This window comes from Lycorma delicatula, chromosome 4, assembly GCF_047948215.1.
Source record: "Lycorma delicatula isolate Av1 chromosome 4, ASM4794821v1, whole genome shotgun sequence".
In the NCBI taxonomy this organism is placed as follows: Eukaryota; Metazoa; Arthropoda; class Insecta; order Hemiptera; family Fulgoridae; genus Lycorma; species Lycorma delicatula.
Genome location: NC_134458.1, coordinates 150,302,847 through 150,410,421, shown reverse-complemented (window position 1 = coordinate 150,410,421; position 107,575 = coordinate 150,302,847). Strand labels below are relative to the sequence as shown.

Below are 107,575 nucleotides of genomic sequence, written 5' to 3'. Positions count from 1 at the left end.
AGTTCTCAGAATTCTCCTTTATCTTAAAATTTACCAGATGCAGACCATTGTCTATTTTTGGTTTGTCCTTATTTTTCTGATTACATTTTCCTGAATATAAATTTTTAGCTAACTTATCAAAAATTAACAGTTTGTAATGAAAGTATAATAAATTATATCTATTTTTATATTGATAGTGTTTGTAAAATATGAGATCTGATTTTGGGATCATTTTGTGGGATTTACCTTACCTCCCCACACTTGTTATATGTTATATTGTAATTAATTATTATGTATTTAGACACTTACTGGCTTGTTTGATGTGGGTAGCAATAATATTTAATTGTAATTAATATAATGAAAAACTTAATTTATATAAGGAGCCACAGATATACATTTTTAATTACATAACTTTAAGAATGGATAAAATTTAATTAGGACGATAAAAAATTTAATAAACTAACTAGCACTGATAACTATTAATTATTAAGCACATTAATATTGAATTCTGGTAAATAAATAATTGAATAGATTTAATTGTATAAAAGAAAATAAACCCATCAATTTATACAATTATTACAATTTATATAAATATTAGGTGGTCGGGGCTTGATTTGTTCATCCAACCGTCTAGCCAGGGGAGGCTCCATCCCTGAACCCCTGTCGCATTTGTTATTCTCATGGTTGTGAGTAGTGTGAATATTAAATAGTTTACAGGTATTCATTAGAGAGAAATGAATTAGTCATTTTCCTTCATTATATTTCTGGTGCCATGATGACAGAAATATAATGATGGAGTCAAAGGATTAATTTTTTTTTCTTTAATGACTATCTTTAATTCACAACTTCACCATGAAGAGTGGTAGAGCCTCAATCTATGGCTTAAAACCTTCCCTGGGATAACATGAATATGTTCTGAAAATTTGAAAGCATTCTTGCATGATGCTGTTGCAAACAAATAAACCCACAGACAAACTTTCAGTTTTAAATATACGAGTATATATAATTTACTTTTTTTTTTTAAATTTACTTTAATAAAAATTAGTTAAATAAGAATTCATTTCGGAGTAAGTCGTTCATTGAGGAGTACATCTGAGTAAATAATAGCATAAAAACGTTTATTATATATTTTGATTTATCACAACTATTATTATTATAAAAAAGTGGATATTTCCTACCTATTTTATATCAAAGATTTATTGATTTTTATTGTTATATATTTACATATTTTATTATAATATTTTCTATTTTTATTATTATATTATAATTGGTTTATTTTATTAAAACAATTACGCACAAAATTATATAGCAATTAAATTTAGAAATTAAGGTGCTAATCTTCTGTCTATTGGGTTTTTGTTGTTATTAAGTTACCATTTTGAGTTTATTATTTTTTTTTTATATAAATATGTTTTATTTTATGTTAGTATTTTTCTTGTGATGCTGATCAAATAATATTGTTTTATATTATTAAGCAATTGTACAAACTATTGGTATGGACTACAGTTCTCAAATTAAAAACTCATTCATTCAGTCAAATACAGTATAATTCTGTTAAATGAAGTATTTATTTTAATTACATCAAACTAAATTCAAGACTGTAGAACACACTTAAACACAAAACTACATAATTTACTGATAACAAAAAACAGAGTAACTATTTAATATCTTCAAATGCAGTATAATTTATTATTGGTTTTAACTGTTTTAAAAGAATTTTAATCACAATATTTAAGTTTAAAACAGCATCAGAGTATCATACTAAAGGCCAGAAATAACCTATTTTATACTGAGTTATGAATCAGATTTAAATTCTGTATTATGTATCAGAAAAAAGTAATGGACTAAGGTCAAATTGTCTAACAAGTCTATGAAAGAATTAACTCCCATTGACACAAAACACAAATTTTCTTCATTCAAATCTTGAAATTTTATAATAAAATATTATTTCATTTCTCCCGTATGCAGGTAAAAGTTTTATAAAAAAAAGGATTTAACTTCCCCATTAAAAAGGGATCTGCTTTATTTAAAGGCTGCTTAAGTGATCAGGACTCAGAAATTTTTCAGAGGCCACTTAAAATATTTTACTTTATACGTTTGAAATGGACTGCCTCATCATCAGCTAGTGCTTAACGATACTATTGGTTAAGCTATATTAAATCAAATGAAAGATGGGCACTCATGTCTGTTAGAAAGAGAAAATTTCAAATGATTATTATGATAAAAACATTTTCATGAAATACTAGGTGGAAATATTGAAAATATCACACATCGTTTAAATTATTTTTATATTTTGTGTCAGTTTGTTCGAGTTCAGATACATTCTAAATCCAATTATCAGGACTTGGTGGAACTGCTTTTGATCTAAAACAGAAAAAATATATGAAGATGTTACATTTAATATTAAGAAATTTTTTTTTACAATTATACTATTCGATCTTTTAATCTCATTGGTTTCTTTATTAGATAATTTAAATAAAATCTAAAGTACCATCTGCAACCCTATTATTCTCACACAAAATTAGTCTACTCTGAAATACAATAGAATGTTTACAGAGGATTGTTATTTACTTTTAAATGACTTATTTTCAGAACACTAATTACTTGCACACAAAACCCCATTACACAACACCAAAACACTGACTTTTAATAATTAATTTTAATATTCAGTAGCGTTATTTTTTCTCAAAATAGTTATGAATAATTTTGAACCATTCTAAATTAATCAAAATTCTGGACCATCAAGTTCAGATTAATGAAGTTCAGCTATTCATGAATATTTTTCCCACACCACAACGACTGTGCCTGTAGATGTTAATTTGCCACAATGTAATTAGTAGGGTAACTGATGAGTTACATTGAAATCTGAAGATTCCTTTTACACAACTTCACAAAGATCTGTTTAAACACATGATTTAGTATGGTATAATGAATTCTTATGCTTATAGATAAAAAATAAAATGAAATACAGAATTCAAGTTAACAGATTACCATAATTTTAACAAAGACCCATTAAAATTTCACGAATCATTAGGACATATGTTATGAAGACATAAATATTATCAATAAATAGAAAGAATACAATAATTGTCTTTCACCCGAGTAGTTTCAACATAGGAGTACCATTAAGTAAAATAATAATAAATAAAGGTTAGATTTACTGCTTTTTATCACGTAAATTAAACCAAATATTTGAATTTTGATTCAGAATATAGTTCTTTATTAATACACTAATACCAGTTACATGTGACACTCTATAAATAATCTTTTATTCAACCTAATTAATTAAATTTAAAAAAAACTAAATTCAAGAAAAATCTCGAGGAGCAAAATCATGTTTTACATTTCAAATTAAATATTACTGAACCTATTACTAACTACTAAACCCATAAAAACTACTAACAACTTACTGATCTATAATTTACCAAAATAAAAAGTCAAAATTTAAAAAGAAAGTATTTTATTTCTTCTTTTTAGAGCATATTTAAGAAGTTGGTTTTTTATTTAAAATATTGTTAATCCTTGTGTCATGAAACGGTGCAGCAGATATAAATATAAATTCAGCATGTATGAATTATGTCTCAATAGTTTAGACTGAATCATTCTATTACTCCCACGGAAAGTACAACCAGTACTTTCAAAAAAGTTGTTAGAAGAAAAGTTGCTGAAACAGTTGTTTTATGTGTATAATAAATAGTGTACTCCAAGTTATCAGTTGTCTGGCGCCATGGCATGCTGATGACAAGAAATTAAAAATTTTGTTAAGTATTTTTTTACTGATGTTTAATAACGATAACATGATTTGTAATGCTTCACACCATTATTCAGTTTTATAGTTCATTTTTATAACAGTTTTATTCAGCGCTGTTTTCATTAATTTTAATTTATTCTGTGTTTTTGTGCCAATTGGATTTTAACAATGAATGATTCTGTCGTGAAACATAAATCGAGAGAACCCTTAAGTAGCTCCAAATTAAAAAAAAATAATCAGCAACATATATGAATATATAACATTAAAACAAGCTAATCCTGAAACTTCAATCAGAGACATTGCTCGGAAAGCAGTAGTGCAACAGGCATAAGTGAAAAAACAATTTTTAATTTAATTAAAAAATACAAAATTGACAGTAAACATGTTAACCCTAAAAAGACTCCAAAGCGTGTGAAAACGATTGAAAATTTGAACGATTCTACTAAAATTGCTATCAGAAAAAAATGCATTGGTTTTATTTCAACAACAAACTTCCTACCTTGAACCAAATACTAAATGCTGTGAATACCGATTCTGAACTGCCAAATTTTTCTTGAAGTACATTACATTGTGTTTTAAAATCAGTTATCTAGATGAAACTTGGGTTAATGCAGGACATGTACGGGAAAATGTATGGGCGGATAAAGAAACAAAGAATGCAAAAGACACTTTTATGAAATGTTTGTCAACTGGAATGACCTGGCTGGAAAAGACTTTTAACAGTAACGCATGTAGGAAACAAAAATAGGTTTTTAACGGTGGTTTATGGGTATTTGATTCCAGATTTTCCCAAGAGTATCATGATAAATTGAATGGTGACAACTTTATTCAGTGGTTTAAAAAAACTGTCGAAATTGTTGTTGAAGGATTCGTCAGAATAGTGGATAATGGGTCAATCTGTACCAAGTGGTTGCCACACCATCTCAGAAAAAATTCATATTTTATAGGTGCATTCCTTGCGTTTTGGTACTTCAAGGCTATTTTTTAAAAAAATTTTATTCTATCCAAAATGATGTCCATTTTTGTTTTAAGCCTCACGCTATTTTTTGCACTCGCAGGCATCTACAATTTTCTAAATTACTCAGCACTGGGTTGTCCTAGACTTTTCAAATAGAACCCACTGTGTTGGTCTAGTGGTGAAATTGTAATTTCAAATCAGCTGATTTTGAAGTCAAGAGTTCTAAGGTTCAAATCCTAGTAAAGGTAGTTAGTTACTTTTATACGGATTTGAGTATTAAATTGTGGATGCCGAAATATTAGATCGTGGATACCGGTGTTCTTTGGTGGTTGGGTTTCAATTAACCATACATCTCAGGAATGGTCAACCTGAGACTGTATAAGACTATACTTTCATTTACATTAATACATATCAACCTCATTCATCCACTTAAGTAATAACTTCGGTGGTTCCAGAGGCTAAATAGAAAAAGAGAGGCTTTTCAAATAAACTGCATGTGTTCAGTCCATTCTGGCCTACAAATCAAGTCCTGTTTACCTACCTAATATGATTTTGTTCATGTATGCTATGTAGTGCAAAGTTATCAAATGTGAACGAACAAAATTCAATTATTATAGGATAATTTTTCAAAGAAGGAACAGTTTTCAGCCTCAATTTTTTTTGCGCATTATGTATAAAATATAGTTACATTACATAAAATAATAATAGTGAGTAGCTTATCTTTTAAAAATTACACCCTTTTAAATATTGAATTTTTTTCAATTTTTAAGTTGCAGTATCTGTTGGGAGGGATCAGATAAAAATCTGAAAATTGCACTCATAAAAGGTCTCTATGGTATCAAACTTCAGTATAAATTTCAACTTTGAGATCAACTCAAAGTAAGTATGGAACAATTGTGAACAATCAAGCATTTATGCTCGATTTCCACATCCAGGATAAGTGGGCATAAGAGTATAACAATAATTCAGTTATTTAAACATATATCAAAACTAAGATTATTCTTTTGTTAACAATAGAGGATTAAATTATATGTGGCAAATTTGCTTGCAATATTGTATAATGTTATAATGCATAATCTAAAGTCTGTAAAGAAATACAAAATCTTCAAAAACGGAATTGAAATAGCAATCAGTTAAAATATAATAAATTATCTCCCTAAACTATTTTAGCACTGAATTAACAATTAACTAATAAACTGATTACTATATAATGTCTTTTCACTTTTAGTCAGTTACCTTAATGTTGAATTAACAGCTGTGAGATTTCTTCACAAAGTTTGGGAGTGACGTTAAAAGTGCGCTCAGATATAGTGTTGAATTCAATGGGTGTCAGCTTCTTCAATATATTTTTGATTGTCACCCAAACTTGATATTTTTCATAATTTTGGAATGAAGTCCTTGGTCCCAGTAAATGATAAAATATGACACGCACATTATTTTTTCAATCATCTATGTTGTTCATTCTCATGATCCATCACTGGCCATCATAAATACATGCAATTAGGTCTTTATTTTGAAGTGTCAATGGCACTACTTTTGCAATTTGAAGAAGTTTACTATCAGATAATGATGTGTACTAACAATTTATTTTATTTTTATGTTAAAGTAAAAAGGAGTTTTTTTCTCAGACGTTTGTGCTAAATTAAATTAAATGAGAATCAACATACTGTTTGGTTTTGGTTTGGTGCACACTTTAATGAAACAAATAATAGAACAATAAAAATGCTCTTCATTTGAAAAAAAGGTGTTAAGCAAAAATGAAAGATGAAAAACCAGCATCTTGATAAAAATAGAAAAATAAATGCACAGAAATGAAGAAAACACACTAACACCAAGCATGAGCAAAGTTCCTCTGAAATATGAAAATATTTTTTAGTTTCAGTTTCCAAATAATTTTTTTCAGTTGTCAAGTGAAATATTATTATATTATTTTTTTTATCCCTACTCGCCGAGCTGGATCTGCAGATAAGCATTACTCAGCTCAGGTGAGTGTCCTTGTAACTCAAACGAGCCTTTTCCCCAACGGTAATATCTAGTACAGCAGGTCAGCCTGCTGGTTGGATCTTTAACTTCTTAATTTATTTCTGTTTCCCATTTGCCTGCCTCTAATCACCAGAGGGGATTAGCCAGGCCTGACTATGTCATTCCTGGCCCCCCTCCAGGGACCAGGACTAGATTTAATACTCATTTTGCCTGCTTCAAATCGCCAGTGGAGGGTGAACAGGGCTCGACTATGTCGTTTCTGGGCCCTCCCCAGTGACTGGGACTCGATCTTTTTTTTCCAAGACCCCATGTCTCTGACCCACTTTCTATAGTCTTCTTCTTTCTCTGTTAGAATTTCCCTTGTCAGTTTTTCAATCGCCTTCCATTCCTCTTAGCCTTGGAGCATGAATAATACAGTAGTATCAGGGGAGACGTCCCTCAGGTGTGTCCTCTCCTTGGTTTCCTCCCATCTTGGACATTCAAAGAAAGTATGCTGAGTGAAGTCAAAAGCCCACAATACACACAGTTGGGTAACTCTCTTCGGAATTTACTTAAATAGCCATCAAATCCTCCATGACCGGAGAGAAGCTAGGAGGTGTAATATTCCACCTCTCAAGCTCTCTCCCCAGCCATGGCTCCAGTTTGGGTATCAAGCGGCGCTTCCAGGCGCCTGTCTACGCAGAGTCCCATACTTCCTGCCATTCTCGGATTAAAAGTTCGGAGCCCTTTCTTTGTCCATTCCTTCATAAATACGCTTTTGTTGGTGGGCAGTGTTGGATCGGTGGGACCCCCGCTAGGACTCCCACTGCCGCGGTGAAGACCGTCCAATATGCTGTAGTGATTTTCAAGTTTGCTCTTCTTTGGAGTGCGTTTAACTTCCTCACATTTTTTTGGCTATTGAAAGCGGTAAGCCAAGCGGGGACCGCATAAAGAACCACCGAGTGCCGCAGATAGCAACAGCCTAAAGTGAGGAGCCACGGCTCCGCCGTGGACAGCAACAAATCGCTGTCCACGGTCCCCATGTGTCACTCATATCCGAAATTTCCTGAAGTTGCGTTTGGTATAATCCCGATTTTTAAAACCGTACCCCAAGTATTTCACAAATGGCATCATTTCTACTTGGTGACCGTCTACCAAAATGTTGAACCGTCGAATTCTGCGCCGTCCAACTACTGCGAGCACCTTGGTCTTTCTGGGCTCGAGATACAGTCGTCATGACCTTAACAATCACTCACACGATTTATAGCTCTATTAACCGAGCTCTCCACTTTATTCTCCTACTGTTCTAACACCAACATTGCCAGATCGTCGGCGTAGGCGATTAATCTAACTTCAGCGAATTCAATCGAAAGTAAGGTTCCAAAGAAAAGGGCTAAAAAAACACTTCCCTGCGGCACGCCCCCCCCCCCCCCAAATCTGGAACCTGACTTCACCCTCTTCTGTCATCACGAGTAATTCTCTGTCAGAGAGGAAATCTCTTATAGTCGCTCTCAGATATGACTGATGCTTTTGTCGTGCAATTCTTTCATCACTACCTCCCAAGGGATGCTATTAAAAGCATTGCGGACATCCAGGAGCGAATAACCTCTCGTATAGTTTGCCCAAAGTGGGTAGAAGACAGATCAGCCGATAAGTCGGGCACGGTCAGTCAACTTTGATTTAGGAATGAGCAGTAGTCTGCCTTCTTTCCACCTCTTCGGGAAACAGCCCGTACTCAAAGCTTTGTTTAAAACCTCTAGTACCAACCAAGGGTAAGTTTCTGTGGGATCTTTGAGAAGTAGGCCCACCATGCCATCTGACCCAGGGCTTTTCTTAGTGCTGATCCGAGTGATCGCCCAGCGCAGTTTGTGTATGGAGAATCGTCTTTCCTTGTTACATAAGACAGCATTCTGATTAATTTCTTCCGTCAGGAAAAGGTACGAGATAGCTTTCCGCACCTGTGCCCTCCACAATGGTGGGAGGGGTGCACCGAATTTCTTCATCAGTATCCGGTACGCCCTCCTCCAAGGGTCGTTATTTAACTCTTCCACCACTCTTTTACAGGCTTCGTACTTGAAAGATTTCATAGCCGCCCATAATTTCTTTCTTGCTCTTTTGTAGAGGACTTCGACTTCCTCAACTTCACCCGTGCGATTACATCTCACTCTTTGGAGCTTCCTTCTGGCCGCTTGTATCGAAACTCTAAGGGCCGCAATTTCATTAGACCACCAATAAGCGTTTTTCTTGTCTGGTCAGGTCTAGGTCTTATACATTCTTCCGGTAGCACTGACAAGAAATCATCCGGATTCGATTCTTGTCTGGCCGAAATCTTATCGGCAACTGCCTCAGAAAACAACCGCGATTGGGTCATCGAAGATCTCCATTTATGTATCTTGGATTGTTCCATCATATTCCCAATTCGGATATCGAACAGGAACCCCCGGTGATCACTTGTGAAGTCTTCTTTCATAACATTTCAGGTCCAGACTTCGGCTCTTATTCTGTCCGAGACCGCCTACCCTGCCGATAAATGTCCGTACTCTCGGTAGGTTGAGGATCGTCATGTGGAGAGAGCAGAGCAGCTAACTTGCACCCTCTTTGGGTTGCTCTTGTTCCTGATAACACTAGGGACTCAGTATTAAAATCGCCCGTAAGTACCATCGACCGATTCGTTGCATGGGATCAAATTTTCTAGATCTGCTAAAAATTCATCAAACCTGTCTTCTCCGCAATTTGGCGAAATGTATCCACCAGGGTACTACAAGTCGTTAAGGACATTGCTACAAAATCTGTTCTGGCCTTCACATCAAGAACTGCAAAGCGGTTGGTAGCATTCACCACTGCCGCATCTCCTGTCTCGTCCACCTTCCAACTTGAAGATATCACTCTGTGATTAGGTTCTAAGATTAATATAAAGTCTACTCCATGATCTATCGCCGCCTACCATACCAGATCACGAGCAGACGGCATTCTATTTACGTTGATCTGAAGACACTTCATGGTCGGAACTTCACACATTCCCGGCCTCCGGTCCGGTGTCCACCTGCGCCATATTCAAGGCATTTCATGTGTTCGACGCATTCCCGCGCCCTGTGTCCTGCACCTCCGCAGTTGAAACAAAAATCTGAACGATTAGGTCCGTGGCAATCCTTCGCCCAGTGCCCCAATCTCCAACACCTATAACACTTTATATAATCTGTTCTGTTTTCTATACGGCCAGAATAGCAGCCGATTTTTAATCTATGTTTGTTTGTCAACAGTTTGGCATCACGGGCCGAGAGAGCACCGTCGCTTTTTGTGTTTCTCCAAACGCCGGCCTCATTGGCACCACCAAAAGACATTAGTATCCATATGCTTGGTGAAAGCATTTGTATGTATATATACATATATATATATACATATGCTAGAATCAAACATCACATGTTCCAAAAATCTAACTTTTCAGAAATTGCAAAGAAATAATTTAAGTACTTCCTAAAGCAAATTAAAAATAAAATGACACCATTCTAATGTAATTAGAAATGGGCTGAAATGTTCAATTCTGTAACCAAAATGGTCAGGTTCTCTGTGTTTAAGTTCTTATTTTAAAGAATTAGGTTTGGAACTAGTTCATTTTGACAATGTACATAGGAACTTGTGAGGTTTCACAATTTCTGTAATGGAACATGTGAGTTCTGATGCATAAAACAATAATAATGTAAATAATGAAGTTGAAACTCCATCAGTAATGAAGCAGAATCACTTTTATGGATAAATTAACTAAAGAAAAACTACAGGCAAAAAATAATTAACAAGTATAAATATATTATTATTACAGTATGTCTACTGTAATATTTATTAACAAAAATAATGATTAAAAAATAATATAATATATATTTTATATACATATCAGGGATGCACTTGTAAATTTTCCAGTACTGGAATGTTTGATTTTGTATTATACAGTAGACTGCAAGAATGGTTCACAGCCACAGGTGGCCGGCTACATAACAATGTTACAAAAAATGCATATTCATGTCAATGGTTATGTTGAAAAGAAGAAAAAATTATCCTTTTCATGTCAAACGCTTCACTTTGTTTGTGAATTAGATTTTAAGCAACTTATTTTGTCACTGTTTGCTTACGGATATCCAAAACCAAGGACCAATTTTGTACAGTCAGATTAATATAATTTACCTACTGGGTTGGTCTAGTAGTGAATTCGTCATTGCAAATCAGGTGATTTCAGAATCAAGAGTTCTAATGTTCAAACCCTAGTAAAGGCATTTTTATACAGATTTGAATACTATATCGTGGACACCGGTGTTCTTTGGTGGCTGGGTTTCAATTCACCACAAATCTCAAGAATGGTTGACCTGAGACTGTACAAGACTACACTTCATTTACATTCATATATATCATCCTCTTAAAAAAAGGCTAAACAGAAAAAGAAAAAATTAATATAATTTAGGATATAGTTTTTATCAGCTCATAATTTGTTAATAATGTCACTAAAAATAAAAGTGAAGTGAGGTTAGGTATCAAACCAAACAATTTTAATATCCACAAAAACATTTAATATGTAAACATTTCTCATCACAGAGCATTTAAGGAAGTGATAATATCTATCATTAAAAATAAGATGACAATGAAAAAAAAAATGTAGGCCAGACTTTAAGTTAAGACAAATTTTATATAAAAGGACAATTTCTTATTTATCCCAAAAAGCAGTACCAAATGGCGTTCTGGCATATATATCCTGATATATATGAGGTAAATAAAGTAATGAGACTAGTTTTTTTCAGCAGCCAAAGTGGGAACACTGTAAAGTTACTAGTAAACATATGGTTATATGAATAGCTGATTTATATTGGGTATTAATATTTTTAGTCTATTATTGCCATATGAGACGTTTTTGTGAAACTAGGTTTTGTTGTGCGTTATAAAAATGAGTGATACTAATTATGAGCAACATTGTGCAATCAAGTTTTGTGTTAAACTCGGTGAGATTGCTACCAAAACTTTTTCAAACTGAAAAAGGCGTATGGAGATGACACTCTGTCACATGTCCAAGTTTTTAGGTGGTCTAAAGCATTTTCAGATGGCCAGGAATCAGTTGCGGGCAATCCACGCTTTGGAAGACCATTAACGTCAAAAAGTGACAACAATGGTGAGCGACTCAGACTTGATATGGTTTGACTGGCGATTAACTGTCAGAATGATTGCAGAACAATTGAATTTGAATCATACCACAGTCCATCAAATTTTGACAAACGATTTGGACATGAAACATGGAAAACGTTTGTGCAAAATTAGTCCCAAAAAACCTCAGTGTTGAATAAAAAAACAACAGGGTGGAATTGTGCCACGATATTCTAGGGCAAATTGAAAATGATCCTGATTTTCTAAAATTGTTATTACTGGTGATGAATCTTGGCTACGAGTATTTAAGTACAACCTAGAAACAAAATGCCAGAGCAAGGAGTGGCATACTTCAAACTCACCACATCCCAAAAAAGTAAAAATAAGCAAATCAAAATCATGCTAATTTGTTTCTTCGACAATAATGGCATTGTCCATAAACAATTTTTGCCTACAGGACAGACTGTAAATCAATATGTTTACTGAAAAACTGCGGAAAAGAGATGCCTGCATGAGACCAGCTTTCAAAGACAATTGAATGCTGTATTATGACAATGCACCTTGTCACACTGCACTCTCAATTAATGAGTTTTTGGCAAAGAAAAACATTCCTGTAGTTTCTCAACCATCTCATTCACCCGACTTGAGTCCCTGCGACGTTTTTCTGTTCCCGACTTTAAAAAAACACCTCAAAGGACACCATTTCGGAACAGTAGAAAATATTTTTAAAAATTTAACAGATCATCTGAAGGGTAGTCCAGTTTCTGAGTTCCAACACTGTTATGAAGATGTAAAAACCGTTTGAAGCATTGCGTGGCTTCCCAAGGGAACTATTTCGAAGGCGATTGAGTACAAATATAATTGGATTGTAAATAAAAGGTTTTTCTGAACCAATCTCATTACTTTATTTACAGACCTCGTATATAGGATCTTGGATATTCTTGATATATATTTATATATATACATATATATATATATATATGATTCAAAAAGTCCTTTGAATCCCTAACATTTTTAACAAGTTGATGAAAAATGTTAATTTTCCTAACAAATTAAAAAAATTAAATTGGACAGAAAGATGTATAATAACTTTTTATCCAATAGCCAACCTGTTATTTCTTTGGGAGATGGAAGGAAATTGGACTTGATCATTTTAAATGTAAAGACACTTTATAAAATTTTTTTAAAGCATATTTAAAAAATAATTGTGCACACCAAAACTCAACAAACTGAAATTTTATAAAACGGTGTCCAGTAAAAGTTTAAAGAATCAATCTTTACCATACTTAAAAAGCCTAATAAGTTTTTTAATTAATTCTTTTAACAGTGATTTAAGATTTTCGCAAAATAATAGATAAATGAATAAAAACTTAATTTTATATTTTTGTTTTCATATTAATTTACTATTCAATGTTTTTTTAGAGTTGGTCATAAATAAGGTAATATCAGTTTTTAGTCATTTCTTTTTTAGTATCAGCTGATTATCAAAACATCTGAACAGTGATGGAAACCTCAGGATGAGTGCAAATAACTTACTAGTTTTCCAAGTTTTAATTTGACTAGTCACCATTGTTTAACAGACAAATTATCTAACAGTTTTCATAATTTAATCACTTTCACCATCAACTATAAAAAGTTGCAAGGGTTAAGGGATTTTTTTAACACACAGTACACTGGTGTAAAAGTGTGAGTGTGTGCATACACTTGCACATGCATGTGTGTGTGTCAAATTAATTTAAGTCAGTTAATAATGTAAATTATTCACAACCAAGTCTTTTTACTGGAAAGGGAAAAATGTTCTGAATTTAAAAATCATTTAATTCTGTGAAAAGATGTTCAGAAAATTTAACAATATTTTTATTTTAGAAAAAAATCTTTAAGTCCACAGTAAAACAATAAACTTCACCAATCAGAGCCAGTTGCTCTGTAGGTTGATTGTACCCTGCCTTACTCTTCCTTTTCTTACCCTTTATACTTTCTTCCTTGGAAAGATATCACAATAACTGTGTCAGCTATCCTCCTACCTCTGTAAGTGACACATTCTATTAGCCACAAGGGCAGCTCCTTTTTAATGAGTTTTAGTAGGATGATTACTTCTGAAAATAGTCACAAATACTACAACTAAATGCACTTAGATGTAAGTTTATATGAATACTTTGTTATACAAATTTGGTTCAATTTGTCATTATGAAATTTTAAGTTTATAACTTTTATGAATATATATATATTTTTTTCTTTATAATATATATTAATAAAAATTATAAATACATGTTGTTATTAATATTTTTTTATAAGCAGATGTGGGGAAAATCCAAGCATAAAATTAATATCCTGATAGAAAATTCAATTGGTTTATACATAATTAATTTAATATGCGATTAATGGTAAACCAGTTGGCAGTTTGTCACTAAGAGAAAAACAGCAATATGTTCATTATCATCACTATACTATGTTACATTTCTATTGATGTAATTAAATTTTGACTGATGCAATTAAAAACTTAGTGATGTATATATGTGTATATAAACATCTGAAACAAAATGTATTATCCATTGATCAGACTATAAACAATGCTAAAAATTAATTAAGCATAAAATAAATACATGGTAATGTAATTCAATGCACAATTAATTTACATTTCAATCTTTACTCATGCACAAAAATAATTTCACTGTGATTTACACCAATGAATGTATTACAATGTATATGTTTTTAAAACATTCACACAGACATAATAGACACATGCAGACTCACATAACGCTCTATTTCAGTCTTAGCTCAAAAATATAACTTCAGTTACAAACTGTCTGATTAGTTAATTATAAGATTTCATTTAAAAAAAGCATATGCAAAATCTAAGTAATTCATAAAAGGTAATAATGTATATTCAAGATAGCAAATCAATTGGTTGCAATTGCAAACGAAATTCCCAGATATAATAACTAAGTTATACTGTTAATAATATAAACCTTTCTAACTATGGCAATTCTGTGAAGTCACAGTGCAGTCTTTGTTGTATTACTGTACCTTTGAAAGAAAAAAATTATGAAGATATAAAACAAAGACAAACATTTTAAGATTTTACTTAATAGTCAATGAAGTTTATTGTGAGCTCCACAAGTTGTCCTGAACAAATCAATTTAGAAATTGATTTCTACCAAGCATATCAGGAACAACATTTGAATTTACTTCCACGATTACCTCTTTCAAACATAGGAGACATTGATGAATAAGTATCGTGTACACATTGGGCTTCACAAAATATGAGAAGTAAAAGTCAAGAGGAATAACGTCAGGAACTCTAGATGCCATTGCTTCCATCTTCTTTTTCTGATCCATTGTTGGAGAAATATCTGATTCAGAAAATTACAAATACAGTTTCGGTAATTTGAATGACAAATACCCTGTAAAAAGAAGACATAATTTCCTATTTGGAATAATGTAGAAAGTTTAAGCATTTTAAGTAATTTTGAGATATTACAGTAAATTTTACAAAAAAATAAATTGCTCAGATTAATTAATCTTGTCCTAGAACACAGTAAATATTTACTTTTTGAGAATAATGTTCATATTCAATGAATTCATGCGGATTCTCTATCACCCATCCTGATAATCCAACTTCAAACAGACCAAGAAACATGAAAAGTTGCTTTATCATTGAAAATTGCTCTGTCTGAAAACTTTCATTGCTATTGCTCTCATTGTATACAACAATAGCATATTCATACCTCTTAAATTAATACTTTATTAGTCCAGTTATGTGATAACAGGCATTTGTATTGTGTTAAGATGAAGGCTTTTTTATCACCATATGAACATATTCTCTTTCAGTCCAAGTTCTCAAGCAATTTTACACAGATTACAGGATTATGAAGATAAATTTTTTTTTCAATCCTTTCAATATGGAAAGATGATCAACCTAAATGATTCTTGTTGAGTAGATTCAAATTTCTTTTATCTGTTTGTCCCAATGTGAGAATTACAAATACAGTAGTAATATTTTCATTGCTTACAGTGGTAGTTTTACTATTCACAAACTGAAGCTTCTGAATGGTCACCGTCTTCACTTTACAGATAAGTTTCCTGTTATTGTACGTGTGGCCTTCCTTGCATAAGCGTGTTCTAGCAAACACTTCATCAGACAATACAGATTTTAATTTTATTTTACATTTACTTTTCAAAGTATAATCATTTTTCTTTTCAAAATTGCAGTAATTTAAAAATGCACTATGATTTTATAAATACCAATATATACAATTCATCATATTTTTCTTATTTTATTTTTTACTAAAATAACTCCTAAAACTGCAGGGCACATAATTGACTGAATGTTACTCTATTGGATGTATGCAGAATTAGAAATGCAAAGTAGAAGACCAAGACCATCTGCTGGTTCTCAGTTTAACCTAGCATACATGCATTTCATTAGTAACTTTTTTTAAGAGAAATATTTGAGTCTTTACTTGGCACTTCAGTTTTAATTTTGTTAACATATAATTTTGTTATGTACTGTAAACAAATAGTTGTAGGTGACCTGACATGAAAGACAAGTTGCTTCTGAAAATTGCATAGACATTCTCTCACAAAAAAGGACCTTATGTTGTATTCAATAGAGATTCAAAAGTAATGATTTGTTGTAACTTTAATCCTTAATGAAACCTACAAACATACTAAATTAAACAAAAAAACCTATCAAACAAATAAACACAACATAGCTCAAATACTTTATACAATTTGATTAGTAATTAAAATAAATTGCTATCACTCAAGATGAATATCATTAACAATTCAATCATAATAAAATGAATGAAGAGATGACCTGAAAGAAGTACATCGTAATTCTTTAATGATCTTCTGGAAGTATTTTTTCATAAGTTTAATAAAAGAGTCATTTTAAAACCAGTTGTTAATAAAAGCTAAAAACATTTTTCATACTGATGAATGTTTATTTCTTTGTTTAAATGCATCAACTAACAATGGCATTAATAAAAAATTTCTAACATAAACAGAAATATTTTTAACCATGAAAAAGAACCACGTAAATTTATAAACACAAAAAAAACTCTTTTAACAAATGAGTCTTGCACATTGGTTAAATTCCACAGATTTTTGTTTAGTCCTTGGTATCACAAAGAATAGAAGTAATAATACAGAGTAGTTAATATTACAATAATAAAAGTAATACATGACTTATAAAAACTGTAGTTGTCATCACAAAATATTATTTATTATAAATTTATGACTTTTGTATTTTTTAATACATTTATAAAACTATATGAAATAAAACTTTCAATATAATAAAATTTATAATATTTTTTTTTTGGGGGGGGATAGGTGGCATTTGCACATGGAGTGCTGTGCTCCGCTCCCACTGGTGGTCTTATCAAACTGCCATGAGTAGAATACTGGCTAAAACCAACCCTCTTCTACCAGGACTGAACAAAGAATCGTTTTACACATTACTTCAGGCCAAGTCCTCCTATTCTAGCCTGAGAAGGCTACCAAGCTTTCCTAGTACACTAATTAGTTTTCACCCTCAGGACTATCCAGGTTGTCCTTCTTGGCCCTGAGAATGCCCCCAACAAATCAAGTCACACTCTCCCAGCTGCTCAGATTGTTGAGCCATCGCAACCACTTTGTGGGGACTCAGTGCTTCAAGATTATCCTCAGTGTCCTTCAAATTGCCGCCCACTGAGCAAATTTGAAAAAGCTGTGCTCGGCGTCATCTACACCTCCCAACCACCCTAGGGAAAGACACCCACCTTGTGGCAATTTTGGTCACCCCCCCCCTCTGTACCTAGCCATGATGGGCTTTAACGGAGGTAGTCTTATTGACCCTCTAACTGATTACATTTCATAGTCATTAGCCAGGCCTCAGTTGGCATGCCACCGATGCAAATGCCTCAGTAGACATTTACATCAGTGATTTTTAGCTCAGGCTTGCCCTTCACTGCAGGCTTCTTTTGGACACCTTCTCTCTCTTCTGTTCTACTTCATTGCCCTCAGAACTAGCTAAGTCTGCGGAAGCATGAACCCCGTGCCTAGACCACTACATACCTTAACTAGCTATGTGATTGTAAATGAACAAGTAACTGTGTACAAACAAGCTATTTGTTGAACGAGTTTAATTCAGCACTAAATTCATACCACTTAAAATGTTTTGTTCACAACAACGGTAATTTAGACCTAATTCCTTCAGTTTAGTCACAATAATTAATCAACACAACTCTAAAACTGTAACTCTGAATTGGACTCTGGTCTGGTCCACCAGGGAGTCGAGGACAGACCTCTTTCTCCCACTCAGCTCTATCGCAGAGTCCCACGTGACATTTACTTTACCCTGGTCTGGTCTGCCAGGGAGTTGAGGACGAACCTCATGAGCTCCTAGTACAGCTCCATGGCAGAGCTATTACCTTAAATCAGTTCATTCTCGGTATGGTGGTATCCACCTCTCGGTGTTGTGGACAACCATACTTCTTGATAGTGCAGACACCACCTCACCAGTTATGATACTGCTACATATTACTTTTAAACAATGCTATCAACTAACCAAGGCTCAATGGCAATGCGCCTACCTTTGGCCAATGCAAGCGTCCAGGTGTCACCTAGCAACCTTGGGTACTACTCTAATCAGACTCCTTCACCTGATCTGCACAGGACGAGAAACTGAAGGAAGCCAGCCAATATTGACCATTCTCTGCGGGTTTTCCAAATGACCCGCAGATCCAGAAAGGAGTTTACTCTCTCAAGTACCTAACAACTCCGGTACGTTCAGCTTCCTACCACAGGCAAACATAAAGGATATGGTCCATGGTGTCATTGACCCTACAATTCAGGCAAAGGCCTGAGTCAACCAAACCATACCAAACCTAGCCAATCTCTACCTAAATGCACCATGTCCTGAAAGAAATTGTGCAATGTACCAATTGGAGGAAACTCACCTAATTGCTCACAAACAAGTTACATCTTGGAAGATACCTTGCGTATAACAACCAGTTAAGATTCATTCCACCTAACCTGCCAAGGATCAAAACCTTGGTCTTCAATTTCTTTCACGCATATGCCCTGGGGTCAGAAGGCCTGCTTTCTCAGCAATGTAACGCTTGCTACATCACGAAGCAAGGGTATCATTTGATTTTGTTCCAACAATAACAAAAATTGTCTCATGTGAGACAGTTCTGTAACCCTCCCCATAACAGCTAACAGAAGATGCTGGGCTCACAATAAAATTTCCTTATAATTCTTAAATTGCATATAATGAGCCCAGATGGGCATACAACATTATAACCTCATAGACAACTTTGTAAAGAATCCGCATGGTACGGAAATTCAATACCCAATCAGAATGGATGACTCACGAACACCAAAGAAAGCATCACATACCTTCTTTGCGACAAACTGAAGGTGCTCCTTGAATCAATGATTCTCATCAAGGATCACACCCAGATACTTCTAAACGGTAACATACCTAATGGGAAGGCTGGCCATCGAAACTCTTGCTTGAAGCATTTCGGCAAGCTGACCTTTCAAGAAAATCATAGTGGTCTTTTCTGGACCAAATACCATCATATGCTGAAAACTCCAAGAGTCATATGTTGATGACTCTTCTCAGAGTCATCAACTCTGAGAACCTTGCATGCCTGAGTTGCTCTGAACTCTATCTCATTCCAAGTTTCCTTCGACCAGCAGCAGCCCATCATCGGCATAGGAGATGATGTGGCAGCCACTGAGTAATCTCAACCGCATCATAGTTGAATTTGACAATCCAGACAAGGGACCTAAAACACTGCCTTGTGATATTCTTTTGAAGGATCTTTCCTACTTCTGAGCTGCTGTCACAAAGGGTGACAGCTCTGTCGCTGAAATTACTTGAGAGAGTCTATTTAATTTTGAGTATAACCACGCTTCTGCAACTGAAACAAAGCAGAGGGCCACCACAAATTATTAAAGGCCCCTGGATATGTCCAAAAACATACCTACTCACTTGAAGAAGCAATATCCATCACCTTAAGTATAGCGTTCTCTGTGCCCTTGCCAGGGCAAAAACCATATTGGTTGTCCATCAAAAGATGTTCACAAGTTAACCTGCTATTAATGCAGAGGTACAAAACTTTCTCAAAAACCTTTCCTATCACAGGTAAGAGCGTCAGAGGTCAGTAAGAAGAAATTACAGTGGTGTCCTTGTCATCACCTTTGAAGAGTAGTTTTAGTACGCCACGTTTCCAACAAATTGGAAAATATCCACCAAAGGATTTGTTTCCTTGCTCTCGAAAATTCTAGTCAGATTACCAAGAATCACAAGCAATGTGTGGACAAGGAGCTCCATCGTAATGCAATCATATCTGGGGATTTTATTCCTGGCGAGACCACAGACTACCTGACAGATTTCCACCTCGGTAATCTCTGAAGACTGTTCCTGTAACTTCCCTATGGACATGTCGATGATATAAGGTTTCACCAATCTCAGTATAATCAGGCGGCAGACCTTTCACCAGAAGATTGAGAACATGATTTTTACCTATAATAACACCATCCTGAGTCGAGATGGCCGACAGAACATCTCTTTTCCTCTTATGACCAAGAACTCTGAACACAATGCCCCATGGGTCTTTGTTTCCTTGCTCTTGTACTAAAGGGCACCAGGAATTGCGCTTAGAAGACCTAACTTTGTAAAAGTACTCGGTCCTTTTCCTATGACAGTCCGCAAGCAAAACTGTGCGCCGGTCAGGATCACCCTTTTTACTGCAGGAGACTCCAAGATGGCCCAGACTATCCCCTTATCTGTGACAACCACCAACCCTTTGCTGTTCTCTTTGATGTTTCGGATCTTTGGTCCCTTCCGGTTGTCACGAAGGACAACCTGAAGGTCCTTTTTGAGCTCATTGCTCATCTTGGTTGAACACACTGCCTAATTTACATAAATCACCTCAGGAATTTTTAAAGTCTGGTTGGCCTCATGCTTTCCTTTGACTACTTCAGCACAATGCCTGGGTTGTGCTGAATCTGGGACAGGTTTCTGAATCAGCTTGACCTACTTTGGTCTAGAGGTCACTTCCTCAAATCCTTCTGCCGAAGCAGAGAGAACTTCTCTAAATTGACGAAAAAGAGGCAGTAACTTACTTCTCACCCCTGCACTGATGCTGCAGGGGTTTTCTACCCAACTCAGAAGAGGTTTGAGATTGTCTTATCCGCCGCTTGCATCATTGGGGCAGAACTGCCCAGTCTGTTCTTAGCCTTCCTGAAATCTTTAACCAACAGATTAGGTTTTTTCTGCCCGGGTGGATGTCCCTTCATCCATACCTGAGTCCTCCAATTCTGACGTTGAGGAGGTTGAAGGAAAATTCTTGGCCCTCCTCTTCCGCCTGGACTTCTTCACTATTCTACAAAATTGGGTATGGCCGAAGATACCTTGACCTATCTGGACAATTAGATGCTCGCTGTCCTCCTCCTACTACTACAGTTCGACAAGCTCACAAACATGACAACTACCCACAATGAACCATGGATAGCTGGAGACCTTAATATTCTCCACTTCACACCTCTTAGCCGCTTCTGGATGGGTAACGCGAAGTTCGGAAACCAACACGCAGCCACGGATTACAGCCCTCGTTCTTACAAGAACGCGAGCAGGACTAACAGGGAATGATTTTCTTGCTTATAACAAGGGCTTACACCAGTTGTTATTGCCACCCTCAACATTATAGATGACCATAGTTATAGTTAGCTATCAGGCACCATTAACTTATCTTATAATAAAGAGGTCCATAGAATTGTTTTTGGAACACTTCCCTGAACTTGCCAACCAAATTGTCCAGAATGTAATAGATCAACATTAGTCTATCTTATCTTGATAAGGCAAGAGCATATCACTGAAAAAATGGAGCAAATTAAGGGAGAGGTAAAGGAGGAACTGGGAATGATGGAGAGTGATCCACAAGATAGGTACAACAATATACTGAGTGAGCCAGAGGAAGAATTACCAAATAATGAGGGGAATAAGGTATTTGAAGAACTGCACATGTTATATGATGTAATTGATCAGATAAAACGTCCCACCCTGTCTAGATTAAAAACCAGTTATCAAACCAATCAGATAATTATGAAACTTAACGATATCCTCAGACTTAAAATTACGGGTGATTACAGTCTAGAGAGGTTGCACTTTAGTATATATATCAGTGCTGCCAAAGTTCTCAAATTGCATGGACAAGCCATCCATCCTCAGAATGTCCAAACAATGAGTAAGAATAAATTCCCACCGAGGCAAAGGAGACTAGAAAACAAAGTAGCTGAAGTGGCGAAGAAAATTGCTATATTGACCCAATAATTGTAATGTATTGTTATATATGTACGGTAATGTATTGCACAGGGTAGTGGAGAATGTCAAAAGGATCATAAATGTCTCGACTAAGTCTGAAGATCAAACTCGTCATCACATAATGGACAGCTTGAAAGACACTGGTGACTCTATCAAAATGGCTGAGACAGTACAAGGCAAGGCAGCAGAGAAGGACCCAAAACAGAATTTTTGAAGGGAATGAAAAACAATTTTACCGTCAAATCCTGTCACAGACAGATAAAGCCAGTCTAAATTGGAAGAATTCTGGGGAAACACATGGTCCATCAGCAGTAAATATAAATGGAGTGCAAGGTGAATTTTTGGACAGGGCTGAGGTCGCAGATATAATCTGTAGAAAGTGGAAGGAGAGGTGGCAGTCAGGAGACCGAGAAGGCTGGACCAAACAAATTATCATGGATCTTGATCTTTGGTTTGACAGGCTGCATGGTGAGCTCGGTTATTATGTGACTCAATGTTTTACTGGGCATGGTGCTTTTGAAAGTTACCTGTACAAATTCTACAGAAGGTCCTCTCCTCGTTGCATGTATTGTGATGGGGAGGATGATGCAGAACACACCATATTTATGTGTAATGAATGGCAAAATCTGAGAAGAACGACCAGGATTAATAGGCTTTAAGTAGAGAATCTTTTGACATTTATTTTAGGGTCGGAGGCTAACTGGACAAAGTTTGAGACCTTCGCGACCGAAATCCTCACCGCCAAGGTGGCAGAGTGTTCTAGATGATGTCAGAGTAGAGAAGGGTGGACAGCCCCATCCATGAGTGGTTGCATGCTCAGGTGTGTGGCCTACAATGATCGGGTGGGGACTCCAGAGACCAGTAGGTGGGGAAAAAGTTAAGACCAAGACCGGGCTGTGGGGATGTGCTGGGAATGGCATAGCCGGATCTGGTTTTCCCCTTCCCATGGTTAGAGGCAGGCAATCCTAATAACTGGACCCGGACTCTGGCGGGTGGGCTGGGAACAACATAGTCGGGCCTGGTTACCGTCCACTGGGGATTTGAGGCAGGCAACAGAAGATCCAACTAGAGGGAGCCGACCAGCCATGGCGGATTTTTAGCCAGTGGTTGAAGAGGCCTCCTTTGAGTTAATGGACACGCCCTTGGGCCGAGTATACTTAATTGGATGTTCGGCCTGGGGATGTAGGAATATAAAAAAAAAGAAAAAAAAAGTGAAGTAATGGAGAAAAAGAGAAGTGGAAAAATGTGTGCCATATGTATAACTCACTCATTAGCAAACAAGAAGTCCAGGATGCACTGAGAAAGGTGCAGAATCAGAAAGCACGTGGACTGGATAAGTTTCATAACTTCTGGTTCAAACAATTCACAGCAGCCCTCTCGCAGTTGACCACGGTCTTCAATGAGCTGCTCCACCGTCCAGCCTCAGCTACTGAATTTCTAACCATTGGAATAACACACCTGCTACCAAGAACAACCATACCTTCACCGCTTTCAGAAAAATATAGTCTGATAACATGCCTTCCCACAATCTATAAATTTTTTAGAACAGTCCTGACCTTGGCAGAAAAACTAAACCAGCACTTCAATTATAATGGAGTAATTGCTGAAGAACAAAAAGCTGCAAGTGGCTGCAAGCCGTGGGTGTAAACAGCAGTTAATTACCGATTCAGCTATAACTGCGAGTTACTAAAAAAAATAAAAGATATATTGGCATATATCAACTATCAGGAGGCCTTTGACAGTGTGTCTCATTCTTGGCTTCTGGAAGTACTGAATTTATATAAGGTTGACACTCAAATAATAGAATGCTTACTCTAATGGGAAAGTAGCCTACGTAAGCAAAACAACCAAATGGTCCAGAGCTCGAAACTGCCAGCCATGACAAAAAAGATTAATATAAGAAGAGGGATATTCCAGGGAGAAGCCATTAGCCTCATATGGTTCTAAGTTGCAATGAACCCCTTGTCTGTAGTATACAGACTATGCAAATATATATTCACAAATGAAGAAAGGATTGGACACCTTATTGAATTCAGCCATGATGTTAAAATGTCATTTGGATTTGACAAATGCAGTACAAATGAATGGTTAGAGAGAAATAGTTGTACCATGAAGAATTTGAGGTAGCAGCAAAAGGAGGCCACCACTTAGAGGGAATGGAACAAGGCGAATTTTATAAATACCTAGGTTATCAACAGTCTACTGAAATACAGAAATTCAAGAAGGAAGAAACTACAAATAAGTTCCAGACCAGAGTAAAGAAAGTCCTAAACAATCAGCTCCATGGCCGCAATAAAATCAAAGCGCTGAATACTTATGCTATGCCTGGGATAATATAAAGTCTGGGAATTTTAGCCTGAGTTTGAACTGGATACACTGAATAGAATGGTTAGATCCTCTTGCACACAATTCAGGGTACACCATCCTAGAGGCTCTGTTGAGAAATTCTACCTATCTCAGAAAATGAAAGGCCACAGGAACTTGGATATTAAAAACTTTTGCTATAGTCAGATTGGCAAGTTGAGAGATCTCTTCTACAAAAAAGCAAAGGATAGTTGCCTGTATCAAGCTATTATGAGAGCAGATGAAGCTTTGACACCCCTGAATCTAAAAAATGCGCAGCACGACCCATGTACAAAAGTAGTTCCAGAGAATACCAGAATCATGGCCTGAGAAAGTAAAGAACTCCATGGATGGTTCCCAGCTAACTTGAAGAACAGAGACATAGACCAAAGGGGAAGTTATATACGGTTGAATAGAGGTGGTATTTTTTCGGAGACAAAGGGATTTATGCTGGCGATTCAAGACCAGGTAATCCCCACAAGCAGCTACAGGAAACATATCTTGAAGAAGTTGAACTGGCTATGGACAAATGCCAGATGCCAGATGTACGGGCGGTTCATCCGAAATATAGACCACATAGTAAGTGAATGTCTCGTACTAATCCCAAGGAAATATACAAACAGGCACAACTATATTGCAGAAGTGATTCATTAACAACTATAGTACAATAACAGGATAATAAATTATTGAAGCCAAAATATCTATATAAGGCGGAACCGATAACTGAAACTGAAAATATCAAACTTTATTTGAATAGAATGTTAAGAATGGATAGGGCCATAATGCTCCTTGTGGATGTGTGCCACTGGCAAACAATCTCACAAGATGAGAAAGCAAGAAGACAGAGAGATATTTGCTGCTCGCAGATGAGATAAAAGATATGTGGCATCAGAACGAGGTTAGCAAAGTACCAATAGTCATAAGTACTATGGGGGAAATTCCTGTAAATTTCAAGAACTGCCTTATGAAACAGGATGCCAATCATAATGTGATAACTTTCCTCCAAAAGAATGATTTTAGATACAACCAATATTATGAGACGTGCGATTAGTAATCAACACTAACTGTAAACTATAAAAGTTAGCATCATGATTTCTTGCAGGATGCCTGTTGAAACGTGACTAAGACCAGTTATCAACTCAAATCAGTGACTGTGAAATCTGATAATAATAATGCCCCAGACAAATTCTAACCCCACGTCCATGCAATAACATCTATGCACACGTCCGGGTTGGGCAACAAACTGTACTTTGGTACCTTCACTTATGTCAGCCAACAGGACAATGATTTTGCTCAGAAACTCCTTGTCAAGTTGCGGTGAAGCGGCTTCGAGTTAGTTGTGGTTGAGTTTCTTGGTTTCGCTGTTTATGATGGGGACAGGAGGCATGACCGTGATCTGTTTTGCCAATGCTGGACAGAGTGCTCATTTCTCTTCCCGAAAGAGCACTGTGGAACCTGGTTGAGGGTAGACTGCTGTGAGCTTGCTCTGCCGAAGACTTGCACCACCCAGTGTAAGTCTTTTTAGTCCTTGGCAAGGATTATCCCTTGGGTAAGGGTATCAGAACCCTACTGCGTGCTCTGGGATGTCAGTACTGTGGGTCAGGCAGTACCTGACTCCCAGGCTCAGGTTAAATTTTTGAGAGGCAGCTGATTGGAGAACCCAGACAGGATCAATGATCCAGGGCACACTCAACAGTCTCTCCGCTTGCACCTTGTGACATATTGATTGGTGAATTATAGGTTTACGAATACTTCAATTTCCGTGGCAGAGGGTCCACGTAAAAACACTTCTCTTGGAGAGCCATTTGTTTAGGAAGTGAAGTGAAGTGAAGGAAGAGTAGGTAAGGAAGTTGTAAAGATAGAGAAGACGAATCGAACCAAGTTTTGTCAGAAGAAAATATTTGGTGATCAAATGAAAAGAAGGGGATTTCGCTAAAGTCAGTCCTTTTGTGATAGCTCGAGGCATCAAAGAAGCTTCTGGAGGACCTGTAAAAGAAACAAGGAAGATTGCTAACTGGACTGTTTGTTGAAACTGTCAGCAATATTCAATCATCACTCCTAGTCACAGCCAAGAAGGTCAGAGTCTTGGACATTGAGGTTACATCCTGTAGTACTCTGAATTCCTCAAAGGATGTAGTCGTATGCAGAGATTTGTTAAACTGTACATAAGAGGAACAGTAGAGAGACTTCATGAGGAAGGAGTTGTTGCGTGTCGTCGACTAAATACATGACACAATGAAGAATTTCTACCATCTGCATCATACTTGTTAACCTTCAATACGCCAAAGTGTCCAGAGAAGATAAAAGCTGGATTCCACAGATTAGACGTTTGTCCGTTTATCCCAACTCCTTTGTAATTGCGCTGCCTTGCATATCAGCAATTCGGACACACAGCAACATGTACAAGGAAACAAATCTGTGTATGTGGTGACCCACTACATCCAGATGATACATGCAGGGATCCACCTGTATGTATCAATTGCATGGGCACCACTCTGCAAGATCTAGGAATTGTCTGATCTGTAAACAAGAAGTAATTGTACAACAGAACAAGACTACACAGAAAATCAGCTACTTTGAAGCCAGGAAAATTGTGCTTGGCAGAACACCAAGACTGCATCATATGCACAGATTGTTGCAGCTCCTGCAGCTTCCATTAAACCAGAAGACACAGTTTCTGAAGTGGCACCAGTTTTAGTTTTAGCATGTACAGTCAAACGTATCATCAGTAAAAAAACTGATGAGTCGACCATCATGAGAAAGCAACTTAAAATTGAGACAGAAGAAAGCAAGTGCTTCCAAATCTAAAAGTTCTGTACAACTCAACAATAAGCCATCAACAGTTGCAAGAATAGCAAAAATGAGGTTAAAACAGAAGCCCTAAGTTAAATCAGAGCAGGTTACAGTCAAAATACAGAGAATGCCTATTCAGGCAACAGTGAAGCCAGAAATTAAACTACTAGAAAAAGAGGATTTTGAACACCAAAAATGGAGCCTCTGAAGGCACAGAGGCCTTTAAATGAAAAGGTAGGAACTTCAGCTGCCACACAAGCTTTAGCAGGGAAGTGCATCAAAAAAGAAAATAATGACCACAGCAGTTAATGTCCCTAAATCTTCAAAAAGAAAAAAAAAATTATGAAATAATAATAGTGTGGGGATAATTTTGTGATGGTACAATTTTGTTTTATTAAATTTGTATAGCACTTTCTACATGTATGAAATATGTAACTCCCAGCCTGCAAACAGTTATGATACCCTATAGTCTCTTTTTCTGTTTAGCCTCCAGAACCACCGTAAGGTATTACTTCAAAGGATGAATGAGGATGATATGTATGAATGTAAATGAAGTGTAATCTTGTACAGTCTCAGGTCGACCATTCTTGAGATGTGTGGTTAATTGAAACCCAACCATCAAAGAAAACCAGTATCCATGAACTAGTATTCAAATCTGTATAAAAGTAATTGCCTTTACTAGGATTTCAAAATCACAGGTTTGGTCTAGTGGTGAACGCGTCTCCCCAAATCAGCTGATTTGGAAGTTGAGAGTTCCAGTGTTCAAATCCTAGTAAAGTTAGTTATTTTTACATGGATTTGAATACTAGATCATGTTATTTGGTGGTTGGGTTTCAATTAACCACACATCTCAGGAATGGTTGAACTGAGACTGTACAAGACTACACTTCAATACACTCATATATATCATCTTCATTCATCCTCTGAAGTATTATCTGAAAGGTAATTACCGGAGGCTAAACAGGAAAAAGATTAAAAGTACTAGGATTTGAATCTTAGAACTCTTGACTTCAAAATCAGTTGATTTGCGATGAGTTCACCACTACACGAACATGGTGGGTTACCCTGTAGTTGCAGTTCAGTCTGTTGGTCTAGCTCAGGACTACTCTCATAACCCACCAGGTTGGTCTAGTGGTGAACGCATCTTCCCAAATCAGCTGATTTGGAAGTCGAGAGTTCCAGCGTTCAAGTCCTAGTAAAGCCAGCTATTTTTACACATTTTGAATACTAGATCGTGGATACCGGTGTTCTTTGGTGGTTGGGTTTCAATTAACCACACATCTCAGGCATGATCGAACTGAGAATGTACAAGACTACACTTCATTCACACTCATACATATCATCCTCATTCATCCTCTGAAGTATTATCTAAATGGTAGTTACCAGAGGCTAAACAGGAAAAAGAAAGAAAGAAGGACTGACTACTCTCATGCCTCACGTCAGTAGATTGTCCTTTTCTTCCGCACTGCCTATGCTTTTTTTCCAAAATAAGGATTCAAAAACCTTGATAGAGGCAATGCATTCCTGGTGTTGCCTGGAAGAGGGCTGACCCAGAACCACCCCATGACTCCATTTCCAGTTTGATGGCTAAAATATTTATAGTGAAAAGCCAGGAATCCTAATTTCTTTAAAGCATCAAAATTTTAATGTTTTAAATGATCATCAAGGAAATTCTTCCACTACAATTTTTAATATTTGATATTATATTTTTTATTGGCCACCTCCCTAGTTAATGTTTTCTCCAAGATATTAATATTTCAAAAAAATTAATTAACTACAATAGATACTAAAGTTTTATCTTACTACTACATAATTATTAACACCACATTACAAAACAATAAAAATGTTTCTTTATGATCAATTTTTAATTTATAAGTGAGAATTATCTCAATTATATTTATAATTAATAATTTGTTTTCTTGATTATAATTATATAAAGTAAGTTTTAGCTGTAATAAAATAGTATTATAAAAGAAAATAAAAACTTGAAAGAAAACCATTTATAAAATGCTTGACACATATAAAATATTCTAATAAAGAAAAACAGAATTAACACAAAGATAATATTATTTATAGATTTTTGATAAATCATCTCTACATAACAAAAGTAAAAACATAACGGTATTGTAAAATTTATTAAATAAAAGGAATAGTGTTATTAAATTTATATAATAATAGTTAAAAACTATGAAAAATTTTAAATTAACATGTTTAAATATTTCATTCATACATTTTTTCATAACTTTTTATGTAAACGCTTCAACACATTACAACATTAAAGATGGACCAATTATAATGAAACGATTCTGTAAGAATGATGAAACAGAAATTACAGTGGTGTCACCATCTAATAGATTTAAATCTGAGATTATTGTTAAAAGCTACTTTAAATCTTCAATGAATTCAACTGGGTAAATAATTTTACATATTTATATCTATAATTTTCATTTAACTATTCAAATTTAGAAATAGCATTAAAATGTGAATCAGTTTTTACTATATGTGAACAGTTTTTTACCCTTAAAAGTTTATGAGCATCAATTAATTGAATTTTAAGTAATATAAACAAAAGATGATTCTCAATTTGGCCCATAAATTGTATTTAGAGTATTTTTTATGAATATTTAATTTTTTATGACTATTTTCTTAAGTGATGCATAGTAATTGACACATTTAATTGTTTTTATTATACAGAGGACATTCTTCTACAAATCTTATTATAAGTTTTATCCAGACAACTTAAGCGACAGAGTTTTTAATTAAAAAATATATTTTTATACACAAATTAATATATATTTTTCAATTTTAATATCTATATTGTTTAATGCTTACTAGTTGTAGCGTAATCATATACAGAAATAACCTACAACTGTGTCATCAACTACGTTTCTTCATAATCCTTTTCTTATTTTTATCAAGATGCAGGTTTCTTCCATTTCCATCCTTGTGAATGACTTATTTCATATGGTCTACATTGTTTTATAGACTGCTCACAAGTAAAAATAACACCAAAATCAAAATCATTTTTTTTTTTTAAATAATTTTTTTTATAAGTCAGTTGCAAATTAAAAACAATTACTACCAGCTACTAACCAATTCTAACTTCGTGCTGACATCTATTCAGGGTTCCTAATATTTTATTTTTTAATGCAGTTTTTAAAACAATACTGTTTTCTGTTCCCCCCCCCCCCCCCAATAAATTGAATATTCTATATGTATTGGACCAAAATTTTATATGGTAAATTGACAATCAGATTTAGTTTTACATATACAATGATCAAAAATTAATTCATACATCACTACAAATGGTGTAGATATGAAACATTATATTTGTGAAAAATCATCTAGAAGCATATTTGGAAATGCATAGAAAGTTAGTCATACGCATTATTTATGAAATTATACATAGGCAGTCTCCTTTATTTAAACAATGGATTCACACATCCTGAGCAATTTTTCCGCTAGTGTTGTCTGGCCTACTGGTTGATCTAGATATAATCATCTAAATAGATGAAATCAGCTGTTTAATAGCTAATTTTTGAAGTCAGAAATGTAAGGTTCAAATCCTAGTAAAGGTAAGTAACTTTTATACAGATTTAAATACTAGATTGTGAATGTCACCAAATATTGTTGTATTTTGGTGATTGGGGTTCAATTAACCACACACCTCAGGAATGGTCAGCCTCAGTTCATACAAAACTTCAGTTCATTTACATGTTATACATATCATCCTCATCTTACTGGGCCATGGGAATGCTTATTGCTCATAAAGTTAAACAGATTGCAACAAATATATTAGCAATAGAAAATAAAAATATGAAAATGTTAACCTATCCCATCAACCACTACATGGTAAAGTTGTGCTGTAGCAAATCAGTTTTATTTTTCAGCACATTTTACAAGTAATATTTTAAAATAGGATATTTCAATTCTTTAATTTAGATAATAAACTTTATTAATAATTATGTGCAGATTTGTATAACTGACCTGCTAGCCATTTGTTTCTTCTGTACAAATATTGAATGTGTGTGTCCATGTAATGTCTATCTGTATTTGACCTGTTCAATGACTATTGTGAAGACAAATAGGCACAGACAGCAAGCAGGACAGATCCCATGTAAATGGTTATATTCTGTATTTGTCTGCCAGACATATAATACCTGACGTTGAAGTACTGCTGAAATTACATGAAGCAAAATGTCTTTTGCAGATAATAAATAATTTTAGAAAAGTTTTATATTGTTATAGAAGTTAATGTTTTGTTTGTGAAATGTGAAAAGTAAACAGTAATTCAACAGCAATTTTCAGTATTTGATTTAAATGCCACAAATAATTCCTATCAAGTTTCAGATACAATATTTAAGTGAAGCTGTGATGACATAACATAATTAAACATGAGGTCTTCAATACACCTTCCATTTGTTACAAACACAGGATGTCCCACAAAGAAATGGAGAAACTTTCAGGACATGTTCCACTGTTGAAAATAATAAAAAAAGTTCATATAAATATAGGTCTGGAAACACTTTGTTTTCGAGTTATGGCTAGCAAAAGATTTCACCTGGGTTTCAGCTCTTCTAATAAAAAAAGTCTTACTGGAATTTTTGGGACTCAAATTAAGAAGTAAAGTTGGTGGTTTCTTATGTAATTTGAGCTAAGAAATAGGATAGAATAGGTTTCAGGGCTATAACTCCAGTAGTTTTTAAGATACCTGACATAAAACACAGAATTTGGTGTGATACAAATTTTTTTAAGGTTTGTAGCAAAATAGATTTGTTAAATTACTAATAAATACGGAAGATTTAGTGAGAAAACTTGTAGAGAATTTAATTCTGAGAAAATTAATGTAAATACAGCTAATAAAAGGAGAATAAAAACTTTTAAAAATTAGTTTTTTATTGAAGCAAAACAGATGAAACAGACAGAAAATTTTATTATTGTTTCTGTACCTAATGAGCATTATTTGTCCAGAAGCCAGTGACCTTAACTGCTGGAGTAAATTGTTGGTCACAATTTTTTAACTTTCTGCAGGCGAAGAGGATAAAGATTTTCTTTCTGTAGGATCACACTTTGTTTTTTGACAAACAGTGCGACATAAAATTTGCCCTTTACTAGTGCCTGAGCTATGCTGAATAGCACAATGATTTACTTGGTGTTCAATAGAAAACAAACAGATTGGAAATGACCCCTTCGTTCATAAATAATGATACACTGAAGAAAACGTTTTCGTATTTGGAATCCGCCTTCCAGGAAATCTCTCCTGACATTCAAGTTGAACAGCTTCAGAATTTCTGTTACAAAATCCATAAACAAAAATTATATTGGCATATTCCTCATTAGAAAATCAAAATGGCATTTTTACACTAAGATATGATAACACTACACTTCCTTTATCTGTATGATTATTTATGAAACCAGATTCAAATGAAGTATACAATTTTCATTGCTGACCAGCTGTTATTATTGCCAACCTATACAATAAAATTTTTTTTAATATTTCTAAAGTAACATACATTTCAATTTAATTTTTTACATATTTCGTTTTACCTATGTAAATTATTGAATATATACAGTTAAAATGATGTTTTATAAATTTTGTATTTCTTTTAAAATTTCTTTCAGTAATTAGCGTTTTTGTTTTTAAAAAGAATGTTTATTAGGTACAGAAGGAATAATAGGATTTTCTGTCTATTTTATGTCTGTTTTGTTTAAAAAAAGTTTTGTTAATGTTTTTATTGGTTGTATTAACATTAAATTCTTTCTCTACAAGATTTGTTACTAATTTTTCCCCACTTATTAGCCATTTAACAAAGTACTGTATTACAAACTTAAAAAAAACTTGATTGTCGACACTAAATTTTGTGCTTTAGATAGGATATCTTAAAAACTACTGGAGTAACAGTTCTGGGACCTGTTTTATCCTATTTCCCAGCTCAAATTACATAAGAAACTACCAACTTTACTCCTTAATTTGGGTCACAAAAATTACAGTGGAGCTTCTTTTTATAATAAGAGATGAAACCTGGACCAAATCTTTTGCTAGCAAAAACAAAGCGTTTCCAGATGTATGCTTGTAAGAATATTTTTCATTATTTTCACCAGTAGAACATGTCCTGAAAGTTTCTTTGTTGGATACTCTGTATATCATGGTGTGACAATTAATCACGATAGCCTTCAACTGCTTAAGTTCTTCTAAATTTTCTCTCTCAATTTTTTGGGCAAACTTATTTTTCTATAAACCAAATGATTTATTACACACATCTAAATAATTATATAAGTTGTAATGTGTGTTTATTTCAAGTTCTTTTAATAATATCTTATCAGAATACTTACTTTTTTCTAAATACCAATGTTTAAACTCAACTCTTTCCTTCTTTTATTATCTAGTAAAATCATAAATTTTCCAATTATGGCTAGTTTTGTTTTATTATCCATGGCTGTGCAGCTATAACTAACACTCCCAACTGATCCTTAGTGATTGCAATCTATATTAAATGAATGTTTGGATTATCTGAATGCAGAAATTCAATATTAGCTTACTGTTCACTTTGCCTATCTGCGTGCATGTGATTTGTCTGTTGGACTTACATATTGGTGTGTGTGTGTGTGTGTGTTACTCCTAAACCAAGATTATTGTTACTCATTTAATCTTTTGTAAATGGAATAGCTGTTCAACGACATGCTTAATGTCTACAACCTGAATCAGGAAATGATAAAACAGGTGATATTAATTAAATATTTTAAATCTGGGATTAAGAAATAATTACATGTTTTGTTTTCAATGCAAAATTTAAGAAAAAATCAGTTAGTAAATAAAACATTTACAGCCAATCAAAAATGTATTTGTCTTCATGGAAAGAGTTCTATATACTAAATGATATATTTTTTCAGGTCAGTAATGAAAGCAACATAAAAAAAAAATCACTTTATATAGTACGCCTGGCTTGATTTATTTCTTTTAATAAAAATATCATTTGATTAAAGAAATTTTCTTAACTTTGACAAGGATGTGCAGCTAAGAATTGAAAAATACTGTAATAATGAATCCAGACCATCATAATAATAGTTATTAGTATTAAATTACTTATGTCGTTTTTGAAGCATTAAAATTGTGTTTGGTATTGATTTTTGGAAGCACTAAAACACAGTTTTTTGAGTATTATTATTGCAAAATTTTAAAAATATTTAATGATTTTGTCAATTTAATGACATCCTAAATTTATTTCCTAAGGTTCTTAATTTTCTCTAATTTGTTTTGATTATACTTACATGTTAAAACAAATAAAAATTTATGTCAATTTTTATTGACATTGAAATTTGATATAAGATTTTATTATTGTTTTTCATGCAATTAAATTAATTATAGATGCCAGATATATAACATTTTTATAGGTCTTAAAATAAATTTATGTACACTGCAATAAATTTATATTTATCCAGCAAAATTTAGCTATTAATGTATATAATTTATTAAAAAAGAAGAAAGTTTTTTTCTGATTTAGTAGATTGGTAATTATATCAGTTTTAGTCATATTACTTAGTGTATAATTTTTTATAAAATTTCATGCTGAATTATTTCAGTAACATTAAAGTGCTCGTGTAATTTTACTGTGGGGACCAAAATCGTCACAAGGTGGGTGTCTTCCCCTACAGGGTCCAGGATGTACATTCGAATTTAAAAATAGGCCAGACAATATGGCTTGCTTAAGACGCATATAACATAACACTAAAGAAGTGAACAGTCTGTAAAACAAAATGACATATGTGTCTCTTGAATGGATTCTGTTTACAGATATAAATTTAGGTTAAGGATTGCATTCAAGTAAATTGTATAAAGTAAAGGAGGAAAGCAAGTAAATAACTAATAAAATGCATTAGCAATATTATTACAATTTTAACAAAATTAAATAAATTTTAATAATTGTGTCTTCTTTTTAGAATTTTGTAGAAAAAAAAAATTTTATTGCTTAAAAAAACTTTTATAGTGGCATTCCCACACTAAAAACAAGAATTCCAATAAAAGACTTCTTTCATATATACAAATATTAATGAGTTATATAAATATAATTAATATAAATATATGTATATTTAACATACATATTTAATAAATATATTTACATAAAATAATATTATAATTTTATCAACTTTTAACAGTAATGAGTATAATTCAATTGAGTGGAATTCTAATTACAAGACCTGACTGTATTTCATTAAAAATTTTTAAACACTACATACGTACTTTTTTATATCCCATTTAATAAGACTCAAACAATTTTAAATTCCTTTGAGAAATAGTTTTACTTTCAACTATTATCTACTTTTAAACTTTATATGCCACTTTTACTCGTAAAATCAGATCAATCCTTTCCTAATTTATGAAAGTTAGTGCAGTCTTCTACAATTAAACTATTATGTAAGTCTATCAAGCATACCATACTCTTTCTGGAGTACAGTTAGAAAATTATTTTAATTATATGAATTGTTACATCAAATTTTTAACCAGTTCTTATATTTTCACAGTTACCATAAGTAGAAATGTAATAACCCACTTCAACATTCAATTTAAAATAATTAATACTGAATACTTAAATGATATTTTTTTAAAAATAATAAAGGTGGAACATTTTTGAATTGTGGGCAAATGATAAATTTGATGATGAAATACAAGCATACTATGCAGGGTTTGCTGAAGGATGTCACACTTCACAATTCATATACCAGCACTGGTACAATATAAGAAGTTTATTTTGTGAAGGTAAAGAACAAGCATGTGAAAAGGTAAATGATTTTATAGAACAAAATAAAATATGGATTGATGAGATGATAATAAACAATAAAAATGAAAGTAGTTACTGGTGGCAAGTAAGTACAATTCAATTGCAATTTTGTCAATATATTAAAGTATGTATTTTTGTTTCGTGAACTGCTTTAATTTTTATAAATCATCAGGATTATAATTAAACATAAAACTATGATTTTAATTATTATTTTGCATACAGTTGTTACAGCAAGATCAAAAAATTTAATTAATTACTTAGATAAATAGCAAACATTTTCACATAAATTTCAGATAGTAGCAACACATTTACATGTTGTAAAATATCATTTTAAGCTCAATAAGCAGGGTAGCAAGCTACTCAATGACGCCACTGTAATTTTACTTTACTCTATCTAGCCCATGTATAGAAAACAATGGTCAGATTTCATAAGGCATTTTTACACACAATTTTCTGGAATGTCCATGTAATTTAATGGAATTACACAAATAAATGTGTGCATGAACTCAGCACAACAGTCAAAACCAGTTCTAATTGTATTCACATGTGTCTAAAGCTTTCAATAGAGATAAAGATTAGATGGAGTCAAATAGAGTCTCAATAGCACATTACTTGCTTGTTATGAACAACAATTGTGGGAGAATACTCCCACTCCTATTGCCACCTTTCTTTCAATAAATAACTTTGAATTTTGTTTAAATGTGTTAGAATAAACTTTATAATGCTGAAGAATTTAAACATTTTGTCAATTTGTAATCAAAATTCTTTTAAGAATCAAATGCTTTCTCCAAGGCTAAAAAAAAATTATTTGAAGTAGTGATTGTACTGCTTTAAAACTAATCAACAAAATTCACAGAGTTATACTTACACAATTCATAGCCATAATATTATGGCTACCGAATTACTCCAAGAATAGTAATCTGTTTCAATCTTCAGTCAGTTCAAGAAATTCAAAAACTTACGGTTTATTTATTTTTTTAAATATATTATTCAGCTGCCTCCCCGAAGAACCCCTTCATCAAGCCCCTTGTTTGATGTACGTTTCTTAACAGGTAGTTGAACTTCTGGAAACAGTTCTGAAACAAAGTTTTCAGGATTTTTTATAGTTTTATAACCACATTTTCTTTACGTCTTTACATTGTCTTAAACTTCTGTACTTTAAATCAACTATGAATACATAAAAAACGTCCAGTGGGGAAAGATGCAAGACACTCAGTAAATGATGACACAGATGTTTGATTTCTGCAGAACAGTCATAAGTTTACAACCATCTATGTACTGGTGAATGTTGAAGGAAGTAACAATCTTCTGCCTTCCACAGTTCAAATCTTTTTCTTCACAGAAAATCAGCTAGCATTTCCATTATCAGTTTACCCTCAGAAAGAAATTCATAATGGACAAATACTCAAACAATAAAATAATTGTCATTACTTGACATATGACATGAACTGATTTTGCTGAAGATTTGCATATCCACTATGATGACTGGGATTAATTGACTTGTTTCATTGGCATTTAGTTGCTCAATAAAATGTTACCCTCATTTGTATGAGTCAATAGATTATAATCCAATGTGCCTTTCTGTTCCTATGTCATCAAGCATTAAATGAACTTGCCTGTAACACAATGTACTTCAATTTTTCTCTCATGATCCCATCATATCAATCAACTGAAATGCAGCAGTCTTCTACAAATCTTAAGTTTATGTTAGTAAACATAGCATCTTAAGCATCTTCAGTTTGTGTAAATAAATGTTGTGTACAAGTTCTCGTCAATTTTAAATTGCTTAAATCACTTATAGTGTTGAGTTTAGCTTAAATCCAACATTTACCACAAGCCTGTTGCATCATTTAGTGAGTCTCAGTACACAATTTGAACAAAATTTAATGTAAAATCACTGTTTCATATAATTACGAACCATCTTATTAATTATAAAATAGACACCATCTCACAGAACGCATAACATGGGTATAAACTTAAGAGTTTCAGCCATATAAAAAGAGTAAAACTATTTATGATTAATGTTGACAGACCAGATTGATAAAAGAAGTTTGCTCAACAAAGTATTTAATCTTTTGGTATTTGATTTCATCAGAATCAACTGAATATATTTTTAAGATACCATAAAAACAAATTGTGGACTACAAGACATCTTTTATAATTTTATTAATGTTTTTGTTACAATGTAAGTTAAACATAAATCTCTTAATCAAAGATGACCCAAACTTATAGTGTTACAGTTTGTTGTATTTATAAATATTACATATTTTATAAATAATTTATTAAGAGATAATACCTGCTTACTATCTCAGTTTACTAATAAAAAAATGTTGTCATATCAAGAGGAAGTAATAATTTGCAGCTGATACTAAACATTTTAACGAATTTAGCAATGATTAATACGATAGGATGTTGTACATGCAAGGTAGTGCGTAACACTTCGTTACAGGGTTATTTATACATTAAACATTCAAACTGATGAAGAGATAGGATTTCTAGCATCTAATATTCTGTAAATATATATATATATATATTTCTTCTTCTTCTGCCTTTCACTGTTTAGGCCTTGGCCTGTCCCGTCATCGCTAATTCTTCTCCACCTTTTCATTGGTCAACTCACACTTCATCTGCCTAATGACTTACAATCAATCCATGACCTGTTTTGGAATTCCACCAATTCCCATTCTCTTAACATGATCTTCATCTTTCTCGGTATATTGATATTCTTTTCATGGATAGTAGTTACTCCCAATTCATTTTGATATCCATATTTCTAAGATGATAAAGTCAGGAACACTCCTTAACCGTTCTTAAAAATTTCATTTCTGTAGCATCTATGTTCTGCTTGTGTCTTTTATTGAGTACCAATATCTTGCTACTATATAGCAATGTTGGTATTGCCAAAATATTATACAATTTCAACTGGATATCTCTTCTGGTCTTATTTCATAGATATCCACATAAGTCTATCTATCTAGCTTCCTATTAATATCTGCTTCAGCATTCATGCTGATTTCACACCCTAACTAATTAAACTTGTTAACTTGGTCTGCAACACTTCCATTCTCTACTATCTTCAACCTCACAGCATCTTTTCCCCAAAATGCTAGCACTTTAGTTTACTCTGTTGATATATTAAGATTGCATTTCTTACATAAGAGTTGAAATCAGTGAATTGATCTTTGCAGATCACCCTTAGATTCTGCAAAAAATAAATGTCATCAATATACAAATTAAAGAGGACTGGTGACATGCAAATTTGTAACTGCTTGGTTTATTTCAATGTCTTCCATCAACTTCTCAACCGTGTCTATGACAATTTTTGTTCTTTTATACATGCTCTGGACTGTTGCAATCAATTATTTTGGAAAGCCTCTTTTGTTCAAAATTTTCCATGTAAGAGCATTAACCCTATCAAAGGCTTTTTAAAAATCTAAAAACGCTATGTGGGTTTTTAAAATAAATTCACATCTTTTTTTGACTAACAATTTCAGTGAAAAAACATCATATCTATGGAGGACCTACCTGGTCTAAAACAACTTTGTTCTTTGTCCAGAACTGCATCAGCAATATTTATTAATCTTTTGCTTAAAAGAGTCTTAATCTTTTACTCCCCCATCTCATTCGTCTACACAAGAGATTTATAATGTTCTATCCAAGCTCCATCTTCATTCCATTAAATATTAAAGAATCCTTTTGTGATTTGTCTAAATCTTGCATAACCTTATAAACTAGTGATTGCCTCCCAGGTGAAGATCTTCCTCAAGTACATTAACAACGCTCCCAACTTCCCTGGTCAGCTCTCCTTACAACCACTTTTCTGAAATTCCTCCTCCTGGTAAACTCCAGCCTATCTTCATTGGCACCATTCTGTAATAAAAATGTAAAATACGCCTACTTCTTTCTATTAATCAATCACTCCATATTTTAAGACCCTGTGAACATCTGCATTTCCTTTTTTATCTCAGAGCTTAATTTTCTGCTTCATGTAACATCTCCTTTATGTTTTTACATTCCTCTACAACATTCCCTGATACTGATCTACATGACATTTTTCCTGCCAACCTTTGTCGATAAAGATTTCTCACACTTCCCTCTTGCAGCAAATAAACTTTATACATTAGTACATAAGCATCACCCACAATCAGCCTTTTTTTTCCACCTACAGTAAAGATGAAATCTTCCCAGCAAAAGAAAATGATCAGAACCTATATCAGAAACTCTACAAACTTGTACATCCATCATTGAAGAAGTTAGGCGCCAGTTAATTAAAAAATAATCTGTTATCGATCTTGATCCCTTACCACTCCATGTGTACTAATGAATCTGCTTTTTCTGAAAGGAGGAATTCTCTATTCTTAAATGATCTGCAGAAACAAAACCAACCAAATGATGACCATTAACATTAACAACTGCCTATCCTAAAGGACCCATCAATCAATTGATTACCTATTCTGGCATATAAAAGCCTCTTGCTACTATTAAATTATCCCTTTTGCTGTACTTTTCTGTTTAACTTCCCTCTGTAGGTCCTTACAGAATTTTTCCATTTCTTCCTTTTTCCTTCCTCTTGTACATATACTACAATAACCACATAAGATAGCCCCCTATTCTATTTTAAAGAAATAATTCTACAAGAAATAATTCTTTCATTTATACATTTACAATTTATCATCCTTGATTCTAATATTTGGTCAATTATTACAGCAACAGCTGCTTGAGCTCTTTTATTTAAAGGAACACCACTAAATAACAAACTGCAATTGTCAATTTTTTTTGCTTCCTTTCAAATTTTTTTTAGTTTTCATTGCTAGCAATACGTTAATATTTTTCTGTTTCATCTCTTCAACAAATTTGCAATCTTTTGAGTAAGTTCCCTCATATTCCAACTATATACCAAGTTAAAGAAAATCCCAAAATATTCTCTTTTATTCATATCCAAATTATGTTTATCAAAAATCCTGTCCTTATCCAAGGCTTGTTTGTAATGCTTGCCAGTAATTAAGTAAAATCCTCTGGCCACATTACAAACACTGCCAAATTAAGTTTAGTGCTGGGGCTATCACCTAGCTACATCCAAGTGTGCGGGGTTTTCTTTCAGAGTTCTTCTGCTCTCTGTTTTTTTATTTCTCTAAATTTTCTTTCAGAGTTTCAGTCCTTCTGGTCTCTGGTCTTTCTATTTTTATTTTTAGAGAACTCTTTCAGGGTTCTTCTAGGCACTTCTGCTCTCTCTGCTGTTAGGAAATTTCCTCTCTGCCTTCAATACTGTTGACCATTTGCCCATTTTGGTTGGCCCTGGAAATTTTATTTCCCTGGTACCCACCATATTTGGTGAGGGGTCCCCTGTCCACTATATATATATATATATATATCATATTTCTGAATTTTCCTAATAAATTATATATTCATGTGTGTATGTATGTATGTGTATGTGTATGTGTGTGTATATATATATATATATATATATATATATATATATATATATATGTGTGTGTGTGTGTGTGTGTGTGTGTGTGTGTGTGTGTGTGTGTGTGTGTGTGTGTGTGTGTGTGTGTGTGTGTGTGTGTGTGTGTGTGTGTGTGTGTGTGTGTGTGTGTGTGTATGAGGATAGGTTATATCCTTCTTCTACCTACCCTCATCTATTACTTTCTTCCTTTGTATAAGTGCTATGGAAATTGCAACCATTTCTTTATTTGGGCTTAATGTGGTAGAAATTTTGCCTATGAGGCTATGTGCAAACCATTTTTCCTATCCAAGCACAGTACAAAAAGTCAACCAAATACTTCAGGTATATCTCTTACTCTACTACAAATTTAAATATATGCATATCCACGTATTGTAATTATGCTAGTATTATTTTTAATTTACAGGTAAACTTATATTATAAACAGCTTGTTGGAATCTACCATGGATATAACACATGTAAACAAAATACAACTGAAATTTCCTATAATGATATTATGTAAGTATTTATTTCACAAAGAAATCTTTTGATAGTCCACAAAAATGCTAATAAATAAATCCTTCAACAGTAATCAAAAGCATAATCAAAACTGTAAAATTTTATAATCCTGTCACAAAATCTGCAAAACAGTAAAAATCTAGGTATTTATAAGACAATCTAGTTTTTTTTTTTTTAAATCAATGATATCAAAAAATGAGAAAATTCATGAATAAAAAACAAAATAATTTTTTTCAACTAAATCACACCTTTTTGGCTGAAATTATATTTTTAAAAAATCAGTTTCTAAATGTTATGAATCTGCACTTCAGAGTACAGTACTTCAGTATTTTATAGCAACATGAGTAATACCTTTACCATAACTTTAAATACTTTTTGATGGATATAATCACCAACATTAGTCTAACTTGCCAATGCTTGAGATTATTGATTTGAATGAACAAGAAATGGTTACCTATTTATTTTCATATACTTTAATCCTCATTTTTTGGCCAACCTGTAAATGAATTGATTTCAACTTTTCCATGACTTCTTTAGTAACTCCTTTATTATTTATTCCAAAACAGCATTGACTTATTCAAAGTTCTAGTTGTAATTATTTTTCCAACATTTTATAAATTCTACATTTATAAATGAAGGAAATAAAATTTCTTAACTTATCGGAAAGACACAAAGTATACTTTACTAAACAAATATTCAATAACTCTACAATTAATGATAATTTTTTTCACAAAATTAGATGTAATTTTATTTGTATATAAATAAACAGAACTGTTCCTCTACAGGTTAATGAACATGGACGGAGACTTAATAGATTTGATGGAAAAATATAAACCAGAAGATCCATGGAAAATATTTGATGAAGAAAGGTGTTCAGCCATTGTCAAAATTTTACCAATGAATAACGATATCTATGTTTCACACACTTCATGGATCAGGTTAGATAATTTTTTTTTTGTTGTGAAAACATGTCATTTGTTTACTGTAACAATTACAACATAATAATATATAAAATATACGTACTGATATTATTACAACATACCAGATCTTTTCTGTTACTGGTTCCTCACAGTGGATTTGATGTCAGTGACATCAAATCTGCATCATGGCAAAAAGGAATAGGTACCAATTACTAGAATCAAAACACAAAATATAATGTTACCTACTGGAGTGCATTTTTCTGATTTTTATTCTTTTATTTCTTTTTTCATTTAATTTTTTAGCATAGCATTTATCAACAATGCATCCATTTTTCAAACCAATGTATTAATGTTTTATTAATACCATTTTTAATAAAATAAATGTGTGTAAAGAACAAGCAATATGATTTGCAATAAAAAATACTTTTATAGAGTTCAGGAGGAGATTGCCATATCAACTATATTAACACATTTAGTACTGCTATCAAGGTATAAACAGTACTGCTGTCAATATGACAGTCATGACATTAAGATCTGCCATCTAGAATATTCTGTATAGTACAATCTCTCATATGCTCATAGTTTTATTAATTCTTACCAGACATCGTTTAACATTAATTCCTTCTATAGAAAATAAATTTACCTTAACAGCGGTGTACATTTGATGTAAACTTTGATTGCTCATATCCCTGGCATTAATGTAAAATCAATCTACATCAGTAATGAAACTATAATCATTACAATGAGATGAAAGTATTAGAATCATTTATAACCAGTTACAAATTACTGTAAAATAAATATCTGTACATACATGTAAAACATTTGTAATCATGACTGTTATTATGCTTGGTATTATTGTAAAATAAGTTTACATCAATAAAAGAAACTACAAACAATAAAACTAAATAAAATTAATAAAATCAGTTATAAAGTGGTATCATTTTTGTGAATGTTATTAGGTAATAATAACATGTAAGATGATTGTACATATTCCTTGTTACGCATGTGCACTTTAAAAATAGCCAGGTTGTAGGTGCATGTTTGTGGTTCCTAGAGCTGATATGTTAATACAATAGTACTTATAATTTATTAGTTTGGCTTGGTCAAATTCACTAAAACTGACTGGCCAGTTGTGGTGTATTAAAGGATTCCCAATGAGGGTGTTATTACTTTTCTTCGAGAGATTAATAGACTTTGGGGGAACATAGGACAACAGGAGTACAAAGCAACAGGAGAGCACAGTTATTTAAAGTTCAAATTTTTATCTAAAGTATGTTGACAATTTTGATAAATAGATAAATTAAAACTTGCTTAGATAAAGAAAACAACTGGCATTTATCTTCAAAGAGGTTAACAATAAAAATTAGTTTTTATTTTAAAAAATGTATCAATGTTACAAAAAAATAAATTCTGTATTTCTAGTTTTTAAAAAAAATATAACTAACATTTTCTGAAATAAACTGATAATTTTATGCCTCCTGTTCATTACCAGCATAATTCCTCCTAAAAGTAATAAATTAAGTTTTTAAAATCTAAACCAATGTTTGTGAAACAAAATGCATATACTCATAATATAAATAATTAGAGAACATTTACAATTCGCATTATAGTTTAATTAAATATTTATTTGGTCTAACTGATATAGAATTTACAGATAATATAAGTAATTCTAATAAATTTTATTGTTCAGATACAACTATATGACTCGAATGCAAAAAAGATATATCTTACGATACCGCTTACTACCAAATTCTAAATATAAAATACCAGGAGAAATCATAACATTCTCAAGTTATCCTGGTGTTATTAATTCAATAGATGACTTTTATACTATATCATCAAATATTACTGTTCAAGAAACAACAATTGCCAATACCAACCAAAAATTGTGGAAATATGTTACACCTAAGGATCAGGTATGTAATAATTTTATGAAACAGAAACTATTCAAACAAATTAACTACTCTATACTATTTATTAACAGAATAATAAAATAAAAATGGTCTTCTTGCATGAACAGCATAGACTGGCTGTATGTTTTTACATAAATCAAGGTGGCAGGACCACTAAGAAAATTTCAAAATTGAACTATTGAAGAATTAGATGTTAATTGACATAAGATGAGGCATATTCATAAAGTACGGGCCATCGACTTATATTTACATATTAGCAAGTCTGAATACAGTTTCACGCATGCCAGGCTATCTATCGGTTATTTATGAAGCCACTGCAGTTGTGGTTTTCATTTAGAAGTGGTTTGCCTACTGGTGAATGCAGATCACAATGTCTGCAACAATCGTTTCTCCTGCCAGTTGTGAAGTGCATGCTGTTATTCGATTTTTGTGTGCAAAAATCGAATAACAGCGAAAATCTTCGCTGCTGAAATTGATCGGGAGTTGTGCTTAGTGTATGGATCTACAGTAAAGAGTGAAGGAAAGGTTAGACAATGGTGTTGAGACTTTAAAAATAGCCGCACAAATGTGCATGACGAAGAGCGAATTGGCAGACCCAGTAATCAGACCAACAAAATCGTTGAACAAGTGAACCGAAACTTCAATGTGGTCGGCGATTGACGATTAGTGCTCTGTCTGATGAATTTCCACTTGCTGGATGCACCTCTATTTACACTATCGTCACAGAAAAGCTCGGATATCATAAATTGTGTGCAAGGTGGGTACCGAAAATGCTCACTGACCAACACAAAGAGTAAAGAATGTGCAGTGGACGAGCGTTTTTAAACTGCTATCGACATGATGGAGATGATTTGTTTTCCCACATTTTTATGCGCGACGAGACGTGTACATCTTACACCAACGCAGAATCAAAACAGTAGTCAATGCAATGGCGCCATTCAAGTTTCACAAAACAGAAAAAGTTCAAGCAATCTCTGTACTCGAGTCAAAAAAATGTTGGATACCGTTTATTAGGACGAAAAGGGCGTCATTTTGGTTGACTTCGTGGAACGTGAATCAACAATCTGACATGTATTGCGAAACGCTCACCAAACTGAGACGTGCGATCCAAAATCGATGACGCGAGAAACTGTCGTCCGGCGTAATCCTCCTTCACAACGAGTGTCCTCACACCGCTGTCTTAACCAAGAAGAAGATTCAAGATTTTCGATGGGAACTTTTTGTTCCCATCAGGGAACAATCTTCAGTTTTGTATTCTCAAAACTGAAGATTGTTTTAAAGGACAAAGACTTTCTGACATTGCTGACAACCAGCATAATGTGATGGAACTAATCAACAACATTAAAAGAAAAGACTTCTAGGCCTATCTTCAGAAATGGGAACTCATTCTAAAGCATTGTATATATCCACAAGGGGAATATTTTGAAGGAAATAGTATCCACTAACATACACTTTCAAATATTAGTTTTTTACAGGTGTTTTTCAAGAATTAAATTGTTATGCCTCATAATATAACCCTCCTAGCTTAGAGCATTTTTATCAAAAATAGATTATGAATACCATTACATATACATCTTGGTTTCCTCTTGCATTACGAGAGGTAAATAAAAAATAAGTTACACCCTTGTTGTGTTCTTGAACTGAAAGGGATATTATATTAATGTCTTGTGGTGGCAACACTGGTTGTGTTGTTGTCTTCATGCTCCCCCAGCAGCAATTCTGTCCTCTAGAGGTTTTGTCCAGCATAGAAGTTTTGCTCAGCGTTCAGTAGTCCAATTTTTGTGGGCAAAAAATTACAATTTTGTGAAATCACCAAATTGTTGAGGTATATGGTGGGAATGCAATGTCATGCCCCATGATCACAAAATGGTGCCAAATGTTCAGAAACTGAAGAACAAATGTGAGTGACAAACTGCGTGCTGGATATCCTTCAACTGCAAACACAACGGGTAATGCAGAACGAGTGAATGAAATTATCTTGAGCAACCAGCACATTAAAATTAGAGAGATTGCAAGTGAACTTAACATCAGTTATGGTAGTGTGTTTGTGATTATTCACGATCAGCTTGGTCAGCATAAGATGTGTGCATGATGGGTGCCACACTGTTGATTGACAACCACAAACATCAACATTTTGCATCTGCTCTTTCTTTTCTTCAACATTATTCCAAAACTGGTCCACAGTTTTTGAAACAAATCATCACAAGGGTTGAGAGGTGGGTGCTTCATTACACTCCTGAGATTAAACGAGCATCACATGAATGGTGACAAAAATTTCTCACAGCAAAAAAAAGTGAAAACATTCCCACATGTTCAAAGGTTATGCTAACAGTTTTTTTTTTGATTCTGAGGGAGTTGTTTACAGTGAATTTATGCCCCAAGGAACAACAATCAGCCAAATCTTACTGTGTGACTTTAAAAAAATTATGTAAAGCCATTAAAGATCAAAGACTGGAAGATTGAGCAATGGGATTGTTTTTTTTTCACGACAACACTACTCTTCATTCAGCTCATGTGACAAAGGAGTTACACTGCAAAAATTCAAGTGGTCTCATTTGCCTTACAGCCCTGACCTAGCACCTGCGACTACCACCTGTTTGGTCCTCTCAAGCAAGACCTGGGAGAGAAGCATTTTTCTAATGATGATTAACTGAAGGAAGTGGTCCTTAAATGGCTGAAGGAAATTGGACGAAATTTTAATGAGAGTGGGAATGAAAAACTTGTCACGAGGTATGAAAAGTGTTTAGAAAAACTTGGTGATTATGTTGAAAAATAGATAAAAATATGTAGTTTTTTGTTCAATAAAAAAAAAATTGTCTTATAAATATGTGTTTGTTTCATAGAGGGAGTGTAGCTTACTTTCTGATCGTCCCTCGTACATCCATAAATATCCATTTCCTTTTTAACTTGACCCATTTTCCTCCACAAAAATAATTTATTTATCTAATAAATAAACAGTTACAAAAGCCTGTCTATAGGATTTTTTTCTTTTCATCATATTTGTTGTATATTGCATTAGATAACAATAACAATTTTTTGTCATGATTAGATAACATTATTTAATCACGGATATACTCGTGCTTATTTTAATACATATGTTTTATTTACATATTTATTCCATGATTAATTCAATCATGAAAAATCAACCATTAAACTATGATCTTACAATTAACATACGCATCAAAATACAGGTTTATGTTATCATTAAATCTATTACTAATGATAAATACAAGTATCATAAAATTAAAATCTTATTAATAAAGTTTCTATGAAATTGGACAAATTTGTTGGTCTTTACAAACATAATTTCTAGATCTTCAATCATTTCCGAATACAAATAAATGTTAGTATCATCTGCACATGACAAGCCAAATATTCACCTAAGTTATGTATAAAAACCATGTGATAACATCAATTTATCATTAAATTACCACATTTCTATACAATGGATTTTATTTTCTAAATAAGCACAGAAAGTTTTCCTTCATTACATGGATCCTTCCTCTGTTTAAACAGTAGCTAACCCAAAACAGCTGATTCTCTTGATTAACTGATAAGCTTTCAAAAACTGGGTAAAAATTAGAATACTTCAATAACTTTTTAAGATACTTATTCAGGTACAGTCTTTTTTGAACACTTTTTTTACTATTTCAAATGCTTAGTTTGAATTTATAAATAAAATTTAATGCTGTACCAATATCAAACAAAACATCATTTCTTGAATTTCTGCAGTATAATTACTAGTTTAACAGGACAGTCGATTTAATGTAAGTGACTGGTTTCATATGTAATAAAATTCATTTAATTACATTTACATTAAATATTATTTTTATTATTATTAATCAAAGTTTCTCACACCAGTTAATTGTTATGAGTAGTACTTTAATGATTTAAACTAAGTAATATACTGAATTTACAGATTTTATCATTTGTACGAGTAATGGTGGCAAATCGATTAGCGACAAGTGGTAAAAGTTGGACTAAAATATATTCAGAGAGAAATAGCGGAACATATAATAATCAGTGGATGATAATTGATTATAATAAATTCATACCAGGGTAAGTCATCACACATTAACATAAAACAAATCGATGAAAAAATTTGTTATATAATTATTTTTTGATGATTTTAAAATAAAATTTCTCATAACAGGATCAGACGAAATTACTTTTTTTAAATTTTTAGAAATGGAATAAATTCTCAATCACTGTTTTGTTCTTGTTCATGACAATCAGTGAAGATATTAACTTGAAATTTACACTTTTGTAACAATACACTGAACCAAAATGAATAATGAAATTTTTTTTTTTTGAAACTTACTTCAAAACTTGTTCAATTGTTTTATGATCATCCTCAGCGACTGTTTGGCTGTTTTCACAAAATTAGCTGATATCCACCAACATTGACATCAGTCTTGATATTCTGCAGGAACAAAACAAAAAAGGTTCACATCTTGACATATTTGTCGATTGTGATATATTTACATATAAAGGAAAATAAAACAGAACAAAAATACACTAAATGACTTGACAATTCAATAACATATACTCAGCCTTATTTTTTATAGATGCCTATCCAAAATGTCTATTTAATAAAAAAGCCAACCATAAGTAATATCAGCTAACAACAGTACAACTCAGTGAGATCAGTCACAAAGACAACTGAAAATGTTTTGAATAACTTTTTTAAAATGTTTTATTATACAATTTCTTCAATATGTTGCTAACAGAAGATTAAATTACAAATTATTCTGTGTACATTTTAAATCCTGGCATTGGGATTTAACAATTAAGTGTAATTAGTGTAGATCAAACAATTGTACTCATGTTCTGCTGAGCCTTGGTACAATATTGACAGTACAGTTCATAACTCCTCTGCTATTTGAACAGGTCTTACATTTTAGGTTTCAACAATAATTAAATTTTTTGATTTATTGTACTTATATGCTGAAGAGTTCACTCCATCGACTTCCATAGCAGAGTGTAGAATAAGTGTTTTTTAACCAGTATAATCTAGGTTTGAATTCCAATCAGTCTTGACACTTTTCACACACTACAAGATTCATCTATCATAAATTGAATGTATTTAGGTATTAACTCCTCTTTGATAATAAATAAATATGCTTTCTGAATATGTTTGCTGATCTATTAAACAATTCTCCCTTAATACTGTACATTTTTCAGTTAAATAGTATAACTGATTCATGTTCATGTTGTCTTCATTTAGTATAATGTTTTTATTAATTTAGTATATTGGTAAACTTCATCCTGTTCACATATACTGACTAAACTTTGCATGTTGTGGTAAATATATTCCTAAGTTTGCCCAGTGGTAAGCCTTCTCTCAGAAAAAATGATACCAAAGCAGACATGATGTTGGTTGTATCACAAGTATACCAAAATTATCACTGATAAATATGGGGGTGCATATATTAACAACTCATTCCATATTTTCAACACATGTATGGCACTAAGGTTATATCCTTATTTAGGCAAATATTTATCTATGAAATCATTTAGCACTCAGTTTAGAGAGTAAACACATAATAGGGCTATTAGATGAAGTAGGGTTAGATGATTTTAGGCCTATTCTGGATTCCTACTACCCTGATTTTGGAAAGATTATTCACCATTTTTTGTTAAGAATATTTTTAAGAAAAAATTTTTAATTTTTTAATTTTTTTCAAGAAAAAAATTGTTACATGTCGTATATAACATTTATTTAAACATTAAGTATGTTTAAATATTTAGTGTTTTAATACTTATGTGAGTATTTAAATCTTGATTACTGATCACTGTTTTCAGTTAAGCTATCAGAGGATTGCATGGGTTAGGTATGCAACTTGCGTGTAGATACAAGAAAGATAAAAACTTAAAAAAATATCAGTTTAAGTAATGTTAAATTATTTAAGCAATTCTTTAATAAATTATAAAGTGGTTATACTATGTGTAATTACACAATGCTTAACCTTCATTAAAAAAAGCTTCTTTAGAGGTCAAGAAAAGTCCTTACCATTTTAAAATGTTTTAGAACATTTTAAAACAAACATTCTAATTCAAATTGTTCACAAACCTTACGACAATTCAAATCCATATTTAAGGCAGAAGATAATGGAAGTTTAGTTGTTCATTAAAAATGCCTCAACAGACAGACAAGTACTTACATGATAAATTTTTTAAATAAATAACAATCTTCAGAAAATAATTCTTATAAGTGGATGAAAGTGATAGTTCAATTTTTCTATGGTGAAACTCAAAAGATTAGTACATTTGTAAGATGGAGTAAAAAAAAATTATGATAAGTTGATATCTTTGAAGTATTAACAATACATATCATATCAAATAAAACATTTATATTCACAATGAAATGTTACACATTAAACTAATCAAAAAGAAATAAGCAATCATAAAAAAAATTGTGTGTGCATATATATATATATATTAGTAAAAAAGAATTAACTGAACTTTTATCTAATGTAATGTTTTATAATGTAATCCCAATTTTATTTCTTTGTTCTGCCATTTCTGAATAAAATAATTAACAGCAATAAAATTTTCAAGAAAAAATATATATACCAAATTTAATCAAAAGACACCATCTGGAGGAACTTGAAATTTTAAATAAGACTTTTATTTTTGAATTTAGGAGCCATTTTAGGAAAGGTTGTACTAAACAAAAATTTTCATCTTTTTGAAAAGAACTCAAAACTCATCCAAATAGAACTTTTATTAAGTTCAGGTCCAGTTTAGGTATAACTCCTGATCTCTTTATCTCTTTCACAGCCCAACTTAAAAATTAATAACAAATACCAGGTACTCAAATTTAATCGCCCCATCTAATCGGGGCATGACTTTTACCTTGGAAGAGGGTAAGATAAGTAATGTGGAGAAGGAAAAAAGTAGATGGCAAGAAAGCTAGAATTACAGAATAAGAAAAACCTACCTGTATGTGTTAAGATACCACCAAGCAGCAAGTGCCTGTCTCATCCATAAAAGCAAGGAAGATAAAATCATTTTATTCAATATGGAAGCACTCATTAATGACCAATTCATGACTACCTTACCTACATGAACTAGAGCCATCCAAAATTAGGCATCCGAAGCCTTAAGTGATGTTTTAGCCTTAAGCTTCCTAAAGCTTCATCCTCCATCCCTGGAAATGTCTGGCATATGAAGGTAATCATATGGTTTTCTGACTTTTACAAAGACTTTAACAATACATTTTTTAAAAGCAATAACATTATGTACGTTATAAATACATGATGCATGTCTTTAAAGTAAGGTCCATCTTGAATTTATCGCCTATATACATGATGTAAAAGATGGCGCTTGTGTAATTCACAATGTCTACTTCATTCAATGTTGTTGTTTCATTGTTGTTAGCAACAATAGTTTCGTCATTTTTTTCATTGTTTATATTCATCCATTTATAATGAGTGCTACAATTTGTGATCCTGCCAAGTGTGAAGTATGAGGAGTAATCTGATTTTTGATGCCAAAAAACAACGCTCTGGCTGAAATCCATAAAAAAATGTACGATGTTTATGGGCGAATGTTATGAGTGAAGCTAAAGTAAAAAAATGGTACTGTTCATTTCAAAAATGGTGAACAAACATTTCATGATTAAGAACACAGCGTCCGGCTATCAATGATTTGATTGAAAAGTTAATGAAGAAATTCTATAAAACCAGCACTTAACTTTTCACAATTATCTTTGAATTATGAAGTTTTGACAAAAACTTTGTATGCTGAAGATATTAACTGACACACTAAAGGAAAACCAACTTGCTGTAGTGTATGAACTTTCATGGTGTTAAAAATGAATTGTTTAATCACATTGTTACCAGTGATAAAACCTGGATTTCTTATTCCAACTTCGAGAAAAAGTAACAGTGATACTATGATGGATTTCATCATCATCTTGATCAAAGAAGGTCAAACAAGAACGTTTGCTAAACAAGCTTATCGCTAATGTTTTTTCTGGACAAAGAGGAGTCTTCCTTGATGAATTTAGTGATTGTGAAACTACTGTGAATGCCGATACGAATTGCAAAATGTAAAAAAATATTAGAAGAGCTATAAAACAACAATCAATATGGGATGCTATCCCATATTTTGTTTTTTCATAACAATGTCAGGCCACTCACGGCAAATCAGATGGTGATCTAATTGGAAAAATTTCTTAGAAGTTATTTAATCATCCACCCTAAAGTTCTGACTTAGCTTCTACTGATTATTTTCTTTTTCTTCACCTTAAACAGTGGCTTGGAGTAAATCACTGGTGGCAGAATTTCTTAAAGAGAGAATGAAGAAGCTATTGAAACACTATGAAAAATAGGTTGAAGGCAGCTATGTAAAGAAGTAGTAAATAAATGTGGTTTCTATACATAAGTAATACATTTTAATCATATTTTTCAGTTTTGTTTTTATTTCAAAATCGACCTAATTTTAAAAACATACCTCATATGTTTAAAAAATGTATTTGGAATAAATAATTTAATAAAATGTGTTTTCTTTACAGGAAACCCCCAAAGAAAGGATTATTATGGGTTCTTGAACAAGTGCCAAGTTATATAACGGCAGCTGATCAAACAAATGTTTTAAAGAAACAACGATACTGGCCAAGCTATAATTTACCTTTCTACAAAGATATATTTATTTTAAATGGTGCTTATGAGCTTGAACAAAAATATGGTAAATGGTAGGTACATAACTATGATTAAATTGCACATTAGTGTTATATGTGTAATGAAGAGTTACTATAATTTCATACATAAACTATTTATTTTTTAAGTACTAATATAGATTTTACGATTCTATATTATTTAAATGTGTATTTATAATACTGTTCTGATCAAGGTTTATTTACAGTTGACCTGTATAACATATACATTATACAAATAATGTATACATTAATGTATAATGTATACCGATCAAATTAAAACTTTTAATTATTTAGGAATGGTTTAAAGCAAATTTCTGCTATTCATTAATAAGTTGAAAAGATTAGACAATTATGCACTCCTTTAATAATGCAGGACCTAAATTCAAGTCTAGTTAAAAATACAGTTACCTGTGATTGGATCTTAATGTATAAGCTTTGATCTAAAGGGAATGATGCGGTATAAAAAGAGATCAAGTTAATTTGGACAAGACCTGTTATTTATTTATACTTTATATCATCTGAAAGAGTGATTAAAATAGTTTCTACAGCTTCTTTAATAATTTTGCTTAATTTAGTGTTAGAATAAAATTTTTAATTTATACAGAGTGCAGCAGTGAATTGGACAATTTTAAAAACGTTATGAGTAAATTATTAATTTTATTTGGTTTTAACAAGTATTAACACAACATAAACCTGAAAGCATCTACTAATTTGATCTTAAGTCATCGAAAAGAGAAATTTTTATTTAAAAATGACTTTTGCAGATGATCATCATTCCACCGAACACATTCAGCAAGTCTCTTGCTAAAGTCACCCATTACTCTCTGCAGCATCTCAAGGAGAATTCACAGTTTTTGGAAGCTCAGTATCAGATATTTTGCTTGTTAAAAAATCCTGAAAAATGATAATGAGTCTTATCGCTCATCAGTAATTTGTTAACAGTCTTACCTTTCATTAACTAACTGCAGTATAATTTGACTGAAATTTACCCTGTTTTCACAGTCACTTTCATGCAATGAGTTATTTGAATTTTATACAGATGAATTTTGAGGTCAGGTAAAATTCATCGCATACTGCAGTCAGACAGTCCAAGTGAGACAGTGTGACAACTCACTGATTGGCATGGACTTCGCTCAAATGCTTCTCTCTCAGTCATGATATTCTCAGGTATATGTACTGTTTTTACACTACTGCCTTTCTTCTTTAGCATATAACCAAGTGGCCAGCGGCGAAACCAAGTCTCCGATGGGATAAGCTGATCTAACAGCATGATTGTGATCAATTGAGTAATGTTTTCAAAATTCACACTGAGCGATTACATAACTGTCACTGTTTTTGTAAAATTACTTCCACAGCAAAGGTACGTTGCGTTGTTCTCCACTCCACTGCTCCATTGCAACTAAATGCTTTTCAGTAAGATAAAAAGTGGCTGTAATGGTTTCATCCCTTCTCAATTCTACCTCTCAAAAACAGTGTTGCCAAATCGCCTGATTGATTGCCGCACCTGTATTTTACTCTTATTATTCGTTCAACATTAGTTTTAATGAAGTATATTTGTGAATTGCTTTTTAAAAAAAGATTGTCTTTTTATTAACTTTAATATTATTAGATTTAAAATAAATTTTAAGTTTGATGAGAAAACAGTATAAAACTACGCTTATTAACCGGAAATAGAAACCAAAATTTAGACAGAAATATACTACCATTTTAGTATTAAGAGCATCCTGATGTATAGTTTACAGATTCCAGACAGCCAGAATACAGAAGCCTATTTCTGCCTTGATGAAAATAATAATAATGATAATAATATTATTTATTTGTTTTTATTTTCTACAACAGAACAGCAAAGTCTTTGGTACATCACATAATAAAGACAAATGATACAAATTATATTATTAATAATATTACGTTAATATTATCAATATATTATATGTAATGAATTATAATTATTATTATTATTATTAACAATTAAAATAATAATAACTGTTATTATTAAATTATATTGAACAACTGAAATGTTACAATTACAACAGGTTTAATTACAATAGATGTCCAAGAGCAAAGATAATGAAACGAGATCATGATAAAATAAAAGATCTTGATTCACTTATGACATTCATGAGGTCAAATAATTATAAGCATGATGAATTTTCTCGATGTGATATATGCATTCCACCATACAGTGCTTCAAATGCAATTGCAGCCAGGTAAGGAATAAAATAACTGTTACATATTTTCCTTAAACAAGAATATGGTAGTGATAAAATCTTAATATGAATTTTTTTTTTTAATTTTATTATATTTTTTATTGCTTTGCAATAGCAAAAAAGTAATCTGAATAACCTGTGGTCATGAAAGTAATTGTCGAGGAGAAGTTTTTATGAATCTTCTATACATTTAAAAGAACATGTCCTGACTGACTGATTCATCAATGCCCAGCAAAACTACTGAGAGATAACAACTTGATTTTTGGTGTGAATAATTTTTATGTAAAAATCTAAAAATTTCTAGATTTTTCAAAATTCAACCTTGAAAGAGATGAAGAAAAGTAGAAAAAATGTCAACAACTTGCAAAATTTCCCCATTTCTGACCATATTAAATGAGATATTCACTAAATTGAACTTGCAAATAGTCTTCAGATAAATATCTAAAAGCTATTTTCGGACTTTTTTGAATTTTTATTTTTTAAGGGGTGTGATAATGTTTAAGGGGTGGCTCAACCAACAGAGCCCCTGTTACTTTTTGTACAACATGATTGGTGCATCTGCCTCCAGTTACACGATTAAAAAACATAAAATTAAATTAAAAAATTTTTTTAAAAATTATAAATGAAATACAGTCACCTCTTATGGTGTTTGCCAGATAACGCTAAAAACCAGGTAAAATACATTTTTGCCGATATGAAGTACGAGCAATCAGTTTTATAACTAATATTTTTAAGATGGAGGCCAATTGTTTTGAAACCTATCTTCTTAAATCATTACAAGCTGTACTGACCAAACTGTTCCTGTGAAGATATTGCAATACTCTGATAGTTTTTATAAATTGAACAGATTTTAATTTTTATTTATTATTTTTCTCACAAGCATGAGTTTATTGAATACAGGGGGGCTAGCGGACAGAGCCTCCTGGGTAGATAGGAAGTGTAAGTGAAGCGAGCCCTAATTGGCTAAACACATCCCCTCACTGCAACAGGAAATGCAAATAACTATATAGCGCAGGCAAAGCCGCGATTGGTCTGCTAGTATATCTATATATATAAATATATATACAGTATATTATATAAAATTACTTTTATATATTTGAACATCTCATTACTGCTCATATTGAAAACAAAACCTTTTTCCTGTTGTAAAATATTTCACTACAACCCTAACTTTAATGACGCTACATTACTAGGAGGCTACAAACGTACAAGTAGTATTCAACTGGCATTTAGAGATGAACAGGTCTGGATATGCTTAGATATTACTCTTCATCCAGTTTGGTTATTAATGTCCAAATATTGTTTCCAGTTTTCAATACACATTGTTGTTTCATTTTTATCTATTGATAAATGCTGTAAACAATGTCAGATAAGAGTCATTCACATGTTCAGAGATAAAATAAAACAATGGTTTATAACAAGCAATGCTATTTTAAAGAACTTGTATACTCTAAACCTAATGTGACAATTAAAGAAATCTTTCCTTCCACCAAGGAAAATGCTGCAGCTGTATTTTTTTGTCATTGCATACAGTACAGAAGATTTGTTCCAAAGCCAATCATAATGTTGTCACTAGCAGTAATTCAACTGGCCAATCATGTGAATATCCTCAGAAAAAATTCCATTTATAAAAATGGGTTACAGAATTAAACAATTTCAGAATTTTGTTTAGGAGTACTACGATCCTACAATAAAAAAAAATACAAGTGGTTTTAGTGATAAAATAGACTACGGTGGTTATAAGACTCCCTCACTTGTAACTGTAAAAAACTTTATCTTTAAATGAAGTTTTATATTTGCTAACACTATGCCATGGAGTTTGGCGGAGTGATAGTGTCTCTCAGCCTTTCATCCAGAGGTCCCAGGTTTGAATCCTGGTTAGACATGGCATTTTTCATGCACAAGCTTGTGCATGCAAGAGTAACTTCTAAGTAATTCGAAATGTATAACAATTAATTATCTGCTATCCCAGATACTCCAAGCACGAGTCAATAGAGAATCATAAGTTAATTTTTCAATCAAAGCAAAATGGAAATTATCATCAGGAGGTAAACAGTGAAATGTTTAGAGAGCGGTTATAAATAGGCTAACCTGTTTTCTGACATTCTGAAGAATATAGGAAAGTACACAGATCATTGAATGAGTTCATTTTAAAATTTGGTGACAGTGATACAACTGGATTGAATGGGCATGATTTGTTAATGTGGTAATACTTTTACTCAATCCAGATGTTAAAAATATCATAGAATTAAATTTCTTAGATTAAATTTTTAAAATCTATATAAATAAAAATGTAAATGTTCGTTTGTTCAAAATCTATGTCTAGTCAGTTCAAAATATATGAGAAGTTACCCATAACATCCATACAGCTATCCATTACAGCTAATCCACACATGCATCATACAGTTATTCATTACAGCTAATTCACAGCATAAGATAAAACTTAAGAAAAAGTTGCAACTGTACATTTTCATTTTACATCTATATTATTTGTCAGTAACATTGGTATAAGACGAGCATTTACCTTTGTGATGCTTATAACTAAGAAAATTGCTGCATGATTTTTTTTAGCAAGATTGTAATATGTAATCAGAACAATCAATAAACATTCAATCATTTGTGCTGAAGCTACTGATTCCATGAAATTATAAATAAAATTATTAAAAATATTTAAAGACCACAGTATGAAAAAACAAGTTTATACACAAAGAAAATATCAAGTACACAATGTAAATTTTTTTTAAAAGGGGATATGTTCAATAATTCAATAAAAGTTTTTCTAGCCCATGCAACAATGTTTTATTTTAATAGGAATGTAGTGCAAGCAAGAAACCAGACTGCATTCCCAATTTAGTTACCTCTGTGGTGAGATATTAACTTTTGTACAAGAGTACAAAGTTAATAACACAGAAAGTTTTTTAATTCTAAAAATTGATTTTGAGATCTCTTATTTCTTGAAGTTCTTTTGAATATTTTATTTAATTTTGGTAACATACTGTTTAAAATGTAAGCTGTTTTTGAACAGTCTAGCAACACAGTTTGCAACACAAATTTAAATAAGAAGAATAATTGTTTGTTATTAATATTTATTTTGGTTTTTTAGGCATGATCTAAACTTACCTAATGGAACATATCCAATTCCTAGGACTGGGTTTGCACCTGGTGGTGCAATTGATGTTAAAATGACAAATTCTAAATTAATAAAGACTCTTCAATTTATTGCTGTTAGTGGTCCAACTACAGGAACTGGACTTCCAGTTTTTAAATGGAGTACAAGTGGATTTGGAGATAAATTAAGACACATAGGACAACCTGATGAGTGGAACTTTAAACCAGTATTAACAAAATGGAAGTTATTCTGAAAAAAAATTGGGATATAACAGTAATTTTTTTTCAACAAAATTTTACTTTATATAACTTTGTATTCTAACTACAAATGGAATAAAAACTGAATATAAATCTTATAAGAAATATTTTTAAAAATGTCGACTTCTAAATATAAAACATAACAATAATTGGGTCATTGGTAAGAAAGTAAATTACAACTGTTATTACCTGATGATTTTATAGCAGCTGTTAAGGTGGTAATATATATTCTGGAAGTTGAAGTCAGCTAAAATGCCAATGACCAAAACCATGATCATTTAGCTAATTCCTGTAGATCACAGAAGTTCTGGTTGAAATTCACTGCAACTTCTTTTTCTCTAATGGATAGTTGATATCACTGAAAAAAGATAATAAATAATAAAAAAAAAACAAAGAAAAAGCTATTCTAAACTGAAATAAATTCAAATTCTAAAAAACAAATTACTTAAAATCTAAAACTAGAAGTCCATTACTATTATTATTAAACAATCACAATCAATAAATTATGGTTAAAAAACCTAACACTTAAAAAAAGTTAGTGAACAGCAACATTAATTACTAAAAAAAAAATACAGTACTTTAGAAACACCACAAAACAACTGTTGATTATAGAGTATTCTAAGCTTATTTCTTCACCTTTTTAAGCTAAATTTTCATTGGTCTATAATAATAGCAAAGATATTTTAGTATACTCATTTTATAGTATTTCATAGGTATTTTTTATTAGGTATTAAATTATTAGGATTTTAAATTATAGTTTTTCTTCATTACTATTTTTCTCTAGTTTTCTTCAAGTATTATTTTCTTTTACGTATTAATTTCTTAGTGCCTACTGATTATGATTGTTAAAGATAAAAATAATTATCTAGCTTTAGATTATACATTTTTATTTTTTGCAAGTTTTTAAATATTCTCTAGTTTTCAGATTTATATAAATCAATAGGGGCCTTGATTTAAAAACCTAAATCTAAAACATACTAGAAAGAAACATGTAAAAAATTGTTTATTATGTTGTTGAACAATTCCAGAATTAATACAGTCCTCAAATTTAACTATTCCTCAAGTAAAAAATAGAAAGTTATTATTCCCTGTTAAAACTTAAATTATTTTATTTTTATATTTTCTTATTAAAACAATAATTTTTAAAATATTATGAATTTATGTATGTAATTAAAATGGTATTATTTCAGCTTACTCCCACTGGTAGTTTTATCAAACTGCGATCAGTAGACTACCAGCTAAAACCACCACCTTTGTACCAGGACTCAACCCAGAACCATTTTACATATTACTTCAGGTGGAGTCCTCCTATTCTAGCCTGAAGAAGGCCGCTAGCTAGTTTTCCCATGGCTCAGGACTATCCAGACCTCCCTTCTTGGCTCTGAGAATCCACCCGATGAATCGGGCCACACTCTCCAGCTGCTCTTTTTACGCAACCACGTTGTGGGGGCTCAGTGCTCTGAAATCCAACTTTAATGTACCTAGATCTGCCACCCACCGAGCACATTTGAAAATGGTGTGCTTACCATCATCCCATACACCCTGACAATACACGCAGTCGGGGAATGGCGCTTTCCTTATGGCATGGAGATAAGCGCGAAAGTACCCATGATCGATTAAAAACTGGGTCACGTAGTACTCCACCTGTCCATGCCGCTGCTCAGTCCACAGTCTGACAAGAGATATAAGCCTTGCGTTCCGTCGTCCTCTGGTCTCTTGCCAAGTGAGGAACGTACGAATCCGTTCCTCCTCGGCGATGGTCTCCCGTGCCAAAAGAGCAATGGGTATCACGCTAGCGACCACCAGAATGGCAGGCTCGGAAACGTTATGGCTCTCGTGGCTTTGTCGGCGATTCTCTGAAGCTGTTCAGCAAAGCTGAATTTCCGGTCAATTATCGTACCGAGGTACTTCGCAGCCTACTCAAGGAGAGGAAGGTGTCAATTCGCTTATCCGGGGCATTTAACAACTTATGGTGGCCCTCTGCCCTGTTTCAGATGCAGAAGCGTAAGTGCACACGAAATGAATTATATAAGTGCTCTCAAGTTATTTCAGCCATCGGACCGTTTCCCTGGGTGATGGCGGCTCGGAGGTTCGTAAGACCTTAATTAAAGGATGCCCTCAGGGCAGTGTTCTGAGTTCCCTTCTTTGGATCATAGAATTCGATTCGATGTTGCGTTTAAGGTTCCCATTTAGTTGTCATATCGTCTTATGCTGACGACGCGCTGCTACTGATTGAAGGGGATCATGTAACGAGTTAGAGTTCCAATCTGCTCATGCTTGTGAGACACTCCAACTCTGGAGTCTGCAACATAAGATGATTGATTTTCAGCCCAGAGAAAACCACAATGATGTTGCTTAAGGGCCGATTGGCTGCTTTCCAATGAATCCGCGTTCGGATGGCTGGTCTCCCCATTCGGTACGTTACGGCTCAAAAATACCTGGATGTTATCCTTGATGAGAATTTTCGGTTAAAGGAATATTTATAGTATGTAGCAAAAAAGGCCGCTGATGCTTTTTATGGAATCCGTAGTCATTCATTCCGACTGGAAGTTGAATTACCGTACCATGCGTATCCTTTACAAAGGTGTCAGAGAAGCTATTTTGCTGCATGCTGCGCCTGTCTGGGCTCACCGCATGGTTTTAGGTATTGCGCGGACGTTTTGCTGCAGGCCCAGCGACTCCTCTTGTTGGCTGTTATAGGCAGTTATAGAACAGTCTCGCGGGAGGCAGTCTGTGTTATAGCCGGAGTCAAACCAATAGATATCACGGCTAGTGAGCATAAGGAACGCTACATTTCTACACCTACAAGAACGTTACAAGGTAAATAACCTATTGACGTCAAAACGAAAGCAGGATATTTAAGACCCGGGCCTTGCATCTTGACAGGGCAGGTGGGACGAATTCCCCACAGGTCACTATACGAATGGTATATTTCCTATAGTGTCTGATTTAGGTGCGATTGGATGGGTCTCTCCCAATCGGTATATCACACAGTTTCTCTCCGGGCATGGTGCCTTTCGGGCGAGTTTGGCTAGGTTTCGTTAGGTGGATTCGAGTCAGTGCCCGGATTATGGGACTGATGATACAGTGGACCACGTCCTCTACGTCTGTCCCCAATACGAGATCGAACGTTCACGAGCTGTTAGGGAACTTGAGAGAATACATTCTTTCAGGATATCTGTATTAATTGGATGATCCACGAGGAATGGTCTATAGTGGCTGGTTTTCTTCGCACCATTGCAGTGTGTAGGTCTGCAGAGGGTGTTTAATCGAGGTACTCGATCGTGGTAGGTTCCCGGGTGACTAGGGTTCCGGCTTAGGCATTGGATTGATTGGAGGTAGGCGCATTGGCATCGTGCCACGGTTATATTGGTATTGTTTATGATTCACTTTGGGACTCCCGCTGGTGTAGGTGGCCGCGCCACTGAGGTATGGTAATCCGTTCAACCGGGGGCTTGGCTTCCCTCCGCCGGTGGCGGTCCTGATCGTGACTTGTTAATGTCACGCGAGACACCATGATTGGACCAGGTGGGGGTGCGAGGTTTATCCCCGGTTCCTGCGCGGACCAGAATAGGTGACCTAAATTGGTCGACTTATTTGGATGTAGATATGAATTTCTATGTTGCGAAAGGCATAATTTTGTTTGGTTCTAGTGTAGCACTGATTTAATTTTAAACTCATTCGTTTTCTGAGGCATTCACAGTCAACCAACGATGCTGTCAAATCTAGGCGCAGGGTTCGCGCTTCCGTGGTTTCGGTCAGTTAGTTTGCAGAATCATGTTAGGTTGGATGTGATGATGTCCGTTTAAGGCCTACGTGAAGGCGAAATTTGATTTGTATTTTACTGATGCAAATATCTGCCGAGGCATTTACATTGGTGGCATTCCGACTGAGGCCTGTGAGATATAATCAGTTAGAGAGTCTAAAGACGACCTCCGTTAAAGACCCTTAGGGCTTTGAACGGAGGGGATGGTTTAAGGCCTACGTGAAGGCGAAATTTGATTTGTATTTTACTGATGCAAATATCTGCCGAGGCATTTACATTGGTGGCATTCCGACTGAGGCCTGTGAGATATAATCAGTTAGAGAGTCTAAAGACGACCTCCGTTAAAGCCCCTTAGGGCTTTGAACGGAGGGGATGATGTGGCGACTGGTAACGTCAGAAGGTGGATGTCTTCTCCCTACGGGGTTGGAATGTTATTTGTTTTTTCGTTAGAACCACCATCTATGTCTTGCTGAGGCCTAGAGACAAACCATCGTCGTCCAGCCAGGCGCTGACCCTGTGCATTGTTCAGCTAGCCTCAGTTGGCCGCACTCCACATACCAGTCTGCGGTCCAGTGGTGCAACAACATCAACGTACCCACCAAAGTCAACTCTTCTGGCATCTTCAGCCTCAGCAAGACATCGTAGACGGTACATGAAGAATGTGATGGCCATTAATTGATCCTCAGCATTCTGGCCATTAAGGAAAATCATGGGGATGGTCAATGTTAAACACAGGGTTGTTTAACAGGTTGGGAATAACAACATTTGTAATATAAAAGTATATGAATTGCCTGCTACACTTCTATCAAATAAATAAGGCCCAAGAACCCTTTTTTTGTGATCCTGCACCTAGCATGAACTCCAGGTAAGTTGCTTCTCCATAATTACATGAGGATTTTTATCAAACCAATGACAGTTTACTAGACTAGTTCAAATTGAAGCATACTTCATGAGACTTATCAATGAGCTAGAAAAATGAGTATCTGCTTCACAACACATAAAATTTTCTTTTAAAATTCCACCCTTTTATCAAAAGTCATCTTCACAAATTGCACAATGCATTATTCTTAGCTGATAACATTAATTCTTAACTCCATTAGATTTTTTCAAACTTGTTGAGGGTTATTTCTAGCCTAATCAATGACATTTGATAGCTCTTTACTTATATCTCCTGAACAAGTTGTTTGCTTTCTAAATTGCAATTAGTTTTAGGATCAAGAGACATTTAAAACGCCTCCAATATTTTCTAATTTCATTATCAGCTTATGTAAACCTTGATGGATCATTAGCGAAAAATCAGGAAAGTTGCATGGAATTCTTCACTGACATCATCATTCCTCATTTTTTCCTCCAACATTGAAACAAAAAGACTCATTCTTCTTTTGTTTATCTAAATGTCAATATTTCAAATACAGATACAAAAATGTATTGAACAAGAATTTAATAGTAATTACTAAACAACCAATTAAATATACCTGATAATCACTATCAACTACAAAATTAAGATTTTCCACCTATTGGAGAATTTATATCTCCATGCAATGCAATGTGACCACTTTTTTCTCTGTAAAAAAATTTGTGAAGTGAAAAAGCACATCCTGACAGTTAAATTATACTTACCATTGTAAATGGGCAGTTGACTGTTTCAGCCCAGGGTAGTCTGCTTCAACTAAACTTAACAGGGCAAATGAGCATATATTTATAATTTAATCTCTGTCCATAAGAAATAATCAAATTTTCTTGAAGTGGTAAAGTAAATAACCATATACTGCACGCTACAAAAAAAAATGTTATATATATTTAAACCCATATGAAAGATATTACATTACTAAGTGTTAGTACATCATTACTAACAGGATTATTTACATAAAAAACCAAGAAATGCTCAAGTACTTAGTTATATTGTTCGTAATAACAGTGTTGTGTTTTTAAGCTTATCTAAAAATGAACTGGCATATTCACTCTATGATTCCACTTAATAATAAGTATTATAATCTAATCTATAAATTTTGTTTTATTTAATTTTAATGTTTTTGCTGTTTTGATAACACTATAAAAACAGTGTAGTGACATATTTTAAAATACTTGTAGCACATCAGTAAAATATATTATAATGTTATGCAAATTGTTAACAGTAACATTAATTCTACAGTCTTATTTAATAATAGCATTAACAGAAAATCAATTCATAACAAATGGTGCTAACAATGTACTTATATCTATACAAAATTTAAATACTGATGGAAATAATGTGAGAGCAGAGGCAAAAAAGAGCAATGAAATTATTTGCTACGCACAAATTCAAAAAACAGGAAATATTACAGGGTAATGTATATTATACTAGCTAAATATATATTTAAAACTCTCAAACACAATTAGAGAGTTAATATATATATATATTAACTCTCAAACACAATAATAAGGGCTAGGCCTGCAGGATGTAATATGCAACAAACCACATAGCTTAATTTAACTTAATAAAACCCTATTAAAATGTACAAGATGTTAATACTAAGTTTTATAATTCAGCAATTTTAAGTACTTTTTAATTACTTTAAGACATGTATCAGCAAACTGCCATAGTAAAAGATAATAACACAATATTGAATCTTACAAAATGGACAACTACATTTTTATATAAATAACTAACCCTCAAAACATCTAAATAATGTGCAGAGAACAGATTGTCAATCTAAAAGAGGCAAATTTTTTTTAATCATAGAAAATATAAATAACTCAATATCAACAACTAAAACATTTGTTAGATAAATAATATAAATATCATTCTATTCTATTATTAGTTGTAGATACTTTTTGTCATTTTCCTACACTACTAGGTTTTACAATTTACAATTTCAAAAACAGACTGAAAATATATGCAACAAATTAATTACGATTAGTTTCCAAATTCTGACTGCGACAATAGATTTCATAATTAACAATAACCACTAACCATAACATTTTGTTACAGTTTGGTTAACCTAAGCAGTATTATTCTTAATTTTGTTGAATAATTTCATCATGATATTCTCATTATTTGTTTATGATATTTCAAATTTCTGTCTTATTAAAGTTTATAGTGATTGCTAAGTGGTTAGATCAAAATTCAATTCTTTTATTAGAGAACTAGCCAAAAACTACTGGTTTTAATTGCCATTTACTAAACAATATGTACATATTTTTTTAATAATGAATGCATAATCAATTAAAACTGGTTCTGAATCAACAAGAAATCTCTGCATCAAGTAAAATGTTAAGTCTGAACATGGATTAAGGTTAAAAATTAAATAGAACTAAAAATTAAATGTTAAAAGTTTGATATTCTTACAAGATAAGTAACACTGGCTAAGATTCAGATTGAACAAGCTTACTTCAACCTGATATTTTAGCTGGATTATGATTCATCTGGGCAATCCACGAGATAAACTGCTTCTTTACCTCAGAGAATGTTAAATCCCATTCATATCAACTTCCTTCAAGGTGCTACTGATATTGTTCGATTTAGATGTACAATAATAACTTTAGTATAAAGCTCAGAACATTCAACGAGCAGTAAAAATAAAACATTACATGTTTTACTACCTTTTTTCAAGGGAAGAGGACAAATAATATTTTCATTAAGCATCCCCCACACCTCTGGTATTTGAAATCAGTATATATCTTTTGCGCCCGGAGGCAAATTTCATGGTATGTATAATTTTTTATCAATTTTAACTTCTCTTACTGGTCTGTCTGGCATTTCTCCCAGCACTACCCCATTCGGTCACCCTAGAGCATAAGACCGAATGTCCGTGCCACAAATGGTTACTGTGCCTCAACACAGTTTAGCGACCAATATTCTAAATTAACTCCTACACCTTACCTAACTGCATGAGAAGAATAAGCGTGGTGCCCTACACCACTCACTTAGCATGTCCCACTGCTCACTTATCATATATTACTAAAATGGGTAGGTGCAGCCCGTCTGCATACTAAAATATATGACTTGTCAATAAATAAAATTATTCCATCAAGAACAGCAATTCACTGTCACGCCTGGGTCGCTGAATGCCAGCAAGTGCCTGTCCACCATATTATAGCACTTGGAGCTATATCTGGTCGATGGCCAGCCATTTCTCGAACATAGATTCCCACAGCAAGCGGTAGGAATCATATATCCCTTAAACTACTGATGCTAGTTGAACAAAACAACAGCAACAAGGAACACCCATGTGGTCCAACAATGCGACTCATACCACATTGACTCGCCGCTTATGAGTGGCCAATTTTCCCCTTGACCTGTAAGTTCCAAGGTGACCTGAGTTCTGCCCCCCCCCCCCCCCCAAGAGCTAGGCAGTCGAACATCATGTGTTCCTTTGACTGGACCTCCCTGTAGATGCACAGCTCATCAGTTGCCAGGCGGAATCAAAACAAATACTGGTTCAAATTCACGTGGTTGGAGAGCACTTGTGCTCCCGTTGCCCTTAAAAACAAACTAGAGGCGTACCATCCCCCATGTCCTGTATAAATTTATACAAGGACCTACCCTTAGTTGTGATGTGCCATTATTGTTGCCATGCTTCCATCACAAGGCAGTAAAGCCTCCTCCACAGGTGGGAGATGGGCAACTGTTTGAAATTTAGAACTGGTGCATTGCGATCACCGTTCTGCTCTGGTACAGAGGCCTGACTTGAAACCTCATCCCAAATACCTCAGCCTTCCTACCTCTTCGCAATCTCCACACGGTTGATTGGGAGAGTCTTTTCAATACAGTGGTAGCCTCATAGGAAATAGTTTTAAAAACACCAGTGTATACGATTAAGGCTTTGTGCTGAGCACTCTTTACATTTTGAATAAGTGGTAGATTTCTTTTTAACCTATGTGTCCAAACAAATGCAGCATAAGAGGTCATACTTTTGAAGACACCTCAGTACACCATGTACAAATGATGGCCCAACAAACTGTAATCCTTTCAAGCAATCCTCCTAAGTTTGTGCATCACAGCATCCGCCACTACTTGCCTAATGTAGGTTGCTAAACAGCTACTTCTCATCAAAGTAAATCATCTAGGTACTTATGACCTATCACTCGGCTGATTACACAGCCTTTATAGTAATGTGGGGGTTTCGACTGTATGATAATTTGTATGCACCCTTGAGAAGCATACACTTCATCTTGATCACAGAAATCTTTAAATTTTGCATGTCCATCCTGCCCTCTACGGTTGACAAAGCCGCTTGCGCCCGGACTTCTAGCTGTGGTCGTGAATTACCGCGAACTAACAGGAGACGGTCATCAGCGAAAGCCTGGGTCGTGACCCCTTCTGGGAATGTCAATCCCAGAAATCCGTAGAATACCATGTTCCACAGCAAGGGACCGAGAACAGAACCCTGCATTCTTCCTCTGGTGACGCTTTTTCAAAACTAGATGCGCATCCTTAAACAGAGCCGTACAGTTAGACAAATATTCACGTACTACGGCCTTCAAGGCTACGGGAAAATTGAGACGTTCCAACTCATAGAGGACAACAAATCAAAAAGACAAAAAAAAACTTATAGGGGACAGAACTCCAGTACAAGGAAGGAAATGTTGGTTCTATGTCAATAAAAATTGCCAAAACATATTTACAGATCCTTTCCTGATTTTAAGAGCACCCTCACCAATGCCACCACCTTCCAACAAGATGGAAAGCAAGCCGCAGCCTGTCCTCATCCAGGCCCCTTAGGTTATAGCGACCCGAATCTGGAGCTCTTATACCACCTCCGTAAGTGATCTCATACGTTATAAGCCTATGACCACTCACACTGTCCTCGGGCCAGACAGTCTAACTAGTTGTACTCCTAAGCAGATCGTCTGTCACCAAGGTGACATCGATGTAACTTTCCCCCAGTTCGCAAGAGAAAGTTGGCGGTTGTTCTGCCTCATTAAACAAATAGAGGTTCCTGGCTTCTACGAACTGTGTGAGACCAGCACCTCTAGGATCAGTGAGTGGTGAAACCCAGGCGGAAGACTTCGCGTTAACGTCCAGAGCAACCAGCACTCTGGTGTCCGGGAGGCCATCCAGAATCCGTCCCAACTTTGCCAGCAAGTCGTCGATACTCCATCCAAGATGGAGGTATCCCGAAACTACTATGACATCGAGCGTACTCTCGTAACTCACACGACGGTGAATTGCTCATCAGAGAACTAGGGCATCCAGAAGACACCCAACGACACCGAACCGACTACGATCGCAGAGAGCGGCCGTCCCTCACGAGAGTGAATAACATCAATCCGGGAAGCCGACCACCCTATCCCCTACTGTGTACGGCTTCTGGACCAAGAGGACTCGAAGTCGTACTCCACAAGGACCATCATGGCTTCATTGGTGGAAACCCGGGCATGATGCAGGTTTAACTGTCCCAGGCGCAAGCGTTCGATATAGCGACGACCGTCCTCGAAAGCCATACGAATTGGCGTCCGCGACGCCAATTCTGGCGTCGCCATACGCCGTATTATGCACGATCTTCGCCCGGGCTATGTCGTGCGACCTGCATTGTTTGCCCCCGACCCAGTGTCCGGTATCAAAGCCTTTCACCAAGGTACAAGGAGCGCACTTTGCAGGCACAGTCTTATTAGGGCAGTTAGCTGCCCTGTGCCCAGCAAGAGTGCAATGATCACACATCTCCGACTGTGCTCTACAGCGGAGAGGTGTGACCAAAGCCTTAACTTTTGAAGCACCGGTGTATTTCTGTATGGTCGACGACCCTTCAAGAGGTCCATCCAAGAAACAACCGACCACCGGCCAGCAAGACCTACAGGATCTTTGGTAAGGTCTCAATTATCCAGTGGCTCTTTGGGGCCTCTTTCTGCCCCAACTGCCGGACCACCCTGATCCCCTTGAGGAAGTTCTCGACAGCCATATCCAACACAGGATTTTGGCTGTGTATGACCTAGAGAATTTCAGGCTCCTCCACCCTCATTGCCCTCGGCAAATCGTTGACCAATATTTGTGGCCTCCACTCGGCCAGCAACTGAGTCTTCAGCTCATTCTTCTTAAGAATGTCTGCTTCCAGTAGCCGCTTCGCCTGCTCCTCATTTATAACTTCCAGCACAACGCCATTGTCCCTTGTTTTCGTGACCCAGGAAAGCTGGAACCTTTCTTTCCTCAGATCCAGGACCTTTTTTAGAGTCAGCTCAGTCATTGCTGATGAAGCCCCTGGACCAGGTGTAATCGGGACCATCTTGACATAGCCCTCTTAATTTTGACAGCCGTAACCTGGACTGACATCAGTAAACTAGGCCACTTAGGCCCAGTTGCAGCAAAGGAGATAGGCTTCTTAACCTTCTCCTTCACCCATTTAATAGTTTTGTGAAGCTCGCCAAGAGCTTCACCTGTCACTAACTTCTCCTACGGCAACTTCTGCTATTATAGTTTACTTATAGTTGATCTTCTAACAGAAAATTAAATCTAAATCACCTTGTACTTCAACCTTTTTGGTACTTTGTTTTCAAATTTTATTTACCAATTGAAGCCACATATTCTGATTTTCTTTTTATCAGATTTGCGGTTAGCTTGGATTTGAAAAGTATAGAACAAGATCCCGTGTGGTCTTGCATTGGTGATTTATGTAGTGTGTACATGACCTACAAGCCTAGTACTCAAGATCTGATTTCAGTGCTGTCTGCCTGCTGACAGTGGAACTTATTTTTTTTTTAATTGTTACTTAGGGCTACCTACAATACTTGTATAGTTATTAAACTTAAAATATCTAAGTCCCCTGCATCTATTACTAAACTGACAACAAGACATGTAAAGAAAATTTATATATCTCTGAAGACCTATATCATACCCACATATTATTTATTTTAAAGAATATTTTAAGTCAGCAATAACGGTAACAGAAAAAAATATATGGTCCTATTGTTTTTACCGATATCTTTTACAAAACATACAATAAGTTGTGAAATAATTGATATTTCACATCTAAATCTAAAATTAAAATACAACAAAAAAGCTTAATATGAGATATAACATATACAGTGTAATATTTTGTAAAAAAGAAATATTAAAAACACTAGCTCAAATATGATAAATTACAGAAAATACCATCTTATGTAGTTACTATCACTATAATTACGAAAGTAAATTATATAGTGCCTCATTAGAATGAGGCACATTCACAATTATAGAGGTAGAAAATTCTACCATGTTTAGAATTTTTATCTTTACTTTTGAAAAGATCCAATGTATACCATAATAATCACTTCTTTTGTTTGCTACATATGCTTAGATTAATCCAAGCAGAATAGCTACAGTCACTTAATTATAACTTGTGCACAAGTAATACTCAAATAATTTGAAGTATATTTAAAACTGATAAAAATAAACTTAAACCGTTTTGTTATTCAATATTATAAGATAACATAAACAAATAATAAGATAATTTAAACAAATTAAATAAAATTATTCAAATTGTGACTTATAAATACAACACTTGTTTCTATATATTACGATATCAAGAAAAAATGAGTAGCTTGAAACCTTTTACAATAACTTACATTACCAAACAAACAATTACTGATATTTGTAAATAATCTTTGACACCACAGAATTTTGAAGATTGAAAAAGAACATTTAGTATATAATAATTACTATTTTTTATTATATTAATAATATATATTGAAGACATAGTAATATATTTTTGTTTTGGTATAACACAATCGCAAGACTTACACAGTTGTGTAAGATTATTATTTATTTACATAACTAACTATGATTAGGTCATTTTTATCTCCTCCACACTACAGCTATTTCTGTTACAAAAGGGCAGTTCAAATACAAATAAATATAAAGTAATAAAACTTTAGCAAGAATGTATCACAAATAATGTTGGTAAACACGGGTATTAAAATACACTCATTACTCTCACAATGTATATCCATACATATTAATTCATTGAAAAATGTTAAAATTAAAAAATTGTGCAACACATTATACTTATGTATAAAATTTCAGATGGAATCTTATTAAGTTATGGACAAATCCAAAGTTTGATAGTAATTTGACATCATATTATGTTGGTTATTGTGAAGGAGGAGTTGGCACTGAATTAACAGCACAGTATTGGTTCAATACAGTTCGTACATTCTGTGATAACCAAAAAGAAATTTGTAATAAAATAAAAGATTTTATAAAAGAAAATACAGTATGGGTTGAAGAAATGATAACGATAAACATAAATGAAAGTGAATATTGGTGGCAAGTATGTATTCATAACAGTTTAATTGCTTTCATTTTACTAACAATGTAACTTAAATTCTAGAAAAACAAAATATCACTAAAAAGAACAATTTTATACTTCTAAAAACATAAGAAGAAATTTATTCATCTTTTTAATCAGAGATCCACAGTTGATTCTATGCTAGATATGGTGCTTCACCATAATACCCTATAATTCTCATTATATAATTTTAGGCTTTCGTAAGCATTATTCTTAAAAAAAAAAGGTTACAATTCAGATTACATGACCCATTACGCTTACGCATTCCATTTATGAACTGGTACCTATTTATTTAAATAATAATTTGCACACAAATATTTTGTAATCAGATTTAAGATTATTAGAAATTATAAATAATCCTGGTTCAAATTATGACAATGATTATGAGTAACTACAACAGATCATGATCTCTAACAGTCTAGAATGTTGGAATATGTATTAAATACATGTGGAATATCACAGTGTTATAAATTAATTTTGAATCAAAACACATATACTATCATAATTACTTCTGGAAACAAATTATTAAGCTGTTACAATCCAATAGAAAGTAATTATAATAACAATACTTAGTAAATGTCTTCAAATTTTCTACTTAACCAAATAAAACTGCATGTAATACATCTACTTAATGTGAAAAAAATTAATAATACAACTATCAGAGAAACTTGAATAAAAAAGGAGATAATGAATCATCAAAATCAATTCAAAATTAGTTGTATGGCTTGAATTAAAAAAACAAACAAAAAATCACAAAATAAGCATGAAAAGGCATGCAACAATATTCTTAGAAATAGGTATAACTTACTAAAACAAGTTCCAATGCAATAAGTTTTATATATTGAAAATATTTAATCCAAATAAATATTTTATAATTTCTCAGTAAAACATTACTAAAAAATAACCATTTAACAAAGATTTTAAAACAAAGTTATCTATATAAAACTAGAATTGTCACATACTAAAGTTTTTGTTTGTTAGATGATTAATTCAGCTCTCAAGCTTATGAATTATACCAAAGCCTTGTATTTGGCAGCACAATGAAATAAAAAAATATTTGTTGCAAATGTTATATGCACTAACTGTATTAATATTTTTTATAGTATTATATATTTCATAAATAAACAACAAAGATCCTCTTTTATATTTTACCATACAGGTCAATCTTGTGTATCAACAATTAAAAGGTTTTGCTGCTGGATATAATTATTGTAAAAAACCAAATGAACCAGAAATATCTTATGAAGATATTTTGTAAGTACGATATTTGTTTTATAATATTAATTTATACTTAATATAAGTATAAGTATATTAATTTATACTTTATATTAATTTAATATAGTACTATTAATGTAATATTAGTCACTATATATCAGAAATAGTAAAATATCTGACGATAGGATATTATTTATGAAATAAAATAGATATGATATATATATATATTTAGTCTAAGGCAATGTTAGTATGTATGTCCGTTATAGATTAAAAAAATAGTGGATCAATTTTTTGATTTTGCAGCCATATCTCTTTCCGTTAAAAGTTATTTTCCACCGACTACTATGTTTGGAGAGTAGTTTGAATTAAATCCAATAGATGTATTTTGACAATTGGATTTATTTATATTCTGACATATGCATTTACATTTACATTTAATCTATCTATATATATATATATATATATATTTGAGTATATATATATATATATATATATATATATACTCAAATCTAGCAATAGCAAAGCACGTATATATATATATACGTGCAAATACGTATATATATATATATATATAGCAAAGCAAAGTATATATATATATATATATATAGATTATAAAAAAAATAATAAATGGGATATGTTATACCTCAGATTTTTTTTTTAATCTCAGGTGTATATAATTTACATATATGTTAACCTATACACATACTATAAAAGTATACTTATATAATTGAACATCGTTTTCTGGGAATATGGGATCACTTAATAATGCATTTCATTTTCTTTATATAAAAATTCAACATCCCCTTAATGATCTTATTGCCTGAATGTCAGTGTTGTCTCTATGTTGCATAGTGTTGTGGAGTGGAAATTTAATTCATTATTTAATGATAATCCTGATCATTTGTGTTCATACCAGCTTTGTATATTCAAACTCTTCAACATCATTTATGTAACAAACAGGCTTTATTACATATATGTAAATGTTTAAAATTAGTTTTGTCAGTGGCATGGGTGATTTCTTAAAATGAATGATTATGTAATTAGTTTTTTAATATCTATTTGAAATTAGTATAATTATCTATATCAGATCTTCTTGAAATATTTTATAAAATTCTTCTGGTTTGACCCACTAGAGTCATTATATACCCTGTAACTTCAGTTTTTATTTGGTTTAATATATTGTTGCGTGTTCGCATCATGATCAGGATATTTAGAGATTGACAATTTAGAAAGTTGGTATAATTACAGTTTATTGGTTTAAAAACATAAACAAAACAAGACAAATCAATAATAATGGCAATGGTAATGATAATAATAATAATAAGAAGAAGAAGAAGCGACAATAATAAAACAATTAATGAAAAATAGTAAATAAAAAAATATCAATCATAATAATCACAACCACAATAATAGCAACAGTAAACAATAATAATACTGAATGTCAATAACAAACAAATAGGTGTGACCACTGGTCACACCTCCATTCTTGACCTAGCAATTTTGGATAACAGATGGAGGAGCCAACAGTGGAACTGGGAGATCCTCCAGCAGGACATAGCAAGCGACCATTATGCCACGATGTTGATTCTAGAGGACATAGTTTCAAGAGTAATGATCAAACTCCTGTACTTAGATTTTCCGTTGGTCAAATAGATGTGATAACTAACAGAGTGGCTGCCAGACTGTCAACGATGGAGAACTTTGCACCAGAAGCATTGTCTAACATTATCAAGCAGGAAATGGACAGGGAGTCACGTAATGGAGTCAAAAAGCATATGGTTTATTGGTGGACAAGAGAGATAGCGTACCTGAGGCAGACGTTACAAGCTAAAAGACGCATCAAACAAAGACTCAGACTAGTAGGTGGGCAGAGATATCAGGAAGCATCCATTAAATACATTGATGCTAAAAGAGCCCTTAATAGAACAATAAGGAGAGAAAAAAGGGAGCATTGGGCTAGGTTATGTGCTGATTTAGATAACGATCCATGGTGGATGGCCTACAAAATTATTACTAAAAGATTTGGAAGATGTCTCCCCGTTCTTACAAAAGAATGTGCCGAAGCACAAATACCCAGTCTTTTTCCTCGCATGACGGTTGAGGAGAGTATCCCTACTGAGTGTGACAGTAGACGATTTGCCTTAAGTGAGCTGCAATGTGCTAGCGGCATGTTGGCCGTTAAGAAAAGTCCAGGACTGGACAAGATTCCAGCGGCAATCATCAAGAGCCTTCTTAAAAAACGCCATGGGAAAAGCTTGAGGTGGTCAGCCATGGGCTGATTAATAAATCTTTCCCGGAGTGTTGGAAGGAGGCTAGGGTTATCTTCTTGCCCAAGAACACAGGTAATGGGGGACAACCGACCTTCAGATCATTGAGCCTTCTCAACAGGATGGGGAAGGTTGTCGAAAAAATGCTCGCTGGCCGCATTGTGCAGGAGGTGGAGGAGGGTGCTGGAATTAGTGCAAATCAATATGGTTTTTGGAGAGGTAGATCCACCGTACATGCTATCAACAGAGTAGTGAACTGGGCTGATGAAGCTAGAAGCGGCACTAGGAGGACGAGAAGTATTCCTCTACTTGTTTCTCTCGATGTGAAGAATGCGTTTGGATCCATCGCATGGAAACATATAAATATAGCACTGGTAGAGAAAGGAATTAGTCCATACTTGCGGAGACAGGTAGAGGAGTATCTCAGAGATCGAAGGTGACAAGAAGAAGAGGTACTTTTTAGCATGTGCGGTGATGTGCCACAAGGCTCAGTGCTCGGTCCACTGTTATGGGTCCTGGCCTTTGATGGAATCCTCCAGCAGACATACCCTGAAGGGGTTCAGCTTTTGGCTTACGCTGACGACTTGGCAATACTCATTTAGGCCAAAACAATTGATGAGGTAAAGGATAAGGCAAATTCAGCACTCGAAATAGTCGGTAGATGGCTGCATTCAAGAGGACTACAGCTCTCGGTGGATAAGTGCAAATATATCAAATTTACTGGTAGAAGGGTGTTGGAACCAGTGGATATATATATATATATATATAGAAAGTAATAACATTGCTGAAGTTCAGGTATTGAGATACTTGGGAGTTACTCTGCAAAGAAATTGTCGTTTCACTGAACATGTGTTGAACGTCTATCATAGCGCAGAGAAAACAATTAAAAGCTTGAACGTTATTATGTCAAAGAACAGAGCTCCTAGGGTATCGAAAAGGAGACTACTTGCGACAACCGTAGTCTCATCGATTTTGTATGCAGTTCCTGCATGGTGGCCCGCTATGACTATTAACAGGAACAAGGACAGATTAAAAAAGATACACAGGAGGGTATTGCTTGGAGTAGCATCCGCTTACAGAACGGTCTCATATGAGGCCCTCTGTGTGCTCCCTATTGATCTCATTGCTAGACACAGGGTTGAGAGGTTTTTAGGACATGTGGATAATGAAGTCAGACAAGATATTAATAATATATGGCAGGAAAGATGGCTGCAGGCTGGGGTAGCCAGATGGACCAGATCCTTGATTCCTGATATAGTTAGATGGACAGGCAGACGCCACGGAAAAATAGATTACCACGTCACACAGTTTTTAACTGGCCATGGGTGCTTTAATGAATACCTCCACAAAGTTGACAAAAGAGATCAACCTACGTGCATGTATTGTAACGAACGTGACGATGTAGAGCATACTTTCCTGAATTGCCAAAAATGGCAAATGCTAAGATACAATGCTGGTATTGATGGAAAGACTCCGAGAGAGATAATAGATCATATGCTCAGTAGGGTAGAGAATTGGAGAAAGGTTGTAGAGTTCATAAGGTCAGTCCTTAAACAAAAAATTATAGATGAAAGGAATATGGGTTTTTAGATTGTAGTTTGGGTGGACAGCCTCAGCGGTGAGAGCCAGAATGCTGAGGTGTGCTGGTTTCGATGAGCCGCTGAGGACTCCTTGGGTTGACTGTTAGGTTTTCTTAACTAAGTTAAAAAAGGGAAAAAAAAATCTCAAAAGAGCCAACCGGTAGGCCTGACCTGCCATGCCGGTATATAGCCGGTAGGTGGGGAGGGCCTATTAGAGTAACGGACACTCCCCTGGGTGGCGTAATACCATCAAGTCGGTCCGGCCCGGGAGTAGAGAAGTTAAAAAAAAACAAACAAAAAAATTAGTCATTGGCATAAAAACCGAGTCACGGCTCCCGGAGTGGGGACCCAGGGACGGCATACCCGGGCCTGGTGTATACTACTATGGGGGTTTGAGGCGGGCGCAAAGTGAGGTCCGACTGGGGGGCCGGGACGTGGAAGCCCGTTAGAGTAAAAGACACTCCTCTGACTGTGCAATACTTAACTGCAAGATCCGGCCCGGGGGAGAAGAAGAAAAAGAGAAAATAAAATACAAAATCGAGCAAAACAAATGTTATATTCTAATAGAGAATCAAAAATGATCTAACGACACTGATTTCCTCTTTCTACCAAACTTAACGGTTTTCGAAGTAATCGAGGTCAAAGGTCAAATAAAATTATTCTTAAATAATTCGAACTGAATATGGAGACAACCGCTCCAAAAGTGCATCTTATCTATTTATATATGTAAAAAATAGTAAGTAGTATACTTTTAATTAGACATAATGTAACGTTACGGTAAACCGTAATGGGAGTGTACAATCCGTTATGAATCACAAGTCGCTCCTACAAAATGACATATCCATATTCAAGAATGACAAGCTTCTGATGTTAGGCGAACTAACGAAAATCCAGAGTAAATAGTAAATTGGTTTCCCATTTACTACTACTACGTTGATCCGAATTCACGATTGCTTATCAGCACGCCAACTTTACTACCATAAAGCAGACCTCCTACTCTTGACACCATCACTAGAACTAGCTGTATAATCATATCACTAATCTCAGAGAGAGTGATTCTGCGTGGTATCTATCGAACCTCAAGTTCTTTACTTGTGTTAAAGCTACCAAAAAAATAGGAACAGTTAATCTACACCAACAGACTAATATGTAAATGCGAACGTTTGTGGCGGTTCTGTCCATTTGCAGCATCACGCGAGGACCAACCGACCGATTGCTTTCAAATTTTCAGGATACATTCGTAGTGAAGGTTAAAAGCCAGATAGGTTTTAAGTCATAGATCGAGGCCCTACCCTCCTTGGGGGTGAAGTTGTGAATATTTCCTCTGGAGCGACGACCTAATACCGTTATCAATTTCATTTTTCGAATCAAAAAATAAAAATAAAAAGGCATAGTAGACCATGCTTCCAATTTGCAGCTCTCTACCTTTACTTTAGAACCAGGTACAACCTTATATAATACTATAATAAAAACTCGATACGTTATCTATAAATCGCAGAATTTATTAAAAGGTGCTTTATTACTATAATTTAAATTACAATTTTTACTTCCTTGTACGAAGTAAAGGAAGTATTGTGATCTCGAAAAATTTCGGTTTTCAGATTTCAACGGAAATCACCAATCCCTGAATCCGCATTGACTAGTTTCGGCGTGACGTCTGTACGTACGTATGTATCTCGAATAACTCAAAAACGATTAGCCGTAGGATGTTGAAATTTTGGATTTAGGACTATTGTAACGTCTAGTTGTACACCTCCCCTTTTGATTGCAATCGACTGAACCAAAAGTGTGTAAAAAATCCCAAAATCCAAACAAATCTGAATTTGGACTTTTTCTTACTGCAGTACTAAGTCCTCATTGAGAGCTTTTCAACGATATATCATAAGTGGTACTTATTTTCATTGGTTCCACAGTTATAGCCAAATAAACCTTTAATTAATGAAATATTTGGATCAAGGAGAAGGCACATCGGTTCGAATCAGACTTCATCTTTTTTTTAGCTTCTTTTTAATTTAAATATATTGATTTATTAAGAATTATTAACCTCCGATTGTAAAAAATGTTTTACGATAAATAATAATTCAATAATAACAATAAAAAATATATGAAAAAATATCAGAATTTATTAGTGAAATAACATTTTTATGTACTTTTAAAAATGTGAATATGTAATTTAATAGGCGTACAAGGAAGTCATGTGATGTCCACATCAGATTTTTACATTTATTCATATTAACATTTAATTACGCTGTTGTAGAATTATTTTTATATAAATCACTATTAGATACGAGCATACCGTTAATTTAAAAATATTGTGCATAGCTAGCCAACAATTTATACGAGATATAAAATTAATTTTTATTTTGTACTTTTTCTTTCTTTCAAGAAATAAGAGTTAATAAAATTATTTATAAAACAAAGTATTTATATTGCAGTACATTCAATAATTTAAATTAATGTAGTCTTATAGTCAAAAACATTTCACTAGAAATTATCTGCTTATTTTATTTCATTTTAATTATGAAATTAATTAAAGTTTAATAATACAAATTATGTTATGAATATACAAATTTTAACCATTTATTTTATTTCATTTTAATTTCTATTCTACTATTTAAATGCACAACTGTAAATTTTATAATTAATCGACTATTCCTGATGATGGACGAATAAAATCCGAAAGCCCTTGAATAATTTAACATTCATTATTATTTGTAAGTTGAACCTTTATTGTTTTTATAGTTTTATTTTTCTATGTATGGAAACTTATGGGACACCTTGTACATAGAAATATACAAAAAACCGGGGTTTTTGTATTACAGTTACTAAACTGCGGACAAAAATAAATTTAAAAAAAATAATAAAAATTACATCTTTAGCAAGCAATTTTATAAAGCATTACAAAAAAAAATGTATAAATTCTATCTTGGTAAAACGGATATTAAGCTTAATCAAAAAAGGTCGTTGACATAAATTCAGCTGAAACTAAAATGCAACAAAAGCAGCGTTAGTAATAGAAAAAAAATCTGATGTGGGCACCACATGACTTCCTTGTACGCCTATTAAATTACATATACACATCTTTTTTTTAAATGAAACGTACATAACATTTTATTTCATTAATAACTTCTGATATATTTTCTTTTTTTGTTGTTATTATTGAATTATTTATTATTTATTGTGAAAACGTTTTTACAATCGGAGGTTAATAATTATTAATAAATCAATAAATTTAAATAAAAAAGAAGATGAAGTCTGATTCAAACCGATGTGCCTTCCCCTTTAAGAGAGAAATATTTCATTAATTAAAATTTTATTTGTCTATAACTCTGGAGCCAATGAAAATAAATACCACTTATGATACGTATATCGTTTAAAAGCTCTCAATGGGAGCTTATTACTACAGTTAAGAAAAAATCCAAATTCTTTGCACAACTGGATGTTGTAACCACTGAAATATTTATTTCAGTGGTTACAACAGCTCTAAATCCAAAATGTCAACATCCTACGGCTAATCGTTTTTGAGTTATGTGAGATACGTAAGTACGTACGTACGTACGGACGTCACAAAACTAGTCAAAATTGATTCAGAGATGTCAAAATGAATATTTCCGTTGAAATCTGAAAACCGAAATTTTTCACGATAACAATAATTCCTTTACTTCCTACAAAGACGTAAAAATGTTTAAAAAAGTAGAAAAAGTTTTTTTGTACATCTGATTAAGTTCACCTAAAAAAAATCATTCATGATAGCATAACTGGATCTCAAGTGGGATAAACAGCACTTAAATAAATGAGATATTTCTATTATATTGGAACATAACCTTAGATAATTACATCCTTAGAAATAAAATGATTTAAAAATCATATCATAATACTGTACCCAATACGACAGCTGTTTATTCAAACAATTGATCGAGATGAAATCCGATTAAAATTACGTCATAATTTTTCTACAATACATCAGATGTTTTTCGACGATTTTAAAAAATAAGGTGTCATTTTTTTCAATGGAAAGACTAACATTTTCACTAATAAAAACTATTCTGATAAAACTGATTACCAAGATGTAAAAAATTAAATAATGACATAGCGCCAATTTAAAATTTAAGAAAGTCCTTACCTCGTAATTTTTTATTTATTAGAAAAAGCTATTGTAATCATGTTGCCAAGTATTATGCTGATTCCACCATCCGATCTTGAGATGTAAATATTTCTTTAAAAACGACAAATTGGCGAACAGATGGAATACAAAAGGAAAATATTCATTTTTTCCCACAGGAAATATTTTTTTCATTTTGATGCATAGGATCTGAAAATGAAAATAAGTACACATTTTTGTTACGCCGGTTTAGAGTTAAATTAATATATATATAAACTGTCTGAATGGTACTAATATAAAAAAGTGGACGAGATTAAAATGCAGGAAATTATATTCTCGTTTGAGCACAAACTCACGCTAACATTTTTCATTATAATTCAGCCGTTTGAAATACGATTTGAAAGGTGAAAACCCCAATTAAACAATTAAAATTTATCTAATGAACAACTACTGCTTACACCTTTACCTAGAGATGTAGTGAGTGAAAAAAATATATATACAGCCGCCATTTTAATTTCTCATAATTATTTATTTCATAGCCTACCGGGCTGGTCTAATGGTTAACTCGTCGTCGCAAATCAGTTGTTTAACAGCTAATTTCGAAGTCAAAGGTTTTGAGATTGAAATGCTAGTAAAAGTTAGTCGCTTTTATACGGATCTGAATACTAGACAGTGGTTAACGGTGTACTCTGGTGATTGGGGTTCAATTAACCAAACGTCTCAGAAATAGTCGGCCTGAGTTAGACTACACTTCTTTTACATATCATTCTTATCTCATAGGCTGTGGGGGCATATCTCCATTATGGGCAATTTTAAAAGTTTTAAAAGCATTTTTCTTAATTTTACACAGTCTAACTCTAGTCATTGTTCCATTTACCTCATTTATCTAACGACTATCATCAGTTTTCAATAGGTAGAATTAATAGAATGGCTGTAACAGTATCAGCCATTTTAATGTAACATTATAAGAAATGTAAACTGAAGTTTAGAAGATATGTAATGATTCCAGCAGGTCAAACTGGGATAAATTTTATGGAATGTTTCAAGGGAATCTGATGTACATAATTCCATTAATTTCAATTAGGTATTAAAAAATTAATTACATAATCATTAATTTTAAGAAATCACCATATTACTGATAAAACTAATTTTAAACATTTACGAGTATATATAAATGTAATAAAGCTATGTACTTATTAGTTATAATAAAGCCTTTTCTTCATGAATGCTGTTTAAGAGTTTGAATGTAAAAAGCTGGTAGAACACAAATGCTCAAAAACTATCATTAAATAATGAATTAAATTTTCAGTTCACAACACTCTGCAACATACTATTAGGAAAACTCAATAACACAATTTAACTAATATTCACTTGGGATTACTAAAGTAATGACGTAAACTAAAACGTGTACCTTTAACACTGTGTATTTAATTGTGAAGTGAAAATGATGTGTAATTATGAATATTCTTAAAACAATCTTTAAAATGTTAAAACAGGATGAAGACTAATATTTATTAAATTTCAAATAATCTACCTCATAAAATGCTAAAGATAATATATTTTAGAAAATAATTAATTTGTAAAAAAATGAAATCAATGAAAAACCTTTATTAGTTTTAATGTAACTTAAAAAAATGATTGTGATCTGTTGAATGAGGCCATGCTTACAAGGTTATGGTTTTTCAATGGTTAAATCTGACAAATGGAAAGAGTAAAAGTTATATAAAAAAAGAGTATATTTTTTATTATGTTTAAAAATAATTTAGTTGAAAGATTGAGTCATTAAGTCATTCTTAATGCTAAAAGATTACAGTATGATAATGTAATACCTAATTCAATTAATGAATCTACCCACCAGGTTGGTCTAGTGATTGATTAACTTTTCATCACAAATCAGCTGATTTTCAAAGTCGAAAGTTCAAGTTTCAAATCCTTATAGAGGTAGTTACTTTTATACAAATTTGAATAATAGATTGTGGATACCAGTGTTCTTTGGTGGCTGAGTTTCAATTAACCACACATCTCAGGAATGGTTGACCTGAGACTGTAAAAGATTACACTTCATTTACATTCACACACATCATCCTCTGAAGTAATACCTTAACAGTGGTTCCAGAGGCTAAAGAGAAAAAGAAAGAAAATTCAATCAATGAATCTACATGGGCACTTATCAAAAGTAAAGGTGGATTTGGAAACGAAACAGGTCGTGCAGATCAATTATTATCTCATCCACTATTCATGTAAGAGGAATTTAATAATTTTTTTCCAGTATTTCATATAACTAAAAATACTGATCCATTTCAAATAAAGCCTTGAATGATTTTATTAATAAATTGGTATTTTTATTTCCCATTGACACATAAAAAGTTAAAACTTGTATTGTCCATCTTATAAATTTAATGAATTTTTCAACAATCGGGCATTTTCCAGTTATTTTAAACCTCTGCTGTCATATCCCTCCTTCAAAAAGGAGAAACTTGCAAAACTTAATTTTTACAAACTTCATTATTACCTGATTAACAAACCTTGAAAAGGATTGTGTATTGAAAATGTTCAGCTTGATTTCAAAAAAAAAATTTGTTACTAATAGTCATTTCCCAATTTTTAAAATATATTTTAAACAGTATATTTAAGAAAAATATTTCATATTCAATTTTTTGCAATCACAGTAAATTATTCAATTTTTTACCGAGTAAAAAAAGTATCAATTTTAACTAATATCATTGAATACAGGTGATAGTGTAACTATAGTTACTACAGTAGCAGTAATAGTATTATAGTTATTGTAGTACCAATATCAATGAATACAGGTGATAGTGTTATAAGAGTTACACGTTTTTGAAGATCATACAATGTTCCTGAGGCCCCTACAATATTCCTTGCACCCAACACAATGAATCATGTAGGCTGATTTGTATAAAATTAAAGATTTTTATTTATCCATTTATTTATATCTATGAATGTTCAATCTTTGTTGTCATTTATTCTTAAAAAAATAACAATATCCAATTCTATCAAACCAGACAAGAGAATTTTTTTTATCTAATTCAATGCAATACTGCAGCTTACAAGCAAAATCATAGGTTTCCATTGCCATTTTTAATAAATTACCAAACCATTTCATAAATCTCCTACCAATAATTTATTTAAAATACATTTTTTAATATTTTCTTTTACAAAAATAGTATTTCTCTCTCAAGGAATTCTAAAATAATAGTAACAATTATTAAATATTAACAAATTTTAAAAAACCCAGAATTTGTGCATCTCCTGCCAAATTGTACACAATTAACTCTTCTGAATTACGATTTTTAGTCTTTTTTTTTTTTTTTTTTATTTAGCATCTTTATGTATTTACCTTAATATTATTTCATGTGTTTGTATTTTAAGTCACTAACATTGCGTTTTTATTTTATAACTGAGTATTATGTGATGTTTTTTTGATCAAGGTTTACCATGATTTTCCTTGATCCACCAACAAAAATGTTTCTTTTTTTACCATGAAAAGCCATATCTACCCTTCCTGACATGACCTAAATAATAGATTATTAGGTACTAATCACTAAAAAAGAATTATGTTACTGGTCAAACTGTAGTGAGACTAAGTTACAAAAATAGGCTATAAAGAATAGAAAACAGTTCATTAGCATTTTGTAATGTAGATGTGTATTTTAGTATTAAGGTACTGATCACCAATTGAGCGATACATCTGATGATAGTTCATGTGTCAAAAAAAACAATTTTAATTTCTGCTCCATTAATTACTTCCTTGTATAAAGTAAAGGAAGTATTGTGATTGCAAAAAATTTTGGTTTTCAGATTTTAATGGAAATATCCATTTTGACCATCCCTGAATCCATTTTGACTAGTTTCAGCATGATGCATGTACATATGTATTTCACTTAATTCAAAAATGATTAACCATAGGATGTTGAAATTTTGGATTTAGGGCTGTTGTAACATCTAGTTGTGCACCTCCCCTTTTGATTGCAATCGACTGGACCAAAAGCCCAAAATCCAGAAAATTTGAACTTTGGGCTTTTTCTTAATTGCAATAACAAGCCCTCATTGAGAGCTTTTCAATGATATATCACAACTGATACTTACTTTCACTGGTTCCAGAGTTATAGCCAAATAAAATGTTTATTAATGAAATATTTGGATCTTACAAGAGGAAGGCACATCGGTTTAAATCGGATTTCATCTCCTTTTTTTAACTTTTTTTAAATTTAAATATACTAATTTATTAATAATTATTAACCTTCAATTGTAGAAAAATGTTATAATAAATAATAATTCAATAATAACAATACAAAAAAATATATATATAAATATATGAAAAAATATCAGAAGTTATTAATAAAATAAAATTTTATGCACTTTTATTTTTTTTAAATGTGTATATGTCATTTAACAGGCGTACAAGTCATGTGATGTCCACATCAAATTTGTTTAATATCATGTCATATAATATTTTCCAATTTCAGTATGTTTAAGAACATAAGCATTATGATTTTAGTCAACCTGATATGAACCACAAGTTACTTCCAAAATACAACATACCATTCTCAATAACTGTAAGTAACCCATGAAAGTTTTATTACGAAAAGGGAGCAAAAGTGATTTGCTGCTGTATTCTTAAATAAGTCAAACATACTGTTGCATTTCAATAAGCCCACTCAAATTCAGTTGAAAATGGTACAGATAGTGTAAAAATTAATCAATATGCTCCTTTCTTTTTTGTTAACAACTAGACATAACTAAAAGATGAAAAAATTAAAAATATCATTACTAAATCATTAACACATAATGTTTTTATAATTTATAGCAAATTATCATTTTTTTTAGGTTCATGAACATGAGAGGTGATATGTATGATTTAGTTGATAAATTTAGACCAGCAGGAAGTATTCCAAGTAAAATATTTGACGAAGGTCACTGTTCAGCTATTATTAAACTTTTGCCAAAAAATACAGATTTGTATGTTGCTCACAATACATGGACAAGGTAAGAAAACATATTATTACTTTTTAAGAAACATACACATGCACATACTCATGTGTGCACATGCATTCAAGGTCTGGCAAAAATAAACAAAATATTTTTATTGAATATTTATAATATACAATTAATTATATATTAATAGTATTATGTATATATTAATAATATACACTTTCTCAACATCCCTTCCACTTTGAGAAACGTCTCTTTAATGCAGTTTTCAAAATACCTACCAGGGTAGGGTACTATGTAGATTTTCTTTTATGGATTCCAATGTCTCAAATCTCTATCTTTTTAACAAAAAATTCTATTTTAGAAATAAGAAAAAGCAGGAGTTAGGTCAGGTATGTATAATGGGTGATGGATGACAGTGAGCAAATGTTTTATACAAAACTCATGAATTAAAGCAATGTTTGTGCTCAAGCACTATCATGATTGTCGACAGTATGTCAAAAGTTATCATGCCAGTGTTCAGTCATCTCCTTTCTCACATTTTAGTGAAGATGTCTGCTGACTTCTTGGAAGTAGTGCTGGTTGACTATCTGCCCTGTACACAAATACTCAGTGAATAACACCTTTAATGCCAAAAAAAAAAACTGTAAACATTACTTTCATATTTGAATAACTATTTTTTTGTAAAACCTTTCTCTATAAGTTTCTTTAATCATTATTTATTTCTACAAAATCTTTGCTACGCTTATCACAAAATTCCACCAACTCATGGTTTGTGCAACCAACAAAGATACCAAATCACACAAACTTCCAGTGTATGCTTTGAAAAAACAAATCATCATGAGAGTGGTGGGATTTTGTTCATTAGTTCCTACACTATGGAGTAATACCAGTCACACATCTCAGTAAGCACCAGAAAACGTTACATTATCTTTTTAACTGACTTCACACATACACACCCACACTAGACCATATTTATAAATGCAGGACAGTGAATAGAATGTAAGATTTTTAACAATGGAGGTATATCATTCCAATTGTTTATCTAAGTTTCACAGAAATTTTTCAATGCTTTCTCTCAATCTGAGTTAATCATTTGATTATAAAATTCTAAAAATGTTAAACATGTTACATTTCAACTATAAATATATAATTTACTGACAATTTAATATGAATGTAAAAATCAGAGGCCTAAATACTAACAAGTTACCATAACATATTTTTTCTGCTTTGTTGACAATATATTATCAAATAAAATCTTATTTTTAAGCATTAGTGAAACTTTCCTCACTAATACTCAACAAAATAATTTTATTTTTTAGTCATTTCCTTCCTCTAAAGACAGATATAATGTATTTTTACAAATTATTTTTTGCAGATATAACACAATGACACGTGTATTGAAACTTTATGAACTACAATACAACAAGCTTCGTAGTTCAGAAACTGTAATTTCAGGAAATAAAATATCATTTTCAAGTTATCCTGGTGTTATTCATTCTATTGATGATTTCTATACTACATCATCAGGTCTAGTTGTACAAGAAACAACTATTGGAAATAATAACAATGATTTATGGAAATATGTAACACCAAATGGAACAGTACGTGAAATAATACTCATATACTTATATATAAGTACTTGTTTGTTGTGTGTGTGTGCGTGCACGTGCAATTTTAAAATGGCACTTAGAAAGTACCATGTTTAAATGTGTTAGAAGTAACAAAGAAAATATGGCCATAATTCATATTGAAAATGATAAGAGTAGAAACAATCATGACCACATTAGGACACCACATTTTACATTTGGAATAACATAAATAAAATTTAATTGTACTTGGTTAAAATTTAACAGGAGTAAAATAAATTTTCTACATTTACTAAATCTCATCCAGTGTGGATAAATAATAAATTTCAAGAATCATTATAGATTACCAACTATATTTCATGCCTGTAAGAACAAAAAAAAATAAAAATACAACTAATTATTATAGTTATAAGACGTAGATAGCATAGATGTAATAAATGATGTATAGATAGTGAGATTTAGACCCCAGTATATGAGAATGCTTCAACAATAGATTAATCTACAGTATTATTTCTATAATAATATCTACAATATTTATTTAATCTACATAATTATTAATCTACAATAGATTATGTCTGCACACACTTGTTTACGATAGATTATGTTACCCCACACTGTGGGGTAACAATCTATTTGCAATTAGTCATAAAACAATTGTAACCTTTCAATCAAACCTTTTCTTTACAGGTTTTTGAATTTATTCGAATAATGGTTGCCAATCGTTTAGGTTCAGATGGTAAGAGTTGGTCAAGTATTTTTTCTCAGTACAACAGTGGAACGTATAACAACCAATGGATGGTTGTCGATTACAAAAAATTTACACCAGGGTAAGTAAAACAGCTGATTAATGTCTTGTGTAAAGACAGAGTAATTTAAAATATACTTTTTTTATTAAAACATTTTTATTTTAAATTATTTTTTAAACTTTTCTGTAATTTTTACCACTTTAACTGATCTCTTTAACTGATGTTTATTATTGAATTGCAGTAATAAATATGAAAAGTCTATATTAGAACTTGACTATTGTATATTGATGAACAATTTCATGTCCTCTTTATACTGTTTATCTTTTATGACCGCATAGGATCACTTTAGTCAGTTCGTTCGTGATAAAATTCTCTTTGATGGGATCGTTTGGACCTTGCAGTCCTCCCAGTACTTTTTCATACATTCTGATCTTTGTGTCACTATAGTGTTGAAAATGTTCGTGTTGAGTCTTTTCTTGTGAGTGTGAAGCAAGTGTTTTTCTTCTTGATTTTCTTGTTTAATTTTATCTTATCTATGGTGTCTGCTGGTGTACAGCCAATTTCCTTCAGATCTTCTCTTATTTCTCTGATCCATTTGCATCCTGTTTTGATGTTTTTAAAGTCAAGATTGTACTGTACTAACCATCTCAGAAGTCCTGAATCTTGCATGCTCATATGTCCAAAAAACCCTAGTCTCCTCTTACGCATGGTATCAGTGATGGGTTCTAACTCTATGTACACAACTTTGTTGGCCACAGTCCACCACTATCCATCTTAATGGTACCTTTTTATTGATGCAGGTTCTTCCAATTCTTCTTTCAATTTTCTGGAGTCAGTCTCTCTTTGATTGTTCGTTCAGGTGGAAGAATGTTTCTACCACATAAATGGCTTCTACTTTTATATCTGATATATCCCAATTTTATTGGGACTAATTCTTCTGTGATTTGTTTAAGGTTGTTGACTAGATCTTCGAGTTTACCCATGATTGTTATCTTTTCAGTTGCTTTCTAGTAATCTTCATTTTTGATTAGTTGGGTAGGATCCATTTTTCTTTTAGTTTTAGGGGCTTGATTCTATTGATTTCTTTGGGGAGTAAATCTAATTTTAATTTTGACTACATAGTGATCTGAGCCTGTGTCTACTCCTCGGAGGACTTTTACATTGTAGATTTCCTTGTGGTGGTGTTTGTCCATGAAGACATGGTCTAGTTGCCATTCTCTGCCAGGTTTTGAATTTTTGAGATTTCCTATCAAAATATGTGGGTTTTGAGATTTAGTTGTGGTTTCTGCGAAGATCAATAAGTCTGTCCATTTTTGTTTTCTTTTGGGTGGGCCATTTTCTGATGATGTCATAAATGTATCTTCTTTCTCTGTCTAACTGAGCATTGAAGTCTCCGGTTAATTGTTTAACATGGTTTTTGGGGGAGTCATTTATAGTCAGGTCGAGTAAATTCCAGAACTTTTCTGTTTCTTTATGGTCTTTTGGAGAGTTATTTTTATTATTAGTGGGTGCATGGGTGCATAATGTAGATTTTATCAGACGCTTTTAGGGTGAGTGTTGAGATTCTTGGGGATTGTGACTTTAATTCTTGTATGGAGTTTACTATTTTGAGGCTGACTGAAAAGCCTGTTCCAAATTGTGGGTCATTTCTCATCACTCTCTTCCCAGGTATACGTTTGCAGAGACTAAGGTGAAAATTTTGTGTTGGTCCATTAGGCCAGTTATTATTTTCAGTTCACCAGTCTGTATGGAAAAGTTTACATTGTGTGTGGAAATGTAGTAAATTTGCTTTGTGGACTTTGCATTTTTCTTGTTTGTGTGTAGTGATGGGACTTTCCAATGCTTCTGATGATTATCTTCTAATGGTAGCCCACTCAATCCGAATACTGCCTTCTCTGAACTCTGGTGTTGCTTGGTTCAGCCGGAGGAGTATTTCTTAAAAGACCTTTCATGGATGACTGTCAAGGGCTCACCTGTGGTAGGACTAGGTCCCAAGTTACAACTCTAGATATGATCTAGTGAGGTGTAATTTGATGATAAATGAAGCTGTGAGGTTTGTTTAGATTCAGTTCGCTGGACAAATTTCGCCAATTTTTCTGGGAATATCCAGGCACACCTCATGGAGGCTCAATCCAACTTTTGTTAAAGTTGTTATTTTGGAAAAAAGTTGCTTAGTCTGTTCCTAAACATCACGCCCTTTTCTATTCTCCAAATATAGATTTTGAAATCGTTAGCTTCGCTACAGAATGATAGATGAGCAGCTTACAAAACAGTTTTAAATTCAAGAATGAATGCTTTATTTAAAGGTGAAACTTTATCAGTCTGATATACTTTTGCTAAAAATCAAGCAACTTAATCTTGATTTTTACTGCAACTGTTAGCATTGCGTGTTGTGCTGCTGATGTGGCACTGATGTTTAGATTAGGTTTTGAAGCAGATTTGTTTTTCATTAATGTGATTTAATTTGGATCTGTTCATTCAGAACATTGTTTTTATATGTTTTTATGTATTTGTACATTTTAAGATATTCTGTGTTTATATATAACAAACCATAACCATAATGATTAAAAGTAATCTGATGTGACAAAAATTTACTTTAAAAATAGCCTAACAATGCCAAAGAATAGAGCATCCCAAATCAGGCTTGGTTAACGAAAGTGAGAAATAATTTAATTAAATATTTGTTTTATAAGATTCGTAACTATTTAAAATTATTATTTCATAAAAAAAAAACTTTTATTGCTTTCAATAACAAGACATCGTATTCAGAGCTTTTTATTGAGATTTTTTGTTTATGATAAATTAAAGATAATTAAAAAATATATTTTAAAATTTAAAAAAAATCTTTTTTTAACCATTATGCAACACAAACATTTTAAATTTTACATCTTAAACACCAAAATATTACTTTAAAAAAGAGGTCTGAAAATAATGGCTTGCTGTTGATAACACTAAAAAAAAACCTACTAAGTAAAAATAATTTCTAATCTTGTGTTTGATATTGATATAATCATATAGGAAATAGTAAATAACAAAAAGTAAAAATTTGTAACTTTTAGTAAATGTTTAGTAAAATAAAGTATTAATGTAATATTATCAAAAATGACAGCTATAATATTAAAAATAACTTAAAATTCATTATATCAACATGCAAAACTGAGTTCTTTTTTATTTTATTAGGAAACCACCAAAGAACGGACTTCTTTGGATTTTAGAACAAATACCTGGCCATATAAATGCAAAAGATCAAACATCTTTACTGAAGAAACAAACTTACTGGCCAAGTTACAACATCCCATTTTATAAGGACGTATTCAAACTTAGTGGATACGACAAACTAGTGTCAAAATATGGAAAATGGTAAAGTGACTATGTTTTTAGTTTATTACAAGTTAATTTTAAGCACATGTGAAGCTGAATAACTGAAAAACTGTATTTATAATTGTTTAGAAAAGAAGAATCTAAGTGGTATTTACTGTAATCCTGTACAGTGAAAAATGTTTATTAAAATTAATGGTAGGGATAGGTTTGTATAATACAAAATCATAAATCTACTAAATTTACACTTATAAATTAATTGTAACATAAATTTTATTTAATTTAGAGTACAAATTTTACAAGCAAGTGTTCAAACTGATCAGACAAATTGAAAAGCATAGTTACTTGTAGTGCATAGTTATTTTATTTCATTCTTTAATTTTGAATCATAATAATAATAATGTTTTGAATAATAATAATTTTGAGTAATAATAATGTTTAATAACATTTACTTCTTATTTATTTTTTTTTTAATTACATCAGCATAATAAGTTAACTCTAATGGGTTTTTATTTGCAGTTAAGTTTTTATTTTCTATAGGATTATTAAGAATGACAGGAAAATTATATATACAAAATGTGAATAGTTAAGTGCATTTTGTTTTATGAATCTCAAAAAGCCTTTTAAAGGATCAGGATATTTTGAAAGGAAAAGAAATCAGGCCGATGCAAGAACCCAAGGCCGAAATCTATGTGCCACCCTATATCCATCGGCACTCATTTCCACCAAGGAATGTAAACAAATTGTGATAATAGATAAGAATAGATCTAGCACACTTTGAGGTGGCTGATGAAATGAGTTAAAACTTAGTATCAGCTGACATCCTTAATATTAATTAGTCAATACTGCTCACTCAAAAATGAGCAGCAGCACCATAAATTATTAAAAATCATAATATAACAATAATAAAATATAAATATAACAAACAACCAGCAAAAATAATAGAATAATTTTTTTTGTCTTCCGTCATTTGACTGGTTTGATACAGTTATCCAAGATTCCCTATCTAGTGACAGTTGTTTCATTTCGGTATACTCCCTTCATCCTACATCCCTAACAATGTGTTTTACATACAGTAGGACCCCAATAATTCGTCACCTGTTTTAATTCATCTCATTCAGTAATTCATCACCCCCCTGGCAAATTTGTGATTTATATTTTAGAGGTACAATACTGATACACAAAAGTAAATTTAATTTTTAATTACTAATAAAAAGTACAATACCTGTTTAGGCCTACAGCAAAAGCATGCATTTAATTGCGACCGATGGTTTTATATGAGCCTACTGTACATTATGTATAAATTACAGTAATCGCGTGAGAAAAGAACTCATAAAATTATTTTACATATCTTTCATTCGTATAAACATTTTCATTTGGGCACTATTATCTAATCAGTGTTTACATATTTCTTACACAGTACTCTTAACAAAAATTCTGTATTATATCATTCTCTTTCCATTTCTGAAATTCATTACAGTAGTGAACTTTGCGTTGTGTTGAGTCAGTTGTTTGTACTAGTGTCATACCTATTACTGTATACTGTACTTAAGGAGCAAAAATGTCTAGCAAACGTGGATGTTATAAAAGTTTGAGATTCTTCAATGCTTGCGTAAGGGTAAGGGTGAAAGTGCTGTTAAACTATCACAGGAGTTCGGAATCCCTTGTACGTCAGTAAACGATATTAAAAAAAAAATGCTGATAAAAATAGAAGAATTTATGAGTAAAGTGGAAGTTACTGATGGTAATGTAACAATCAGAAAGAGAATGAAAACAGCTGAAAATGCTGAATTTAAAGAGGCAGTGTACATTTGGTTCGCACAGCATTGTAGTCAAGACCTATCTTTAAGTAGGTCTTACATGTTGCTGTATAATAATGTTCAATAGAATACTGTAGTTAAATTTCTTCAGTTTGCAGTCTTTTTACGACATGTTTAGTAATGGGAGGGAGGAGATAACAAAAACACTAGCCAAATTGTAATGTCTGGTTAGAGTTTTGTGGAATTCTAAAAACTTTAGTAATTTTCCATCTGCTTTGGGTTTTAGTCTTTCATCCAGCTTATTGATTCTATGAATTAAAATATTTTGAATAGGGAAATGTTTATCTGGTAAAATAGTATGCTGCACAAATCAAATTTTTGGTGCCCATAAAATCAATTTTGAAAAAAACTCTATTTCAGGCAGGTATTTGCTGTTTCTTAAGTCCAGGAAATTTCTATTTTTACTTGTTAATGTAATGATATAAAATCAATATATCATTCTCTCTGTTCTGCTTTGAGGAGTAACTATTTTACCAAAAACCAATTTAGCTATAATTTTTGTTATTTGAGGTGGTGAATGGTTTCAGAGTATGAAAACCTAAATATCGTCAATCTTAAAAAAGAGCTTTTTTAATGAATAGCTACCAGTAAAGGTTTAATGGTATTATACATTTCTGTTATAATTAAAAATTTTTCACCCAATAACAATCTTTTGGATGATCATTTACTATTTTAAATCTGTTATTTTTATATTTGCCCTTACAGATGTTTCTTTTTATCAAATTAAAGTTTTACATTAAACTAAGTATTAAAATTATATAACTTATAATACATTAAGGTACTTAAAAAAAAAAAGTCAGAATTTCTTAATGTCTTAATGGATTATATAGATAGGGTAAAAATATACTAAAAAAAGGGATTAGAGTGAGTTAAATGTGATAGTATGAGAAATATTTGATCAGATTCTTTTTTTATAATCTGTTGTATTATAGGTTCAGTTATGATGGTGCTCCAAGAGCAAAAATAATGAAGAGAGATCACAAAAAAATAAAAACCATGGATTCATTAATGTCATTTATGCGGTCAAATGACTACAAACATGATCCTCTTTCAAGTTGTGAGTGTTCACCACCATACAGTGCATCTAATGCAATTGCTGCAAGGTAAGAACTTATTTAGGCAAATAATAAAACAAGTAAAAATTTTACATATAATTGTGTCTCCTTTATTAAAAAAAAAAACAAATAGTATTACTCAAAATTGCAATAGACAATAATTTGTTCAATCCAGAAATTCTATTGAAGGTTATTTGTCAATTTACTTCTTGTCAAGCATTGACAATATACTATAACATTAGGAATATACAGATTTTGCAAATAAAAAAGCTATAAAATATAGATATAATGTTGTTATAATTATTACAATTGTTGAAAAAATAACCAAAATTCAATTTGGTGATTTTGAAACTTAAGTTGTATTTTTTGTGTGCAATAAAAGCAATATTTGTGTAATAAAAACCAACCAATAATCTGGCTCATAACAATAAAGACAATATGGAAATCCTACCCAAATATTTCAATAAACACCTAAATTGAGAAGAACCAACAAAACTCCTAAACTTTGACACCCCAATAACACCACCGGAAAACATCAACCCTTTCACAATAAAAGAAGTCTACCAAGCACTGTGTGTGGTGAAGAATTTACAAAGCGGCAGGAGAAGATCAGACCTTTGAAGAGATCTTGAAACATGAAGGAAGATCAGCAAAAATCACCCTTCATTAATAGCTTGTCAACATCTTGATCAAAGAACTATCAGAACACTGGATGACAGCCCTCATACACCTGCTACACAAAAAAGGGGACACAACAGACCCTAACAACTACAGGGGAATTTTACTGCTAGACATAACATACAAAATTCTTTCAAGAATCATCAAGAGAATTGGTTTACATCTCAAAATACAACTAGGAGAATGTTAGAGAGGCTTCAGACCCTGGAGCTGTCCAGACCAGATCATGAGTCTCAAGAAATGGATTCTCTAATAATTAATTACAATAAAAAAAAGAAGCAGAGACATGGTGAAAACATTTGAAGACTACATCCTTAGTCCTAAATTAAACTGATAAAACGACCCTCATAAACACAAAGTCAAAAGTGAAATTCAGGGATGAACTCTTGGAATAATCTGAAATCAAAACAGGACTGCACCAAGGTGATGAACTCTCACTGCTATTATGCAATTGCACTCTGGAAATGGCAATGAGGGAATGGCTCAAAAAATACTCCCAAAATAAAAATAGGCCAAAAAATCAAAACAAATTGCCTTGGTTTTGCTGACAATTTTAAAACATTGCAAATAAAACTGGCCTCAAAATATTCAAAAAGTCAGAAATTATGCTGTAGAGACAAAGACAAAAGAAGAAGAAGAAGAAGAAAACAAACAGCAATAAAGTCAAAATAGTAACCCAATTTAAATACCTCTGAGAAATAATAAACAACCTAAATGAAAAAAAACCTCAATCCAAACAAGAACAAATAAACTAGCTAAAGCACAAAAATTAATCTGGTATAACTACAGTAAAAATGTCTATCCATAAATGCAAAAATAAGACACTACAACACAGTTATAAAACAAAAATCTGATCTTCTTCAGTTAGTTTTTTCTAGCCGTTACATATGCAGCAGAAACACTCTTCCATCTGAACAAACTATCAGATCGACAGAATCCATAAAATTTAAAGAAGATTTGGAAGTACTTGCCTCAACAAAAAAAATACCAGAAAGATGGGTAGTGGTGGATCATGCCCATCAAATTTGATACAAAGAACCCATCACTGATACCATGTGTAAGAGGAGACGACTAAGTTTCTTTGGACATGTTATGAGAATGCAAGATTCGAGACTTCTGAAACAGCAAGTACGCACAATCTCGACTTAAAAAAACATAGACAGGATACAGATACAAATAAAACAGGATCTGACAGAAACTGGCCCTACACCAGAAGACACCACAGAACAAGATAAGATTAAACAAAAAAAATCAAGGATAAAAACACTCGCTTCACACACGCAAGAAAGAAACTCACAAAACGAACATTTTCAACACCAGAAAGGACACAGAGATTAGAATGTATGAAAAAGTACTGGGAGGACCACAAGACCCAAACAGTCCCTTTGAAGAGACTTGGATAATGGACTGACTAAATTGATCCTAAATGGTCATATAAGATTAAAAAAGCAAGTTTTACCATTTTGATAATATAATAAATCTTTTCAAGTTTATAACCTGAACAAAAATGTAACCAGACTATTGAATTTACGTGCGCAATACCTATGAAGAGAAGAGTTCTTTGCTTTTTCATGGCATTAGTTACCAAGATCATTAGTTGTTAACAACTCCAACAGTGTATGTGATAAACTATACTCAGGATTCTTAACCTCAGTTTGTTTAAGGGAGGCAATGGAAGGTAGCTCAATATACATTAATTGGAAATGGAATTATCCTGGATCTATAACAACAAAAGATGGATAGTTGTACAACAAAAGCTCTTATAACCCAATAATGAATTTCCATAACCCAATTTAATTTCCCAATTAAATATTTCCACGCAACTTTGCTTGCAAAAAAGAGAATGTTTGATGCTCTACCATCAAATTAACAAATCTAGATCTCTCTCTCTCTCTCTCTAAATATATATATATATATATAATCTAGATCTCTCTAAATATAGATCTAGTTTTGCTCTATAAAAATAATTACATGCATTTTTTCTATTCTGTTTAAACCATAACTTACAACCCACAAAATTAACTGTTTGCATTATTAATCTGTGCAATGCTAGTCACAAAACTTAATTGAAAACCTACTGGATAATGTAGTTGTAACTTTTCTCCTCAGAGATGTTATAGGTAGTTTCTTGAGCTCTGCTGCATTAGAGTACCACCAGTGAGCAATATCGCATGGAACATAAGCTAACAGTGAAATACTTGTTTTCATCACTGTTTCACTGGCAGATGCTGATATCATAGCCAGCATGGTAACTGTAACTTACTGGTTTTAAACTGATAGATCAGTCTGTGTACAATTCCTGAACCCTTGATGATGTGCTACATGCCATCTTCTCTATCTTGCAAAAGATCGACCAAAAACAAATACATCTTGCAAACATGGAAGGTGTACCAAAACAGACACCATGTGTCTCAGGAATAAAAAAAATAGAGGGAGTTCATCAAAGTCTTCAACCATTTCTATCACCACAACAAAGAACAACCACATTAATTCTCATTCTTCAATTCCTTTTGTACATGCTGCAATGGGGAGCCAAATGCATTCCACTGAGTGCCACTTCATAGCATAAATGAAATCTCTAGGTGCCAACTAATTTTCCTAACCTGAGGTAGCTGGAGTCACTGCAACCAACTCCCCTTAGTAATGACAGTCAGATTTGCTAAAAACCTTTCCTAACAATTTCTTAACAGATAAGATGACCAATTTCTTAACATATAAGATGACTCATCTCTTCCTGTACTTTCATTCAGGATTGACAGTTTTACTCTTGGTCCTCACAGAAGGTAACTAAGAAAACATATTTTAGAATTGAACATGTATCACATGAATAGATGGGAGCATTTATATGGTTTTAAGGTTATTTTTATATTAAGCTTTTGCATAATATTTCACATTTAGTAATACATTTTTTGCTTTGTTTTTCTATGATTTCTCGATCACATTATCTCAAATATTTTCTACAACTTTCCAATTCTTAGATTTACTTTTGACATTGGAAAACTTTTTTCAAGGCTATTTCTATATCTTTTTCATACTGTTTTTAAAGTCTCCAATTACTGCATATTAATTGTATTTAAAGTCATACAGATATCCCTGCCTGCTCTTATATCATCAGGTTTGTTTACAATTAAGTGTACAAAAATCTTTTATAGAAAATTAAAGAAACTCTTGCACAGTTCTTTTGAGAGAATAAGACCAACTTATTTGGTTAGGTTAAGTTATTTTAGTTTGTTTCCTTTTGATAAAGTATCAACTCATTCTAATACAAAATTTTAGAAAAAAAATTAAGAAATAGATAAACATACATAAATAAACATTATGAAACATATTAATAAAATAAAACTACACACAAGTATAAATAAATAAATTTTTTAATGTACTGTAACAAGAAAATCAGTAATAAGTTAATAATTCAGACATCCTCACTATTTTTCAATCAAAAATTCAACCAGTAGTACAACCACTACATACAAGTACATTCGAATAACCAGTACACTACTACACACAAGCATCAAGTTTCAAATCACCCACTACTGTGACTCACTGCACAAGCACATATGAAAAATATACCACTACACAGTCAACATAACTCTTAGATAATAAACACATACTCAGTACCATGACCCTCAAAGTATGTAATGCTTGCCTCACTCAAATTTTTTCAGACTTAAATTGACAATAACTCAAGAACGACTCAACCAATCTTCAAGTTTTCACATGCACAACTTCATACACTACTATGAAATTGATTTAGTAGTTTTGGAGATTTTCGAGCCACAAAATTTTATATGTAGACCAATACAAATAATTATATACGGAAACCAAAATTTATGTAAATGGTATTTTCATACTCCCCATACCTCAAAATAAAGAAAGCCAATTTCATTCTCCCCACTCACACTATGTGTCCAGTAGTAATACCATATCCAAAAAGTTGGTAAAGAAAACTTTTTGAGTACTTACAGAGTAGAAAAAAAAATAGATAAAATTATTGATTCTTGAAATTAACATCTCAGTTTGTTATGTAGATCGGTCATTGAAGTCTATATAAGAAAATGAATGATGTTTCAGAAGACAATGAAACAAAATTGCCTGGACACATTGCAATACAGCAAAGTAGATGAGAATTTGAGTGAAAGGGGCCTAATTAATGATTCTAAGGTTTTTTTTTTCTTAATTCATTCAAGTGTTAAAATATAAAGTAATCAGTGGATATCTAAGGAGTGCATATCGTGTAAGAAATATTGTCTTAATCCTGGTTTTTAAATAGTTCTGCATTATCACCATGGAAACTTACTCAACACAAACAGCATACATTCTTTTCACCTGTCATGATATCAAAAATCAAATTCTTACACAAGATAAATTATATCCAATAGTACATGCAGACAGTTGGGGATCCACTTATTTCATAAAATATTAACCTGAGATGTAGTACAACACCTTTATTTTGCTATATAGGATTTAATGTATTCAAATGTGTAACATTTTAATGGTAATTACTTGCCAAACTGCAAATGATCACCTTGAATTTATTTTAATATTTTTTCTATATTACAAAGAATTTTATTTTAGTTTTGTAGTCCCATTAACAAACATTGAAGAAATTCCTTTTTATCAATCAAAACTTATACAAACTGGGAGGAACACACAACTAATTAGAAAAATTATTTGGTACACCAATCAGAAAAACCCTGTAATCTGTGTGTATTGACACAACAGTTATACTTTTATTATAAATAAAAGTCATCTTCTGTTTTTAATATATAGAAGTGATTATCCCTGTAAGTTATCAGCCTGGAAGTTACATCAGTATTAAAATATATAAATACTGTCTCCTTTTCAATGCCTCCAGCAATACATAAATACTGCCTCCAATAAAAATTCAGTGTAGTAGAAATAAAAAAACACCAACTTCTATGAAGTGGTAATTTCTTTCATACAGAAGATTCTGCATATAAGTCAGGTTATATTCTCATTTACAAGCTTCAAAAGCTTATGTAGTGAATTAATGAAAAAAATATATCTGTGCTTAAGACCAGATGGCCGAAGTGAAAGCTTGTATGGGATTGCAATAGTTTCAAATGAATATATATTACAAGTAGCATATAATGTTTACATTCAATAGCCACTATAACCTTTGACCCCTAGAACCAATTTGACGCACAATTTGAACGTGTGTTTTCCACGAATATCCCCTGTTTGTAATTAAATTTTCACGCTGAAAGAGTGGATTTACTGCAAAATACGTACTAAAACACAGGTTTGAGATGCCTCCAAAATTACAACAAAGAAACTGGCTATTGAACCTCCACATCTCTTTTCACAGGTTTATTCTAATACATTAAAGAACGCTACTTCAATGATGAATGTGTATTCACATGTTGAAACAGTTGATTTACTGAAAAATTCATAGTAAAACATATGTTTTAACTGCAAACAGCCTAATTAATTTTAAAATTATGATGACGATGTAGGTCATCATTACTTTCAGCGATGTGTGTATATATCATTGATCATTATTTAATATATGTAATGATCATTATTTACGATTCAAACTTCAAAATTATTGTTGGATTTTATAATCTAACAGCTACTCAGTTAACGCTGTAAATTTATAACGATTTTGTACATCAATCAGTCATCATTACTTTCAGCGAAAGCCGGTGTTGTGGATTTTCTATTTTTTATAGTTGTGATACCTAATTATTGACAGCTGATGTTATTTTATTTATATTTCACATAAGAAAAGTGATTTCTCAGACATATCTTTCGTTAAAAAAAAAGTGGGGGTATCTCAAAAACGGTGCATTCTAGGGCATTTTTAACGTAATTTTGAAAGGCTAAACTGAACGGGGTGCTTTGAGATAACCCAGAACGATAGGTCCTAGTCCCATGCGTCTAGCGGCCATTCTCAAGATACTAGCACGAGCAAAATTCCCCCCCCCCGCAGATTTGCAGGACCAAAATATTTCACATAAAGTAATTTTTTAACAATAAACAGCAATCTTTACTGAGAATATTTTCAAGGTTAATGATTTTTAATGCATATAAATTAGGTGTTGAAAATCTTCACATATGTTATCCAACTCAATAAAAAAATATATTTTTATTATTATGAGCGATAGAGATTATTCACAATAATTCAGTGAATCACCAGCAGTTTTGTCTCCCAACTCCCATCCTCTGCTACTACACATTATACTATACACTCATATATGCGTATTCTCGCTTATGCCTTATATTCTCGCTCTATGCCTTTTTCTTTCATATATTTATATGCTTAGCATCTTGCGTTACATTACAGATTTTGATTACGAGTCAGCAATTTTTTTTTCCCATGTAATTCATATGTAAAAAATTCTGACAATGCACTAAAGAAATTTTCACTTCAAAAAATCATTTAAAAAAAAGTCAATGTGCCTTCTCCTTGTATGAACAAAATAATTTTTTTATAACACGTGAAAATATGTTTGTGTTTGCAATTTAATATAACTAGATGATCTGATTCTGAAATAGATATTAGACGATCTATAAATTCTATAGCCTTGTAGTCTTCATTAATTGCATCTTTAGGAGCATGATCAAGCCATGCTAAAATGTGAGCATGAGGGCTTCCCTCTATGTTGGAATTCAATTCTTTTAAAATAGTAAATTACTCTGTATTTTTTGAAAGGACTCTATCGTCTTGATTGCAATATTTTGAGAATTACATTAACTAATTTATTAAAATAAATTGCACGTGTAACTGCATCCTGATTAATTAAAGTACTTTTTACCATATAGTGTAAATTTGCAACAGCTTCAAGAGATATTTCTTCTTTATTTTTTAGTTTATACAAAGTTGAAATAAATTTGGCCATCCTATTTCATTAGCACGTTTTGGTGAAAAATTTTGATAATTCTTTTTGTCTGGTTTTTTCATTGGACATGTCTGTTTCTGAAAATGTTCACTTTTGACTTTCCCTATATCGCTGATTATATAATCTTTGTAATTCTTTTGAACATTCATTTTTTTTATTCATTTTATAAGTGTCATCATTGCTTTATTCATCTGTATTTCTTTGCTGACGGTTAATTGAATTCTGACTGCTATCTTCATTATCCTCCATAATTGAATTATCCTAATAAAAATATATAATAAAATTTAGTGAATTAACTATAAGTAAATTATTAGGAATTGTAAATGTAAAAAAAAAAATTTTATTCTTTTGAATACCACAAATGGCGTATAAAATATATGCTTTATCTACCGCATTGCATGTACTATGCATATATATATGTATTTATAGAAGTATAATTTATTGCATTTTAGAATGTACTACCTGTTCTGTATTGCATGTATTTAGAATTTTAGAATGTACAATATAGATAGTGCTGATGTTGGTTAATTCTCTTAAAATGCAAGAGATGGCGTTGATTGATGTAAGATTATTTTAATAGAGTTCAAAATTATTAAGTAGGTATTTATTTAATTAAAATAAATTATTATTGCTAAAAATAAATATTTTATCAATTCAAATTAATTTTTAATTGTTAAAAATTATTTCATCTCTAAATTAGCTAAAACCAACAATTTAAAAAAAAAAATTTTGTATTAAACTATTTTAAAGTACGCAGTCACACATCAACCCCATCTGTTGTATTTTGTGAGAACTAACCCATTTATAATATATATATAGCTCTAGCGTCTCATGATGATTTTTGATTATCAGTCAGCTCTTTTTTTTCCCATGCCAAAGTCTATCCCAAAATCTCCGCACAACACACCTAAAGAAGTTTTCACTTCAAAAAGTATGCATAAGTATGAAATAAACTGTAATGTAAGATTAGTTTATTAGAGAGGGATATATTATGTTTCTTTCAATATCAATACATATTTGATTGTTAGGTGGTCTGATTATTTGACAAACCCTTTAATAATAACAATCATTCCACGCCAGGGATAATAAGAGAAAATGGAAGAATGAAGTGCTGACTAAATAGTTTACAACAGTAAGCTACAGAGGAGTAAATTGGACATTTAATTTAATAGAATGATTCAATTCAAAACTAAATACAGTACTGTTTTTTATAACAAAATTAAATGAATTGTTACTATAATATACACAATATAATAGTTATAATATATAATAATAATTATAATATATAATTATTATATACACAATATGATTTATGTTTATAATATACATACTGCACATTGATCTGGTGTCTGTATATTACTACTTCAGTTAAAGAGGGAAGGTAAGGATAACAAACAGTTTAGCTAAATCTTCAGGAAGATTAAGAAGTTTAAAAAAAAATGTTACTTTACCAGTATCAATACTGATAATGAATATGATAATCAACACTGATACAACAGTAATATAAACTATTAAAATTTTTCCTTTGTAAATAATAGCATATTTATTTTTAAGGCACGATTTAAATCCAGCAAATGGAACATATCCTATACCATATCTCGGACATCGATCTGGTGGTGCAACTGATGCAAAACTAACCAATTCTACATTAATAAAAACTCTGCAATTTGTTGCTGTCAGTGGGCCCACAGCAGGAACAAACTTACCAGTTTTTAAATGGAGCACAAGTGATTTTAAAGACACTGTTTCACATTTAGGACAACCTGATGAATGGAATTTTGAACCAATAGTTACATCATGGGTAAAGTGAAGAATGTAATTACTGAAATGAATGTTTTAATTTAATATTCATCTGTATCTAACATCACATTTATTAGATTTAATGTGTGAAAATATTAAATGTAAAATTGTATTTTTAGTTATATACGATTAAAAAGTGTTGCTGTGGGAATTTTTTTCTTATCCTACACTGATTATTAATATATTTTTTTACTTATTTTTCTATGTTTAAAGGGGTATGGGTAATGATGACAAACTATAATAAGTATTTTTTCACTCAACATTGTCTCATTTGAGTCTTGTAAATGGTAGTTAAAAAATGGTGACCACAAGGCTCAAGGTTTACCACCATTTACAAGGTTAGAAAATACTTAAAATAGTTTATTTTCATTGCAATCTATACTGAATGGCAATAATGACAATACAACAATAACTTCATTTTTATAGTAATTTTATTATAAATTAAATGAAGATTATATACCTCTAAAGTCCGTAGCAGCTGACTAGCTCATTTTCAGTGTACACTCAAATATGGTATAATACATGCTACTGTAAGAAATAATGTGTTCCCCATAGAATGATTAATATATTCTTCCTCGTCAAATGTATTTTTTTAAGAATCAATTCTTTTCTATAATAGCGATTTCCTAAATTAATCACAGAACGAATAATTCCAAAACCAATCCCAATTTAACTATGCTGACTGTTAGTGAACTGTTTGATTTTGGTCATAGATTCATATTTATGATTAAGAAATAAATCATTGAATATTTGATTATGTTAACAGCTTTATATTTAACATCTTCTTCAATGTAATGAAAACATTGATAAATATAAATAGGTTTGTAATAATATTATAGTACTAGCTCTACCCGCCATGCTTCGCTGTGGCACAGTGTGGTTGCACGGATGAGAAATGAGAAACAAAACAAAACAAAGCATACGTTTCATAATAGTTTAATTTTGCAATACTTGTGGATATACAATATTTTTTGTTTTTCCACTGTCTGCGATATAAAGACTATCTGGTTTGCCGACTCGGGAACACGCAACATACAGTTGCCCATGTGAGAAGCAATCCGCATCTAAATCTAAACCACACAATTCTAAAGATTGACCTTGAGCTTTATTGATAGTGATTGCAAATGCCAATCGAATTGAGAATTGCAATCTTTTAAATTAAAATGGTGTATGGGTCGGGATTATGGGTATTCGAGGAATGAGGACATCTTCACCTTTGAAAGGCCCCGTTAAAATCGTTGCTTCCACTACGTTATTCATCAATTTCTTAACTGCAAGTCGCGTGCCGTTGCAGAGTTTTGGCTGATTAATATTCCGCAACAGGATAATTGTCATTTTTTTATCGAACCGTTGCTAGAATCAATCTAATGAGGAATGTTTTCCCAGTTCCTCCTGGCGCATCCAAGAAGAAGGTCCCCCTCAACTCCGTCATTTATCATTTGCATTATGCGATCATAAATGCCTTTCTGTTCACGCGTTAATTTGGGAATGTTTGATTGGACATATGACTGAAGATCACCAATGTTGTAACTCTGTTCACGTCGTAAATCCACATCAAATGAAGCAATCTCAGCTCGGGTGGGTGCTGGCATTCCCAATTGACTAAGAACTTTATTTGCAATAGCTAAGCACTTGTCTTCAATATTTATCAATGCTTCGTTGTAAATGCCTTCTGTAAATTCCATGGTCATATTGGTATTTTCTAGGCGTACTCTATGCAAAATATCCTCAGCCATATGCGGTCGATATCTTTCCCATAACTCTGTGGGAGATGAAGGGAAGCAAGCGGTCAATATTATTGCGAATAATGCGCGAATTTGGTTTGGATGTGCAGTGTTGCACGCGTCATTAATACATATATCCCACTGTTGGTCATTTTCTAATAAATTTAGAGCTTGGTGAAAGGCGCAGCTCAATCACGACACGATCACACAAAAGTACCTCGATTAAAGTGAATATTTAATTCAGATTGTATAATAATCTGAATCAGATGCAAGTGGATACTTTTTTTTAAAAAAAAACAATGTAATTGGGAACAGGTATTGTTTCACATGTGACTGCGGTTGTCGTTAGCTAGTATGGCGAGTGTTCCCCTCGCTTAGGGCAGATGGCGGGGTCACTGGTACACAGCTGACCGTTAAAAAACTGTGCGAAAAAACACATTTTAAATGCTTACAAATTACAGAATATCAAACGGCGTTGATTTCAGATGTTAATAAACTGCTAACGTAAGTAGAAGTTGTGCTGCTTCAGTGTACAACGTGATTATAGAGTATGAATCTACTAATGAATTACGGTCTCCAAAGAAAACATACCGCGCAGGTCAATTGAGAAAAAGATGAGATTTTGATAAAAACGCGATTCGTAAAAAAAATTACACGAAATTGAATTATTTAGAAATAGTTTAGCGGTGTATTATGTCCTTTGGAAGAGAATTCGGTTATTGTCTTCGACACCAGCCGTGTTATAGAAAAACAATGATATCAAAATGTGGCTTAGCTCAAAAGGAATAATTTTTAAAGAGGTTTAAGTTAATGTTCAATCATTGCAAAGGGTTTCGCGTATTACAAGTAATTATAGTCCGTATAAAATTGGTTTGACACAACGCCATATTGGTAAGTCGTGTTTTTATTCGGCTCCTAACGAATATGTTTGCCGGCCTCCGTAACGCGAGTGGTAACGTCTCGGACTTTAATCCGGTAGTTCCGAGTTGGAATCCCGGTCAGGCATGGCATTTTCATACGCTATAAATCATTCATATAATCATCTGAAGCAATGCATAACGGTGGTTTCGGAGGTTAGAAAAACAAAAAAAAAACGAATACTTAGTTGTGTGGTTTCAGTGTTACTATTTGTGAATTTTGTTCTTTGCTTTTACATAGCAAAGAACGCTAAATTATCAAAAAACGATTGTTTGGTCATATATATGTGTAAAAAAATAACCTAACAAAGGATTTTTTGGTCATTATGTAGGGATATTATTTTCTGTGTATTTGGTTATTTCGACTTTTTTTGTATGCTTAGTCTTAAGTCTATCTGGGCTATAAGAAAGTTGGGTGTTTTAATTTATTTACTCTAAGTCATCCTTCTTGGTGGCTTTTCTTTTTGTTTTTTGTGTTTTTTTTTTTTTTAATAAACTACAGATGTTTTAGTTGTTATAATTCAAAGAAATTTGTTACTTAATCAGTTGTGATTTTGTTTACATGGCAACGGCCATACGGGCTCTGTGATTGGTCGTTGTGTTTGACGCGGCCATCTTGCATTGATCTGATTGGTTTTCCTTTGTTTACATTTCCAAATTAAAAATAGATAGATTAAAAATAGATGCCGTACACAAACTTAACATTTTTATATATATAGATTGTTGAACATAGTATTATTCAAGATATAACCTCACGTTTACTCAGTGGTAACATACCTACAAAAAGTCATTTTTTATATGAAATGTTATAATTCAATGAAAATAATAAGTGATCAACAACTCAATATGTTGTACAAATAACAGGATTGAAAATGAATGCATTATACAAAAAGTCAATGAATATA

At 32.6% G+C, this 107,575-nt stretch overlaps 1 protein-coding gene and 1 long non-coding RNA gene across 2 annotated transcripts; one reads left to right on the top strand and one right to left on the bottom strand.

Annotated features, from left to right (window-relative positions):
- Positions 1-14,431: 14,431 nt before the first annotated feature.
- LOC142322954 (uncharacterized) lies at positions 14,432-64,559 on the bottom strand. The gene is made up of 6 exons (XR_012755973.1): positions 64,422-64,559; positions 59,225-59,393; positions 49,119-49,220; positions 43,007-43,096; positions 36,871-37,078; positions 14,432-15,124 (listed from the first exon to the last, which is right to left on the bottom strand). It is a non-coding gene; the product is annotated as an uncharacterized LOC142322954 (long non-coding RNA).
- A 291-nt stretch (positions 64,560-64,850) lies between these two features.
- Positions 64,851-104,209, top strand: LOC142323954 (putative phospholipase B-like 1). Its single transcript, XM_075364363.1, has 9 exons — positions 64,851-65,126; positions 71,779-72,025; positions 73,203-73,297; positions 86,056-86,214; positions 87,539-87,764; positions 88,437-88,576; positions 91,676-91,855; positions 94,566-94,736; positions 103,784-104,209. Exons 1-9 carry the CDS (start codon positions 64,915-64,917, stop codon positions 104,037-104,039), a joined length of 1,686 nt encoding a protein of 561 aa, XP_075220478.1. The 5' UTR covers positions 64,851-64,914; the 3' UTR covers positions 104,040-104,209.
- Positions 104,210-107,575: the final 3,366 nt, after the last annotated feature.

Coding starts and splice junctions, on each gene's coding strand:
- LOC142323954 (XM_075364363.1), top strand. CDS start 64,915: ATGTTATGCAAATTGTTAACAGTAACATTAATTCTACAGTCTTATTTA. Junction 72,026..73,202: donor AAAGTGAATATTGGTGGCAA/GTATGTATTCAT, acceptor TTTACCATACAG/GTCAATCTTGTGTATCAACA. Junction 88,577..91,675: donor TACAAAAAATTTACACCAGG/GTAAGTAAAACA, acceptor TTATTTTATTAG/GAAACCACCAAAGAACGGAC.